This window comes from Chroicocephalus ridibundus, chromosome 2 (assembly GCF_963924245.1).
Source record: "Chroicocephalus ridibundus chromosome 2, bChrRid1.1, whole genome shotgun sequence".
NCBI lineage: Eukaryota > Metazoa > Chordata > Aves > Charadriiformes > Laridae > Chroicocephalus > Chroicocephalus ridibundus.
This window is the reverse complement of record NC_086285.1, coordinates 61,005,321-61,149,499: the sequence shown is the minus strand read 5'-3', so window position 1 is coordinate 61,149,499 and position 144,179 is coordinate 61,005,321. Positions and strand designations below refer to the sequence as shown.

Sequence of the window (144,179 nt, the reverse complement as noted above, 5' to 3'; positions counted from 1 at the left end):
CATCACAAATTACAATATAAAATACCAAGAACAGTGAAATACTGAAAAGTTCAGATGAGAAGTTGTGACTCTTGCAATAGTCCGACTGGCTTTTTCCCAGGGCCTTGACAGCATGATCTTGAGAACAACAGACGCACAGAGGGATATGTCAGAGCCTCAAAATGCCCGCCAGGACAGTCTCACTCATTATTTTGTGACCCTTCAAAGACCGTAAGTTTTTGCTCAGGGAAAACTGCCAACTGATTTAAACCAAGTTACATAGCAGCTGCGCTTAAGTGATATTTTCTGCTTGAAACCAAATCATTTAAAAATAATTGATTGTTAAGAACACGTTGCTATAAATATCATAGGTTAATGCATTTAATAGCTGAAAGGAACTGTCACCACCATGTCGTACAAACTCCTCCTTGACAAGGACCAAAATATTTTATTTCCCATTCAGTAATTCAGTGCAATCACTTGCAGCAAACCACTTAATTAAAAGTACCCAGTTCTTTTATAATGAGAATGTATTTCTGGGCTGAGTGACCTTTTTCATTGTCTCCCACATATATCTACAGAAAATGCACCCGCTGAGGCTAGAGGGACTTATACAAGGGTCCGGTTCTCCTTCACACAACGTATCTCTACTTCTTACCTGGGCTTTTTTCTGAATGACCCCAAATGCTCACAGCAAAACTCAGGTTGAGGCTAATGAAGGAGAGCTAATTACATGTTAGGAGGGCTCTGTACTGCCACCCACCTTACTGTGCACAAATTAATACTAAAAGATCCTAAACCTCTAACTCAGTGAGCCTATGGTTAGATTTCTGAGTCTATATGCCTAATACCTGTCATTTGCATGTTTCATTAACATCAAAATACTTGTTGATGAAACATTTTCCTACTAGATTATAGGATCACTCAACAAATGTAGATACAGTAAGGCAGAACCATAGACATCATACCTCAACTCTTTAGTAAAGAGGGAAACATGAAAAATATGCCTCTGAGATGTCTTGCTGTCTTCATTTTAAAACTTCTGCCTCTTTCTCTCAGCTTTACTGAAAACTGATTAATTTCTATAGCATGATTCTCTCTGATTCGTCATCCAATCTCATTTTCCTCTTCTGATTTACAATAGATTGTCAGAGAGATTCATTCTAGCTTCATTTCCATCTTGAGGGCTAGCTGTAATTAATTCTGAAGTGTTTGAGACTGAAGTTGCCCAGTTTCCTCATTTAATAAAAGCTTATCTTTCTTTTGTTTTCTTTGTTAAAGTATCAACTCATTTACCTCAAAAGCAATCAAATGAGCCCTCACAATATTAATTGGACTGCAGAGGCGTTAATGGATTTTATCCCTGTTAATAATGTTTTTCCATTTTATTTCACCCACTTAAAGAACAGCAGCAGCCTGCAGTACAAATATTGAGAGCTAGCATTCTACAGAAACACCATTTCATGCTTTTGTGTTTGCATACAGCCTTTAATCACGTTGAAGAGAATCTTTCTTTTTTTCCCCTCAGATGTAGCAAACTTCTCACTTTTCATGTTAAGTACCCTACTACTGCATAAAAATTGAGTTCACAGAATGACTGAGGTTGGAAGGGGCATGAGGTCGTCTAGCCCAGTACCCCTGATGAGCCAGGATCACAGAGACCCAGTTGCCTAGGCCCACGTCCAGATGGCTTTTTAATATCTCCAGGGAAGGAGACTCTACCATCTCTCTGGGAACCTCTCACAGTGCTTGGTCACCTTCACAATGAAAAAGTGTTTGCTGATGTTCAGGGGGAACCTCCTGTGTTTCAGTTTGTGCCCATTGCCTCTTGCCCTGTCACTGAGTACCTCTGAAAAGAGCCTGGCTCCATCTTCTTCACACCCACCCCTCAGGTATTTATAGACATTGATGAGATTTCCTCTGAGCCTTCTTTTTTCCAGGCTGAACAGTCACGGCTCTCTCAGCCTTTCCTCATATGAGAGATGCTCCAGTCCCTTCATCATCTTCATGGCCCTTTACTGGACTCTCTCCAGTATGTCCATGTCTCTTGTACTTGGGACCCCAGAACTGGACACACTTCTCCAGGTGTGGCCTCACCAGTACTGAGTGAGAGGGGAAGGACCACCTCCCTCAACCTCTTGGCAATACTTTGCTTAATGCACCCCAGGATACCAATAGCCTTCTTTGTGCAAGGGCATATTGCTAGCTCATAGTCAACCTGGTGTCCACCAGGATCCCCAGGCCCTGTTTGCAAAGCTGCTTTCCAGCTGGGTGGCCCCAGCATATATCAGTACATGGGGTTGTTCCCCTCCTAGCACGGAACTTTGCACTTCTTGCTCACCTTCATGAGTTTCCTGTCCACCGCTTTCTGTAGCCTGTCGAGGTCCCTCTGGGTGGCAGTATGACCCTCTGGTGTATCAGCCACTCCTCCCAGTTTTGTGTTATCAGCAAACATGCGGAGGGTACACTCTCATGGGCCTCATTCAGCAGCAGGCCCACATTTTTCCTAGCCTTTATTTTGTCATCTATGTACTTACAGAAGCCCTCTTGTTTTCTTTGACATCCTTCTTTCACTTGGGTCAGGAACTTGTCATCAATCCTCTCCAGGACCCTCCTGGAGTGCTTATGGCCTTCTGTGTTGTCCCTACAACAGATACTTGGGTGTTTGAAGTCCCCCATGAGAAAGGCACATGAAGCTGCTTCTAGCTGTCTGTAGGAGACCTCACCCACTTGTCCCTGGTCAGGCAGCCCATGGCAGGCACCCAGTACAGCGTCACCTTTACTGGTCTGCTCTTTCTTCCTTCCTCATAAGCTCCCAGTTGGCTCATCATCCATTGCCAGGCAGAGGTCCATGCACTCCAGTTGCTCTCTCACATGAAGGGCAACTGCCCCTCCTCATCTTTTCAGTTTGTTTTTCCTAAATAGCCTGTATAGAACCCCATGCAGGCATGGGACTGCCCTCAAAGAAGGAAACCAGAGCTCAGCTGCTCTCTGTTCCCCAGGCCATCCAGGATATCTCAGAGGTAATGACACATCTTGGCAAGACTGGAGAAAGCTGCAAAGTGGATGCTGGTTCTCAGGCATCAGTAACATGACCCTCTTCATTGAGGCTGGGTGATTAATTTCAATAATCAGAGCTACCCAGGGAGAGTAATCTCCGATGAAGCAGTATGTTGCCATCACTACAATGCCTAATTTTACTCATTCAGTAATTTAGGTCATTCTGATCTTTACGGTGGCAACACTCAGCCTTGAGCCAAATTTATGGGTGATTAGGACTTCGAGTCTCTGACATAATTATTCACCATGTCATTTATGTTCTTTTTTTTCCCTAATCCACTGATTGCAAAACTTTTTGCAAGCAAAGTATAAAATACCTTTTGAAGCTGTCCATATAGCTGGTATCACCACTGTCATTACAGAAGGCTGAAAGCCATCTCTTAAGGCAAGTGAAAAAGCAAAACAAAACAATGCAATCAAGGAAAGCCTGCACAGTACTGAAGGGACTTCTTTGGGGAAAAAATTGAGCTCCCACACAAGCGGCAGGAAAAGAGACATGAAAAAATGTGTACTTTTTTTTTTCTTTTCATTGCCACTGTAGAGAAATCGCCTTTGTTTGCTAAACAATGGAACAACCTCTACCATTAATGCAACAACAACAACAAAATATCTGTAATTCTACCTAAAAACATTAATTAACAATGTCATACATTTGCTAAAATATCTTTCCTCTGTTTCTACATTAACTTGTCTAAAAGAAAACTTTTTTTTAAAACTACGGATTTAGTTATGAGTAAAACCAGTGAATGCTGGCAAGTATATAGCTTTATAAGTACCATTGCTGCAGTTGTACATGCTGCAAGGGCTTGCAGATCTTGTGCTTCCATTTTGAAGTGAAGCCATTTTCTTTCCAAGAACTAGGGAGAGATGTGGGGTCATCTGGGTATGATCCGATGTACTCAAGTGGGCAGCCAAACTAAGTTTTGCAGAGTATTAATTAGAGGTCACCACTGATGCGTATGTTGGCTTGCGCTTCCAGAACAAAAGTCTCTGGGATTTAAGTATTTGTCTGTCAACATTATATTGCTGCTGTCACCAGGGTTGGAGTGCCTTACCATCCAAGAACCCACAGATGTTTTGTCGGGTATTGAATACTGTTTCCTCACACTGCGCGTAGAAACTGGGGTCTAAATAATTCATTTCAAATTGTCCAGGTACCTGTGGAGTAGCAGGTGTGTTTCTAACATCCTAGGTTAGTGTGACAGCTACTGAAATTTTCCCTCTTCTCCATAATCGCATATTCTATTATTCCTACTCAGATCAGTTCTCCAGTCATCAAGCTTTCATTTTGTGCCTGGATGCATGCTCAGCTGGCAAGTGCATGACAGAATCCTTCTGGGCCTTTCTGAATGATGCAAGTGGCATCCAAATACACCTGGTAATGGCTAAAAGGCTGCTTCTCACTTACAATACAAAGACCAGTTGCTCACAATTGAAAGAGTGGTAGAGAATAGCAGTATTCATGCTCCAAAGGCATTGCAAGCAGCTGTGATTTTTTTACCTCTCATCCCCTCGATGATTTTTTTAAGTGCCTAGAAAGGAAGCAGCTCTCAGATAAATTGCAGGCTCCAATAACTTTTCATACAGTTGCATAAACATATACATACCAACGAGCCTGTCACCTGGTATTTTGACATGCCAATTGTTAGGAAAGTTTGTAAGTGTCACCTGAAAGCAGTAATTTAAAAAAAAGGTCCAGTTTATACTTTCAAGTGCCTTTTCTTTATGCTCCCTCTCTTATTTAATTTTTTCTGCTTTATGATTTCTCTGGCCATGCTATACTCTCCTGATGAAACCTCATCCACCCTCAAGCCTGTAGGTTTTGTGAAGTTACTAGGTACTATGGAGAGCTATACATCCTGAACATGCAACAGGTCAGATTATATGCTCACTGGTCTGCAGTGGAACTGACTTATCGATGATTCATGTAAATTATTATTTCATTTCTAACCCACCTAATAAATCAGCCTCTGTGGACACATATGCAAACAATAAGAAAAATACACCACACCCTTTTTAAGGATCCATTCTGGGAAACAAAGGTTTTCTCTGCTCAAGATAACTCTTGTAATATAACTAGGTTCACGCAGTCCTAGTGGAAATGCGCAACTGATACGCCAGTCTGTTCAGGAAATGTTATCAAACTGAAACCAGCAGAGTTTACCTTGTCTTTGGTCTTTCCTCATTTTGATTTAAAGTGAACCACAAGTGCGGTGCTTCAATTCCCAGAAGTTTCGAGGGAGACAGGCAAATGGAAAGGGAAATGGACAACAGAGCCTTTTGTTTGCTGTTTAACACTCCCTTTGTCAAGTGCATCCCAAGAAGCAATAAGGAAAAAATAGTGTGCTTTCCAGTTCACTTTGTTTTGCCTGTTGCTCTTTTTTGTCCATGTGCATATGAATAACACTTTTATACAGAATGAATAATAACTTTTTGGCCTATATTCTAATCATAAACAAGCTAGTGTTCTGCTCATTTACCCACAGAAGTAGTTCTTAGCCTCCCTTTTGGAAAGATATTACAGAATTAGACTGTTTCATACGCTTATTTCAGGAGTGCAACACATCTTCCCGAGGTGCCTGGAATCAAACAGCCTATTGCAAAGGGCTTTTGTGATACCTTTTGTTCAAAGAGAACAAAACATTGTACAAACATTAGCTCAATCCCATGATTTGGATGTTATGAACAACTTCCAACATTTAAATCCTCCAGAGTCTGATGCAGAGCCACTTCCTTCCAAAGCCTGTGACTATTATTAATGTCTCACCCTCACTTCTTGAGGAAACAAAAAAATTTTCAGTTGGCAGTGCCACACAAATCAGAGATTTTACACTCTCCTGTACAAAGTCAATTGATAATGTCAGCTGAGACATCTTCACACAGGCAATGCTTTCTTTCCTCCTTTTCAGAACAAGGACTGATAGTTGTTTTGAAGCACTCATATTGCATTTTAAGCTTCATCTGTCTTATTTGCCTATTATGAAGACCTTAAACCAGGCCGTGAACACCCAGCCCATGAACACCAGGTGCCAAAGCCACTGTCTCCCTCCTTGTGGGGTCAGTATGGTGGGACCAGCCTCACTGAGGTTTATGGTTAGATGTGTACCATCTTTACTGAACACATTTCCATGCACGGGAACTGCTCCTCTTTCCACACACAGAGAGACGTATGTTATTTTAGAAAGTCATGTTACAAGGCAAAGGCAAATGTAAGTGTATCCTTAAGTCTTGCAACAGTTACTCTACCTCCTTTACCACTGAGACACTCCTATACAATAAACTTTTCTACTTCTGTATTAAAAAGACTTTATCAATTTCCCTTGAAAGCATCTCACCTAAAGGGATTTCACCAGCTTTAAAGAGAGGCTTTTTTTAAAGAGAGATTCATACGCGACAACAGCTATTCTGTGCTTTATAAAAGCATTTGCAGTATTGCTGACCTCAAGTTTTAAACTATTGCATGCAAAACCTTAGAAGATGTGACTTAAAAATAAAATCAAGCTGTCATTCTCATTATCCGACATCCTTATTTGCCTGCTTCTGAGCTCATAGGCTAGAGTAAGACCAAACGGGGAAGCTTTTTCTTTGGAGCAGCAGCGGCAGAAAGGGCTAGAGTCCTTTTACTTCTAGGGACTATTAGGTTCTCATACATTCATGGAAGATCAGTAGACCATTAATTTAGCTGTATGAAAAATAACAAGAAGTGGGAACTCTGCCCTTTCCTGTTACTGTACATGTTTTTCCTCTCTCCTACTTGTATGTGAAGTACCCAATAAACCAAGAGATGACTTTCATCGTACTAGGAAAAACATTATCTTAGCTATATTTAGCCATTTTGAATGCATAAGGAATCCCATCCCCCCTCAAAGACCTCAGTATTATAGTGTTCCATTTCCCTCTAGTTTTCCTCAGACAAAGCAATCTTTCCTGAGACAAAGCCTTAAAAAAACTTCTCATACCTAAGTGTTTCTTTCCAAGCTGATTCCCAATACCTTTCCAATCCTTTCTCCCTTTCATCCCCATCTTCTCTGCACTAGTTGGGGTGTGTTTTTTAGACTTTCTAAAATAAAAAAAAAATAAATCTTTTTTTATTCCCAGCATCACAGTTATTTTTCTTCCACACAGGGTACATATATACCTTCATTTTCCATAAAGGGAAAGAAAGAGGGAATATTTTCAGAAGGAGCTTCTTGTGGGTCACCTGAGACTCAGCTTTCCATGTGCAAAGAGCTTTCCATGTACTGCTGACATCTCAACCAGTTAATGAAATTTTTACTAAAACTCTTGTGTCCTTGACTAATCTCTTCACACTAATGAAACCAGCCAGATGCAGGACAAGACCTGATCAGTCTTTACACCTGGGCTGGAGGAAAGCATATATCTCTGGCTCTTGAAGGATGAATTGCATATCTCTTCTGGAAGGATTTATTTTCTTTTCAAGTGCTGAAACTTGAAAATTAGATTTTAATTAATTAATGAAAATTAATTAATTAATGAAAATTTAGATTTTAATCCAACCCTTGCTGCTGCCAATCAAACCCTGACATTATACAGATAACTGTAAGGAGATTAAGCTTGACTAAATATCCTGGGTTTCAGCCCTTGGAAACCACCAGGACAGCAATAGTTTGATACAAGCATCAGCTCCATGAGTTCACATAAGTAAACAGAAATTAAGTAAGAGAGAATGGGGAAAAGATACTTGGAGCATGTCAGAAATTAAGCCAAGAGCATGAACATAGTGTCAGAGTAATCATTCAGGGCACTTAATCCTTCAATGGCCATGCTTTGTGTTGGTCCCACTAAAACAAACAAGCCACTAAAAGGAAATCTGTAATGTGGAAATTTTCAGCTAAAAATTACAATAGAGAAATCTACCTACCCAAATACTGATTGCTGTATGTAAATTTCTCAATTCACAAATTCCCAGTCTCGTTAAAAAAAAACCCATATTATTCACATATGACTGCCAGAACTTCTTGTTTTCAGCCAACTCTTTTACACAGTTATCAAAAAATGGCACCTCAAAAGTGCTAATATGAACTTTTAGAAACTATGTCCTGAAACAATATTGTATTGTCCTGAATGGCCTTAAGTATGTATGTACCTTTCTGAAGTTCTGGTATGACCATTGGGTCATCATACATATGAGATAATTTTGAATAGAAAATTATACTTGGCGATTTGTTTTCATTATGAGCTGGAACAAAAAAAAAATATATGACGAAAAGTTTCAAGAAGAAAGTTCTTCAGATTGATTGAAATACTTGCTTTGTTCCATTCTCATTTTTCCTTATTTTACACAACATTGTAATCTGTAATAAAAGCGTGAAGTGAAAGTCATTTCAGTACAAAAAGAAAAAAAAAATCTTTTGATACGGTTGAAAACTCTTTTTTTTTCCCTAAACAAAATGTTGTCACGCTGATATGGAAAACTTATTTCAGAGGAACAGCAGAATACTTCTGAGCAGAAAAACAGTCCATCAGAAATATTTTGATCACTGCAAAGCTCCACCAAACCAGCTCACCCCTTATCAGTTTATGGGTACTGTATTGTCTGACTCTTTTGGAACACAGGATGGAACCACCCATACTTTCACTAACAATTAAAAACTGGCAATGAGCAGAAAAGCAATACCTTTCTTCTGAGAGAAACTGACTGCACGGAACTGAGATCATTTCTCAAAGAAACAGGAAACAAATAATTGAATACAAGAAAGGTGCCCATACCATGGCAGCATAATTAAGAATGAAAGCCTACAGGAAAGAACTGACTTGAAGAAAGAACAAATGTGCAAATATTTTAACTCACAAAAACATGTCCCTCTGGACTGCAAAAATTCTGAGCAAATTACACCCACCTCTGATCTTTCAGATACATACTGCACGTGCTTAATTTTACATGGACACGCAGATATTCAAGGAAACAATTAAAACATTTTGATTTAAATACTTATTTAATTGCTTAGAGGACTATAGCTTGAGTTTAGGATTTTTCATGAACGCAAGGGATTTTTTAGTTCAAATCCCATTTATGACTTTGGGTTCTTTTAAAAAACTCAGCCTAAATATATACTTCAATTAGAACTCAAGTGAGCCTGAGAAGTGTGAGAGGTTGAGAGGTTCACACACTTTGTTGGAAGTCCAAAATCATACAGCCTCTGGCTCTAGAAATGACCTGGTAATAGTGGGAGAACCAGAGTCTTCCTGCAAGATTCTTTCATTTGGGAATGAACAAAGAAATGCAGGAGGTGGAGGTCTGGAATGATTCAGAAGTGACACCTGATATATCCCACACTTTTTTCCAAAACCATCAAGTATTTGGTCCTTTTAACTATGTGTGTCATCTACGATCTCATCTATACGTATCTCATCCATATGCAGAACACTATTCCTTCTATATAGGTATCAAAGTCATTTAAAACTTTTTCTTGATACAATCAATTACAAAAATTAGGGGATGCACCTGATCCGATCTTCCAGTTTGCTAAACACCTACTCTAGTGTTCAGCTGCCTAGTGTGGCTTTTCTCTAAGATTTTACAAAAAAAAAAAATTAAAGTAATCCTTAGGCACTTTCATCACATGGCATCTTTCCTGACCCCAAATTCTAGTCTCGAAAACTATCATTTCTGCAACAGATTTTTGCTTTAGACCCAGAGAGCATAAACCTTCCACAGACTCCTGTACGTCCAACTACCTACATCTATTTGAAGCAACAGTGAGATCTGCCGGAAAAGCAGTATTACTAATGAGCCTCCACTGGATTTTTCCTCTATCGCCTGCTTTGTTGTGACAAAACAAAACTACTTTTACAAACCATGTAATCTTGCAACCGCACCAAGTATTTCATTACTATAACACTGAACATTTCAAGACATTCAGACCTTGCTGGTGAAAATGTGATACAGCATACACCACCTGGAAGAGAAACAGGAATGTTACCAGAAGCCAGTAATTTCTTAATGCCTACAGCCAGGTCTGTCAAGGATGCCCTGCCAGCACCACAGGGCTCTAAGACAACACCAATACCAGCGAGCTGTTTGGAGCTGCGTGTAAAAGGTGCATTTGATAAGTCAGGGTTTTAGCTACACGTACCACAGCTGAGGAGTGGCAGGGAAATATTTCTTTAGTTTATTTCTGTCCTGGATTGAAGCCAGCCTTAAAGAACTGCTCAGGTAAATAAGACTGACTGCATCTGCCCAGCTCTAACTAGATGAGCCCAGTAGCAGCTAGAGAACAGAAGCAATAGATGAATTTTGCAAAGTCAGCAACAGCTATATAACAATTTCCTGCTACATTTGAAGTGGGAGACCAGAAGTTGATAGAAACCACAAGTGACACTTCTGATTGGCCTAGTATGTTGAGAAAATCAAAGATATTGTCCCAGAACTATGTAGCTTTTGGGGCAACATGCAGTTTGTATCAACAGTCCAGGATAGAAAGTAATAAATAGCATAGAGAGTAGCCCTGTGGAAAGGGGCGGGAGGAAGAGTACAGGTACCTGACATCATGTGAAAGGCTTGAGCGTAAAATGGAACTGCTATGCACAGTGGCCAACCCGCCAGCCAGCACTTTGGCATATCAAGTGGTTAGAGTAAGTGGCCTGAACCCCAGGGTCCACGCTGCCAGGCTGAACTGGACCAGAGAGGTTGAGGCCTGATTTCTGCAACTGAGTGAGAGTGGTACAGGACAGAAATCACTCTTTGCCTGCAATACCCATCCCACTTAACAAACAAACTTTGAATTTTATTTTACTCAGTGTTGGTTCTGTTCTTGTATGTACTCCACTGAACGCCCTTTGGCAGCTTCTCTAGAGAAGAAAGTACGATATTTTTCAGACTATGAAAAATAATAGGCTTAATGGTTAACTCAGAAGGGCATTGGCTAACACCCCTTGACAAAGGAGAACCTTAAATATTAGCATGCTTGTTAAGTGAGGCAGGTATTGATATTCCTGATAGAGCTAGTTAGAAAATGTCTTTTCCCTGGATAAATTTTAATCCACCCTTCCATCTGCTTTTCCTTTTCTTCTAAAATACCTCTGGAATAGGCTGGGAGGGGGAGCGGGTGAGAGAGTTCAGCAATTAGTTTTCCGCTGAGATGTTTTCACTTTCCTACCTTTCTAGATGAAAAAAAAGGCCAGATAATTCTCCCATCTGTCCCACTAGCTAGTGCTGCCCAACCATTGCCACCCAGGTCTAATGGTACACACACCTCATCTGCAAGGTCAAGGTCCAAGATGACTCACACGTGCCAGGCCATTGCCGTTTCCATTCAAACTGAATCATTACTGAGGCTCGGCAGCTTGTTGACGAAAACTTGCCCTACTATTAGTCAGGGAAACAAGTTCCCTAGGGAAATCGGGAACTGTAAATCAGTTTATAACAGCATATCTGTTGCTTACAGTTTTAGGTCTCTTTGTTCACATCAATATGTTTCAGTGTTTTATTTTATATAGTTCATCTGATTTAGTGACACAGACGCACCCCTCCCCCTCAGAAAAGCAAAAACTATTGAAGGAAAAAGAGGCTTTGTTTCCTTGATTTCATGGGAACCCCCACAGCTTCCAGTTCCCAAAACACAATGAGAATGCAACATTGCCATTGTTGTGTATTAGTATTCTTGCTGGAGTGTAAATCCCAAAGGAGCAAATTGCCCTACTCCAGGGGAACCTGGAATAGGAGTGCAAAGTGCAGCTTTTTTCCTCACTTCTTTCACAAGCCTGCCTGTACTATGGTAACTGCTGGAAAGGATCTTTTTTAGTTCTTTTAGTATCTTTCCCTTTGGTGTTGCAGTAATAATAGTGACGCCTTTTCTGTCACTGTTGGGTACCCTCCCCTATGACGAGGGACATAATACGATCAGACAGTGGCTCAGAAGATAAATCACTGTTCTCAAACCTGTAGCTTTGGTCTTCTTGCACCTGTATCCACAGAAATCAGTGACAAAGATGTAGCTCATGTGTCTGAAGTCGAAACAACAAGTGTTGCAGTGGCTTTGTTCAGTATTGTAACTGGTCCACATGTGACGGTAGCATTCAACTTGTGTTGTCAATTCCTAGGAGAGGCTTTCTTAGCTTAAAGTTTTGGCTCATGTATTTCTAGTCATTCTTTTAAGTTTTGTTGATGACTCAGATGGTATTCCTTTAGTGGCCAAATCTGCATGGAATTTTAAGGGTACATGCAGTGATCACTTGACAGAAATTAAGCTATAATTTGCTCATTTGCAGATCAAAAAGTTTGTAAGTGACTTGACTTTACTTTTAGGTAAGATTGAGTTTCAAGAAGGCAGTTTCATTATTAAGAACCTGAAAAGGTCATAATACTAAATCTGTAGAAATGGTAGAAACAGCAATCAAATAATTTCATCAATTGACAATAGCAATAGACCATTTAACTCCACTTTACTTCTCTTCCCCAAATTCTTCAACATTTAAATAGAGAAAAAAAAAATCACAAAGTTAAGTAGCTTATTTTTAAGGCTCATGCTAAATGTTTCATTTTCAGGTAATTGAAGTAATCATTTATTGTTTTAGGAAACTATTTTTCAGCCGTGGGATGATAGTTTTCTAAACATTATGATTAGCCAAGTAACTTCTATGTGAAACACAGCAAGTTCACTCTTTCCAATAACCACATACACCGAGATGATCTTTATGTTTTAAAATAGCCAGCAGAGTGGTAGCAACACAAAACTAATACATTTCAAAGCCCTCGGACCTCAGCTACCTTATCAAAATTGATGTGGATTTCTCTCTTTCCTCACCTCCCCATCCCATCCTACAACCTTTTCTTCATATAGGCACGGTACTAGTCACATGTGAGGCCACTGAGTACCTCACTGCTTGAGTAACAGTGACACCATACCAATAGTAAGGGTTTATAGCTACGCTTCCTAGCCCCAGACCACCTGCCTTTAGAGAAAGCTAGATATTTCTTATCAGCTTTACCACATCTAGTTAAACTCTTCTCCTTGAGTTGACAAATTGAATTGATTTGCATCACTCATTTTCTAAGTTTTCTTAATCAAAATCTGTTTGGCACATTCCATCATTTCATTTGGAAACCACAACAGCTTTATCTGTCTTTAATTTCTGGGTTGTTTAATTTCTGGGTTGTTCTATGTAGATGCTAAGACAACATTAATTCGAGTTTTCTGGAAATTCCCCAACACTTCAAGACTTCTGTGGATAAGGTAAAATTTAAGTCCCTCATGAGGAACTTCACCGATGTTTATATCAAGTCATATGCTTACTGTACACAGGGCATCATTCAACATGTATAGAAATTATGCATAGTTTATTTACCTAGGACAATGAGATTATTCTCTCCCAAAAAGCGCTGATATGCAGTGACCTACACTTTACGTAGATTCTCTGCTCAGAGGCAAACCTCCAGCTACACCAGTAAGAATGAAACGAGGTTTTCCTGACACTATATCAGAATTCTCTCTCTCAGAGAGAATATTGCACAACTGATTTTTCCTCCCACATGAAAAAGGGACCATTATTTGACCACAGTGCAAAAGGCTAGGTAGCACCTATCCTTCTCAGCTCAAGAAAAAAGGTGGTTTCTGCAAAATAGAAATACATCATATTTTGAAAACACAAACTGATTTGCAACAAACCCTTAGACATGGCAGAGACTTTGTTACAAATTCAAACATTCAGAACATTCGATCAAATAATTTCATTATATCCTAAAAAACACAGGGAAAGCAACTACTTTGAATATTTCATTTCAGGAACGAGTCTAAAGATCAGATATGCTCTGCATATCCTCACTGCAAGGTTAAGGGAACAATTTAAAGACAAGAAGGTACTTTAACACCTTTACACAGCAACGCTGAAGAATCAGCTTTTACACCAGGAGCTCTGGTTTTATTTAACTATTTTCCTTAAAGCCATACTAATTGCAAAGGGGTGATTCAAAGTAGGTTACCTGAATTAACTCTTCAGTGTCTCTGGATGAGGAGCAATACGAAGATTTTCGCAGCCTGCAACAGATCAATAATTTTTTCTTGACATTCTTTCACAGCTCTAGCAAAGATTTAAAAAAGCAGCAACAAAAAAGGAGAAAAACTCCCATGAACTCTTAGAAGTTTTCATAAGCCAGCATCAAAAAAAGTTACAAATCCCCTCTTTGGGACACGATCATTCTTTAAGCTTTGTTTTTTTCTTTTCTTTTTTTTTTTTTATTTGATTTTCAATTTTATTTTAAGATAAGGTTGTGTTTTGTTGGTTTCTTTTAAAAAGTATTTAGAACAGTTTTTCTCTACCAAAATGAGCTACAACAAGACATTTCTTGTCTAATATTATCTATCCAGCTCTAAGCAAGGCAAGTGCTTAAGTATAGGAAAGGGAACCAAGTAAAAAAAGAAGGATCAGAGGAAAATATGAAGGACTGCACTGTTATATATTTTGAAACCAAAGAAAACACCTGTGCTGACAGCAACAAGTTAATACAGTTCATATGAGATTTCTCGAGCTTTAAGATGAGCAGGGACACATGAAAAACAAGGCTTCTCCTGATTGTAAATAAATTTAGAAAATTCTCTTTTTATTAAGAAACATTTCCCTACAGGTGTGAAAAGGCTTGTCAGCTTGTATCAGCTGGACCATAAAGAATGACTCATCTGCAGTGCCTGACCTTTACGAGTCCCTGCTTCCAGTCAATCAAATGAATGTGAGGGCTGATTTTGAATAAGTGCCTAAACTTTTTAATTTAACCTTCCTTCTCCCTATTGCCTTATGAGATTCCCTTGTGCTAGAGCCAATATCACTTTTGATTCATAATTTATACTGGCTTCTTCCGAGAAGACAGAAGAGCAACAAAATTCCATGCAGTGCATTTCTTAATGTGAGAATTAATTTTCTTGAGAAATACTTCAGCTGGGGAGTATTTCTTAACTTCATAGATGCAGGGTAAGAAGTGTCAAGCTAAAGAACCTGAGGGCTGGTTACTGCCACTCCTAGGCAGGAATGGTGCTACTGCCATTACGCACTTAAGGTAATAGCTCCTAAACATCTCCTTGGAGTACCGCTCCCAACTTTGGTCTTTCGGAGGGCTTCCGTTAATATTGGTGGTGATAGGATCACTCTCCCAGCACTTAAAGCACTTTCCCAGGTACAGACCTTAAAAAAAAGGTTGCATAAAAAAATTAAGGGAGGAGGTCTAGCCAATATAAACTACTGTTCAGTTCACTAAGAACAAAGCAACCTACATCAGCTTTACGAGCACATAATTCCTAGTGCATCATTCCGATGTGGCAAACCACACTCATATAAATATGATTTACTGAAGCAAACAGTCCAACTGGGAAGACTTCTGTGACCATGTCTTACGTTATGAGAGCCTACGCGGACCCTCTGCTTAAAGTGATTCTGCCTTGATTTTAGAGGCTGCAGTTTAAGCTAATCTCAGGACAAAGTCCTCACAAAGGCTGACAGGGAGACGCTAGACAGCTGATTTCCTTGGGTTCAAATTAATCTATTTATAGAAACAGGAGAGAGGGGGAGACGCACCAAACTCAGCATGGAGGATAAACAATACCCATGGAAGGACACACTGTGATATTACTCCTATGTCTTAGCGATACGTGTCAGATTATAGTGCCGGGTTCCTGTTGTTTTCTGGTGCTCTCTAGTTCTTAAAAAACTGTGAAGCCCAGAGTTTTCAACTGGTACAGCAGAGCTGGCTAAAGAGAATGGCTAAAATTATAAATAAACACTAGATTTCATGTATAAGTGAATTGTGCAAGTTGGCACCTGGCTGTAACAGCTTTGCAATGATACATATTTTATCGTAGAAAGAGAGAAGTCAGAGATGTGCATGAAAAATGGTTAGAGGGCTAGAATGACTCCATATGAGGAGGGGCTAAAGGCATAGAGACTGTACAGTTTTAGGATGAGATAAATAAGAACAGACACAGGAGATATAATAGCTGTTATTGGGATGGTAAATTATTCACTGAGGATCATTCTTCCTTATAATTCAGAGCCAAAGACACATACAGTAGAAGTCAACATGTGTAGGAAAAATGTATTGCACATTGTATGTTAATTATGTGGAATTTACTGCCTCAAGATACCACCATATCTGGATTTCGGGAGATCTATAAAGAGAGGTAAATATTCAGGTAGGTCTTAGTCAGGTAGATGATGACAGCATTTGCATTTAGCTGTATTAAAAAGACAATAAACCTTAATCGCCGAAGTCATAAATTAAGCTAACTTCCTCCATGCTGGTTATTCCCTAACACCGTACACTTCCCTCCAGCTTATGTCTGACTGTGTTAACATCGCTTACTTTTGATCTCCATACACTGGAAAGCACTTTCAAGCTCCTGAAATCCAAACTGGTTGAACTATTTCAAAACCCATTTGTTTGAAGGTGCATTGAGTTCTCATCCCAACCCATTTTCAAGTAAAGGCTAGTAATTGACTGTACGATCACAAGCCTTAGTGACATTTAGGAAGTCTTGCTTTACAGCCCGGTTTCAGATGGCTTTCTCTGGTTATCTGGAGAGATAGAAATTACTCATACCTGCAACTTAATCAGTATCAAATTTGGATTTGTTTCCTAGTTCTAAATCTCTGCCTCTGCTCAATCAGAAACAGAATTACGGTATTTTTCTAGCTGTCTTGTGTCTAAGTCATTCCAAACGGTTGAAAACAGGGTTCTGCCTGTATTTAGCACAGCTTGTTCCAAGCTTTACAGAGATTACCAGTCTTAGATATTTCAAAACATCCTCATACAGCGTGTGTCATACCTTGCATCTATGGCGTGCTTTCATCATGTGATGGATTTTACAATGTCCGGATCTTCATGCCAGAAGCTGGAGCTGATTTTTAGCCTCCTTTTCCCATATTTTAGATAGTTCTGACTAACCTTTTACTAGAGGAGCAAAAGAAAATTTGGCAGACATTTTTCTCTCTGTCGTTCTGAGACATATCAATGACATATATATATATATAAAGAATATAAATACAAAAAGAGTAAAGATATTTTATGCAGCAAATGATAGGAGTAGTCATGCCACTTAGGTAACTTGTGGAGCTAGGATTTTCAATTGCAAGTTTCTTCTAAATTGCTTGGCATTGAGCCACAGAAGATGAAATCTTTTAAAGGGGTCTTAAACAGGTCTTAAACAGGATCCACCAAATAAATGCAACACTCAGAGATACTAGCTACTTTTGAAAATGCTAGGTGTTAATTGCTGCAGTGATGGTCTTGTGATCTCAGTTTGTTCCAATGTCAGCTTTGAATATGTCTTTTTCTGACGACAGAGTTCTATTTTTGAATGGCACGTGTTTATTTATTGGGGGATGGAGTTTTTTCCATAATTTCCAACATTCACACTGCAAATTTAAGTAAAGTCGTTGGATGTAACATCAAGACTGATATGGACTGTGGTTATGATTAACTAACTTTTATTTGGGAAACTGGTCTAAAATCAAAAGGTAGCAAATAAATAGTCAGTATTTCTCATTTGAGAGCAAGTAATGCAGTAAACAAACTATCTGATATCCTAAATAGAGAGAACACCATGGTTAATTAATGTATCTGATGAACATGAAGCTATATTTAATATTTCCCATACACCAAACACCAGAGCTGTCATGCCACACTAAGATAATGCCTGTTCCACATCAAGTTGCTGACACCTCTGCTTTAATCCTCCATGATTTCAACAGACATTCAGGAGAAAAGGATGGAGAATGTATAACATTTTTAATGCTCCTTGCTAAAATTTGTATGGAGGGCTGTACAGAATCCACTAGGTTTAAATGTATTGGATGTAAGCATAGGAGGTAAAGAAAAAAATGGGCCATGTCATCTTAAATTGTGGATTTTGTACCAAAAAGAAGTGGAGCAGAATAGCTGATGCAAAACTGCTCAGTTGTAGGAAAAAAAAATTATTATCTCTTGGCATTGAACGATATAGCAGCAGTAACGTTACCATCTGCTCTTCCCCGCAACAAAACACATGCAACTCTTGAAATCAACAGCTACTTCTGTATGCAGCGCAGCTATAATTTTTCAGGATTCACAACGGCTTCATTCAGTCATTAATCCTGTAATAATTCTACCATTGATAGTTAATGAAAAAAAGGATCTCACAGATTTTATAGACCAGCGAATTTTAAAACAAACTAACCTCACCCTGAACTTTCATCGGCAAATAATACCTAACCGTGGTTACCAGCTAACCCAAATTGCAGAAAGGTTTGCCTATTTACATAAAGGAAACAAAGAATTAAATCAAAATTAAATACAAATGCAAGTGTATTAATTTAATGACTTGTTCTTGCTAAATGCTATCCACCTTAACCTCTAAAAAGATAGCACAAATAGAAAAACTGCATACCAGAGGGCAGTAAAAAGGCAAAGAATGAGGAGGATTGTATGGAACATTAATGTTCCAAAACACAGATTGCCCAGAGCAGTATATCACCAACAAATGGCTCTATATGTAAATAGATGAGAAAAGCTTGATGGCAGCAAAGAAAGGGTACAAGGTGCATATGGAGTTGTTGCCAGTTGCTATGCAGATTTGACTAAACTTTGCGCAGGAAATGAAACTCTAGAAGGGTCCAGAAGAATAGAATATAAATGCTTGAAGAGAATTGTTTACAAAACTGCATGAGGCATAGATTATTTTGCTTATAGGAATTTTGGCACATTTTAAAGGACCGCTTATGTGAGTGTCATGTGAAACTCATTTCAGAAATGTGGGAGCGAAGCAAGATGGCATATAGCTTGTTTCCTGGAAAAATCTGAAGCCTTCACAGAGGAGCCCATAGATTTTTTGCCCATTGTATCCCTTCTTTTCTGAAAGTAAAAAATGTAATCTAGCAGCTCAGTGACTCAGACAGCAGCAAAGAAAACAAACTGTTCTGGTTTGAAAAGTTACATAAGGATTGCAAAGGATATTTTTTTTTTCTCTATTCATCTACCTCATCCATCCACTTCAGTGACTCAAGTATTACCTGCAACATGTTGACACAGTAAAGCATGAGAAATTATAACTCCTTATTAAAGCCATGATGAACTTTGCATAGGCAATGAAGAGGCACGCACAACTACACTAGCTAAGTCATCAGGTGAGGAACTTGTCCCTTTCTGTAACCCTCTCACAGCTTGATTTCATTGGATATTGAAAGTCTCATGACCTTGCAAGACTGGACCACGAGATCTAGTTTTACTCATTCTTTTTAGTGTAAAATGGACAGAAAGACAGCTAATTTCCTGTTTTTTCCATTTCAAAGCCAGTTTTCTATATGTATAATTTGGATTCAATATTATGATATGACCACAGTCAGCTAAACAAACCAAATCCTTCATCCTTCACAAACAGCCTACAAACTGGAAAGAGATGAAACAGGAGAGGTACAACACCTGGATAGACTGAGACACTAGAGACCTGCTGAGACCCTTGAGACCTAATCACTGGCAAAGTACTCATTACAAACATTTCCTCATTATATTAGTGAAAAAAAAAGAAGTCAACTAGGTTCCCACATATGCAATCAACAGGCAGCACACACACACGAGGTCATTCATTTGTTAACAGCACAGCACTGACACTCTATTGCGATGCAATTTATTTGCTTAGTGCATTCATACCATATATTCACTTACCCAACACATGGAGCTCTGAATTATGTTCACTGTACAAGCTGGCTATTGCAGGCAAAGATGTATTTGGATTAAAATATATTTATGTTCGTGGGAGTGTTTTCCTGAGATTTGCCCACCTCGAAGAGTTGAGATCACTGGGTAGATCTCTGGAAATTCCATAGAAAAATCCCGGAAGGGCATACGTGAGGGGAGAACATGAAGCAAAGCTAAAACAGGTTTCTGTGCTTGAAATAAGGTGCAAAAAAAAAAAGCCCTACATGTCAAAGCTGACTTGACTGAAGTCCACAGGCTCAAGAGTTTTGGATCAGGCCCAATATGGCTACTCAGACCTCTGTGAAATTTCATACAAGATTTGTCTCTTGGCTTCTACTTTTTTAACAAGTAGCTTATAAACACTTCAGAAACCTTGGAAATCTTCCTGTATATATCAGTAATGTAATTCCTGGCATGTCACTTTTTACCTGTCATAAGCCCATCAGGTCTAATATTTATGAATCTGCTTATGGTAACATTGCTGATTTCGACCATACTTCAGATTCTTTACTCATGCCAATGACATTATTCGCTTCATAAATATATCAGGTTTCATGTCAAACTGCTATACTTTTTATAATAAGAATAACTAACATAATATAACTTTTTGGAAAGGAACTCAGGCCTCGCTGAAGGGAAGTCTAACCTCCTAATTGATGCATAATGTTACATCCTCAGTGTGCACCAAAGCCATTCTGAAAGAAAAATCTTTATAAAATTTCAGTAGATATGAGGCAAAATATCATGCTTTGCTTTGGGATTTGCTAGGCTTTATGTCTTTGAGCTTTCATTTTTCTTATATTTTTGTGAATCACTGCAAGGTGTATTCCTCTAGCCAGAATTGCAAGTGTTTCAAATGACATAAAACCAGAAATGTAAATACACAATTCCAGTATAACCTGGAGACTACAAGGACAATCTCCAATTTGGTGCCTCTCTTGTTAAGACAGCAGTTTCTACTTGTTAAAAGCATTCTTCAAAATACTTCCCGGTTTTCCGTGCTATCAAGCTAAATAAATTTAAGACCGTTAGCACTCACAGAGAAAGCCACCAGTCCTAAAGCCTACTATAGAGAGCTGAGCACACTCAGCCAGAGCACTAGTCCAAACAAGAGCTGTTCATGATTTGGGACAGGTCACCAGCGCTTGTAAACCATTCCCATCCTTGGAAGTAATTTACATGAACTAAGAGCCTGGTTGGAAGCATTGACCATTTTGTGTTTAAAACCTTTCCATCTGCCTTTGGGTAACGAAGCAAAGCACAAACTTTAAGCAGCAAAATACCCTGTTCTTCACATTGCAAGCTTCTGATAATGACCTCCGCTGGCTTCCATCCAGAAGGGTGTGTTCATGTAACACACGGCTCTCATCTGTCAATCACAGTTTCAATGCTCAGGACTATTAGCAATACATGATTCGCAGTTTATGGGCAAAAAACTGAGAATTTGTTAACAAGATGCATATTGAAGATTTCATTGGGACATGGTTGAAGAGTTAGAAACAAAACGTGTGTACTTTCTGAGACAAGATCCGCTTCATCTTGGTGTTAAGTTGCTTAAAGTCTGTGAAGCAATTTGAGATGCTAAGACTGCAATAAATTTCCCAAAAAGTTGTATTACTATTTTCATCATTACTATTAAATTTGAGTTTTTCTTTCATTTTTGTTCTCTGGCTCTTTGTGTCCTTTAGTAGTCTTTGTTTTTCATTGTCTTTGTCTCCTTAAGATGGTAAGGTCTTAGACAGGAATAATTACTTAACAGTCTTCAGGTTCATTTCTTACCACACTGTGGCCCTGACCGCTACGTACAATTATATAGGTTACACAAATTTTATAATGTAAAGATTAATTCTCCAAGCAGTTTCTGTTTAAAATAAATTCATGGATAATCTTTCAGCTAATGTAAAATACATGCTGGCTTCTATCGAGTTTACAGAAACATAAAACTTTAACCTGTAATTCTAGAGCACAAGTTTCATCTGGTGAGCACAACCTGCATTTACCTTAGGGTTCATTTTTAGCTGAATTGCTCTTAAGCACAGCTAGAGAGACAGGTAGCTTCTATATATCATAGGAAAGACGACAGCACAGCTCTTCTGCCAGTTTTGCCGTTTCCAAAATTCAGAAAGAGTGTGAGTGTTTAAGAGGACAGGTACTTAGGATTTTGGTGCTCACTATTCCAAGAGCTGTGCTCACTACATCCACACCACATTTTCCTCCCATGGCAGCAAGCCCACCATGTTTAGATCTTCAGGAAGTTTGTCCAGGTTTCCATTTTAGCTCTGGCTATTTCCCTTCCCATAACAAGGGCAACCGTGCCAGAGCCACACTGCTTGCACTGCAGGCAAATTTTGAGCAGCCTTTCAACTCATTAGCTTTCTTCCACTTTAGCTGTCATATCTTAACAGTTGTAGGTGCAATGATTCCATACGGATGCAGGGACAATAGGCTGCCAGGTGCTGCAGCCTCTGAAATAGGTCTCCCTCTCCCTGAGGACTTGTTGCCAACATGATTTTATGAGGAATCTGACTGACTGTGAATATCTCCTGAAAGCATCAACTTTGAAATGGTGCTTCCCTTTTATATTTTGAAGGTTTTGTCTTTGGGCAGTTTAAGCATTTGAACCAAGCCAGATGTCAAATACTCTCAAGGGGAAATAACCGCAACATTATCTTTGGATCCAAATTTTCTGAAGGGAAAACATTTTACTAGATCAAAACCATAAAAAGGGAGTTAAATCTGGACTGCAAATATGAAATATGCAGTACAGATGCAAATGCTGTTCTAATTCTCAGATAGACTTTAAAAGTGTGTTAACAAGTTGGCTGTGTTGTTCTAGTAAGACTGATTCTGGGTTTGTGTGCAATTGCAGAGCATGGTTCACCCAGTTCTAACACTTCCTAGACTAATCCAGTCATTTCTTCTCACAGAAAATTATGGCAATTCTGAAATCCATTAAATTGTGCCTTGAGCGAAATACACAGATGCGTCCCAGGAGGAAGGTATTAAATGAGAAGTCATCTTACCAGAGCAGAGGAGTTTCATTATTTCATTATTGCCTATCAGGTGATGCCTGTTTAAGAATTATTTCACCCAGACTACGATTTAAATGTGGTTTTAGTTCACAAGACTTTGTTCTTGTTTGTATGTTTGTTGAAACAGAACAACAGCATGGCAAATGCTTATCTTCACAGCATTTGTTCAAGAGAACAATGGTCTTGGACGTAATGCACTATCCATCAAATTTGGTTTTGCTGCAGGGAGTAATAAAAAAAGAAACTAGTTGTTTGAGTCTGATGAGGGAGATAATATATTGAAATAATGATTCTTTTGTTTCCTTCCTTCCCTGATAACTCTATTAGGACATAAACTTCCCCCTCGTGGTAAACTAGCTTCTGTGGGTAGCACAGTACCAACTGCAACTCTGGCTTTTTGAGGAGACCACACAATCAGACACATGGAAGAATTGAGTATTTCGAATAGAGATGCAATCAAGTGGGATGTTGCTATCCTTATCTGCAGGAGAACTATAGTTAAGACACTGAATAAAGCTGAAATGGTTCAATTTTACTAGAGGTTTAATCCCTTTAGGATTAGTTTTCACACTGAGATAGGGACCTTATTTCTTTTTGAACTTTGTGCTAAAAGAACAAGTAAGTTTGTTATTAGCCTCTGTAAGTATTGATTTTTTTTCTTTTTGACATGTTTCCTTACAGCTGCACAACTATCCTTTCCATTTTAATGAAACCCATTTGAAATTTTATTGTGGCAATGCCCTGTTTTACCGTTACACGTAAGAATTTTTTGGTGCTTTTATTCTGAACTTCCTGGGATTTATAGGTCAGCTATAAACATTCATTGTGCTATCCCCGCATTCCCTAAAGTGATTGAATAACCATGGGGTACTGTCTGTGTATGTGCTGGAGTTAAGTGCATTCAGAAAGTCTGGAAGGTTCACAATGGACACGTATATGAGCATGTTTCCTTTTTGGAACAAAAATAAACAACTCAAGTAGACTCAAGTTCAGAGGGCTCAGAGATCACCCCTTTTCATCTACATATCCAGAACCACGTATAAACCATGCAACAAAGACTAAGTATTTTGTTACAAGTAAGTTCTTCAGTCATTTAAACATATTTTTATCAGTTAGGGTAGGAGAATCTAAAGCAGTATTTGTCCCATTCAGGATCACTCACGGTCATTGTGGGACTTTTGTATAATCTTCCTGCAAACTACTAAGACAAGCTGTTACTTCGTTTACATTGTAAGGTTCTATACATTGCAATACTTCCCCTTTCTTCTTTAATATCTTTTTCCATTACTTCTACATTGTTGCCATAAGGTCTCATACTCCCTAATGAGATGCCATGTACTATGTTCTTTACTGCCTCTATAATCGAATGGGTTCGAACTGGATTTCTCTTAATGGTCTTGACTCTGGTTCTTTCCATTGCTCTTCTAATCTGAGAATGTTCTTCATACGTGTATTTATTATACTAATGTCATCCCTTAGAACCATACGCTTGCAATGCAAACAAACATTCCCCATTCCTTAAAGGTTGCTGAATCATCTCCCTAGCAAACTTCCAAAGCAGAGAGAGAGCAATTTGTGATAAGGGTACAATGGCTCCCTCATCTATTCTGGTTTAATAGCCATCCCTCTCAAATTCTCACGGAATCGTGGAGAGTAATCATTTCCAAAAACTGGCCTGTAGAAGGTAGTGGTATAGTAACACAATGCGAAAGCTAGAGCAAAAAGACAGTATTCTGGAACATCTGAGTACCACTCAACCCCAAAAAAATGTGATTTTTAATGACTGGTAAAATCTGATAATTTTTATACCTACAATGCCTTGACATTATTAATGCTTTAAATCTTTTCCAAACTTCACCCTGTAAAATGCTGAGTGTGTTTTAATAGATGCCAATAGATGCCATTCAGCCTTTGACTGTGCATTCATAAATGAAATTAACCCAGTGTACAAGTAAAGATATTTTTCCTGTTTCTGGATACTCAGCATGAGATCTGTACATAAAAATGCAACATTTCCTCTCACCATGTGATCGCTAAGAACTATAAGTATACTCAGCCTCTTCAGTTCCATGTAAAATGAACAGAATGTAAAGCCATACATTGTGCTTGGATCCGTATACTAAGCAGCCACTGAAAAGATTTCCAAAACGTAATACTTAAAGACATGTGTTTCTCTTTACAGACTCTGTGACAGAATTACAGTCGATCAACACTGCAGTTTTGCTGCAGCCTGAGTACAGGATTTAAAGCTCAGCTTTACAGCTACTTCTGCTCAACTATGAATTGAAAAATAAGGTAAATGCTTTGTAGTGTTTTCCAAAAGAGAATGGGTTCCAAAGTAAAGATGCTACAAACTCCCTGAGAACAGTGAAATATAGTCAAATTACATTTGGATCCAGCTTTTCCATTACAAATCCCATAGGAAATTATAGTTTGCAGATGGGAAGTACATGTCTCAATGAGATTGGTAAGTGGTCCAGCGAGAGGCTTTTATGAAAAGAGCAACTCCAATCCACCAAGCAATCATTACTTCATGGAGATGTTGTAATTACTATTGCACAGATTAAATGCAATATTTTTTTATGAATATGATATCCTCTGGACATACCAAAAAATAAGTTCGTTAATCATTTAATGAATGAAAATCTAGATATGGGACTGATCTTTTCAAAGATTGCTCTACTGCTGTCTTCACAGATTCAGAGAAATCATCTTTTGTCATAGGAGAAGTCACCGTGCACTCCCATTCATAGTAGCCAGCCAGGACATATGCTAGAATCCCTAACATCGAGAAGCTGCCAAACAGTTGCCTCAAAAATACCTCAGGATTATTGTAAATGGAAGGCCTCAGACTCCTGCAAATAAATACTTTATTCAGAGTCTTTTAAATGTTCTTGCTCATGAATACCCTAGCTTACTATGGTTTGGTGCCACCAGTGGTACGAGTGGCAGCACCAGCTTCTCTTTCCTCAACTATACTCTTCAACTTTCTAGTTTCTCAAACTAGAAGCTCAGCTTCAGTAGTCAACCTTTGTATTACACCTCCAAACTTCCCAAACAAGGACTCCAACTCCATGCCTTTATCTACTCTCTCCAGTCTCCTAACACATACATACACATTCAGCATTTCAAAAGAGCTGAATATTAACCTATTACATAGGCCACCAATGGCATATATCTCCTTATCATATGCATAGGAAAAGCCATCCCACCAGGGGGTGGGTTAGGACTCTGTTTCCCTTGAAATCAATAACTGTACACAAGAATTATGTAAGATAAACACTGTTGATCAGGCCAAAGGTCCATCTGCTGATCCCTTACAGGACCCATAAAGTCCTAAGGAAAGTAGAAGTAAAGTAGGTGTAGAACATACTTCTACAATCTCCTCCCAGATTCCAGCAATCACTGTCTTGGTGACAAGCAGAAATTTTGCATCAGACTAGAGTATTTAATAATCTTTGATGAACCTGCCTTCTATAAATTTGTCTGTTTGCTTCTTTGATCTTCAGTTTTTCTGAGGAATAGTAATAGATTCAAGCCATCAGATTATTCTGACATGTAGCATGTCAGAGCTAGCAAATTTAAGTGGCTAATCCAAGGTTACTCACAGTTTTTCATCGGTTGAGCTACTGAATGGTCTTTTGACATCTCTGTTAAATCAACATTTCAACAAATTGATAAACTGCTCCCCCGCCTTTGCTCATCACTTAGTTTCTCTTGACTATTGCAGCAATTTCTTACAGACTAAATATGCACAGAAGAGTACTGGGTGTATATTAATTTTTGGGAGGATAGAGCAAGCACATGTTTTTCCAAGTAATTTCTCAAGGGTATAATTCAAGCACCATCCTAGGTATGAAACTAAGATACAGATAAAGAATGCATCTCAGAAGCTATATAAGACCTGACACATCCTTATTGCAGAAAAACCATTGCCTTCTTTTGAAGCAAGAGGAAGAGAGCCTATGGAAGACTGTAACATGGAGTAATCCATCTGTAAATAGCATATATACTCACAGTGCCCTACACAGGACTTATCTGATGGAGGAAAAAGTTGCAGTCTGTGTCAAGCAAAACAGATTTTTCCAAAGTCCAAATAATTTTTGGATTATACGTCTGTCCTGATGCAGAAGTTAACAATGTCTTTACACTTGTCAGGAAAAGCCCTGCATTCTGAATCTTTACCTCCCAGGGAAAAGACACAGTTAAGTTCTGCAGCAGATCCTGAACTGTGAATTCCAGAATTCTGGACCACACACGCATGTAAAAGGCTGAAGACGGATTTCTCAACAGGCAACTAATATGCTGTGAAGGACTGGCACATGAACAGACCTATAAAAATCTTCAGCACGCAACAGAAGTTTTGGGCATATTTTAGCCTAAAGCCTAATGGAAAAATAGGATGCGTGCCCTGTAAGACTTTCATTTCCATTTTTGACACAAGTGACTAATATTTTTTCCCCTGTTACCGTTTGCAACATAAATGTGAATATTAGCAGTTCCATGTATAGCAGTGAAAAATATCCAGTAAAGTGTCCATCATAGTCATTGTAACTGTACATAACATTTATCATTATTTATCTAGCACTATTAGCTTGACTTAAGTTGTCATCTTTTTTGTCATCACATTTACTGATTCACAGAAGACTACCTTGGTGAAGTAAGACATATCACAGGGTTCTTACAAATTGCAAAGAAAAGAATATGTCATTAAAAATATCTGCCATTCAGTCTCACTTAAATATTACATTTATTATTTTTTAAATTATGAATTTTGTATCACTGATTGCAAGCAGTCCAAAGGAAGTTTTATGTTCCTTACATAACTGCCTGAATCCATACAGCCAACTAGTAAAATACAACTGTTCTCACTTGGTGGACCACCTCCGTACACAGGCCTACAAAATCACAGTGTGGCCTTCGGGTAGAGTGGAGCAGAAGCCAAATGACTGCAGCAGTTATTAGAAACATAAAGTCAGCAAAACTAAATTGCCTGGAGTTCACTTGCAAAATTAGAAACTAATTAAAAGAGGAAGTTGGATTAGAACATAAAGAATGTGTCTGTATTCAAGATGGAATGAAAGCATTGGAAGTAGTAGAACAGAGGAAAAATTTGCAAAGTTGGAAGATTAGTTGGACTATGAAATAAACACTCAAGGGAAGGTAGTCCTGGGAATAGGGCACCAGAGCTAGGGTCAGGAGGCTTGACTCCACCATTAGCCTTAAAGGACCCTAGTTTTAGGAAGCACTGATTATCCAAACTGTCAGAAGCTGGCCAATTCAAGGTAATAAGAAATCACAGACCACAGTGGTTAATTCTGGAAGGTCCCTCTTTGCTTATGGGAACAAAATATACCCAAGTTACATATCTGAATTCATTTAATTATAATCACTTCCCTAGCTCTGCTTCATGAGCCTCTTTCCCTAGAGAGATATTCATTTATTTCCAAAGGAGTCCTGAGAGAAGCAAGAACATCAACAGCAGTACTACAAAGCAAATAATTCACCGAGCTATCCAATCCAACACTCTACACTATAATACTTTTCTTTTAACTGCTGCCAAGTTTGCATCTTTAATATTCAGGAAAATTACGTTTCCCCTCATAGCTTCTCTGTGTGGAATAAACATCATTTACTATATAACTTTTACATTCAGAAAGAAAAAAACAAAGGCATAATTCATCACCACTAAGCTTTACTTCAGAGTTGCTCAGTTGAATCAGTAGAATTACAGCAGAATAAAATGGGAGTAACTTGATGATGAATCAAACTCCCAGTCTCGGGAAATTTCAGGTTAGTTGTGGCCAGTGAAATGGCAGCTGCTTACAAAATCACTGTAACGATCAATTTTTTGATCTTGATTTCCCTACAATTTACACCATGAGTAGATTTATAAGAAAGATCACAAGGAAATTTAGGAAAGTATAAATTTAATGGGAACAGGGGATAGTGGAACGATCATACATAGCAGAGGTTATGTAAGCAAGCCTGTGACTAGGCAAGAAAGAAATGATTCTCACAGTCCATGACAAAAAAATCAGTTTTCTTACTGAGAGGTTTTGAAAATAGTGAAGAAAAAACCTAAAAGGAAAGCAAATACCTGATCCACAGTCATACAGGGTTTGCATTTTAAGTATGTTACCTTTCTAAATATTTTATTACATAACAAAATGTCAGCATAAATATCTTGGGAAATCTGGGGGTCTCTAAGCCAACACAATCCAGCAACCTAAATATTAAATCACCAAAATCTTCAATCAACAAAAATACGGTGTTTTTTTTTTTAATTGAAAAAAAATAAGCCAGAAAAGTCATAGAATCATAGAATCACAGAACGGTTTGAGCTTGAAGGTACTGTCAAAGATCACCTAGTCCAACTCCCCTGCCATGGGCAGGGACACCTCCCACTAGACCAGGTTGCTCAAAGCCCCATCCAGCCTGGCCTTGAACACCTCCAGGGATGGGGCATCCACAACTTCTCTGTGAAACCCGTTCCAATGTCCCACCACCATCATCATAAAAAAATCTCTTCCTTATATCCAATCTAAACGTACCCTCTTTCAGTTTAAAACTGATGCCTCTTGTCAGTTCATGGCCTGGTAAAAAGTCTTTCCCTCTCTTTTTTTATGACCCTTACATAAGGCCCTGAAGGGCCACAATAAGGTCTCCCCTCATCTTTTCTTCACACTGAACAACCCCAACTGTCTCAGCCTTTCTTCACAGGAGAGGTGTTCTAGCCCTCTGATCATTTTCGTGGCCCTCCTCTGGACCCACTCTAACAGGTCATGTCTTTCTTGTACAATCATCTACATCAAGATAGTCCTGAGCACTGAGATGACCGATCCCTTCTGAGCAACACAAGCAAGAAAGCACCTACTCTTTTTCCTCCAAAGTGGCATAATTCATAACAAGTTAAAGCCTAGGAAAGGGTAAGGAGTACCAAACACCAAGCAACATTGCTTCATGTGGAGAATTCCTTCTTCTCCATATTCAGGGCCTAATCTCATTCACACTCCATTTGTAAAATTTCCGTCAGTGTCAAAGCCAATTCCTTGTGAGAATATTAAGGGTATGATGAGATCCCAAAGATCACCAAAAGCTCTGAAAAGACTTGATAAGGCACATGGGATGGCTTTGGCAGAAACAGGGCAGAAAATAGAGGCAACAGTTCGAATAAGCAGTTTCAAAGCTTTGTAGCCCAAATTCAGGATTTGACCAGTGATATTGCAATTGCACATAAATAATTTCAAGCCTATGTGGTGGTGCAACACTCCTCCCCACCCCTCCCACCCCGGTTAGGCCACTCGGTACTTGGCATGATCTCCCTCCCAAACTGAGCTGCAGAACAGCACAACAGACCAGAATGTAACATAATGGTCTAACACGAAAGAAAGAAAGGTAGAGAGCAACAGACCAAGAACACAATAGAGTGCATAGTCGCCATGGCTCCTACCACTTGGAGATAATAACTATAATTGATCACTCCACTATATGGATCATGGCCACTGCGGGGGGTGGGAATACTCGGACCCCAAGATCTAGCAAGCTCTGGGGTTGCGTAAGTATCATCTGAGCTGGGCTGAAGTGGAAAAGTACCTGACGAAAGTCAATTGTCTCAGTTCCTATAAGTAGTGGTTCTAGTAAGGACCCTTCGAGCTCTTCTGGATCGCAGCGGGCTGTGGCCAGTAACTGCCTTGAGTTGAGATACCTCTCAGGCTGACACCTCGAGGCCAGGGCAGGAGAAGTCCCTTCTCAAGCCCCAACTATTGAGGCCCATTGAGGAACACCTGTGCATCATGAGTATTTACCCTAGATCTGAGAAAGGGAAATTTTAACTATAGGCTAGTCTCTGTCTCTGTGTGTGTGTGTGTGTCTCTCTCTCATCTACCTCTCCACCTATATGTTGTGAGATACACATTAGCTTTATGGATGTAGATGCTCTTCTGCCCATCGTGTAGGACCTAAAAGTGGCACCTTTCAGATCACTAGCATTACCTGCTTTTAAGAAATTCCCAATCAGAGACCTGTATGTGTGTGTGTATGCGCGCTTATATGCTTTGCTTAGAGATAGATAGACATATATAAAAGCATTAATTTGTGATTTTTTACCTTTACTCATACGTTTATGTATTGATTTGGGATACTGTCTAGTAAGTTAGTGTGAATTTTGTCATCTTTGAACCTGTAATTAAGTCGCTGTTCAGTTATTTTGTTTATTCACTTTGTAAGCCCCTGAACCGGTTAATAATTAAGTGCTGCTAAATTCAACCTCTCAATCTGCCTTACATCATTAATAAATTTTGAATAGTTATCAAATCATAACCGCGTGAAATATTTCATCTGCAACAGCCTATTAAAAGAAGTTTTGGCAGCTTGCTCACAATTCTAGGTGCCAGATATGTTGTCAACTTAAAAGAAATGCTTGTTCTTTTTAATACTTTGATTTGTATTAGAATTTAACTTACAAGTCCCACTGAAAGAAATGGTCCAAATAACAAGCAGATGCACTTTCCCTTCACAAATGTCTATGACAGATGGGGTAACAAAACCATGAGCTGCTCGGTTAATTACTTAACAGTACAACATGCAGTAATTCACCTACCCTACCATTTGCTGTTCATTATTTACTAGGCTAGGCTCAGTCCCTTACTTATATATTCAATATTGTTTACACTTTCGCAACTAAGAATATCATTTCTAGTCATCCCATGTTTGCAAAGAACAAAGCACATTGCTTAATGCAGAGAGTACTTAAGAGTAGTTAGAGGTCTAAGTAAGTAGTAGCTACTTAATGGTAGTTAATGGTCACCAGAGCCATCCCATCCTCATTTTAGCTGTACGCTGGCACCTCAGCTACACTGAAAACACATCAAAGCTTTTTGGAAATGAGTTTACTTGTAATCTGCTCATTGTGTAGGAATGAACTCCAAACGGAGCTGACAAAGCTGAACAGCTCTGCGCTGGGAAGGTATCGAATTCTCCCAACATGCCTCAGTCACAGCAACTCCACAGCCAGCTCAAGCTTGTATGTGTCCAGGAGACAGATTTTTGTACTGTCAGTAGCATTACCTTTGGAAAAGTAGGGGAATGTTGGAGGCTGCATTTGCTAAGAACTCTTGTCCCCTTCTCTGCTCTTTCCTTTCCCCCCCTCACAGAAATCACTTGGAGGGTCAGCTGTGGCTAATGAGCCGAACCAGCTCCTTTAGGGAAAATTTCACTTCAGTTTCAAGTACAATCCTCTCTGGTGTAAGTGGTAACTTATTGTTTTAAACTCCAAGGTCACACTCAGCAAAGCTAGTACTTCTCTACTGAAATGCATTCCCAATGTCCAGCAGGCAATGTGCGGATTAAAGAAAACGTACGAAAGTTTAAGGTTATACATCAAGAACAAGAAGCAAACACACAATTATCTGCTGCTCCTCTACAGCCACTCTCAGCATTATGTATTTTTTTATTTTGATTTCAAGGCAGAAACCTATATGGTCTCCAAAACTAGCAAGGACTCCTGTATGCATTGATAACATTAATATTCTTGATTTCCATACTGAAAGTCAATTGAATTTTCTCAGCCACTAAAATTTTGATCTCAACAACTTCCTGGGGTTCCACGGGAAAAAGTTCCACAATTTAACCATAGTTCATGTGAAGAAGTTCTCTAGGTTAGAATTTTGTACCTATATAAACCTACCTAATATTTCCAGCTCCTGGATTACACACCAAGGAAAATGTAGTAAATAATAAAATCTAATTAGAAAACCCAAGATTTCTCACAGCATCTACTGGATTTCATACAAAACCTGTGATGTATTCTTTGGCACAGCTCTCTTGTCAGTGATTTAAAAAAGTTGGGCAGAAATATGAATGGAGATGTTCCTACCAACAATGAGACTATGCTTCCTTCAGAACTTTAAGGAACTCTATTTTAAAGAAAATTAAACTAATTATGACTATTTTAACTACCACCAAATCTACTGTGTGCTTCTGTTTCCATTCAGTTAAGATTACTGATCTATGACATCCTCAGAACTCATAAAGACCAACTCTCAAAAAGTATCACTGCATAATTCTCATGTTTTGATCACTAATAAACATTCCCCGATAAAATGAATTTATTTTCAGTGTCATTGTGCTGTGCAGCTCTCTACCACTGTAGCTTATGTACCTGGTAAGTGGAAAAAAATCTTACTTTACTTCCTCAGACTTTTATTTCAAAATAATAATAATGATAGTCACACAAATAATTAATTACTTATTTTATATTTCTGTGCAAATTTCCGTCACCTCGAAGGTGTTTGCATCACCTTGGTTCACAAGTGTCTCAAAATTCTCCAATATTTGTAACTGTGACTTTGGGGGGGGGGTATATATATATGTACACACACATAAGTATATGTATATATAGCACAACAGGACTCTTAATTTCTGACTGTGGTTTCTAAATAATTGTAGCTAAATAATTGTAGATTGTGCTTCCCAGTAGCCAGACGAGTTTACAGGAACAATGTGAAAGCAGGCGAGCATGGTAAATGTTCTGTGGCCACTTTTTTTTTTTTCTTTCTGTAAGAAAGAATTTTGGAAGAGTACTCGGGGGTATAATCAGGTACCTTCACACAGCATATAGGAGCATTTGTGTCTTCATCTTCACCTGCATGAGCGACTCCCACTGTTCGGACTTGTCAAGTCAATAGAAAGTGGCAGGCTCCCCCATTCAGATTCTTTGCCATGGGTGTATAACCTGGGTGTCATCCTTAATGCCCTCGGTATTGATTATATTGTCAGAGATCCAAAACACGGCACCTTTTTGAGAGAGGATCAACTCACTCCCCTGAACTTGTATTACACACACTAAAGAAAAGTAGCTTGCAGGCACCACAGTGATTAATGGGGCAAACATATCCTCCAGGCCAACCCTCCATCCTGGTCCATATGGACAAACTGGTGCATAAGGCGCCCTGGGAGTGCTTTGTTTGCACTTCAACGTCGGTGCAAAGAGCCCAAACCAGGGTAGAGGCAAAGGACGTTCACGTTAAGCACCAGTGGAGTGATCTGAACATTCGGAAGAAATCACGCCAAAAAAAACTAAGCCGAAGTATGGTCAGAGTGAACTCTCCTGGGATTCTACACTTTCTTTGGACGCCCACAAAAAATACAAGCCAGTTGAAATGAAAATGACCTAACTTTCCTATGAATTACATTATAAGCCAGCGGAAGTGAAAGTGACCCTACACCACCAGGTAGGTTTCTTATGAATTGCATTGTCCTTGTCAACTGCCTAGATAACTCCCTGTGCATCCAACACTAGCCCCAAAAGAGGAATATAAATAAAGCAGGGTAGTCACTGCGTGTTTCTGATCCCCTGCAGCCAGAAACACTGCTAACTACTTAAGAGAGAAACATATAACGCAATACTGTAAATATTTCCATTTTCTCCTTTTCTCAGGCACTTTTTTCACCCCACAGAGTGGAAATAAGACTGAGGAGGCTGATCATATGACCCTGGGACTTACTGAAATGGTTGCTTTGATATGAACAGTCTCTGGTGGGATGCTAACTGTATGCATTGGTGACATTAGCAGCAGTCATTAACTTTTGACCTAGATCATCGGTCTCAGGAAATGTGAGTATGCTTGCAGCATGTTGTTACTGCTGTTCTTCTCATATACGGGTTACCGCTAAAAATGATCTGCCGTTTTGTAAAACTTGTGCCTGTCTCAGCTACACCATGTTTAGTGGGAGGAAAGTTAACAGGACCTCGTAGTGTGTCTTAAAAAAGGAGAAATGTTTGACACAGATTTCTGTATCTGTGATTTCAGGTGTATTTTCTGTTACTATCTGTAAAGGTATAAGATAAAATATTGTAAGGGTAAATAAACTGACATTCTGTTTCAGACAATTTTTTCAGCCCTCCTTTTTCTTTGACTTCTAAATCCCATGTATTTCCTTCTTCAAAAACAAAACTTTCCAAGAGACTAGTGTCTGGCTAATGACTGCTAGCACATACATTAATAATTTCCATGATGTCAAAGACTGGTGCAAGAAGCAAGCATCCGGTTTGAAAGTTCTTCTGCAGCTGGCAACATCCGTTTGCCTTTTCATGTCCTTCAGCCACAACAATGGGCAAAAGTTCCTCACAGTATTTGAGGCTTCATTTATGAAGGCACTCAAAAGTCCAAATTGGTCTTATTAATGCTGAATCAAAAATGCAACATCAGTAAAAGTTGTCATGGTTCTGGCATGATCCAGCCAAAGGTAGATCAGTGAATTGAAACCTCCCTTGACTTCACCGGTATGCGAGTAGTTCCTTAAGTCGCTTAAGAACAAGTCAGGAAGGAACTATGCAAATGTAGAAGCTTACAGGCTTGTACAGCAAATAACTGAAGCCATTGAAGACACTGAAATTTTGAGCCTAAATAAACAAACTTCCCAAGCCAGGGGGTTACATGCCACCCTAGGAGTACTGACTGGTAGATTGCATTTTGATAGATGTGCACTTGAACTCAACTTTGCTCTCTGGCTTCAGTTCAATTAAAACATACCCAGGTTAACCAGGTGATTTGGCTCTACTGCTCCTATTGCCATTAACTTATGAACACCAAGAGACATTAGCCCTGGAGATTGCTCTTAAGTTAAATATTGGTAATGCATCCTTTCACCATGATTTGTAGTGTTTTATTTAACGTAATGGGAATCGGACAGAAGCAGTCCATGGTTGTCAGCAATCACAGGCTTGTGAAAATAATGACTTCATGTGATGCTCTTTTGAGGCATGAAAGTGGTTATAATATGTTAATCAGTGTTTCCTTAGTGTCCAGGTGTCAGGAAGCAAGGCAGCAGGCCCTCATCCCTGCAGCATCCAGCCAGGCGAGATGGCACAGGGCACAGCCACAGCCGGCCAGCAGCCAGTGGGGACAAGCCCAGGACAAGGCCTGGCCAGGAAGCCACGCTGGCAAAAAGGACATTGCCGGGTACGGTGTGGCCATGACATGGTGCAGGCTGAGAACAAAGGCTGAGGTTAAAGCATCCCCCGAGCTAGCGGGGACGTCCCAATTTGACTCTTCACAGCCCACACCCACAGAGCTCCTTCCGAGCCAGCCTGCCCCTGGCAAGTCTGGCTGGGCACCACAGCCAGGTCCCCCAAGGGCAGGAGAGACAAAGCCACAGAGCCCCAGGAGGCAGGGGAGACAACACCGTTCACTCTCAGCTATTCATTTTCAGGTCACATCGGTAGCCAACAAAATCCTCCTTGATGAAGGATTTTTTCATAGCTTGTATATGCCGACTTCACTATCTATCTATCTGTTGGAGCAAGTCCAGAGGAGGGCTGTGAAGATGATCAGAGGGCTGGAGCATGTTTCCTATGAAGACAGGCTGAGAGAGTTGGGGCTGTTCAGCCTGGAGAAGAGAAGGCTCCAGGGAGACCTCAGAGCAGCCTTCCAGTACCTAAAGGGGACCTACAGGAAAGATGGGGAGGGACTCTTAAGCAGGGAGCGTAGCGATAGGCCAAGGGGTAACAGCTTTAAACTGAAAGAGGGTAGATTTAGATTAGATATTAGGAAGAAATTCTTTACTGTGAGGGTGGTGAGACACTGGAATAGGCTGCCCAGGGAAGTTGTGGATGCCCCATCCCTGGAAGTGTTCAAGGCCAGGCTGGATGGGGCTTTGAGCAACCTGGTCTAGTGGGAGGTGTCTCTGCCCATGGCAAGGGCTTTGGAACTAGATGATCTGTAAGGTCCCCTCCAACTCTAGCCATTCTGTGATTCTATCATTCTATGATCTCCCTTTCTTTAAAAGGCTGCCTCCCAAAACACTGCGTGTTGCCCTGAGTAAGCAGTCAAGCGACACAGCTGTGCTGAAGGAATGTCAATGCCAACTCCTCATGTGCCACAGCAGGGCTGGGGTTTCCACACTGCCTGCACATCTTCATGCTGTGGCAAATAAGAAGCCGTTCACATCTGACAGTAGGAGTCTTCCTCCTGACTGGAACAGAAAAAAAAAATTAGAGTGGACCTTCTAGAGGAGCTTCTACTCTTAATGTCATACTCAGATTTGATCACGGATATTTACTGTCTGGGCTGGCTATCAGTGAAATGCAACACTTCATATAAGCCATACATAAAAAGGTGACTTGGAAACCCTAGTACCTGACTCACAAGTGATAACATCTACGATAAGTGGCAGATTCATTATCCGTGTCAATAAAGTGTATTGCATAAGTGTAAAACCGAGCCAACTTTTATTGGATGCTCACCATACTGTATGGCCGGCCATTTGTAAGTTCCACTAAACTCAGTTAGGCATCTATTCCCTTGGCTGTTCCTTGAACACTAAAACAAATGCTTCATAAGAAACACCATAAATTGTTGCTGGTTTTTTTTTTTTTTATTCCAAGACTTTTTTTCTGGATAGTACATTACAGAAAGAGGGAAAGAAGTAAAGTATTCTATTTATAAGAAATGTTTGTAAGATCAACAACCACATTTTTCTCTCCAATTAAGTAACCCCATGAGGTAGAATAGCATATATTCAACAAAGAGAATGCTGCTTCTATTTTTTGCCTGTGAGATGGGTGGTCCAATTGGTTAGTACACTGGCCTTTCTCCTCTGAACACTTAGATTATAATAATAGCTTCGGGCACAACGGAATAGGAGCATGACAAGTTCATCCTACTTGTCCCTACTTGTGTTATAAAACCTCTGCACAATATTTACTTTAATACACTGGGGAAATTTGGAAACCAAGAGAAAACATTAGTGTATAATTATTTTTGCATAAATCAAGTTTACCAATATAATGAAAATTTAAATGAATACTTATATCGATCACATGACTTTTGACACCACACTTGCTATGGCTGCTGTAAAACATCAAGTTTTACATACGCTAGCAATTTTGTCATCTTTTTTTTTCTTAAGAACATATGTGGCGATTTCTTTTTACTTCTCCTTATATACGTCTTCCTAACCTACCTAGAAGTCAAAATAAAGGGGTATAGATAACATTTTCCATCTGCTAGCATGTTACTTATAGCAGCAACATTTTAAAAGCACCTTAAATGCTGACTGGTATATTTCTGGAGGCCAAAAGTTTGCAAGAGTTGTTAGTTTGCACTGAGAGTGGAGAAATGCAGTGGCAGAGCTTATGTTTGACATTTGTTTAAAGCCATTGAGCTAAAATGAAGGTTATTCTCTTTAAAGGAGGGTTTTAAGGCAGACACACACTGAGGTCCAAAAGGATATTTCTTGTTCTTTGTAATCTCCAGACTGCAGAGTATCTCCAGCATTGAACTCGAAGGTACTTGAGATGAACAGAAGTGTACTAGAGGACCAGGAAGGATTAGATCCAGAAGTGTATTTCTTTAGCTGTTCATAAGAAGAGAATGTAAGACGACTGCCAAAGGATACACTTATCTACTTCTTATTACGCTACTCCCAGAACCTTCTCATCATGAACATCGGGGTGATATTAATCTGCACGTTTAACATCCAGAGTAAGAACACTTCAGAAAACACCTTGGGTCTCCAGCCAGAGAGGTGGTCCTCACTGTTATTTCTCTGAGAGCAAAGGAGTCCAACTCTGACCACTTACCATGAAGGACATCGAGAAAAAAATTATAAATACTGTACACCTAGTGAATGCAAAGCACAGTTTGAACCTGTACGAGTTTATCACCTCTAAGCCAGTGAGATCAAAAGTTTAACATTTGAGAGGTTGAAGTGAGATACTCAAGTTAAAGGTAACTTGATTTTCAAGTACAGAGTAACTTCAATTCTTAACCAACCTCTCTTTCAACTGCCTGCTTTCAAAAAGTGCTGTGCAGGTGATGTTGTACTCCAGCCACAGCAATGCATCATCCCTCAATCATACTACCCTAGACTTTAAAAAAAAATCACCACATTTGCTCAGTATGAGGGCACAGGACTCTGCAAGTAGACTTCACAGGAAAGAAAGAAAGAACTAGAGTTCAAATAAATTGCTTTAACTATTGTGAGAGTTTTTAAGAAGATAAAATTACAGTTTAAAAAAAAAAAAAAACAAACAACTCTTACTTGTTGCATTACTGCAATATCTTACTAGGTAGAATTTGGGGGAATTTTCAGAAGGATAGACCACAGCCAACTATATAAAGATGCATGCGGAAAACACCCACGGAAGCATTATGCATTATCGATTTTATATGTTAATCTTTTTATACCCTGGAAGACCATGGGGTTTTATTATAGCCCCATATCAGGACAGTTTTCCAATATTGTATATTGTTTTGGAGCAATGGTCTTCAGTAATAGGGAAGATACTCATTCAGTGCACAGAAATTCATATATTAGCTATGCAAATCACGGGGTTTATGGCTAGATCTCAGGATGCCTATTGTACATCACTAATTATATGCAACATGCTGTAAGCACATTTAGTGTCTCCTGTTAGCAATTCATTTTTTTTAATGTATCAATCTGGGAGAAGTGGGTCTCAACGTATTCTTTCTTTACCTTGACTTTTCAACTTCAGTTATAATACATACCCCTTGCAGTAGATTTTATTAAATCTTTCCATTCTACCCATTAAACATTACACATTGTACTGTCTAAGCAAGATCCAAACCTTTAATTGCAAGTTTTTCATGCTCCTTACAGAAGTATAAGACATTTTTAATTAGATTGTTAAAAGACTATTGGTACATGTTTACTAGGATTCAAGCATTTACAGTGAGACATAGACTATTTCTTTCCACAATCATCTTTTCATGCTGAGTTAACAGAAATCAGACATTTTATCTAAGTTCTCAGTGTTCTACAACTTTGGATTCATCTGGATACCTCTTATCCACTCCCTGCTTTCCTTTTTTTCAGCTAACCAATCACATAGATTTTTTAAAATAGAATTTCTGTCATCAGAAAATTGAAATGGCGTGACTTGTATTTTGGTCTAATTGTGCGAGTTCATTACAGAGAAAAAAACTATTATTATTATTATTATTATTATACTATTTTTAATGCGGTAGAGCCTAGTTACTATTGATAAAAGAGTTATTGTAATTTCCCCCATGTACTTTCCACAGCTGCTGATATATTCAGATAACTCGGTTTGAAAGGCTAGGTGAATGTTGATCCTTTTTCAGTCTGTATCTAACTCTGGCACTTTTACAGACTGAGCAGCAGCAAAATTGAAGAGTATTATCACATTTACATACACAGTCTTTCACGTAAATTTTGCCATTATGGTGGTTACTGGCCTAAAGACTCAGATCTCAGGCTAGAGTCAGATCCTTTGGTTTGCAGATTTCACTTCAAATCAATAGACATTCAGAGGCTAAGACAGTAACACAATAGATAACACTAGGAGAATGTGAGCAGGGATATTTGTGAGAAAAGAAAAAAAGCCCCACAAGATGAGCAATGCAGGTTTCTTAATACAGAATTCACTGTGTCATGGACTCTGGAATCCACGTTATTTGAGCTGCATTCTGCTGTATAAATTTTACTTGGTTAGCTGTGTTTACTCTCTTGAATTTAATGTTCTTAAAACTTCTGAAAACCAGGACTATTAAATGTAGTAATCCATAGCATGGCAAAAGATTTGACAGACTCAAATCGAACACTGCTTATATTCAGGAAAATTCAGAAGCTGATACAGATCTAGGTCTTCGTCCTTTCAAGCATTCACCTAACTGTATTCTTGCTCTTTACCAGGGTTTGGTTGTTGTTTATTTTTAATAAAAGCCTCAAATGGCATAAACTATTATACTGGATCTTTGGGGTATCTATGCAAATATTATAATGTTGCTTTTTCCTCAGGAAACCCTCCAGTTTTATTAGTATAATTCTACAGTATCAGAAATATTTGTGGCCTATTACTGTCCTTTATTTCTGTTTCTAAACTGTCGCCCTAAACCATAAATTGACAGTACTGCATTTTACACAAAACACTGTATTTTCAGTCTCACAATCTGCCAAATTCACTGTATGTAGACAGAGCCATTTTCCTTCACTTTTTGCAGTTACATCAAAATATGTAGTAGATTGTCATGGTTTAACCGCAGCAGCAACTAGGACCACGCAGCCACTTGGTTTAACAGGTAAAGCGAAAGCTGCACACGCAAGTGAAGCAAAACACGGAATTCATTAACTCTTCCCATTGTCAGGCAGGTGTTCAGCCACCTCCAGGAAAGCAGGGCTCCATCACACGTAACGGTTACTTGGGAAGACAAACACCATCACTCCAAACGTGTCCCCCCCGTCCTTCTTCTTACCCAGTTTTATATCCTGAGCATGACGTCACATGGTATGGAATACCCCTTTGGTCAGCTGGGGTCAGCTGTCCCAGCTGTGTCTCTGCCCAACTTCTTGTGCCCCCCACAGTCTACTCGCTGACGGGGCAGTGTGAGGAGCAGAAAAGGCAACAACTTAAAACACCAGTGTGCTATCAACAGTCTCATCCCAAATCCAAAACAGAGCACTACGCCAGCTGCTAGCAAGAAAGGTAACTCCATCCCAGCTGAAACCATAACATAGATTCACCAGAGTATTTTGCATGAAGTATTACAGCTCTAGTTATTAGAAAGGTGTTTTTAAATTTGGACTGCCAGTTCTGCTGAGTATCTTAGTAGCAGCTAAAGTACTCCAAAAATAAGCTATTTTTGCTAGCGAAATCATGTTGTTGAAAGACAGGAAGAAATAGGGAATCTGCAAATATTCTGCCAACATGAGTGTCAAATACTGGTGCTTCTCCAGAGGTTTTAAAAAGTAGTTTTGATGCCCAGATGAATTCCTAAAAAGGGTAAATTTTGCTGGCAGAGCTTTTCACTTTAAAATAATCTGGGACAAATTAGACAGTTCGAAAGAGCTGGGATTCACTCAGTGCTGACAAGAAAATTCATTGTAACCTCATAAATATTATACTCTAAGCAAATCTCTCTTCTTAGACGCTCAAGTTCATGGGAATCCACTTTTCCAAAATTTCAGCAAAGGTACCTATGTCTCTAAGGTGCTGATCCTATAAATTTTCTATAAAGTGTGACCTCACTTATTAATAGTTATCCTTAGAAATTATTCTCTTCGTCAAAACCCAGCAAACTCAAGTCTTCCCAAGTGAGGCTTTTAAGTCTGCAGACTAGCTCCAGAGAGCCCCGAGCTGAACAAAGCGCTCCTACTACAGTGCCCCATTAGGACTAATAATATTTCCTTTAAAATCCGACCTGGCCGTTTCTTCGGTTCTGCTGACCATGACCATGACCCTGCCACAACTGTCTCCAACATCTTCATCTAGAGATGTCCCAAAAGACTAATGAGCAAACAACAGTGACAGCTCACCATTTACTAAACAGAAAGCAAGGCACCTACGTTTACAAAGTTGGATGGGTTAATAGCCTCATGCCTTTGAAAAGTACACGTGGTTTACCTTAAAGAAAGTAAGGTACTTTTTTACAAAGTCTACGTTGCAGAGTAAACTAAAGCAATAATAAATAAATTATTCATTTAAATAAATAAATAAAAGTAGTGATCGCTCATAGAATATTTTGGCATTTTTATTTGTCTTTCTCTCTTCATCAGGTTAAAATTCGTTCAAATGGTGAATTTGAATTTTTAGATGATGTAGAAATCAATTTATATCTTTGTACGCATCCTTTTATTTAGAAGTGAATATTTAGTTTAATTACGTTCCTACAGCTCACTCAAATCCAAGCCTCTTTCCAGTCATTTGGAATCGGAATGATTCATTGCATTCAAAACTGGTTCATATTCGAGTTCCTAACAAAACTACCGGTTTGCTCAATTCTGATAAAGGATGTGTATTTGCTTTTACAGCAGTTGACCAAATATAAAATACCTAACAGCCCTCTACAGCTCTATCTGACAGATCTGTATGTGATGCTGTTATAGGAGTCTGCTCAGACCCAGGCATGCTTCAAGGTTTGTATCAGATGGTTTCCCCAGAGTATTTTGGGTCTAATGATACTTGGCTCTGTGTTCTTGCTAGTGGCTGAAACGTGCTAAAATGGCATAGGTGCCTCCAACGGCCTGTCACACAGATGAACTGGTGGGATGTCCTCTTTGCAGTGACAAGTGCACACATAACCCTGGCTGTTACGTACAAGCAGTGTTTGTTCATCAAATATTGAGCAGATATACCATTCACACACAATCGTACGCACACAGCCAGGGAGAGGAGTCTCCATAAGGTATACACAAACTATCACCCCAGCTGTAAAATAGCAGCACATCCCCTTGCAGCTGTGTTACGGTCCTCTTAAAGGGAAGGGAGACATAAGGTAGTCTCTTACATACATGATGGAGATAGTTAGGCTTTCTTCAGTTGTTTTCTAATGACTAAGCTGAGGTGTTTGCACGAAGTGAGCAACTAAATGTATCAAAACTTCCTAGGATTTAAAGTGAAGTTGTGCCAGGGAAATTATCCGTGTGTTCCCACTCGCTGTCTGCATATACACATACGCAGTCCCTTGGAGTACTCTCCAAGAATAGTTCCATTCGTTCCCAAGCCAGTCAACGTATTTCAGTTCTGAGCAGCTACGTGCTAAAAAGCTTCCACTGTTGTCAGTCTGCATCTGTAGTACTGCTGAAACCATCCGGCAAAAATTGCATTCTCCTGCTGCTCTGAGCAGATGACAAAATACCCACGCGGATGATAATCACAGAGGGGAAATACAATGGCGTTTTGCAAATATATAGGGCTGTGCTTTAACCGGCAGAGGCTCTTTATTTCTCCGTTCCAGTCCATTTATTGTTTAAAAAGAATAACTGCAAAGCAAAGAGAAATAACAACAAAAAAATCAATTAGCCAAATTGACTGAACCCTGAAAATTCTCCCTGCATGTATTTCCCATTGATTTTTTAACTGCTGTTGCTTTGAATTGTTAGATAGTTGTACATGTGTTCTACATACTCAGTGTTCTTTAACTTGTGATCATTCACGTTTTTATCCTCCTAACACCCCTCTGAGATTATTCCCTTTTCAGACAGGGTACTGAACAACAGAGGACTAATGTGCTTGGGAGCATGATTAACATCCTCTAGAATTTAGGTGTCTGCTTTGTAGCTGAGACTGTCACTAGGAACCATTTGATGGTTCCTAGACAGCATTTCTGAGCATTAATCTGACCAAATAAAAAGGTGTCTTCCTTAGAATGCAATGAAAATGAGATTAAAGAGCCTGCTCTCATGGAGATACTTACATTCTAGACATAAAATCTTTCAAAGAAAAAAATATCCCACACTGAAGGATTCAGACAGAATTTAGATATCTCTGAACGGCAAATATTAAGCAGTACTTCTAGCTACACTGCTAGCCAGCCCTACAGGTTCCCAAAAAAAGCCAGTAACGTGCCTGGTAGTCTTGTCTGTACACGCATACTCTCAGGAAACCCTACAAAGGCATATCTTCTGCAGCCCTATGTTTCAAGCCGTCTCCAGCCTAGCAGTCATGGCACGTAAGGCTCTAGGCGTAAGGCAATACAACAAGGCGTATCTCTCAAAGCCAAGTACAGCATCACATTAATGTGGCTCCAGACCCTTTAGAGTAGGAGTTAGCTTTCACAGCAAGCGCTACACTGATTTGTGCCTATATGCTGCCTGTGACCACCTGGCATCCAGAAACGTGGCATTTTCCCACCTTAATTCCCTGAGTGTCTTGGCCCAGCTGGTGTTGACAGAATATGCCCACTATGCACCGTTATTATTTACCTTCTTTCCAAATGTTCTGCTGGGAGTTTACCTAAGGACAAGGTAGTAGTCTCAGTGCTGCAGAGCCTCTAGTACTCTCCAGATCTCAGTACCTCAGATTTCCTATTATGCAGACAATCTGCTTTCCTTATCAAATTCACAGAGCTATTTTGGGGTCTCGGTTCAATCTTGCAAAGTTCTGTACCAAAACCACAGATTTTTTAATTTAAATTAAACAGTTTGTGCTATGTCTTGAAGTGCTTTTCAGTATTAGTGTAACACTGCGTGCTCTTGGGTATTTCTGTCTGAGCACCTACAGAGCTTCATTCTTATTGTATTCAGAAGCAATGACAGTCATTAATTGCCCTTATCTTCCCAACACACCTGTGAGGCAAAAAAAAATGCAACCTTTTGTTTTCCCTTTGGAGCTCAGACACTGTAAATTCAGTGTCTTTCATTGTCTCATGCCTTTGAGGATTAAGGTTTAAGTAAAATAACGCCCAGCATGGCAGCATTACCTACGCATTGTCATGTTGCCTCACAAAACTCGTATTTCGCATCAGGTTCCGAGAGATCCAAACAATGTGTTGGAGCAGGTGGACACCTGCTGCCAGGATCCACTGATTAAATTTAGACAGGCAGAGATACCACCTAGGCCAGCCAAAGGAAGGCATGGTCCTAAGTCTCACTCCCAAATTAGCAAATTATGATCTCTCAGGCAGAGCGGTTCCCAGCCACAACAGGCCTGCGGATGTTACTAAGCCAGGCCAGCCTGAAACACAGAGATTCTTCCCAGTTCAAAAAGCCTATTACCTAAGGCCTATTTTCAGATCTCCACTTAGCCTTACCAGGATTGCAGATGCAATCTAGGGTTCAAGCAAGCATTGCTGGGTCTTGCACCTGGGATGGAGCAACACCGGACACCAGTCTGACTTGGGAGAGGGGTGGCTGGAGAGAACCCCAGCAAAAGGGGTCTGGGGGTGCTGGTTGACAGGAGGCTCAGCAGGAGTCAGCAGTGTGCCCTGGCAGCCACGAGGGCAAACCCCATCCTGGGGGGCATCAAACACAGCATAACCAGCCGGTCCAGAGAGGTCATTATCCCACTGATTATCCCGCTGATAATCCCGCTGATTATCCCATTCGTTATCCTGCCCTTTGCTTTCTTATTTGCCCCCACAAGGCAAATGCATGCTGAAGTAGCACATCCTGAAATAATTCACTATAGCTGTACTAATCGTATTCCCATTCCGTACAGGAATGCAATCCTGTAAATTGGGCCCCACAGTTTAAAAAGGATGTTAAGGTACCTGAATGCCTCCCGAGAAGGGCTACAAAGCTGTGAAGGGGCTGGAAGGCACATCCTCTGAGGGATGTCTGAGGACACGGGGTTTGTCTTAGTTTGGAGAGGAGGAGGCTGAGGGGCGACCTCACTGCTCTCTGCAGCTTCCTGAGGAGGGGAAGGGGAGAGGGAGGTGCTGATCTCGTCTCCCTGGGATCCAGTGACAGGATATGTGGGAATGGCTCAAAGTTCAGACTAGACATGAGGAAACATCTCTTTACCAAAAGGGTGGTCAAAGCCTGGAACGGGTTCCCTAGAGAGACGGTAGATGCCCCCCATGCCTGTCAGTGTTTAACAGGCATTTGGACAACACCCTTAATATCATGCTTTAACTTTGGACAGCCCTGAAGTGGTCAGGCAGTTGGACTCAATAGTCATTGTAGGTCCCTTCCAGCGGAACTAAATTATTCTATTCTATTCTATTCTATTCTACTCTACTCTACGCTACGCTACGCTAACTTTTCTTCCTATCTATCTCCTTCTTTTCCTACCAGTACATGCTGAGGCAATCTCTGATGACATTTCTTCCCAGCTCTGCACTAGCAGAAGGGACTGAATGGGCAGTCATGTCCCATCCTAGGCATTGGCTCTCTCACCTTGTGGGAAGGAGGCATGTACCTTCTGATGGGGGTGAGAGCTGTGGATCGTCTTGAGATCATTTGACCAGCTGCACAAATTTGCAAAAACCATGAGTGAAGTGTAGTTTTCGAAAGTTTTCTGTGTTCATCCAGTTTTGCTGGGTTTCCACAGGATGCCAAAACCCCACATCTCTGATGCTAATGAGACTCAAAGATCAAGCCCTCAGTCTGAAGCAGGATGTGCTACTGAAGTAAATAGTTGCAAATCTTTTTGAGGTGAGCAATACCTGTTCATCTCCCCGTGCATTTTGCTTTTCTCCTTGTACTCATTTTTAGAAATGCCTGAGCTGTTTCCTTTGGAAAAAGATACTGAAATGCAAGAGGCTGAGACCCTCGGTGCTCCCTCAGAACGAAGGTCCACGTGGCCCAATACTCTTGTCTCCCAAGTGGTCACCCATCAAAGCCCCCAGGAGGGCGTATGAGCAGCGCAAGCCTCCTTCTGCCAGGGTGCTGGGGGTGCTCAGAGGCCTCCCCTGGGACCCCCACCCCCAGCGTCTGCTGCCAAGGGCCCAGGGGCCGTGTCTCAGCTCAGCCCGGGGCCGTCAGTCCCTGCCCGGGGGATGCTGTAGGTGTGCCCGTCTCTGCCCCTGTCTCCTGGGTGGGCCTGGGACCTGCCCTGCGGAGAGCTGCTCTCCTGGATGGAGCCCTCAGGCCTAGGTCAGGGCCCCTCATGCACAACTCCAGGCGTAATAGAGCGTAATTGCTCTGTTCCGTTCTGTTCCGTTCCATTCCATTCCCTGTGCTCATCGTGAGTCAAATAATGACGACACTGTTCTTTGCCCGAAACGCCAGGGGTTTTTCAGCCCCAAAAACACTTTGAAGGACACACAACACAAAGGTTACAAGTGGAAACAGGATTTTATTTTATTTTGTTTTCTTTTACTTTGTTTAATTTTATTTTATTTCTTGTACTTTCTTTTACTTTGCTTTCTTTTTTGTTTTATGTTCTTTTATTTTTTGTTTTATTTTGGGGTCATTCTATATTTTGGGGTTTTTTTTGTTTTATTTTTTGTTTAATTTGTTTTGGGTTTTTTGTGTTCTATTTTTTCTTTTCCTTTTGGGGTTATTTTATTCGTTTTATTTTTTATATTATTTTTTGTTATATTTTTGGGGGGTTGTGGTTTTTTGTTTTATTTTATTTTTGTTTTCTTTTATTTTTGTCTGCTTTGGGGGTGTTATTTTTTGTTTTTTGTTTTCTTATTTGTTTTCTTATTTGTTTTATTTTGGGGTTTCTTTTTGGTTTTGTTTTCAGCTCTGTTTTTTCTTTTATTTTATTTTAGCTTTTAATGTTATTTCTTGTTTTATTTTTTTATTTCATTTTTTTGTTTTAGTTTGGGGGTTGTTTATTTGTTTTTTATTTTTTGTTTCATTTTCAGAAGTTGTTTTATTTTATCTTTTTATTTTTTATTTTATTTTTTATTTTGTTTTTTCTCCTTTTTGGTATTTTATTTTGTCTTTTTTATTTTATTTTTTATTTTATTACATTTTGGGGTTTTTGTTTTATTTTGGTTTTTTTTTTGTTTTATTTCATGGTGTTTTCTTTTTGTTTTCTTTTTTACTTTATTTCTTGTTTTATTTTATTTTGAGGGAGTTTTGTGTTTTGTTCACTTTTTAGGATTTTTTTTATTTTTTATTTTGGGGCTGTTTTAAGTTTTAACTTAGGCTTTGGGGGTTTTTTTGCTTTATTGTTGCTTTCTTTTGGGCTTTTTTTAATTCTATTTTATTTTGTTTTACTTTTCTGAGGCTTTTTGCTCAGGTTTTTGTTTTGTTTGGGTTTTTCTTTTGTTTGGATTTTTGTTTGGTTTGGGGTTTTCTTTGTTTTTTTTTATTTTGGTGGTTATTTTACGTTTTATGATTTATTTTGTGTTTTATTTTGGTTTTTTGTTTTTATGTTTTATTTTATGTTTTATGTTTTATTTCTTGTTTCATTTTGGTTTATTTATTGTTTTTATTTTTATTTTTTATTTTATGTTATATTTTAGATTTTATTTTATGTTTTGTTTCATTTCTGTGGGTTTTTCTATTTTCGGGGGGTTTTGTTCATTTTTAGCAGTTTTGGTTTTGGTTTTGGTTTTTTTAGTTTTTTGTTTAGTTCTTTTTGGGTTTTTGGTTTTTATTTTTCTTTTCTGTGTCTTTTGGGTTTTTTTGGTTTAGTTTTTGTTTCGTTTATTAACATATTATTTTTTATTTTTATTTTATTATATTTTAAGTTTATTTTATTGCATTATATTTCATTGTATATTTTATTTTAGTTTTATTTTTCTGAATCAGATTCAGGGATTCTTTTGGTTATATTTTCAGTTTTATTTTTTGTGTTGTTTTATATTTTAATCTTATTTTGGGGGTTTTTGTTTTATTTTGTTTTTTTTCTCTTGAGGGGTTATTTTAGGTTTTATTTTATGGAGGTTTTTTTGTATATTTTGGGGTGTTGTTTCTGTTTTTTATTTTATGTTGTACTTTATGCTGTGGGGGTTTTTTCTTGTTTTATTTTTTGTTTTAATTTTACCATTTTTTGGTTTGGTTTTAGTTTTTTGTTTAGTTTTTTTGTTTAGTTTTTGAGTTTTGCATGTTTTGCTTTTTTTGTTTGTTTTAGTTCTTCTTTTCTCTGACTCCGTGTCAGAGCCAATGCTTGCAAGCATGAAGACAATGCGCAGGTGTAGCCAGGAGCAGGCTGAGGAACTCTTGAGTTGAGCTTGAAGGAACATCCCTTGCAGCCTGGCAAAGGGCAGCCCCAGGGGCACAGAAAGAAGCAGCAGGAATACAGGCCCAGCACCCCCTGTTTCCTGGAGAACGAGAACTTGGAAGAATGAGCATCCGTACTGACCACACATGAGAAGAAGAAGGATGTGTGTGGTACGGTGGGGTATTTTCCAAAGTACGACTGTATCAATGACAACTATAATTTTGCCTTCCAAAACTCTCTGCGCCGCTGTGCTTCTTCTCCAGTGATGCCCGAAAAGCGCTGCCGTGCCTGCCCTGCGCTTGTATTGCCCACGGGGAGAGCTGAGAAGTGGCAGCTCCGGATGGTGCATCAAGCCTGGAGCCCTTCCAAGCAGTGGCTGTTTTGCCCAAGCAAGAACCCCATGGAGCCAAGGGAAGAGTGGAGCTCGCTCCCGCTCCAAGTTTGCCGTGGGCAAGAGAGCCCGAGAGAGCCAGGGCACGAGTGGTGCCTTGGAGGTGCAAGAGCAGCAGGCAAGAACCGAGCCGAAAGGGCCGCGAGGAGCCCTGACAAGGGGCTGTGCTCAATGCCACAGAGGACAAGAAGCAGCTCCGGGGGGCACCCTGGGGGCCCCCTGGGAGTGTAGAAAGCTTCCTCCCCCTGGATGCGGGGCACGAGGGCCACCTTCGTGGAGCAGGAGCAGCAGGCTCCTGGCCAAAAGGGCCCAAAGGAGCCCTGGCAAGGGGCCCTGCTCAATGCTGCAGAGGAAGGCAAAAAAACCCCCGGGGACATTTGCTAGCCCACCCTGGGGGAAAAAAAAGCCTTCCTCCCCCCAGCTGCAGGGCACGAGAGGCCATCTTCGTGGTGCATGAGCAGCAGGCAGTGACCTGGCCACTATGGAGCAGAGGGGCCTGACAAGTGGCCATGCTCAATGCTGCAGAGGAAGGCAAAAAACCCCCGGGGAGCAGTGCCAATGTGCCCCGGGGGAAAATTCCTTCCTGACCCCAGCGCTGGCGATCGGCTATTCCCTGAGCATGTGAGCAAGACCTGCCTCCTCGTCCCGCAGGCTGGTCACGCCTCCCAAGAGATGCCCAAGCCCTATTCTCCCTCCACCTGGAGCCATCTCAGGGGCTTCCGAGAGTGGCCACGTTCCCCCGGCCTGATAGACCTTGGGGGCAAGAATCCTTCCTGTGCCTGGCAGGACACCAATGGGTGCTCCAAAGCCCTGGGACCCCTGGCAACAGCTCTGCATCCCATTTCTTACAGATACTGCCCATGGCTCCATGGGGGATGAGGACAGCGAGCTCTGCGGTGCTCCTCAAGAAGGCATTCCCTTGTACTTGCCACTGCTATCCAGCTGAACAGGATTTCTGTCCCTCAGATGAGCTTTGAAGGTGGCTCCTCCGGGAGCTGGCCTTGCAGCGTAGAATGTCGAGCAGCCTTGTCCAGCCTCTGGTCTTCTCCCTCAGTTCCTCCAAGTAATTCCACCAACTTCTCAAGGACGTCCTCTCAGATGTCTTCAGGCTGCCCCCAGGCCGTCTATGGCAGCGGGACACAGGAGGATGCTCCCTTTTATCCTGCCCCGGGGCACTGTGACTGCTGCGTTGCCGGGGGCACTGTGACTGCTGCGTTGCCGGGTGGTGGGACTGTGACGTGTGGGTGACGGGGCCACACCTTAGGAAACATGGACTGTCAAAAAGGAGGAGGTGATAAAATGTCATTCCTGTTGGGAAGACTAAAGCACTCTAAAGCACTGTTACAGGACTTGGAAGAGACTGAGCTAATGTTATTCTGCCCCTGACTTGAAAGCACGAAGACGCACAAGTTGGTCAATCTGGCGGTAACCTCTCCCCGTGTGTCAGGGAACACCAGAGGGCTGTCAGCTGCACTGTGTGGAAAATTCAGTTCTGGCAGAAATTACAGGGGTATAGCCAGCAACACTAGTGAGACTGGACACGGACCAAAATACTAGAAAAACAGGGGACCTCAAAGCACAGAGAATTCTCAGGCCCACGGCACACCAAAAAGTGCTCCAAAGCAGAACTGATTAAAGCCATACACTCTTGGATAGGAAAGTGCCCAACTCTTTTGAAGGCCCTTGAGTACATCTAGCGTTTGCCAGAGCATCAGGCCAAGCAAGCCCACATTGGGCTTGCCCAAATGCATCCTGATGATGTAGACTCTTCTCTCCCTGTGATATCACTGAGTGGTTTAGCAAATGCACCAAATGAAGGGAGCAGAGAGGCTCCTCACAAGTCAGTAAGGTCTGGAGCAGCAGGAGAGGCGATAAGTGGGAAAGGATGCTCTGGTCCTACCCTGATTTCTCCTTCCTTGTTAAGAGCCTGATTTTGCGATTAGCTACGTGTTTTCTCTGGTGCTATGGGGGCATCTTCTCCTGCCTGCACTACCTTCCTGTGCCATCATCTGCTCCCAAAGCACCAGCTCCCCTCTATGTTTCCTGTGCCTTTCCTGCCACATGCCCTTCTAACAGCCCTGTTTCAAGTCTGTCCCTTAAAGTTGGAGAGAGGGAGAATTGGAGTGAGGGAGAAGAGCTGTAACTCTAAAATGGATGGCTCTTGCTTACTGCCCCTTCGCCTCTTAAAGGCAGGGAACTTAAATTGGAATTCTTCAATAGGTGGTGTGTTTACCCTATTTTACTCTGAAGGAGGTCAAACACTTTCTTACTGTGATTTGCTTTAGTAGGACTCTTGTTTCATCCTATTCGCTTCTCTGTGCATGCCAACATCAGCCAACATACAACGTGCTTGATTTTCATAAGGTTGAACAACACTTTTGTAAGCAACTTGCAGATAGTGAGATCTCCCTCAAGTGCCTTCCTGCTTAAGGTATCATCACCTCATGTTACTGCCTTGTTTGTCTTCCTTTGCATTATAAGGGAGTGAAGGATTTTAATACCTATGAAGGATGCTGGTTTACCTAACTTCAGAGAGATGAACCAAGCAGGGTCCTTGAAGAGGCCATAAGAATGAAAGCCCAGCCTTACAGAAGGGGCAACAGTTTGAGATTAAAAATCTCCCTCTAACCATCACTTTTGCCCTTCTCCAGCTGTGATTAGAAGAATAGATTCTGAGTGCAAATTTCTATCACAGAGAGCATGGTATATTTGGCACATTGGTTCAAGCCTAATCTTTTCTACATCTCCCTGCTTCTGTTTTCTGGGTCTGTGGCTTGGGTTTAACTGAGCATTTTTTTGTGCATCTTTTCAGCCCTTCAGAATGGGGTCCAGCACTGGGAAGCTTTTGGTGCCGAAATAGTCTAGCCCCTGCAGTGATTGAGTGCATGGAGATCAGGAACGGTTTTTAGAACTGTCTGCTTGACAGTTAATGCCCACATCTGTAGGCACTTAAAAAACCCAGCCCAGATAACTGAAGCCAATGTTTTCATAAAGCAGCTACAACCCCTCGGAGCGAGAGCATCTAACAGCACTGGGCTCAGCATTCCTACAGGAACGGTCTGTTGATCGAGGGTTCTAGAGGAGCTGTGCACAGGTGGGCAGATTTGTACCGAGGTTGAAGCTGTTCCAGCCACATGCAAGCTGAAGGGGTATGAACGTTTTGGCAGCGATAACGTGGGTCTCCTTTATCATTTGCTGTGTTTGGGTGTAAAGTTCTGTGGAGTAAAGCAGTCACAAGTAGACGGAGAGATCTGTTGCTATAAGGAGATGCAGTGTGTTGGGTTTTTTAATTGAACCGGTGAAGCAGAGAACATGAGCGTGAGGATTAGGAAAGACTGTTTTTAGGAGTTGTGAAGGAAGAGCTTGTCGGACCTCACGAGCTCCCGTGGTCCCCACAGCTGAGCACCACTCACTACCCAGCGTGTTCAGCCGGGCTTGAAATGCTGCTGGCCAAGCCTGCCGTGCAGCTGGCCGTCGTGTTGCCTTGTCTGCGTGGCATTGAGGGGAAGCTCGGTGTATTGGGTTTACGTGGCAAGGTTTTGGTTAACAGGGAGGACTGCAAGTGTGGCTTCTGTGAGAAGATGCCAGAAGGTGCCCCCATGTCAGACAGAGCTAGTTCCAGCCAGCTTCAAGACGGAGCTGCTGCTTTCAGAACTCATCTGTGACTTTAACCTCGCTGAGGGTCATTTGCCTACCTCACTTTGTGGGAAGATGTTCAAATCTTGTCTTAAACCCTTGAAAATGTCTTTTGCCTTTAGGATTTGTTATTTTGAGTACCAAAAGAGTACGGAAGGCACTGTTCTTGCCCCCATTTTATACGTTAGTGCCAAAATTCACCTGGACATTCAGCCTCTGTAAATAAGGGCATTTTTACCATATACGTTTCTTTTGTTGTGCTGATGCCAGAGGTGAAAGAAAGGGGTTTGGTTTCCTCTGCATGAACTTTGCAGAGGTGTCGGGAGCGTGCAGGATTTCCTCACCATTCCTTAGCAATGCAGCAAGTGACATTTGCTACTACACTCTTTATGGTGAGGTCGTCTCCTTGGAAAGAAGACCTGAGTGGTTTTGTGTGTGTGACCATATTTTCCCTTGCACTTCAATAGCTCTTTTCCTCCTCTCGGCTTCATCCTTGATACCTTTCTTGAAAGTGGTGGCAGCCCTCTCAGCCTTAGTCTTGCTCCTTCCAGTCATTGTCGTCTTCTGTAGGCCCTCTATGCCCCTAATCCACTGCTTAGTCTGTGTTCGCCTTCATCCCAGATGGAATCGATCTTTCTGGAACCCGAGGAATGAGAAATGTCCCTAATGGTGCAGGTGAGTTCTCACCAGGGCTTTGCACAATGCTTGCCTTTCCTGTGGAAATCTCTTGCCTGACACACCAGCAAGCATTTGCCTGTATGACATTTATGTCCCGTAGTCACCCTGTGACCTCCTCACGTCTCCAGGAACATTTGCCTACTCCAGTGTTTCCAAACGGGAGCAGAAACTCATGACACTCCACCTGACGCTGTGTTACCTGTTTTTATCCTGCAATTCTTCATATACGGTTTCTTGATGTAGGGGTTGTCTCTTGTGTCAGAGCTTCAGCTGGTAGGGATTATGGGGGCCGTAAACTATACCATGAGATAGAGCTTTTTTTCTGGCTCATGGATGCCATGAAATGCAGAATATGATGTGGACAAGGAAGCCTAGATGTCTTGAAGGATGCTTTTCTGCAATCGGGATTCAAAAGACCTGACCGTGAACTTCACTCTTTCATAGATTTGATGGCAGCAAAGCGTGAGGGGTGGAGCCTGAGGGATGTGCTCAGGGGGCTTTCACCCCCCAGTAGCCTGCTGGCGTCCAGCTCCACGCAGTCACGGCCAACAGATCCCGCCCTCCACCAGCCAGCTGAGCAATGGGCAGGCTGGTGGAAGGCTCTGAAGAGGAAGCTGGTGCTGTCAGTCCAGCCACTTCCAAAATAAATATCTGTCTCTGAGGGAAGAAAATATTCACCCCTGGCACTAACTGAACTTCCCTTTTGGAAGTTTTGTTGGAGAAAGTGCCAAATCAGCCCAGGTGCTGAAGAAGCTCCAAGAGAGGAGACAGCGTTGGGTCGGTGCGATGCAGCGTGTGGCACTGCAGTCTGTGGGGATATGCTTCACTCTCCCGCAGTGGGACTGAAGGTTGCTGATGGTTTTTTAACTGACTTCTGCAGGCATTTAGTGAAGAGGCAGGTTGTTGCTGGTGATGCTGGCATGGATAAGGAGGTGGCTGGCCAGGTGGCCATCCAACACTCTTTAAGAGGCCTTATGCGCCTGTAAGATAGCTGCAAAAAAGGACTGGAGATCTTGCTTTTTACGTGCCCACCTGAAACCATAAGAGAATGTTGGTGTGAGGAAATTGCTGATGATGTCATTCAGATACAAAGGAACTTTTTTTTTTAATTAATAAAAGAAATTGCGAAAAACAATCTTCTACCACACATGGTAGTTTGCAAAACTGGTGCAATGAATGCAGAAAGCTGCCAGACTATGTCTGTTCAGTTAAAGAATCTCAAAATCGTGAAGCAAGCTCAGTGTGATGAGACAGGCCCTTGCGTGTGTCCAAACGTGGATCTGACAGATCTGAAGGACTTCAAATGACAGGGGATTTATGAGCTAAGACCTGTGCTTCGAGTTATGCTTGAATATGACCTGGTAGCCAGTGCATTTCAAGGCCATGCTTTCCTCTTCGCAAAGGGCCACGCAAGGCAAATGAATGCTGAAATAGCACCTCCTGAAATCATTAGTTAGAGCTGTACTAATTGCATTCCCGTACTGCGGGGGATTGATCTCCACAATTTAAAAAGGACATTAAGGTCCTTGAGCGCGTCCAAAGGAAGGCAGCAAAGCTGGTGAAGGGGCTGGAAAGAATGTCTTCGGCAGAGTGTCTGAGGTCTCTGGGTTTGTGTAGTTTGGAGAGGAGGAGGCTGAGGAGCGACCTCACTGTTCTCTGCAGCTTCCTGAGGAGGGGAAGGGGAGATGCTGAGGCTGATCTCTTCTGCCTGGTACCCAGTGCCAGGACGCCTGGGAACAGCTCACGGCTGCATGCGTCAGGGGAGGTTGGGACGAGGAAACATTTGTTTACGGAGAGGGTGGTCGAAGCCTGGAACTGGAGAGGTTTCCTGGAGAGGTGGTCGGTGCCCCATGCCTGTCAGTGTTTAAGAGGCGTTTGGGCAATGCCCTTAATGCCATGCTGTAACTTTTGCTCAGCCCTGAAGCGGTCAGGCAGTTGGACTAGATGGTCGTTGTAGATCCCATCCAACTGAACTGCTCTCGTCTAGTGTATTCTTCCTACCTCCTCCTTTCCCTACCAGTACCTGCTGAGGCAATCTCTGGTGACATTTCTGCCCAGTCCTGCACTGGCAGGAGGGATGGAATGGGCAGCCATGTCCCATGCTAGGCATTGGCTCTCTCACCCTGTGGGATGGAGGCACGTACCTTCTCATGTGGGTGAGAGCTGTGCATCACCTTCAGATAATTGGGTCATGTGAACAAATTTGAAAGAAGCGTGTGTGAAGTGTGGTTTTCAAGTCTTCTGGGTTTATCCAGTCTAGTTGGGTTTGCACAGGGTGGCAAAACCCCACACCTCTGACCCTAGCGACGCTCAAAGCCCTCACTCTGAAGCAGGACGTGCTCCTCAACTGAGTGGTTGCAAATCTTTGGGAGGTGAGCAATACCTGTTCATCTCCCCATGCATTTTGCTTTTCTCCTTGTACTCATTTTTAGAAATGCCTGAGCTGTTTCCTTTGGAAAAAGATACTGAAATGCAAGAGCCTGAGACCATCGGTGCTCCCTCAGAACGAAGGTCCACGTGGCCCAATACTCTTGTCTCCCAAGTGGTCACCCATCAAAGCCCCCAGGAGGGCGTATGAGCAGCGCAAGCCTCCTCCTGCCAGGGTGCTGGGGGTGCTCACAGGCCTCCCCTGGGACCCCCACCCCCAGCGTCTGCTGCCAAGGGCCCAGGGGCCGTGTCTCAGCTCCGCCCGGGGCCGTCAGTCCCTGCCTGGGGGATGCTGTAGGTGTGCCCGTCTCTGCCCCTGTCTCCTGGGTGGGCCTGGGACCTGCCCTGCGGAGAGCTGCTCTCCTGGATGGAGCCCTCAGGCCCAGGTCAGGGCTCCTCATGCACAACTCCAGGCGTAATAGAGCGTAATTGCTCTGTTCCGTTCCGTTCCGTTCCATTCCATTCCCTGTGCTCATCGTGAGTTAAATAACGACGACACTGTTCTTTGCCCGAAACGCCAGGGGTTTTTCAGCTCCAAAAACACTTTGAAGGACACACAACACAAAGGTTACAAGTGGAAACAGGATTTTATTTTATTTTGTTTTCTTTTACTTTGTTTAATTTTATTTTATTTCTTGTACTTTCTTTTACTTTGCTTTCTTTTTTGTTTTATGTTCTTTTATTTTTTGTTTTATTTTGGGGGCATTCTATATTTTGGGGGTTTTTTTGTTTTATTTTTTGTTTAATTTGTTTGGGGTTTTTTGTGTTCTATTTTTTCTTTTACTTTTGGGGTTATTTTATTCGTTTTATTTTTTATATTATTTTTTGTTATATTTTTGGGGGGTTGTGGTTTTTTGTTTTATTTTATTTTTGTTTTCTTTTATTTTTGTCTGCTTTGGGGGTGTTATTTTTTGTTTTTTGTTTTCTTATTTGTTTTCTTATTTGTTTTATTTTGGGGTTTCTTTTTGGTTTTGTTTTCAGCTCTGTTTTTTCTTTTGTTTTATTTTAGCTTTTAATGTTATTTCTTGTTTTATTTTTTTATTTCATTTTTTTGTTTTAGTTTGGGGGTTGTTTATTTGTTTTTTATTTTTTGTTTCATTTTCAGAAGTTGTTTTATTTTATCTTTTTATTTTTTATTTTATTTTTTTTTTTCCTTTTTGGTATTTTATTTTGTCTTTTTTATTTTTTATTTTATTACATTTTGGGGTTTTTGTTTTATTTTGGGGTTTTTTTTGTGTTATTTCATGGTGTTTTCTTTTTCTTTTCTTTTTTGCTTTATTTTTTGTTTAATTTTATTTTGAGGGAGTTTCGTGTTTTGTTCACTTTTTAGGATTTTTTTTTGGGGGGGGGCTGTTTTAAGTTTTAACTTAGGCTTTGGGGTTTTTTTTGCTTTATTGTTGCTTTCTTTTGGGCTTTTTTTAATTCTATTTTATTTTGTTTTACTTTTCTGAGGCTTTTTGCTCAGGTTTTTGTTTTGTTTGGGTTTTTCTTTTGTTTGGATTTTTGTTTGGTTTGGGGTTTTCTTTGTTTTTTTTTTATTTTGGTGGTTATTTTACGTTTTATGATTTATTTTGTGTTTTATTTTGGTTTTTTGTTTTTATGTTTTATTTTATGTTTTATGTTTTATTTCTTGTTTCATTTTGGTTTATTTATTGTTTTTATTTTTATTTTTTATTTTATGTTATATTTTAGATTTTATTTTATGTTTTGTTTCATTTCTGTGGGGTTTTCTATTTTCGGGGGGTTTTGTTTCATTTTTAGCAGTTTTGGTTTTGGTTTTGGTTTTTTTAGTTTTTTGTTTAGTTCTTTTTGGGTTTTTGGTTTTTATTTTTCTTTTCTGTGTCTTTTGGGTTTTTTTGGTTTAGTTTTTGTTTCGTTTATTAACATATTATTTTTTATTTTTATTTTATTGTATTTTAAGTTTATTTTATTGCATTATATTTCATTGTATATTTTATTTTAGTTTTATTTTTCTGAATCAGATTCAGGGATTTTTTTGGTTATATTTTCAGTTTTATTTTTTGTGTTGTTTTATATTTTAATCTTATTTTGGGGGTTTTTGTTTTATTTTGGTTTTTTTCTCTTGAGGGGTTATTTTAGGTTTTATTTTATGGAGGTTTTTTTGTATATTTTGGGGTGTTGTTTCTGTTTTTTATTTTATGTTGTACTTTATGCTGTGGGGGTTTTTTCTTCTTTTATTTTTTGTTTTAATTTTACCATTTTTTGGTTTGTTTTTAGTTTTTTGTTTAGTTTTTTTGTTTAGTTTTTGAGTTTTGCATGTATTGCTTTTTTGTTTGTTTTAGTTCTTCATTTCTCTGAATCTATGTCAGAGCCAATGCTTGCAAGCATGAAGACAATGCGCAGGTGTAGCCAGGAGCAGGCTGAGGTACTCTTGAGTTGAGCTTGAAGGAACATCCCTTGCAGCCTGGCAAAGGGCAGCCCCAGGGGCACGGAAAGAAGCAGCAGGAATACAGGCCCAGCACCCCCTGTTTCCTGGAGAGTGAGAACTTGGAAGAATGAGCATCGGTACTGACCACACATGAGAAGAAGAAGGATGTGTGTGGTACGGTGGGGTATTTTCCAAAGTACGACCGTATCAATGACAACTATAATTTTGCCTTCCAAAACTCTCTGCGCCGCTGTGCTTCTTCTCCAGTGATGCCCGAAAAGCGCTGCCGTGCCTGGCCTGTGCTTGTATTGCCCACGGGGAGAGCTGAGAAGTGGCAGCTCCGATGGTGCATCAAGCCTGGAGCCCTTCCAAGCAGCGTCTGTTTTGCCCAAGCAAGAACCCCATGGAGCCAAGGGAAGAGTGGAGCTCGCTCCTGCTCCAAGCTTGCCGTGGGCAAGAGAGCCCGAGAGAGCCAGGGCACGAGTGGTGCCTTGGAGGTGCAAGAGCAGCAGGCAAGAACCGAGCCGAAAGGGCCGCGAGGAGCCCTGACAAGGGGCTGTGCTCAATGCCACAGAGGACAAGAAGCAGCTCCGGGGGGCACCCTGGGGGCCCCCTGGGAGTGTAGAAAGCTTCCTCCCCCCGGATGCGGGGCACGAGGGCCACCTTCGTGGAGCAGGAGCAGCAGGCTCCTGGCCAAAAGGGCCCAAAGGAGCCCTGGCAAGGGGCCCTGCTCAATGCTGCAGAGGAAGGCAAAAAAACCCCCGGGGACATTTGCTAGCCCACCCTGGGGGAAAAAAAAGCCTTCCTCCCCCCAGCTGCAGGGCACGAGAGGCCATCTTCGTGGTGCATGAGCAGCAGGCAGTGACCTGGCCACTATGGAGCAGAGGGGCCTGACAAGTGGCCATGCTCAATGCTGCAGAGGAAGGCAAAAAACCCCCGGGGAGCAGTGCCAATGTGCCCCGGGGGAAAATTCCTTCCTGACCCCAGCACTGGCGATCGGCTATTCCCTGAGCATGTGAGCAAGACCTGCCTCCTCGTCCCGCAGGCTGGTCACGCCTCCCAAGAGATGCCCAAGCCCTATTCTCCCTCCACCTGGAGCCATCTCAGGGGCTTCCGAGAGTGGCCACGTTCCCCCGGCCTGATAGACCTTGGGGGCAAGAATCCTTCCTGTGCCTGGCAGGACACCAATGGGTGCTCCAAAGCCCTGGGAGCCCTGGCAACAGCTCTGCATCCCATTTCTTACAGATACTGCCCATGGCTCCATGGGGGATGAGGACAGCGAGCTCTGCGGTGCTCCTCAAGAAGGCATTCCCTTGTACTTGCCACTGCTATCCAGCTGAACAGGACTTCTGTCCCTCAGATGAGCTTTGAAGGTGGCTCCTCCGGGAGCTGGCCTTGCAGCGTAGAATGTCGAGCAGCCTTGTGCAGCCTCTGGTCTTCTCCCTCAGTTCCTCCAAGTAATTCCACCAACTTCTCAAGGACGTCCTCTCAGATGTCTTCAGGCTGCCCCCAGGCCGTCTATGGCAGCGGGACACAGAAGGATGCTCCCTTTTATCCTGCCCCGGGGCACTGTGACTGCTGCGTTGCCGGGGGCACTGTGACTGCTGCGTTGCCGGGTGGTGGGACTGTGACCTGGGGGTGACGGGGCCACACCTTAGGAAACATGGACTGTCAAAAAGGAGGAGGTGATAAAATGTCATTCCTGTTGGGAAGACTAAAGCACTCTAAAGCACTGTTACAGGACTTGGAAGAGACTGAGTTAATGTTATTCTGCCCCTGACTTGAAAGCATGAAGACGCACAAGTTGGTCAATCTGGTGGTAACCTCTCCCCGTGTGTCAGGGAACACCAGAGGGCTGTCAGTTGCACTGTGTCAAAAATTCAGTTCTGGCAGAAATTACAGGGGTATAGCCAGCAACACTAGTGAGACTGGACACGGACCAAAATATTAGAAAAACAGGGGACCTCAAAGCACAGAGAATTCTCAGGCCCACGGCACACCAAAAAGTGCTCCAAAGCAGAACTGATTAAAGCCATACACTCTTGGATAGGAAAGTGCCCAACTCTTTTGAAGGCCCTTGAGTACATCTAGCGTTTGACAGAGCATCAGGCCAAGCAAGCCCACATTGGGCTTGCCCAAACGCATCCTGATGATGTAGACTCTTCTCTCCCTGTGATATCACTGAGTGGTTTAGCAAATGCACCAAATGAAGGGAGCAGAGAGGCTCCTCACAAGTCAGTAAGGTCTGGAGCAGCAGGAGAGGCGATAAGTGGGAAAGGATGCTCTGGTCCTACCCTGATTTTTCCTTCCTTGTTAAGAGCCTGATTCTGCGATTGGCTACGTCTTTTCTCTGGTGCTATGGGGGCATCTTCTCCTGCCTGCACTACCTTCCTGTGCCATCATCTGCTCCCAAAGCAGCAGCTCCCCTCTATGTTTCCTGTGCCTTTCCTGCCACATGCCCTTCTAACAGCCCTGTTTCAAGTCTGTCCCTTAAAGTTGGAGAGAGGGAGAATTGGAGAGAGGGAGAAGAGCTGTAACTCTAAAATGGATGGCTCTTGCTTACTGCCCCTTTGCCTCTTAAAGGCAGGGAACTTAAATTGGAATTCTTCAATAGGTGGTGTGTTTACCCTATTTTACTCTGAAGGAGGTCAAACACTTTCTTACTGTGATTTGCTTTAGTAGGACTCTTGTTTCATCCTATTCGCTTCTCTGTGCATGCCAACATCAGCCAACATACAACGTGCTTGATTTTCATAAGGTTGAACAACACTTTTGTAAGCAACTTGCAGATAGTGAGATCTCCCTCAAGTGCCTTCCTGCTTAAGGTATCATCACCTCATGTTACTGCCTTGTTTGTCTTCCTTTGCATTATAAGGGAGTGAAGGATTTTAATACCTATGAAGGATGCTGGTTTACCTAACTTCAGAGAGATGAACCAAGCAGGGTCCTTGAAGAGGCCATAAGAATGAAAGCCCAGCCTTACAGAAGGGGCAACAGTTTGAGATTAAAAATCTCCCTCTAACCATCACTTTTGCCCTTCTCCAGCTGTGATTAGAAGAATGGATTCTGAGTGCAAATTTCTATCGCAGAGAGCATGGTATATTTGGCACATTGGTTCAAGCCTAATCTTTTCTACATCTCCCTGCTTCTGTTTTCTGGGTCTGTGGCTTGGGTTTAACTGAGCATTTTTTTGTGCATCTTTTCAGCCCTTCAGAATGGGGTCCAGCACTGGGAAGCTTTTGGTGCCGAAATAGTCTAGACCCTGCAGTGATTGAGTGCATGGAGATCAGGAACGGTTTTTAGAACTGTCTGCTTGACAGTTAATGCCCACATCTGTAGGCACTTAAAAAACCCAGCCCAGATAACTGAAGCCAATGTTTTCATAAAGCAGCTACAACCCCTCGGAGCGAGAGCATCTAACAGCACTGGGCTCAGCATTCCTACAGGAACGGTTTGTTGATCGAGGGTTCTAGAGGAGCTGTGCACAGGTGGGCAGATTTGTACCGAGGCTGAAGCTGTTCCAGCCACACGCAAGCTGAAGGGGTATGAACGTTTTGGCAGTGATAACGTGGGTCTCCTTTATCATTTTTTTGTGTTTGGGTGTAAAGTTCTGTTGAGTAAAGCAGTCACAAGTAGACGGAGAGATCTGTTGCTATAAGGAGATGCAGTGTGTTGGGTTTTTTAATTGAACCGGTGAAGCAGAGAACACGAGTGTGAGGATTAGGAAAGACTGTTTTTAGAAGTTGTGAAGGAAGAGCTTCTCGGACCTCACGAGCTCCCGTGGTCCCCACAGCTGAGCACCACTCACTACCCAGCGTGTTCAGCCGGGCTTGAAATGCTGCTGGCCAAGCCTGCCGTGCAGCTGGCCGTCGTGTTGCCTTGTCTGCGTGGCATTGAGGGGAAGCTCGGTGTATTGGGTTTACGTGGCAAGGTTTTGGTTAACAGGGAGGACTGCAAGTGTGGCTTCTGTGAGAAGATGCCAGAAGGTGCCCCCATGTCAGACAGAGCTAGTTCCAGCCAGCTTCAAGACGGAGCTGCTGCTTTCAGAACTCATCTGTGACTTTAACCTCGCTGAGGGTCATTTGCCTACCTCACTTTGTGGGAAGATGTTCAAATCTTGTCTTAAACCCTTGAAAATGTCTTTTGCCTTTAGGATTTGTTATTTTGAGTACCAAAAGAGTACGGAAGGCACTGTTCTTGCCCCCATTTTATACGTTAGTGCCAAAATTCACCTGGACATTCAGCCTCTGTAAATAAGGGCATTTTTACCATATACGTTTCTTTTGTTGTGCTGATGCCAGAGGTGAAAGAAAGGGGTTTGGTTTCCTCTGCATGAACTTTGCAGAGGTGTCGGGAGCGTGCAGGATTTCCTCACCATTCCTTAGCAATGCAGCAAGTGACATTTGCTGCTACACTCTTTATGGTGAGGTCGTCTCCTTGGAAAGAAGACCTGAGTGGTTTTGTGTGTGTGACCATATTTTCCCTTGCACTTCAATAGCTCTTTTCCTCCTCTCGGCTTCATCCTTGATACCTTTCTTGAAAGTGGTGGCAGCCCTCTCAGCCTTAGTCTTGCTCCTTCCAGTCATTGTCGTCTTCTGTAGGCCCTCTATGCCCCTAATCCACTGCTTAGTCTGTGTTCGCCTTCATCCCAGATGGAATCGATCTTTCTGGAACCCGAGGAATGAGAAATGTCCCTAATGGTGCAGGTGAGTTCTCACCAGGGCTTTGCACAATGCTCGCCTTTCCTGTGGAAATCTCTTGCCTGACACACCAGCAAGCATTTGCCTGTATGACATTTATGTCCCGTAGTCACCCTGTGACCTCCTCATGTCTCCAGGAACATTTGCCTACTCCAGTGTTTCCAAACGGGAGCAGAAACTCATGACACTCCACCTGACGCTGTGTTACCTGTTTTTATCCTGCAATTCTTCATATACGGTTTCTTGATGTAGGGGTTGTCTCTTGTGTCAGAGCTTCAGCTGGTAGGGATTATGGGGGCCGTAAACTATACCATGAGATAGAGCTTTTTTTCTGGCTCATGAATGCCATGAAATGCAGAATATGATGTGGACAAGGAAGCCTAGATGTCTTGAAGGATGCTTTTCTGCAATCGGGATTCAAAAGACCTGACCGTGAACTTCACTCTTTCATGGATTTGATGGCAGCAAAGCGTGAGGGGTGGAGCCTGAGAGATGTGCTCAGGGGGCTTTCACCCCCCAGTAGCCTGCTGGCGTCCAGCTCCACGCAGTCACGGCCAACAGATCCCGCCCTCCACCAGCCAGCTGAGCAATGGGCAGGCTGGTGGAAGGCTCTGAAGAAGAAGCTGGTGCTGTCAGTCCAGCCACTTCCAAAATAAATATCTGTCTCTGAGGGAAGAAAATATTCACCCCCGGCACTAACTGAACTTCCCTTTTGGAAGTTTTGTTGGAGAAAGTGCCAAATCAGCCCAGGCGCTGAAGAAGCTCCAAGAGAGGAGACAGCGTTGGGTCGGTGCGATGCAGCGTGTGGCACTGCAGTCTGTGGGGATATGCTTCACTCTCCCGCAGTGGGACTGAAGGTTGCTGATGGTTTTTTAACTGACTTCTGCAGGCATTTAGTGAAGAGGAAGGTTGTTGCTGGTGATGCTGGCATGGATAAGGAGGTGGCTGGCCAGGTGGCCATCCAACACTCTTTAAGAGGCCTTATGCGCCTGTAAGACAGCTGCAAAAAAGGACTGGAGATCTTGCTTTTTACGTGCCCACCTGAAACCATAAGAGAATGTTGGTGTGAGGAAATTGCTGATGATGTCATTCAGATACAAAGGAACTTTTTTTTTTAATTAATAAAAGAAATTGCGAAAAACAATCTTCTACCACACATGGTAGTTTGCAAAACTGGTGCAATGAATGCAGAAAGCTGCCAGACTATGTCTGTTCAGTTAAAGAATCTCAAAATCGTGAAGCAAGCTCAGTGTGATGAGACAGGCCCTTGCGTGTGTCCAAACGTGGATCTGACAGATCTGAAGGACTTCAAATGACAGGGGATTTATGAGCTAAGACCTGTGCTTCGAGTTATGCTTGAATATGAACTGGTAGCCAGTGCATTTCAAGGCCATGCTTTCCTCTTCGCAAAGGGCCATGCAAGGCAAATGAAGGCTGAAATAGCACCTCCTGAAATCATTAGTTAGAGCTGTACTAATTGCATTCCCATACTGCGGGGGATTGATCTCCACAATTTAAAAAGGACATTAAGGTCCTTGAGCGCGTCCAAAGGAAGGCAGCAAAGCTGGTGAAGGGGCTGGAAAGAATGTCTTCGGCAGAGTGTCTGAGGTCTCTGGGTTTGTGTAGTTTGGAGAGGAGGAGGCTGAGGAGCGACCTCACTGTTCTCTGCAGCTTCCTGAGGAGGGGAAGGGGAGATGCTGAGGCTGATCTCTTCTGCCTGGTACCCAGTGCCAGGACGCCTGGGAACAGCTCACGGCTGCATGTGTCAGGGGAGGTTGGGACGAGGAAACATTTGTTTACGGAGAGGGTGGTCGAAGCCTGGAACTGGAGAGGTTTCCTGGAGAGGTGGTCGGTGCCCCATGCCCATCAGTGTTTAAGAGACGTTTGGGCAATGCCCTTAATGCCATGCTGTAATTTTTGCTCAGCCCTGAAGTGGTCAGGCAGTTGGACTAGATGGTCATTGTAGATCCCATCCAACTGAACTGCTCTCGTCTAGTGTATTCTTCCTACCTCCTCCTTTCCCTACCAGTACCTGCTGAGGCAATCTCTGGTGACATTTCTGCCCAGTGCTGCACTGGCAGGAGGGATGGAATGGGCAGCCATGTCCCATGCTAGGCATTGGCTCTCTCACCCTGTGGGATGGAGGCACGTACCTTCTCATGTGGGTGAGAGCTGTGCATCACCTTCAGATAATTGGGTCATGTGAACAAATTTGAAAGAAGCGTGTGTGAAGTGTGGTTTTCAAGTCTTCTGGGTTTATCCAGTCTAGTTGGGTTTGCACAGGGTGGCAAAACCCCACACCTCTGACCCTAGCGACGCTCAAAGCCCTCACTCTGAAGCAGGACGTGCTCCTCAACTGAGTGGTTGCAAATCTTTGGGAGGTGAGCAATACCTGTTCATCTCCCCATGCATTTTGCTTTTCTCCTTGTTCTCATTTTTAGAAATGCCTGAGCTGTTTCCTTTGGAAAAAGATACTGAAATGCAAGAGCCTGAGACCCTCGGTGCTCCCTCAAAACGAAGGTCCACGTGGCCCAATACTCTTGTCTCCCAAGTGGTCACCCATCAAAGCCCCCAGGAGGGCGTATGAGCAGCGCAAGCCTCCTTCTGCCAGGGTGCTGGGGGTGCTCAGAGGCCTCCCCTGGGACCCCCACCCCCAGCGTCTGCTGCCAAGGGCCCAGGGGCCGTGTCTCAGCTCCGCCCGGGGCCGTCAGTCCCTGCCTGGGGGATGCTGTAGGTGTGCCCGTCTCTGCCCCTGTCTCCTGGGTGGGCCTGGGACCTGCCCTGCGGAGAGCTGCTCTCCTGGATGGAGCCCTCAGGCCTAGGTCAGGGCTCCTCATGCACAACTCCAGGCGTAATAGAGCGTAATTGCTCTGTTCCATTCCGTTCCGTTCCATTCCATTCCCTGTGCTCATCGTGAGTCAAATAACGACAACACTGTTCTTTGCCCGAAACGCCAGGGGTTTTTCAGCTCCAAAAACACTTTGAAGGACACATATCATAAATGTTACAAGATTTGATTTTATTCTGTTTTTCTGAATCCATTTCAGAGCCTATGCTCCCAAGCATGAACACAATGTACACATGTATCCAGGAGCAGGCTGATGCATTCTTCAGTTTAGCTTGAAAAACATCCCTTGCAGCCTGGTGAAGGGAAGCACAGAGCCGCAGAAAGGAGCAGCAGGCATACAGGCCAGTCAGACCCTGTTTCCAGAAGAGTGAGAACTTGAAGAATGAGCATTATTAGCAAACACACACAAAAGCAGAAGAAGAAGAGGTGTGTGGTACCTTGGAATATTTTCAAAAGTATGACACATACTAATGACAAGCACACTTTTTGCCTTCCAAAACTTGCTCCGCCACGGTGCTTCTCGGCCAGTGATGCATGAAAACCTCTCTCATGCCTGCCCTGCACTTGTATTGCACGAAGTGAGAGATGAAAAGCAGCAGCTCCTGGTGATGCATCAAGCATGCAGCCCTTCCAAGCACAGACTGTTTTGCCCAAGCAAGAACCCCTGGGGAAATGGAGCCAAGGGAAGAGCGGAGCTCGCTCCCGCTCGAAGCTTGCCGTGGGCAAGACAGCCTGAGAGAGCCAGGGCACGAGTGGTGCCTTGGAGGTGCAAGAGCAGCAGGCAAGAACCGAGCCGAAAGGGCCCCGAGGAGCCCTGACAAGGGGCTGTGCTCAATGCCACAGAGGACAAGAAGCAGCTCCAGGGGGCCCACCCTGGGAGTGTAGAAAGCTTCCTCCCCCCGGATGCAGGGCACGAGGGCCACCTTCGTGGAGCAGGAGCAGCAGGCTCCTGGCCAAAAGGGCCCAAAGGAGCCCTGGCAAGGGGCCCTGCTCAATGCTGCAGAGGAAGGCAAAAAAACCCCAGGGACACTTGCTAGCCCACCCTGGGGGAAAAAAAAGCCTTCCTCCCCCCAGCTGCAGGGCACGAGAGGCCATCTTCGTGGTGCATGAGCAGCAGGCAGTGACCTGGCCACTATGGAGCAGAGGGGCCTGACAAGTGGCCATGCTCAATGCTGCAGAGGAAGGCAAAAAACCCCCGGGGAGCAGTGCCAATGTGCCCCGGGGGAAAATTCCTTCCTGACCCCAGCGCTGGCGATCGGCTATTCCCTGAGCATGTGAGCAAGACCTGCCTCCTCGTCCCGCAGGCTGGTCACGCCTCCCAAGAGATGCCCAAGCCCTATTCTCCCTCAACATGAAGCCATCTCAGTGGCTTTTAAGTGTCCAAATTCCCCCGGCCTGATCAACCTTGGGGAAAATATCCTTCCTGTGCCTGGCAGGGTACCAGCGGATGCTCCAAAGCACTGGGACCCCTGGCAACGTCTCTGCATCCCATTTCTTACAGCTGCTGCCCCTGGCTCTGCAGGAGATGATGACAACCTCCTCAGTGCTCCTCAAGAACGCATTCTCTTGGTCTTGCCACTGCTAATCCAGTTGAAAAGGCCCAATAGCCTCAGGCACTTCCAGGTGTTGGTGGGTCTTATCATTCCAGCTGCCTCATTCAGCCTCTCCTGGTTTTCCTGCCTCAGCCTCCTCCAAGTAATTCCACGGGTTTCTCAAGGAATTCCTCTCCAGTGTCTTTGGGCTGCCCCTGGGCCATCTCTGGCAGTGAGACGTGGGAGGATTCTCCCTCTTATCCTGCCCCGGGACATTGTGACTGCCATGTTGCCGGGTGGTGGCACTGTGACATGGGGGTGACGGGCCCTCCCTGTGCAGCCCCGCCCACCACCCCTCCACCCAGCATCCTTTGGAGGAAGGCCTTTGGGGTGCTGGCCCCAGGCAGTCCCTGTGCCCAGGCCCAGGGGGCTGTCCCTGCCCTTGGTGGCCATACACTGGGCACAGCTGCTGGGTGTGCCTGTAAATTCATCTGGACATTCAGACTACGTAAATAAGGGCATTTACACCAAATACATTCATTTGGTTGTGGGGACGCCAGAGGTGAAAGGCAGGCTTTTGGCTCCCTCTGCAAGAACGTTGCAGAGATGTAGAGAGCACACAGGATTTCTTCACCATTCCTTACCAGTGCACCATGGGACGTTTGCCCCTGCTTATGGTGAGGTCATTCTCTTGGAAAGAAGTCACAAATGGTTTTGTGCTCCTGACCATCTTTTTCCTTACACTTCAAGAGCTCTTTTCCTCTCCTTTGGCCTTCGCCCTTGATAACTTTCTTTAAAGTGGTGGCAGCCCTCTCAGCCTTTGTGTTACTCCTGCTAGTCATCATCTTCTGTCAAGGTCTTTGCTGAAGCCCTTACACCCCACGTAAATAAACACTTTCCCAGTTATTCTTGAATGAAAAAAATTCCACAACTCACCGCAATTAAGCAATGTCGGCTAGCTGCTTAGCAAGCCTGTCACATTTCTTCTGGACTAACCGTTACTTGGGGTCAACCACTGTTCCAATTCTAGGAAGGATTTTAAACCAGTTACTTGCTTTCTATTTGAATCTCTGCCTATTTTCCTCTGAGACTCTGTTGTAATGTAGAATTAATTCACAATTACAAAATGAGCCAGATTCCTGGTCCCAGATGTGATTTTCTTGGCAATGGAAACAGGCTTTGGGGGAAAGGTAGCAAGCTCCATGCAGCAGAAAATAACCACTAACTCTCACTAACACATAGTACAAGTTATGTCAAAAGATCCAACAGTTACCATTCTGGTTCCCTATTAATGCACACAGCTGTTAAGACCTGGATACTGTGGTTGCCTTTTTCCTTAAAACACTATAAATGTTTCTCCAGATTTAACCACTGAGGCTGCATTAAATTAGCAGTGTTATTTCCCACGCACTGTTTCAACTTCTCTGCCCTTCTATCAAGGATATCAAAAAAAACAGTTGAAGATCATAGTTTGGACGAGGAAGACACTCCAAAAAAGATGAAGTTTTCACATCCAAAGCACACAGCAGCAACACAATCCTTCCCCTGCCCCCACGGCAACATGAAGGAAAAGCCACTACCTTTTATTCTTCGAATCTTACATTTCTTCGACTCTTTGAAAAGCTCACACTAGATTTTATTTTCAAATTAAACATCATTTGCTTAAACACAGCATTTTCTTAAAGACCACAATACACATTTAATAATATGATGTCATCAAGATGACAGTTTCTTCTCCACTTAGTACACAAGGCCAATCTATTTTATAATGAATTAGCCTGGCTGACATCTCTCAGATGACCTGTTGATCAGGTGAACGCAGTTTCAAATGAGCCAGAACTGGTCAAGAATTCGCACCAAATACAGCAATTAGATTGAAATTAATATGGTTTTGAAAAAGTCAAAATGTTCGCTATGTGGTTTCCAAGCTAAAGTTTTGAAACTTGCTTTGAAGCTTGTTGAAATTTAAAGTAAAATGAGGATTAAAATAAAACTCCATGCAGAAAATAAAATATTTTGGTTTGGGCCACAAAAAAATGCTTAGGCAAACAATCTTTGGATCAAATGAATGGGTTTGGTTTGGCTTTTTTTACTTCACCACTAGTTTTGGTGGACCAAAACATTTTAATGCAGAAAATAATAGTTAAGTAGAAAACTAAAGCAAAATCCTTAGTATATATGTCATTCCTCTTCTACAAAGAGCAATTTTCTGCTAGCACCTAGAAAACAAAAAACTATCTTTGGAAAAATACACAGGAAACACCTTAGAAAATGAATCATTCTAATATTAGGGTAACGAAAAACAAGCCAGTGCCTTCAACTCTTGTGAAAGGACGTTAAACCAAACCAGTATGGGTGTTACCTACCTATATATAAACAATTCTAGCAAAGGGCACACTTCTGGTTCAATTCAAGCCTGGAAATGCTTCTCATACACACAGACTTAAATCTCAAACACTGGGACAGAATCTTAAAGGAGAAAATCTAACTAGCAGAGATATGAAACACCATTACTTGGCCGTTCAACCTGTATTCTATTTGTGTGCATAAGGTATGGAAAACTGAAGAGTCACTTGTAATGGATATTGCTCACTCAAAACAGAAGAACGTTCAACTGAAAGGCATTTTGTGAAATGGCAGAAAAGAAAGGTTTACAACACAAACATACAAGTTGTTTTATTTTGGGCATATGAACTTTATTTAAATTGTTACATAGGAATAGCTTTATAGAATAAGATTTCTGAGAAGAATTTTTTGTCTTTCCTCCTATGTCTGTTCCAAGCTTTGATGTTCACGCTTTAGTTCCCACACTCTTCATGGGACCAAGAACTGTTTATGTACAAAATTATACTCTGAAAGGCACCTCAATCAACATGATACCTTTATGTTTATTTGTAGGATACCGCTTGCACAAATTGAAGTAAGAGTGGGAAGTATACAGTGAACACAAGTCGTCAAGAATAATAACTATAAAAAAGGAAAAATAAAGAGTCTAGCATATGAAAATTTCTTCATTACTCCTTATAATCAACCAATGTCATCTCACATTTTCCAGCTCTGTAAAATAAGACCTGTATATCTTCCCAGAGTTTGTTTGTAAGCCATACAATTCCAAGTAGCCATGCTTAAAGGCATTTTATAAACTATTTTATAACGTGGTGTGGTATTTTCCCTGTGGGGATAATCAATGGACACATAAATTGTTCCTTTGCCAGAACAATACTTCCAATCCTTGATAACGATGTTCTTGACTAGCTTCCGGGAAAAGCTGCCACCTGGTTACGTCCACGTTCAGTTCCTTTGCCAGTGATCTTCTATCCAAATCACAAGGTTCACAGATGAAAGCCTCAAGCGTCCTGCACAAAAACTCAAGAGATATCATCTCCCCCGCAGTCGATGTTACACCACGTGCACATACACTTATATACAGCTTTGCAAAACTCAGCTTACCAACCAGCTTTACCAACGGGAAAGTAACTTTACCCCTTTTACAGCTAAGGGGTCCATTTGCCTGGGGACTCCCCTGTTTCTGGGAGCTGCCTGTGAATTCCATGACAATGAGGCCCAAAAGGAAGCAGAGAGCTTTGCACCAGCAACACCGATGGCCAAGCTCAGAAGCAAAGACTTTTGGAAGCAGCAGCAGGCGGCTCTTTGTTCACAGAGGCATTGCCTCTGTCTCAGTATCTCACAGGTTCCGTTTTGGCAGATCTGAAACCTTTGTGTCAAGTTTCTCTCTTCGTCCCCCTTTCTTAGTGTTTTTGGAAGAAGGAAATAGAGGAAAAGAAAGCCCAGAGGAACAACTTACACCAGGATATCACTTCTCTTGCTGCACCATACTACCAGTGTTATCATGGCACACGTCAACATGACTGGGATCAAGATCAGAGTTATGAGAATTTCATCTGGTGGATCTTCCCAGTGAACCTTTTCTGAAGTACAGTTTGAAAAGAATTGTTTATGAATTCCAGTGATAAAGCCCTCTGCCAGGGGGTTTGGCCAAAAGCAACTTGCGTCGTTGGCTTCACGTTCTGTGCACTGGGTAAAGTTGTCATAATACCTAGGAGAAGAAGAAAATGATGAGAAATTTAAATAGAACACATATGCATATTACACTTACAGAAAGCAACATAGGGTGCCATATAGAATCTATAAGAGTGGGTGTATCACGTAGCTGCTCTGCTGAAGGACCTTTAAGGGAAGCTGTGTGTACCAAATACTACACAGTGAGCCAGAAGGAGAACTGACTCACACGTACTCACAAGTAGTGAGAGATTTCATGTGCAATCCTCAGATCCTGGATGGACAGTGTTCAAAATCCTGTCTTTTGGGTGCTGTTACCACAGCCAGGACGTCCTAATGCCACTTAAGTAGAATTAAAACCCCCTCAGTAGAGACAACTACAGTATCTTTAAAACACATACACACAAATGTGCCAAGAACAGGACATTTTGAGCAAAATATGGATAATTCATGCCTCATCTATCATTGAACGTGATGCTGTAGTGAAAATGATGATGTGACGCTGGGACAGAGCCACAACACGCATTACTGTGTAACAATTTCAGTTCTGTTGTACCCTCAGGCCACAAGAAGATAATGGGAAAATAAAAACACAAAGTTAGCTTTTGACGACCTTTATCTTGTTCCCAGCTCCAGCAAATGCCCAGCAGGAAAAAAAAAAATAAATTCCTAATTACACACGTTCGCAGTGCTCATGAAAAACCGGGAATGCCTTGTAATGTCTGACACTTGATTTCAACACAGCATGTGCTGAAATTTACCTGTCCACGGATAACTTATATTTATGAGAATTGGCTACCTCTCAGGACAAAAAAAGGAAACAATAAGCCTAAATGAGTAATCGGATGGGGTTTGTGGTGTTATCATAAGCCAAAGAAATTCAGGAAGCGAATGGAATATGGGGGAGGAGATTGGAAGTTAAGAAGACGAAGTGTGTCTGGTCAGTACATGAATAGGGCAAGAAATAAGGAAGCTGAATTATTGTCTGCTGTATTTTTAAATATTTCTTTGAGTTCTGTGTGACTCAATAAACTCACTTCAAAGGGAAATTAAAAATAGAAAGGAGAGAGCAAGAAGCCACATGACACCTCAAGGGATAGCATCCTGCACTATTATCCGAAGGCCCGACCCTGCCTTTCAGTACGTATAAATAAGGTAACTCCTCATGAATGACTCATTCTGACATTATGTACCATAAGGGACTAAAGCTGACTCAATCCTTTGCTGTGATGTGCTACAGACACTCAGTGTTTAGGTCCAGACTGAAGCCTACTGTCTATGGCTTGCACACCAGGGGAAACGTCCGCCTGCCCATGCTACAAGTACATAGTTGGGAATACAGGCTGCAGAGCACCTCTGTTCTCAGGGCCGCGTTCACGGAAGAAGAAAAAGCCTCACAGAAAGGCCCTTCTGCAGCCTCCTCACACTTCTCATTCTCTGGGAGTCTGAGTTGATACCACTTTATTTATAAGCAAATAGACCGGACGATCTGACAAGCCCGCACCCAGATGCTCTGGCACGCGGATGCATATATGCACAATGTACGTATATTTTAAGCAAAGCAACTAGAAAGGAAGCTTTTGTGACAACGTCAGCAGCCACAGAGAAACAACAGGAAATAAGCTAAAAATAAAATACAAATATTAGCTGTTTATTATTTTAATAGTGCCATTCTTCCACGCGAGCCGGTGGCATCCATTCTTTATGACCTTGGACTAAATTAGAAGCTGAAGATGTCTAGCTGAATACGGGAGAGACAGTCCCAGAGGACCTGAAGAATAATACATCTAAAGACCTGCCTACAAGGTTCAACAGACTACAATGCGGGGACAGCAGAGCTAGTATCCAGTTGTCCCCAGACAGGTCAGTGCTCTGTCTAGCACGGGCACCAGGCAGGGCTCCAGAAAGCATCGGGCTCTGCTCCAGCCCTGCTCTATGCCACGCGCTGGTGAGCAAGCTTGTCCCATCAATGGTTGCTTCGGCTCCCCGCTGCCACAGATACCTCAATTTGCCCATCCGTTCATGCAGAATAACAAAAACAATGTAAAGTCTCAGTGACCTGAGCAGACTTGAAAGATTTAATGATGTAAAACCTTTCTTTTTTTCTTTTTCTTTTTTTCTTTTTTTTTTTTTTCTGGGTAGTTATCCTATAGAAAGTTCGCTGCTCTTCCAAGAATTCTGTAGAATTTTTTCATAAATGTTAGATGTTGTAAACAAAAACATTTCCCACTGATTTTGCATTTCAAGTACAGCATAGCTAGAAAAATCTGGTTTAATGTTGGCAAAAGGCCAAATAAAAATAATTAGGGAGTTATATTGTATTTGAAAGACTGAATCCTTAAGAGCCAAAATAGAATAAAAACGTTATCTTAATAGTTTGAATTCCTTACAATTTTCCCTTAATACCCTTACCTGCACTAAAACTGTTTTTTTTCACACAATTGTGAGAATGTAGATAAGAAAAAATCTCAACTATTTGAGAATTACATGCCTGCCAGGAAAGCTCAATTCACTTAAATATTTATGTACTTCAGTAATTTGGAGTTTATGCACTGCAACAGAAAGTTCACATTAAAAAAAAAAAAAAAAACAAACAAAAAACAAACACCACCTCTGCATGGTAGTGTGCAACAGCTGCCTCAGATGGGAGCAACTGAATCCTCATTACTGTGGCATGGGCATTTTATAGTTGATCAATTGCTTTGCGAGTTGTTGGGCTTTTTTTAAGATGGAGGTATAGGTTAATAGATTATTTAATTCCGGTTCGATTTTCCTATGCTTAATTCTCTTATGCATTACTGAATTCTCTTTATTCAAATCGCAAAGGCTAGAGTAGGCTAGTATTTTCATTCTGTATAATAAAATGCCTACCTCAAAGACACCCTGGCTTTTGACTGGAGGTACTTCAATACAAATGCATAAAAATTACACACTTCATGAAAGGAAAGAACACGAAATGACATTTTCTACTTATTCCCAGAACAAGTAATTGGAGAGCAGTAGAGCAGCACGAGTTATTTCACCTTCCGTATTATAAGGAGGTGTGGGAAGGTTATTATTCTCTGTGCTGAGTCACATTTTCACCTCTTTCAGGTTAGCTACAAGGACCCTAGTTAGTTAACACTCAGAAAAGGTATATTCACTGAGAGCTAGGTCACAAGTTTTGTGATCAGTGGGCTGAAAAATTAACGTAGCTGTGAGTTTCAACTCGGTTCAGTAGGCCAGTAATGAAAAACAAAAACTAAGCATAGCCCGAGCACCAAAATTCATATAAAGATAGGCTTTCCCCTAATATGCGCAAGAGAATCATTGTAAGTTTTATTGAGGAACCAGCTACTTGGTCATACTGCGTATTACCGAAAATACTCACTTTCAGAGAACACTAAAAATACTTAATTCCTCTATGGAGCAATATCTGAGCTGTAACACATTTGTCTTGAAAGACAATTTTCAATATTCTAGAATAATACTTCATTTTCAAAGCACAAACACTTTTTTTCTCCTGTACTTTATGTTTTCACTAGAACAGATAATAACAATCATGTGTTTAGTTTTTGTAAAAACGGTGGGGAAAAAAAAAATTATTTTGCGAGTTACTTTACCCATGAGAAAATGTGTTTATATATATTCACGTATAACCAAGGACCTGGACAATGGGCAATTATCAGGGGTGCCAGCGCACACATGTGCCTTAATGGGACAGCATTTCACAGAGCAGCCACTCAAGCTATTTAAACAGACAGCTGGATGTATCCCATCTCATCCACCTCTGGGTACCCAGCTGCCTACCACTCAGGGCACTGCTCGGTGTAATTGGGGGCTTAAATCTCACCCACAGTTTCCCACATACCCAGGGAGGAATGTGGTAAATTCTTGCTTTCTTCCTCAATGTCCCTGCACAGAAAAACTGCAGAGATGATTGGTTTGCGAACACAAAAAAAAAAAAAACCAAAAACCACCACAACTCCCTCCTCCAAATTTTCATTACCAATGAAACCAAGAAAACAGATTGTTTGCTTCATTAAGAGTTTCAACAAATTAGCAGTTTCCAAAGAAAAAAATGTTCTTTCAAAAAAACAATTCTCGAAAAGCTGAGTACCATATATCATGTTACTGAAGACACACTTTTGAAGGCATTCACTGGCTGCAGCCAGTAGACTCACCGGCAGTTCCAGGAAGAGAATTTTGCCACTTCTCCGGCACTCATGGATAGACCACCCCAGAGACACTCTGCACACATGCAGTCAGGGATGTTTTGCCATTGCTTAATGAGATGGTTCAGGAATTAAAAAAAACCAAAACACTCACCAGACTTTCACTGTCCCATTTTACATAAATCAGCTTCATGATTAGCGATATAATTCTGGAAGGGTACAGTATACAGTATGGTACATACATTATGAGTTAATTTTTGTTATTTTGAGTCCACTAAGTATACAGAAAACACAGGGAAAATTCTGTCTAGTGTGAACAAGTCTTGATATAAATCATGTAATAGATACTCCAGGGACACTCACTCCTCCTGCTACTCTACAATCCTGGATGGGAATCTAGAGTCACTGTTCCAGGATATTACAAGTTTTGTGGCGTGTTTTAATAAATAAAGATGTTTTAAATCTCTTTTTCCCCCCAGATTTCTTTATACATAGTCATATATTAAATTAGAGTTCAAAGTGAATGATCATCCTTGTAGCCTCCACCCAGTCTGGAATTAGAAATGCTGTAATAATAATAATAATTATAAATATCATATGATGAGAAAGGCTCTTCTTACAGAATTTCCAGATGAAGCAGAGGCAGGAAGTAACAAACAACTTCACCAAAAAAAAAAAAAAAAAAAAAAAAAGTGCGCCTATTCTTGTGTGATATCCAGCCAGATTTTATAGAATATAAGGGTGTAACAGCCTGGATGAACTTCAAATAAGGATCCAAACCTTAAGATTATTATCTCCTGAGGTTTCACCATCACGCTAAAAGGAAGACTTTACTTTTATAATCAGCCGTGAGCCTACAAATAGGGTGGAACATTTCTGAGCTTTTTTCACTCAACATCTCTCCAAACAGATTTGTGGCTGTATCTCACCATTCCTTTAATCACCGATCTTCTGCCAAGAGGAGTATTCTCACAGACACACTTTCACCTCCCTAATCAGATCAGATCTGCTGTTGTGCATCTCCAATATAGACTTCTGCCAGAAGAAAATAATGCAATACAAAACATAAGGAAGGAAATGAATGTGGGGGGAAAAAAGGCAAAACAACCCTTGCCGGTGTAATGACAATATATAAAGCATAGTTTATTCCCATACCACCAAATGACGGGCATTATGACAGATTTACTCACTTGGGTTGAAAATAATAAATACATTCTGGTGTCCTTTGAAATAATTACAAATCTCCACCCTTGGCTTCACATCAACAGCTGTCTGGAAAATGAAAAATAGTTGAATAAACCTAACTGGAAACCCTGAAATCTACAACTCTCACTAAATTGATGTTAATTTCCTAAAGATACAGCAAGAAAATGTAAATAAAAGAGCAATTGTAAAGGTAAGCACTAGTTTGTATACCTAATATCCATCTCCAATGAGCAATAGAAGCTACTACATTAAGCAAACGTAGAACAAGGAGGAAAATATAGCCTGACACCAGGTACTCTGTTATGAAGATCAAAAAATTTAGTAGCACTGGAATTTTACCAAGCTAGAAGCTTCTACTAGCAAGTGGCCTTTGCCTTCCACCACTCCTGAGCTACATTTTAATGATGACTTGGTTGTAAACTCAGCCCATTTTTTGGGAACACCAGTTCAGAGGGGAAGTATTCTCTAAAGCCATCACTATGCCGTGTCTACACTAGCCAGTCCCATAACTCCCTGCAATTAGACAAAAATCAAAAGAGTAATCAGAGGCAAATCCTAATCCCACAAAAAATTAAGCATATGTACCCAACTCTATATGCACCACCTCTTAAGTAGTCATTGCCATCAGTGATGACATGTATACAAAGTATACATGTATATAGTATACGAAGAGCCTGCACTGGGTCCCAGATGTTGTCAGCCACCTCATGAACTCCCACCAGAGGAACAGAGATACAGGGAGCGCACTGTGGAGGGTATTCAGGAAAATGCAGGATGCCAGAGCAGCACACGGAACTGGCACCCTACAGTACAAACACTGAAACAATCTGCAAACACCTGGCTTGCAAAAGTTCATTCATGTACTGTATCTTCCAGACAAAAGTTTGGTTTGCTCCTTAGAGATGATTACAGCGTTGCAGTATCACTCTGCTCTATTGCGTCTGGGTCAAGAGCTGTGGCTTTAAAATAATTTGCCTAAACCATTATTTACTATGCTATCGCATGAACAATGAATTACGTCGGAATACATTACTCCATGATGAACTCATCAGGGACAAAGAGAAACATGAAGGCTGAACTCCAAATAAATGCTTCTTAAACTAACTTTCAGAGTAGCAATGAAGAAATATGTGCTGTTTTAGTGGTGAACAAGAATTGTCCTGGAAGTTGCCAAGTTGAGGTAAATCCTTCACCACTTTGACACAACAAATATGAACTAGATGATCTTTAAGGTCCCTTCCAACCTAAACCATTCTATGATATTAAGCTGCTATACTAATTAACACACACATCGGATGCTTTGCATTTCTGGCTTAAAATTGTACATTTCTTTACTGTAAGAGTAGGGTCATCTGTGACTCACGGCTTTTAAATTATCACTGCTCCGTGTCTAAAGTTGACTTGAATTACAACTTTGATAGAGCAGCTGATAGAGACGGCAGTTACAACCGCAGCTCATTTCTGCGTAAGCCCCTGAGACAGTGCAAAGTTGCCTGTTAACAAGTTCCTTGGTAAACAGACGTCCCCGGGTTTGCAGCAGCAACCGCTCTATCTCAGCTCAGACTGAGCTTAACATGTAACACTGCCAACGGGACTGAGGATTCGGTACTATTTTAGGAAGTCTGATGCCTGCTCTCTGCTCCGGTCCAACACCAGCAGCTATTGTAGGAACACTGACATTTGACAAAAAACAGAGAGAATGGCAAGGAGGAAAGAAGGGTCATTTGTTATTCACTGAAAGTTGAAAGAAAGCAGAGAAATTTTTAAAACAGAGCTGTGAGCTAAAAAAGACACTTCTAATTCCCAAACCTTGAGAAGAAAGCTTAACCAAAAAATCGGCATCAGGAAATAGAATGAGACTGTATGTGGAGGAGAAAGAGGATTAACCAAAAACGTACCTTTTACTACATCGTACCTTTCATTTTAGAAAACCATGATATTACAGTGAATGAAGATAACAGTAATTCCAATGCATTTTCTCACTCTTCTGTTTCTTCTGTCTTGCGTGAAGAGTTGCTTTGTGCTTGATTTTATTTTATGAGCAGAGCTTAAGTGTCTAGTGTGGGTCTGGAGTGACACGAGCCATTATGAGATCTACAGCAATTGTGTAGAGACAGATTTTTAAAACTAGTGAAAACCCTAAAAAGAGTCGTGTATGTTATTTTGCAGTCAGTAGAAAATAGATGACTGGACACACATTAATTCCCTGGGAGGTATACGAAAATCCTTTTTCTTTCCTCTTCTTTTGGTGACTAGTAAAGTCTCTGTAGCTGAATTTCAGCTGCAATCATTCCAAAACTATTTGGGAATTGAGGTTGTATAGCCAAAAAGCAAGGGCGTTTAACTTGGCACAGACGACAATGTTTCTACACTTTGCTCTATTCCTCTTCCTCCAGCACCATGCTATGCACTCTTCTCAAACTGGTTTCTGAATCGCGGCACCATTCCGCATGATGCTGGAGGACCACAAGGAACTGTGGTGGTTTGCCCTGCAGATGCTCATGAAGAAGAGGTGTTGCCAACCCAATCTGCATGCGCTCATCAGTTAGACATCTCTGTTCCTTATTTGCCTGTCTGTAAAACGATGCTAAAGTAGCACTGTCCAACCTCACGACAATACTGTGTAATAAAAATATGGTCTCTAATGACTACCTTATGAGAGACCATATGTGTCATATACAAATAGCTGGCACCCAGTTTAGATGTTCAATAACTTCCCAAGTACATAACAACAATCCCTGCGTTGTTTGATTGATTGCACTGTAAGTGTTAAAACGAAGCCCGCGGTAGCTATCTGTTTCTCATTCTCAGTCCTGTTTGCTGTGCTGCTCAAACTGGAGGTAGCAGGTTAAGCAAACCGAGGAAAGCTTTCTCTTTACAATTTCGGCTGTAAAAGAGACAGACAAACGTGGCATATTTTCCGTATCACTCCACAACATCTGTACTCAAACACTCACACATGTAAGTATCCCTGCAGTGACAGTGAGAGACCACTGAAAAATGAATAAAAAAATAAAACCAGTATGGATGACTGCATAGTTTTGGTTTCAAAGTCAGAGAGCGGTTATGAAATGCTAGCTAAAATAAAACAACTGATTTCTAAATAAGGGATGGTAACACAAAAAACCGTGCAGGACCGCTATTTCAGACACTGACTTCTATACACAAACATTTTAGTGGTTTGTGTTATTTACTAATGGATATAGGCAAAAAATATATTGCTAATAACGCCTGTGTGTCATCGAATACCTTTCATTCATTAATTTGCAAAGGAAGAAAACATCCTTATTGTTTTCTAGATGACAAAACTCAAACGTAATATGGAATCACAATTTGCCCGCAGCAGAGTAGTTCGTGGCAGAACTGGGAATACAGCATGTGTCTCCTGGGCTCAGGACCATGCCCTTAGATACAACCCACACTGCCTTCGAGGACTCTGATTCTTATCCTGCAACTGGGGGACTGAAAACAACCCTCTCCTTGTGGAATCTCCAGCTTGATCTACACACATCCCCCCAGCATGCCTACATATGACTCAATGTCTTAGGAAACTGGGACAGAAAGTGGCCTGTCTTTCACAGAAAGTGGAGCTCCAGAAAAGCTCAGGCTTCAGGGATCACTTGGACAACAGAGCACCAGGTCCACCAAAACCTGATGGAGGGGAACGGGAGGATGCCCTGAACTTCTTTCTGCTCTTTCCTCTGCACTCGACTGACACGGAAGGGAAACCCTGTCGACGCTGAACTCAGGGACAGAAAACAAAGCACAAAGTTACACCTGAGCAGCTATCTCAGACTATACACAAAACTGCAACAGCCTGAAGGAGATCCACGGGTGACTGAGACCCGAGCTGCTCATTTGCAAATAAAGAATATATGAAGTACCACCTTTAATTCAAAGTATAGAAGACACCCTGTACCTCAGTTCTGAGCAAATGCAAGAGGCTCTGCTCCCAGAGAGTTCATGCAAGCTTTGATATGAATTTCAATTTCATTTATGTTACTGAAGACTGCAACACGGTTCCCAGGTTAAGGGGAACTCAGTTACAAACTCATAGTTATCCACCTCCTGTCTCCTTCGGTTTCCACAAAAAGCAAACCTCAGCACACAGGCCAGATGAGACCCCCGACATGCTACAGCAGAGCCCTAATAACAGGCTATCAGAAGAGAAGGCTTCTGGAACATTGCACAGCAAGTGAATCACACCAAAATACCAGAAATCAGACACAGACACAAAATGGAGGTGGGACTCATTACATCCTGCTTTCATCTCGCTTCATTCCCCAGAAAATGCTTCAAGTTTGTATTTTTCAGCCGAAGATCAAACCCCTGTCTACATTCAACAAATGGCTTGCCAATTTTAAGTTCTGCACAGATCCTGCAAAGCTCACTAAAAGAAATTTATGTTACATAGACTTGCATATCCTGAAAACGCAAAATTATACTTTTGAGACATGCTGCAAATAAGTCCATAAAGGTGAGGAGGTAAAACTTTCTCACAAGATCTGTTTTATAAGCCTGTTTCTCCTAAGATAGTATGAAGTACTGTTGTGGCGGGTGTTACCAACTGATACTGTCTTCTACTCCCTCCAAGTGCTATTGGCTTTATTATTTTTTTTTCCACAATGCAGAAGCAAGCTTTGCTTTTGGAAAGACACACTGTGCTGCTAGCTTTAAAGTACGCAAAACGATGCATGGGAACAGTTTAAAAGACGGAAACCTGGATGAGCAGCAGGTAGAGTTTGCAGTTTGTCTGAAGCCCTGGTTAGAGTCAACTCCACTGAATAACTAAGGCTCAACATCAAAACAAATGCATACAAAAGCACAGATACCTTCCCTAACATTGCAGTCCCCAGCAAAACTCCTGCCAATTTGAAAAAAAAAAAGACGTGCTCTTTTCCATCAAACTCTGCAGCAATGAACTAGCCCCTAATCCTTTAAGAATTAATCCTACTATTAAATCAAACATATTAATCCTACTACTATTAATCTATTTCAAAATGTAGATTAAAATCTAGATGAGCATGGACATTAACTGCTTTACTGGCAGACCAATGTGGGAGTGGTCACTGTTAAACTGCAGCAACGTTCGGCTAAACTTCGGTCTAACAAAACATAGTGTTCCCGTAGGAACAGAGTTCCTCCTCCAGCCAAATCACCGAACACACTGAAAAATCCTAACCCTCAAATTCAGCAACAGGAAAAACAAAATTACAGCTAAACCACAGACCTAGAACGGAATTCCTCAACAGTAATGTTTTATTGCTATTTAAATCATCGCTTCCAGACCCAGATAAAGCAGGTGGTGTTCTAGTGGGAATGGCAGTAAAAAAGCCTCCCTGTAAACAGCCTACATGATGTTGTCAAAAACCTCTTACCTTCAATACCATAAAGTGTCAAGGGACTGAGCTGTATTAATGTGGCCAAGCAGCAAGTTAATAATTTTTTTACTAATTATTCCCTGTAAAGAACTTGGGTAACTCTAAAAACAGCAACTTTCCCTATAATTATACAACATTAGTCCATAACCTCTATTCCTATGGCAAATGAACCACAAATAAAAAGATGCTAATTCAATCAGTAGCTCAGTAAGCCACTAAACCAATGCAATGCAATACAATTACACCACAGTAACTTTCAATTTGCCAGCCTGAATATTAGGAACAGTTTAGCCTTACCTACGTGCATCTCAGAATAAGCTCGTGTATCTCGTTTTTACAGAGAGCTTTGCTCAGCTCCGTTCTCCTGCGGACTGGACTGGTATCGCTCCCAATCTTCCTGGCTTTAAAGGCAGGCAGTTGAGCTGACATTACACTGCAGCTGGTGCTGGAGCTTTTGCGTGGAGACGACCACCGCAAGACTCCTTTTCTTCTGAAACTCAAAGCACAGGTCCCTGCTCAACTCCAAAAGCAGTAATTCATATGAATGAGAAGGAAACTTCTTTGCCCTCATCTGAAGAATGAATTTGCAGAATGGTAGCCAACACCAAACATCATGACTTATTAGTAAAATTATTAGTACTTTTATGCTTCTGCAAAGTGAGTCATGTTTTCAGCATTTCTAGGAAACAAAGAACAGCAAGACCCGCATCATCTAGACAAATGGTAAGTGCTCTTGTTGATCAAGTCCTATCCCATTTATATTCAAAGCAGTATCACTGGGGAAGTCTAAGGAATGCCTCAGCAATATCTGTACAGGATTACTGAGCTCCTTTGTTCCAAGATTTCGATAGACCCTCCAGCTTCTTTCAAGAAAAACAAAGCTGAATGTAAACGAATCTAACAACCAAGGGAAAGGGTTAACATGTTCCTTGATATCTTCATGTAAGCTGAGTCAGAGACAACAAAACTAAAGGACCCCGAACAATGTCCATGAAGGCTAAATTTCTCTTATTGTTACAAAATCGTTATTTTCCTTCCTGGAGTATTCTGACTGCACAAAGCACTATCTGTGTGTAGAAAACCTCAGCTGTGTCAAGTTTACAAATTGGCTGGTGACACTGCATCCTCAAATACCACCACCCCAATCACTAATGAATTCTTACATTTGTCACTTATTTCCTGCTCAGCGTTGCTCTTCACCTCTCAGTTGAAATGCCATAAAAGGTGGCTGTGGACCTTCCACGCACAAAAAGGTATTTTCTTGCAAACAGTCAGCAAGAAAAAAAATACGACTTAACAGCGTGCTGAACGGAGAAATTGTACAAAAGCACAAGATAGCTCAGTGGCTCAGAGAATTTAAGTGCCTTAAACATCCTAATTGAGGCCAGTTATCTTGACACAAGGGCATTATACTGAACAATTCAATACTGTTCAGCAGTGATTCTTCTTTAAGAAAAACAAACAAACAAAAAACACACTTCCCCCAAAAATCAGCTTAATTAATTCATATTAGCGTATTACTTTGAAGTAGAATGGGTGTGAATGCTGCATTTTGTAAAAGGACTAAGTACTTCCAAACCTGTGTGACATGGTTCTTGAGGAAAAGAAACATTTCATAAGGATAATTCTCTCAAAAAAATGATGTTCTAGCTGTATTTTGCTGTCTCTAGAATGGGAAAATTTTATCAGTAGGAAACATCTCCAGTGCGCGGCAAGCAATAAATTTTCAGTTTAGTAGCAAGGACATTACATAGAATTGTTATTTTATTTGAGGTATCACGTGCTGCAGTTTTGTTAGACACATCTCTAATGAAGGGGAACAGCCAATGCATACAACAGAGAACGGAATTCTGTTCTCTGAACAGAACTATACCGAAGCCTGTTCTCTCACTTCACATTTAACAGCCTCCAAACACTGAATACTTTTCATGGGAAGCAGGTAACACATTTCTGCTTGGCAAGACCTAAAAGTAAAGCTCTTCTGCCAGCAACAGAGAGCTGAAGGGACTGCTGCTAGAAAACAAGCTTTTTCATTCACACGATATACATTACTTTCTTCTAGTTTGTATGGGGATAAAGACTGCTTCCAGTGATGACTGATGTCCCCCTAAAAAATTAAAGAGGTCCATGTCAGTTGGCATCAGTTTTCCTGTCTGTCTTATTGGGGGGTGGGGGTAGGGGGCTGTGTGCGAACATTTTCTTCAGTCTTGCTTTTCTCACCAACATACCTGCAGCCCTTATTATTCTTCGCATCCCCTGCCAAATCCAGCTCCAGCTATGCCTTAGCTTTCCTGATCACATCCCTACACATGCGGGCAGCCTCCCTATATTCTTCCCAGAATAAGCTTCTCTGGTTCCACTGCCTGCGCATTTCATTCTTACGCTTGCTTTTGACCTGGAGGTCCCTACTTAGCCATGCTGGTCTCCTGCCTTCCTTGCCTGATTTTTTACACAAAAGAATCCAGAGCTGTTGCGCTCTAAAAAAAATATCCTTAAAGAGCTGCCAGCTCTGTTCTGCTCCTTTATGCCTGAGGGCAGTTTCCCAGGGAGTCCTATCCACTAATTCCTTAACCAAATGAAAGTTTGCTCTCCTAAAATTCAGGGTCCTGACTCCACACTTCATCTGGCCTGTATCCCTCAAGACTGTGAATTCCACCAGGGCACGATCACTGCAAACCAGGTTGCCACCAATCTTGGCCTCTAACATGAACATTTCCCAGTCTGCTTCCAAAGGCCTTGTGAGCAATGGTACAACCAGAGCAGGTACAGAGATGACAGCAGAGGCAATACTCTTTGTTAAGCAAAGAGTGAGGGATACAATTCTGTCTTGAGCGAAAACAGAGTAAATCAGGAGTTGCTTTAGAAAGGCACTCAAGCTACTGCCTATTTCAGCAGCCTCCTAAGTATTTGCATCTCCTCAAAGGCTGAGGAGTTTTTCTTCTAAAGTAGAATAGATCCTCAAGATAATGCTGTATTTCAGACTCTCACATGCACGCCTGCAGTGCTGACATGGAAATAATATTAAAAAAAATATCAAAATCTTTACAGAACCACATAGGTTTTGCTTCCAAAGAGATGTTTTAATATGGCTGTTTATCTTCCCCTTTCTAGTTTGCTTTCCAAGACCCCTGAAATGCTGAGCGGCTACACCAGTGCGTCCCTTAATCCTCAGCTTTAACACCTGCAGTTTGGATACAGCCTCCAAACAACTCTGTCAAGAATTAAGGCCTGTGCTTCCAGCGCTCATCAAACATCTTGTCCACCACTCCTTAGTGCCGCATGTTCCTGTTGTCTGGTGCAAGCTTGAAAATGCTTTCTATGGTAACACAGCAATTCTAAAGCTATGTTGGGGCCTGGCCCACGTCTACCAAGCTGCTGTCCAGCACCCTCAAAGGGGCAAGAAGGTTTCCTGCTCTGAGTGAGGTCACGCAAACAAGAGACGGAGAAGAGTGTCTTGCTCTGAGGCCACACAAATGGGCATTGAGACTAAGACACAGACCTAACCTTCAACTCTAATAGTTGCTCCTGTAGTCAAGAAGAAACAGTGGAAGCAGAGGTCAGCTCAGTTAGTAAGAGGAGAAGCAGCTCCTCCTGAGAAGGGGAGAGAGGAAGAATCAGAAGAGGCAGCCTATTCTGCAGCAGGACAGGAGAAGAGAGAGATATAAATCATAAAAGAGGCAAAAATTATCCATGGTCCCTATCCATAACCAAGCTCCGAGGCAGGCAAAAACATTTCACCCATCAACCAGGTGGGTGAAATTCTACCTGGCTGCTCCAACTCTGGGAACATAAGAGAGAACTATTTATAGCTTGGTGGGCCCATGTAACGTTAGGACATCCCAGGAAAGACGCAATGTACGTTTGGGCTCAAGGTCAAGGGGCGGACGTAACCACTGAAGCCATTGCACAGATTATTCATGAATGTGAAACACGCACCATAATCAAGCGAGCTACACGAGTAAAGCCTCTTTGGTGTAAAGGACGGTGGCTACAATATCAGCAAGAGGAGGCCTCGCAGACTGCTTAAATCACACTGCCACAAACCCACCAAGGCAATGGTCATCTGCTTATCGTGGTAGAAGTAACAACCAGATAGCTGGAAACATACCCTATAACCCAAACCACTGCCCAAAATCCCATCCTGGGCTTTGAAAAGCAAGTCCTGTGGCAACATGGCACCCCAGAAAGAATTAAGTCAGACAACGGGAGTCATTTCCAAAACAACCTCATTAGCACCTGGGCCAAGGGACATGGTGCTGACTGGGTGTACCACATTCCCTACCGCACACTAGCCACTGGAAAGACAAAGATACGATGGACTGTTAAAGACCATGCTGAAAGGGATGGGCGCTGCAACATATAAGCAGCAGGATGCAAATTTAGCAGAAGCCACATGGCTAGTTCATACCACAGAATCAGGTAACTGACCAGGCCCTGACCAAACAAAACACCTGCATATTGTAAAAGGAGATAAAGTCCCTGTAATGCATGCAGGGAACTGGCTGGGAAAGACAGCAGATTTGCTTCTCCTTTGGGAAAAGGCAAACCTATCCGTGGGATTGCTTTTGCTCAAGGACCCAGTACACTTGGTGGGTAATGCAGGAGGATGAGGAAAACCTGTGTGTACCTCAAGGACATTTAACCTTGGAGGAAACTTATTTGAGTTGTCTATTTTAGAAAGTGCCACAGTAGGAATCACGTAAAGCAGCAGAGAAAGAGCCACGCAAAATCTGAACAAGGGCAACAGTGACTTAACCTGAGCCGATTTTGGTGTCCAGTAACCCAACACAACTCTCCCGTTCAGAGTGACCACCGTAACAGAGAGAACCCAAGTCATGGACTAAATGAAGTCAGTGGACATGTTATGGAGATTTCACAGGGATGACCTATACACCAAGGGAAGATTTCTCTGTGTAGATCAAAGGATGGGAAGGAGGCTGCTAGTTAATGAGGATGTATTGGATAGCGTAGCTCCCAAGCAGGATATAAATGATACGGAATAAGGGGTGGAGATTGTACTGGGCTTGGCTAGGATAGAGTTAATTTTCCTCATAGCAGCTCACATGGTGGTGTGATTTAGAATTTTGATGAAAACGGTGCTGATAACACACTAATGCTCTACCTTTTGCTGAACAGTGTTTGCACAGCATCAAGGCATTCTCTGTTTCTCACTCTGCCCCCCCTCAGTGAATAGATTGGTGGGTGCACAATAGGCTGGGAGGGGACACAACCAGCCAGATGACCCAAACTAACCAAAGAGATATTCCATACCATATAACATCAATATTCCCTACCGTATAACATCATGCTCAGTAATAAAAGGGAAAAGAGGTGGGTTTAGGGAGGTTAGCCATCTTTTTGCTTGGGAACTGATTGGGTATTGGTCTACCCACAGGAACTGACTGCCTTTGCATCATTTGTTTTGTTTTGTTTTCTTCTCTCTCTTTCCACTTATCCTTCACTTCTTAAACAATTTAATTTTTTATTTGTTTTATCTCGACCCCCAAGTTTTCTTGCTTTTATTCTTCCTTTTCTCCTTCCCTGCCCGACTGGGGTGGACGTGGGGAGAAGCATCTGTGTGGTGCTTAGCTGCCCACCAGGGTTGACCCATGATATCTTTAATATAAATTCTCCCCTCCAGTTCAAAGTAGTATCTGAATTTAGAGCATTTTCTTTAGAAAACTGTTTTAAACTTTCCAAAACCATATATCCACAAGACATTTCGTATTTGAAGTACAAGAACTGGAAAATGAAGGAAAGGGCAAAAAAAAAAATGAGGTACGGTTCTTAAATTAACAGAGTTAATGTGTGACAATTGCTGCCAGCTGCATAACTGAACTATCACCTGGATAAGAATACAATTTGCCAGACAACATACTAGGGAACACCCTGGACTTACAGATGTGTACTTTCTACCAGACCACTCACATACCTGTCAAGTGACATCGGTTGACTACAAGTAGCATGAATCACTACATACCTACCCTTTACAGTCAGACAAATCAGGCTTGTGTTTCTCTAAGTGAAATGTAAACTTTAAAACTTCTTACTTATGGGTCAAGTTTCAAACATTTGTCAGGTTACTACACTAGTGAAAACCCTTCATCCTCTTGGGCTTCTCATGATAGGAGATGGTATGTTTCTGGGACAAACATTCAAACACATCACTTTTTCTTTTTTGCGTGTGTGTCATTATACTTACCAGTATTTAAAACCTTACATCTAAAATTTTAATCCTTGTCCTAAAATATGTGATGGAAAGCAGGAAGTACTCCAAAATTCAGACCCTAATGATCAGATCATCTTTTAATTTCTAGTAAATACTTCTCGGTGCTGAAAATCACAGACGCACAATCTCTGACACCTCACCTGCTTTTTCTCTATTACAAGCAGATATTTCTCTGTCCGATTCAGATTATTTCACAATATATCAAGGTAAAGGCAAAACCAGACTAAGAACTGGTATATTTTCTTTCCCATCAGCTATGCTTCTCTGTTCAGTCACATTAAAAAAACCATTAGCATTTTCTAACACGTACCCTCCTTCAAAGGCCAAGCATGAAGGAGATGAGAGCCCTGAGAAGCTAACACCCCCACCCGGAGGTGCATTCCCGCTATTTCTTGTCAGGTTAGATTTCAAAGCAAACTTCTGCACGCTTAGAAATGAGGCTGCCTTTATAGTCAGTGGAGACACTGGAACAATTGTAGGGCATGATGAATATGATCTTTTTTAAAACACCTTCCTTAAGTTTCCACTGACTAGGAAGAGAGTCCAGGACAACTGGTACATTGGACAGATGAATCCCACACCTGTTCTGTGTATCAAAAAAGAAGCATCACAAAAAAAAGGAAGCTAGCCAAGAATTACACTCAAATATTCCACTGTCAGTGATGGAGAAACATGCGACCAATATGCTAACATTGGATCTACCTAAGCTCAACTCCTTCCCAAAAGTATTACCATCATCATTGGTCTGCACAATCCTCCCTCCAGTCAGCCCGAGTGCAAATGCCCTTGGTGCATGCAGGTATTCGGGTTAGTCACTAGCATCAGTCACCTGTTGAGGCAACTTTGCTTTCTCCCAAACACATCAGTCACTTTCTTCATTCACCTTGTAAAGCTTGCTGTGAAGAACAGCTTATTTGACATCACTTTTCTCAAAATGTTCCCACTCTACGCTAAAACTATTATTCCACCACTGCTTCCAAAATGAAATGCTCACCCAGCTTCAGTCCAATCCTCCAACACCTGGGGAGGAGCCAGAGTCAGGAGGGAAGAGCCGGTCCCCAGCCCAGAGCTGCTCTGAGCTAGTCATTCGCGGCACACTCTCTGTATCATCCCAGCAGCAAAAGGCTTTTCTTTCCATCTAGATGAACCAAGCAGACACGCAAGCAGAGGAAATACGGCTCTAATCCAGATCAGTACTACACAGCTGGGCCTCCAGACAGCCATTCAAAACAGGTACCTGTGAACACAGCCATTTTTCTGACCAGCAGACAAAAACTCACAGGGAAAGAATAGCAGAAGAGGCACCCTCGCTCATTCCAGCCTACATCTACAAACAACTGCTTCGGATTCCATTTTTAAAAGGATATTAAAGTGTCATCTGCTGAGTGGAAGCTGTTATTAGATTCCACTTAGTCCAAAGTAGCACAAGCCTTTTATAACACGACAGTGTCATTTCTTAAAGTGGAAACAGGGGAGAGAAATGTCTGACGATATCCAGCTGTGAAACAGAAATCACAGGTCAACCAGGCTTACCCTTTGAGAAACACCCACTGCAGCATGTGCGCAGAGTGAAAAATAAATAAAAAAACAGTTCATCTGCTTCTAAGTGGAACTTTCCATCATAATTTCCATACCCCTCCTTACTTCATTTTTCTGAGCGTGCCAAGAATGTAGATTTTTTTCTGATTGTTTATGGAAAATAGGTTTTATATACACTGATAAAATTCCTGTAATTAAGAAAAAACATTTCCTTTGGGAAGAAAGCGGCAGTTGTTTTCTGTTCCAAGCAGAACACAAATAATGGGAGTCAAAAATCAGGCGACTAATTACAGAACTTAAATTTTGGATCACATCAACTACTAGTTAATGAACATATGATTTTTGTAGTTTTGAATAATAAACATATTCTTCAGAATTGCAATCTGCCCACAGAAAGTTCACAAACAAGACCAAAATTGATGAAAAAATTAACTACAGGATCAGAGGGACAGTAACAATATTAGAAAATAATTTAAGGTATAGCATAAAGATCTGACAGGGGAAGCAACATGTATAGAAAAGTCCTGCTTAACTACTATTCAAGTATATGATTATGTTTTAACATGACTTTGACAGTACAGCCCATACACCATTGAATGTGGACTTCTTCCCCTCTTACGTCTTCCTTTCTTACTTGCAGAGGTAAAGACACATGCCCTGTCCTTAAGTAACTTCTTTTTGTGCTTTTTGGCTTCCTGAGTCTGTTCTGACATCTCATACAGACAACAGAAGAAAATGGTGGATCCAAAGGCCCCTACTCCATCTCCAGGACTGTTTATGGAAGGCTTGAGTGTTGCAACACTCTCTGGAGTTGCTTAAGGACAAGTCATCACCCTCCTAAGCAGGTGCAAAAAATACTACGGCAGGAGATTTTGGATGACATTCAGAAGCAGGGGGACCCAGCATCTTGAGGGTGTCACCTGAGAGAGGCAGATGGTTCTCAGCTTCTGGCTCTGCTCAGTTTACACACCTTCTTCTTGGGTCCTGCTAAACTCTACATTAATTTGAGAAAGGCTCATCACCTGTGAAAGATTACAATCCATAGGAAGGCTATTACGGGGACTGTTCATTTTTAAGCACTGTGACTAGCCAAGTAGTGGTTTTACTTTCTGAGCCTTAATCTAATTCCTCTGTGGATGATGAAAACACTGCCTTATTTTCACACTGACAGTAAAAAAACCTATTTTTTTCCATGCACACCAATACAGCTGTGCACTTTTGTACCTATTGATAGGACGAGGGGAAACGGGTTCAAGTTGCATCAGGGGAGGTTTAGATTAGATATTAGGAGACATTTTTTCACTGAAAGGGTTATTAAACATTGGAATAGGCTGCCCAGGGAGGTGGTGGATTCACCATCTCTGGAGGTGTTTAAAAAAAGGGTAGATGGGGCACTGAGGGACATGGTTTAGAAGTGGCTCTTGTCAGGGTAGGCTAAAGGTTGGACTCGATGATCTTAAAGGTCCCTTCCAACCTCAACAATTCTATGATTCTATGATTCTATTTTTTCATGAGTAATAACATTAATACCTTACAACTCTATACCACATGTCAGCCTAGATACATATTATGTATATGTACTCCCCTGTAATAAGATGCAAAAATCCATGATAGATTACAGTGCAATGTGATAAATTGTACATAACATAGACCATCTCAAGATCATTCTGCTTCTTAAGCTACTTTTTTGCAGATAAAAATCAGACTGAGGGCCTCAGTGATAACTCCCAGTCCCACAGGCTCCATAACGGAGGCAGACGCAGAACCTGGTTCTAGATCCCAGAACATCCATTTTAACGTTTCCCTTCCCAAAACCCATCTGTGTTATGAACTGATACTCACCTTAATATGAAATGGTACATTTTAGTAGCCATTGAAATGGGTGAAAGACATTTGTATACCCAAGAGAAATGTAAAACAGCAGTTTCATGACAGCTGAAAAGAATGATCCTCTTAATTGTTCACCTATGCACTTTGTCCTTTCCGCTCCTTACGCATTCAGCTCTTATCACAGAAAAAAATCTTTGACTTTACAAAGCTGCTGTACCTCTACCATTTTTCATAAGTACTATAGTCATTTCATACATGGCCGTCAAGTTTATCAATGCAAATAGCAATGTATATGTCTGTCATTTGCAAATTACACGATAGGCTGAAGAAGGTGACTGATGTCTTTAAGAGTACAGAACACTACATTTTTTGTTTTGGATATACTTTCCAACATGGAATTATATCCTGTTTTGCACGGGTAAACAGAAATGCCAGAGCCTTGTCAACTAACCATGTAAAATACTTTTTTTAAAGTATCGTTATGTAATAAACTTCTGTAATTGAAACAAGACTCTGAATACAGAACAAATGGGTAGTATTAATTCATACCTCGTCATGCTGTCAACATTTAACCACATGACTAATACCACGTGTAGCCTGAAGCAAGAAAATCTATTTTTTTGCCTCTGCTAAATTAATCTGGGTTATTATACGTTCGTGGTTGATCCATTCCAAAAACAGGAATGTAGAAACTGTCTTGCAAACCAAAACAGAAGAACCACAAAAGTTCTTATTAAGGATTCATTTTCATAACTTTTATCTTCTTTTGCATTTTCACTGTCTCTAAAATATACTGTCCGTGATATTTGCATTGCATAATTGATACCAGTCTATCATTTATGCCGTATTATTTTACCACCAAGTAACTTTAGACAGAAATCTTATGTATTACTTATTTTGAAATAAAATCTTTAACAATACGCTCCAGGAAGACTGTTTTCTATTACTGATCTTGCCATAGTAACATTCGCAGAGGGCATGAAAGGTGTTAAAAGGGCCTATCAGCTGACAGTCCTGAGATTTAACAGATGAGTGCTTTCTAATGTCACCTCTAAATCGCTTTCGTTTGGGTTTTTTTTGCAAGTGATTTTACACATTAGGATTATTATATTCTTATATCTTGAACTATTTGTTGTTTTACTTGGTAAAGTAAGCACTGATATACTGATCCCATATTGTGGGTGCAAGCTACCAGCCATTAGTCCAATGCATCTGATGTGGTACGCATCAATTTGACTCACGGCACCCTTGTTAAAATATTGTCACTGGTGTCTTCTGGTGACCTTAACTTCACTGGTGTTGAGAACTCAGAACTGTAAGAAGTAATTATCAATATTTACATCGGTGACCTTTCGGCAAACGCCAGATTTCACTCTCCTTTTGAAAACGACGACTCATGACAAATGTAACAGATGTCAAAACTTGTCGAAAAAAGGACTTGAAAAACTGAAATCTGATATTAAGAATTGAAGAGTTTTCAACTATTGGTAATGAAAAGCTGATTTTTATTTCTACTTCGTAGCAGGCTCAGAAGATCCCTCTCTTGCACTGGTAACAACTTTCATAAAGATTTGCAAAATTATCTGTAAACTGAAGAACAGGAAAGTCTGGGCTCTTAAAAGCCTTGAAAAGATGGAGAGTGGGCTGCAAAAAACCACATTATTTGTCATGAAAAAGTTATCATCATTTTCTTAATGGCAGATCCAGAATCTCCAGGGGTTTAACAAGAAACAAACAGTTATCCTTGATGAAGAACAAACCCCTATCTATCCTCTCCTCTTCTCCCCATTCCTCAGCAGTGGTATCCCTGAGTGGAGGCTTTTGTAGACTGCAGTTACAACATGTGTTGTGGTAAAATAACAAATAAAATTGTTTCACTTCACCAAATCTGAGCTCTTGGAAATTTGTGTACTTAATTCAACAGCCTCCCAAAAGACTGGCCAATTTCTCCTTACCCTGTTCATTCAAACAGTTTACTGGTTTCAAGGAAGCTCTTCAAAGCAAGGTTTTCTTTGTGAAAACCAAGATTTTTCATTGTCTAACGTGAAAACCCAAGAAATCAGACTAAAAGCTGATAAGGCTTTGCTAGTTTGTTGCATAGCTATTTCTACAATATGCAGCAGAACAAAGTGATGGCTTTGCATGTATAAGCAAAATGGTCTGCAGGTCTTCACAGAATTTATAAATGCCAGTGTCCTTAATACATCGTTAAAATTCAGAAGTAAGAGTAATTCATTAAAAATTCAATGTTCATGAATATTTTTCACTACATTCCTGTATCATCTAAGATGGTCACAGCAGACACAGATTTAGGTGTGCATTGCCCTAACTTTGCAATAAAGAGAGAAAAAATATTAGAAACAAGTGTCCAAAGCCATAAACCCATTCCATCCTTCATCTGGAATTATCAAATACCGATTTCATTCTCATAGCCATGAATTGTATAAAATGTCCTTCCCTCTCCTATGCAGTAAAGGAGAAAAATTGTAACTGCATTAAGTAACCATATTTCAGCCTCTGCATCTATCAGGAGGAAAGCAATTACGTGGTAATGGAGTATTCTTGCCCGATGTGGAATCCTGGTCTCTGAATTCAAACGAACCCCTTTATTCACATTCATCAGGACATACTTTTATCTACACAATATAAAACAGAGCTAATATATCTCATATGGAAGTAAGGGAGATTCACCTGAAACGCAGTTCCTCTTAAAGATTTTCTAATATTGTCTCATTTAGGGAAAAGCTGTGCCTTTGCATTAACTTCACGGCAACTTTGCGGCTAGAACAGCTGATCCCAAACAGCAGGTGAACGTACACATTTTCAGCACAGCCCTGCATCTGGCAATCTGGTGAGACTTTATAAACTGTAGGGTTCTTTTATTTCCAATTTTTAAAATAATACATCGCAAACATTATTATTTCTGCAATGATAAATTGCTGTTGTCAGCTACCAGCATGATGGCAAGAAAACCGCTCAAATATGACATTCTTTTCCGTTGTTTTACTTGCTTGCACCTAACTGATTTATAAGCTGCTTTGCTTTGCTTTTAAAAAGAAAGGCATGAGTCACAGAAGAAAAATAATAGGTTCTTGGGGGTAATCATTACCAGCCTGGTTTTGCCACTGCTGCCATGACCTCTAGGAGTTTTTTGAAGGATTTTCTAATACAAAATTACTGTAAGTTTTGGTATGTGAAGAGGTGAAAGAAATACACAGGTAGAAAGGATGAAATACCAGGATTATCTGCATTTCATTGAGAGCTTAAAAAAAAAGCAACAACCATACCTGTATGGGAAACCCAAAGGAGGACCACCCTATTAAAGAAGAAAATGCTAGCATCTACCACAGCGGTCCTCATTTTTCTATACCGCACCAAACACTTAATAGTAAATAGATTACACGGACATGAGGCCACATAAAGTGCAGGTTTCTTCAACCTTCCTTCACAGAGGAAGCTGACAAATAATGTTTTCTCCTACAAAATCTGGACTGACAAAACTGGGAGGGGTTACAGCAGGCTAAATAAGGAATTTTGGTTCCCTTCCCCAGTAAATCTCTAGGGAAAAAAGGGAATTTTACTCTTCAGACACATACAGAATGTTACATAAAAACACTGCAGAAGATAACCGGGAGACCAAGCAACAATACACTGAGCTTTTGTTATGCAAGCACTTTTGTGATTTGCAGCGTTTTACCATGACTTATCCAAGATAAAGCATAATGTACTAGTCTGTCTATGGGGATATAAATTCTAACACAGACACACGCACCCCAACATGGCACAACTGAGGAAGAATGGAACTTCCTTTAAGCAGTACTATTCTGGATCTAAAATCACATGTGTGCTGGCCACTCAAAGGTCCAGCTCCAGGCAGCCCCCGTTAGTCTTTCATGTGAGAAAATCACATGCAAAAATCCAGAATTGAGGCTTTTTTGATAACGTTAAAGCGAATGAGCCAAAGGTGTCCGTTTTCCAAGTGTGAGACATGTTACTGTGGGAATGAATTAGCTCACACGAATGAGTGCCTCACCTTCGCTGCAAAACAAACCCAGAGGTTTGTCTGAGATATTCACAGTACATTCCTCTTCTACAGATGTTTTGACATTAGCAGCTGGATGCAATCACCAGTCAGCATCTAGATCAGACTTCCTGCAGCAGTCAATGGGGAAGATGAAAAAACCTTATACAGCCAACCAAGAAAATGACTCAGTTTGGAGGGCTCTTACACACTCAGCCAGCAGAGGTTATTAGCTCCAAGCTTTAAGACCTGGGGGCATATAATTTCATCTTGGACTGCACGTGTTTCTTCCACAGTTTGTTTTCCCGTTGATCTTACTGTCATCTGGCTTTATTTTCTTTAATATTTTACTATGTTTCTTTGAAAAACAGGCACTTTTATGATTAGCTTAGTTGGGCCAAATTGTAACAGGCAAAACTCCCATTGACTTCAAAATTGAGCAACAGCTTTAGGATTATTTTTCCAGAAGATTAGATCAAATTTGGCTCAACTCATACACATCTTTTTTCCTTAATTCCTTTTTCAGATCTTCAACATCTGTATAGAACATGGGTGGACTCCTTCGTCATCTTCAATGGGACTGAAGCCTATTGCTTCTGTTTATAGAATTCATTTTTGATCTAAAGGGTTCTGGGAAAACTACGCTGAGGCTGTACAGATAATAAAACAGTTGTTCAGCATGGGGACAGACCTTGGACCATGCTCACAGCAAAGCGGAGAATTCCACCAGGTACACACATATGTGCAATGAATCAGCTTCAGACATACAGCTAAAGAAAAAATTTGCCCTCTCCTATTCTGCTATGGACTGAAATTTAAAACTTTGGAAAAATCAGAATTGTAACATCTTCCAGGTGCCATAGAGAGTGCCACAGAGCCACTGCTTCACAGCAAATCAGGGGCTCTCTGGACTGTGAAGACAGGTTTGATGAGGTAAAAAGAAATGCAGGGATTGCATGAAGCATCCTGTTACACTCAATTATTTTTCTGAAACAGAAAAGCCAGATGCATTGCACGCACTACTTTGCTAGAAGTCTCTTCCAAAGCACAAATTGCTATTTTACCCTTGGCCTCTCAAATCCAAAGCTATTCCTTGGCTGGCAAACATAGAATGAGCGGCTGGGAGCTCCCAGGGTAGCAGGTATGTGACCTTATACACTTGTGAGATGACTGCTGCAACAGTAGTATCGGCTTGAAATAACAGAATACCTTACACCGAAACAGATGACACTTGACTAAATGAAAGCTAACAATTCATTTCAGTCCAATAGCAAATAAACGTTACTGAGGCTGGTCTGTGCCTTCAGGAAATGGTTGGAGGACTCAAACACTGGAAAGTACATATCAGCACTATCTTTTGGATATGGAGTTATCAACTGTTATTTCATTTATTGATTCAGCTAAAGAGAAGTACTCCATAGTTTGCTTTGGCGAGAAATTAGTTTGGAGATGCGCTCCTCAGACAACTCCAAGGTGGCATGCCTATGTGGAGCCTAGGTTTAAGAAAGGACTGTTGGAGTGACAAGATGCATAAGGATACAAATCAGTTAAGTGTGCAGCAAAAGGCACGTACGAAACATGTAGGCATCCATTTCTCTCTGGTGAAAGAAAGCCTTTGAAGGAAGATCACTTTCTGGGCTCATTTGACATCACTGTCCCTCATGACATTAGAGAGAGACTCATCAGCTCTGCTCAGAGACAACAGGGTGCTCTCTTCACTACATCTTTCCCTGTCCAGAATAACGCAGCACCCTGCCCTCATTTTGGTTTCCCGATACACTTGCCTGAGTGATGGCAATAGGGGTTGCGTTCTTCAGTGGCATCTGCTGCCCAGAGCCCCAGCCACACAATCTGCATCTTCCACCCAAAAGAGGTTCCTTCTGACAGCTGAGTAAATTAAGCATCAACTCTTAACATTTCAATCAAAGAAAGGAGGTGGCCTATGACTAAATATCTATGTTACGGTCATCTTTGCTCTTCCTTTAGTAACCCCTTGATTATTTCTCTGTATTCCTACAGCCTAAGAATTTTTATTGCAGAAAAACTGCAAGCCCAATTCAATGTTAAGGAGGTCCACATACTTCTAAATAGACAAGGTGCTCGGTGGTACGTCAACAAAAAGAGCACGTGAATATCAGAGTGCAATGCTGTTAGCCCTATGGCTACCACTGAAAGTACTTTATTTCTAGATATAACGATGTAATAAAATCAGGAAAGCCGACTCGCTTGTGCTACAGTATAGTTCAATTTGGACAGGGGTTTTTTTAAGTGCTGTCTTTGAACGGAATTACTGGATGCCAATGCAAAAAAAAGTAGTATAATTGCCTATAACGAATGCAATACAGTATTAACCAGTAGCAAAGATTAAAGTTAACCTGATGTGACTTGATTTCACATACTAAGTAAAACTTCATAATTAATCAAAGCCCTTTACTTATGTCTCTTTTTTTGGTATACATTGGTAATACAGCTTTATGCACTGACATGCCACATAGATCTGTATTTCTTACCTCTATAGTGTTTGCTCTTAAGCAGCCAATTAACCAGAAATGCATATATGGCATACAAAAGTCTTATTCTTATGGATTTTTCAAATTAATCTTTTTGGACTTTTGTGTGAGCAGATACCACATGCCTCCTTATAATCACTGTATTTTGCTAATTCATGTTTAAAGACTGAATGTTTTATCAAACTTTGTTTAAAGCATTTTGATGAAAAAAAACCCAAAACAATTAGAAATCATGGTAGCCCTTGAAATGAAAACAGATGGAACTTGAAAATTAACTAGAAAAAAGCAATTGCCATTCATGGAGGGCAACTGCAAAAGTTTTGTCCCAATATCTTAATCAATCAAGTGAGGCAAACAATTTTTACTTAACTATGTTAATAGCACGGTAAATGGTGAAGAAGAAGATGTAGGTGTAGTTACACAGACTGTTTTAGATGACTTACAAATGTGGGCTTATCTAAATCACATGCAGTTTAACACTGGTGAATGCAAGATCCAGAAACAAACAATATACGTCACACAAGTCCCTCTGAGAAGGACTTAAAATCTTGTACAGGTCATAGAGCCTGTCCTCCTGAAATTACAAGGTAGCTAGGAGGCTGTGGTGGTGTGCTCTCCTCTTTCCCCCCTCCCCGGCTCCTGCTCAAGCCATAACCATCAGTGGGAGTTGTGATGAGTTGCACCTGGGCTTTGGGGGACGGCTGGCAACACAGTCAACACACTGTGGGAATGGGGACCTAGACATTCTGTTGCTAGGCAAATATGAGTATAGGTCAATTATCTCACTCTATAAATAGTGGACAGCCCAAGAGCCCTTTGAGCTCTCCTGCCCGGCAGCGGGTTGCACACCAGGATCTCCCCTGCAGTGGGGACACCCCCTCAAGGTTACTACTTGAGATTTAGGCACAACAGAGTCTCAGTAAGTGGTTAATAGCATGCTAACTTTGAAATCTTAGCTAAGTGATATAAAGGATTGATTGCGCATTATGTCCTTTAGACACAAACTGTTGACCAAGTCTGGGACTAGGATTGGATCCAGCCGCACCTAGACTCCTCTCTGAGAAAGAGTTTAGAAAGCAAGGGGGTCCTTTCTGAACCTCGGGACTCAACAGGAGGGCCTCCCTGACAGTTCTGTCCGACCCTGCCCTCTATGCAGTAACCAACCAAGCGTACCTTGCCATCAAATCTCATAAAACACTGACGCATTTACTATCAACTTTGTTAAATCGCTGTTTTATGTCAATAAATATTTCACTGCTTCTCTCCTGTTAATCACTCTGTCCGCAATAGAGGGTTAATGCAATACACAAATATTTTGGCAAAAGAAAAATGCTGAATACCCAGTAGGTTCAGAGGAAGAAATAGGGAAGTCTGTACGTAACACTATGCAAACTACTTCTGGGTGAAATATTCAATTCTAGACTGGAATCCACTCTCCAAAAGAAAAGCTGCCAAAACTTGGAAGGGTTCAAGAAGTCTGAAATAGATGCGTTATCATGACAAGCTGTAAAACTTTGACCTTAATTTATCAAAAAAAAAAAAAAGTGATTGAGAGGTGACTTAAAAGCAATTTGGTTGTATTTAATTGGGAAAAAAGAATTTCTGACAACAGAAGAAATTTTACCGTATCAGGGAAATACATAAGAAGGTATAATCACTGGGAACTGGAGTCAGGCAAGCAGATGAGAAATAAGACACATTGTCTTCTGATTGTGAACAGTGAACCCTTAGGAACAGATGTATAACAGATCAATACTAATTTGATATCTTTTAAATGAAGAGTTGATGCCTTCTCATAAGATACTTGTTCACTCTTACAGGGTTTAAACAATGACTAGTGGGCAGATTGCGTGGCCTGTATTAGTCAACAGTGCAGACCAGATGGCCATAGACATCCCTCTGGCCTGAAAATTACTGAAATGCTAGTAACTACACTCAGAAACATTTGGAAAATGGGGACGCAGAACAGAAAGGAGATATGAGTGCTTGGGAGCAGATCAAAAACTTCATGAGACACCGAGAACCAGCACAAGGCACATTGCGGTCCCATATTTCCACAGGGGTTAGGGCTGGGGGAGACACAGGGATTTGTTTAGAGACTGTTTGTTCTAGCTAAATTGTTTCCAGGATCTAGTTAGAAGTATTTAGAAAATCCTTTCATTAGCTAAGAATAGAAAGTAATCTACGCAACTACAATAAGCAACATTTTTTCAGCTCTGGGTACTCCCATCTTCATCTGGCCACTTGCTTCAGGAATTAGTCGTACGTGGCCTCTTGACTACAGCCCCAGTGTAACCAGACCAGGATTTATCACACAGAGCACGGTGAAAAAAATGTGACAATTAATAATGGGCTTAGGTTTGTGGACAGTAGCAGATTTTATATATTTAGCTGCAGTTGCTAAATATTAAGAAAATAATACAGAGGTATAATATATCTAAGTTATCTATATCACATATAATACAAAAATATATATGCTATTATAAATATATAAAACATAAGAGAAATATTACACATTAAGAATAAAAAGCTCTCTGTAATTTCCAGTCTTCTGGGGAACAAAAATTATATTCGCTTTTGATAACTCCTCATAGCTTTCACCCACACTTCAGTCTCGGCTTATTCACGTGCCATGTATCATAATTTCCTGTCATTTAAACCACCAAGTCGCATTTCCATCTTCAGGGCTCCCTCTGAACAGCCTAAAAGCATCAGCAAAACTGTGAACAGCTGATCTCCTCCTCTTTTGTCAATGAATGTCTCCAGCTGCTTTTTGAAGGTTATACCTTTCTGGTAAAGTGTTTCTGGTTGTCCTTCATATTCCAGTATCCCAGCAAGTACCACTGAAACCCACCACATCTAAGTAACTTATAATATTTTAAAATGCCATTTTGATCCCTCATCATATTTAAGCTTTCAAATACCTTTGGACAATCTGACCCAGAGTATTTGCATCCTAATTTCTGTATGGATCCTCGCAGAAAAATGTGAAAAATAAGAACGAAACTTTCTCCTGATAGTGCTTCTGTAAAGCTTTACCTGAAATTTTACAGTTTATATGCAATCATTAGACATTTCCAGCAAGATCAAAATCAGCTATGGAAGCTAAAACTCTTATACTGGCTTCCAGTACCAGTTGCCACACATGAAAGCCTCGTCTGTTTAAAATCTGTCAAAAGGCTGCTTTTTAAAGAAAATTAGTTTGTTAAGAATAAAGTTAAGAAACAAGTAACGGAGCTGTCAGAAAATCGTACTGTATAATTAAGTTACAGCAAATTGAAGTCACTGAAATCTCTCTCATGATTTTGTGTTTGGCCAAACAGTGAAGCAATGCAGATGATACAGGTGGGGCAGAGAATGGCTTGAGAGCAGCCGTGAGGAGGACTTGGGGGTGCTGGTGGATGAGAAATTGGACATGAGCTGGCAATGCATGCTTGTAGCCAAGAAAGACAACCCCATCGTGGGCTGCATCAAAAGAAGTATGGCCAGCAGGTCAAGGGAGGTGATTCTACCCCTCTACTCTGCTCTGGTGAGACCCCACCTGGAGTATTGCATCCAGCTTTGGAGTCCTCAACACAAGAAGGACATGGACCTGTTCGAATGGGTACAGCAGAGGGCCACAAAGATGATCTGGAGCACCTCCTGTATGAGGACAGGCTGAGAGAGTTGGGGTTGTTCAGCCTGGAGAAGAGAAGGCTCCAGGGAGACCTTGTAGCAGCCTTCCAGTACCTAAAGAGGGCCTACAGGACAGATGGGGAGGTACTCGTGAGCAGGGAGTGTAGCGATAGGACAAGGGGTAACTGCTTTAAACTGAAGGAGGGTAGATTTAGATTAGATACTGGAAGAAATTCTTTACTGCAAGGGTGGTGAGGCACTGGAACAGGTTGCCCAGGGAAGTTGTGGATGCCCCATCCCTGGAAGTGTTCAAGGCCAGGCTGGATGGGGCTTTGAGCAGCCTGGTCTAGTGGGAGGTGTCCCTGCCCATGACAGGGGCATTGGAACTACATGATCTTTAAGGTCCCTTCCAACCCAAACAATTCTGTGATTCTATAATTGCTATTTACAATCCCATAAGCAAGGACAGCCATTTAACCTGAAGAGCTAAAACTCCTCCATAAAACAAAGTGTTTAGAAAAGAAGCAGATTTCCATAAATGATTACATTTTGATATAAGATACAAAGAGAAATTTTGCAAGATCTTTGTAACTGAAAAGCACTATGCAGAAATTACTGTATGAAGAAACAGTTTGCTTCATACAAAGCTCACAGTTTAAACCCACCATCTGATCAGGTTGACTAATTTTTAGTGCTGGAGGCCAGATGTAAACTAATACTACCAGGCTTAAATATCTGAGTTTTAAGCGACCATGGCTAGAAATACCATTTTTTCATTAATTTGTCAGAATACTCCAAATAAAGAAGTGTTTCAGTCCCATCTGTCAGGGTTCCTCCAATAAGCTGGAAGAAATTAGCCTATATGCTTATTATATAAAGCATGACATGAAATTACAATGTCGGTTCTCAAAAGAGTAAAATTCTTAAAGGCAGATGTAAATGTGCTGCTTCTTCAGTGCAACGAACCCTTAAGATAAGTTTGTAATCAGAGTGATAATGCTTGACTAATACTTGATTCAGGAAATAAATTCCAAAACAAATTCCTCTCTCTACTCTCTCCTAAGCTAGAGCTTGAAATACAAGTGACAGAAAGACATTTTTAAAAAACTATATTATATAAAAATGTGAAAGATTTTTGTTTTGGAAGAGGCTGCAATTCTACTTCTGGTACTGCACATGGGGAAATATGAGAAAAAGCCTCAGTCTGACCGATTTCTTCAGACAAAACAATCTCCTAGATAGGCAGGGATTTTCTTGTACAGGGAATGAAAATGACACCAAAGGGTAAGTGCGATCGGAAAGGATAAAAGCAAGGTGGATTCTGAACTCTTAATTGAAAATCAGGAGAACTCAGAGACTTCAGTCACCTCCAAACCTTGAAAAAAATCTCACACCAAAATATTTAAACTTTTGAAGACATTTTAGCGCAAGGCTTGCAAAAATCTGCCTGCTTCTTCACCTGCATTAACAAAGGCAGAGTTTAGTATTTTGACTCCTGTAGGTACCTTTCTTTCTCTGCTGCAAGTAGTCCCATTAGTTAAGGACACTTACCAGTATGAACAAGATATCAACAAAGAACTCTGTTTTCTGATTATAATACAATTATAATGAAGATCAGATGGAGCAAAATTACAGTGCTTCCTTCAAAATAAGTCAAACAACTTACACCTAGATGAGTTGCAAAATTAAAATTATTGCCCCATAACGTACAGATATTTGTTAAATAAATTCAGCAGTACCTGCATTGCCACAATTTTCTTTTCCTTTATATGCTAACAATTCTTCGTCAGATTTGAATGCAATTTCTGCAAGCTGGATAAAAAGGGCTTACCTCCTCTTGCTCTTCCCCACAGTTGGAGAGAGCTGCATGAGTGCATCTTTCACTCCAGTGCATGTGTTTTAAGAAACTATCTTTTTAAAGGTTGTAAAGTCATCTAGGGTGTGCAAATAAAAGCACTAAGAAGTAATCGCATCCACGTTGTTAGTGTGCTGTCAGATTATGAAACGTTATCAACATTATCAGGTGGGACATGTCAACACGGGTGTCAGCGGTAAGAGACACATGGGGAACTGCTGCAGCATAGCACAGCAGTCCAACATTTTGTTATCTATCGTATCTACTGGTGATCAGCTAGTTAAAATCTTGCATAAGGTGACTGCAAAATCTTGCATCACGTGAGGTGATACTAAATAGGAGACACGACCAACGATCATATGAGACAAGAACATATCCGGGGCTAAATGGCGCCGTTACAGGTGTGGTGACAGCTAGCTTGTGGCTCCCCTGCCTCTGGGGCAGCCCCAAAAATGGCACCAGCGCAGCTTCAAATCCAGGAAGATGTTCTGCTTCAGGCTGGCTCGTACCACACCAGAGCTAATTCACTTGAGTCTCGTTTTCTGAAGTGCTGAACACCTGCAGTTTCCTCTGATTTCAGTTGGTGCAGAGGGTACTCAGCGCTTCCGAAAACCAAACATTATGCATGAGTAGACACGCTCTGAAGAACCAGATGCTCCACAAAGGCCAAAACTGCCACCACTCACAGAAGCCCTGTGAGTCTCCTCCAGAGCAGAGTCTGAAGTGTGCAGCTTCAGAGAGAGATGCTCAAATACCTCCAGCAACTACAGAACAGGAATAGAGAGAAGAAAATAATAATGCCACCCTCGCTACTGTCAGTCTTGCAGTATTTTAGACATCTGAACAAGATGGGTGGTGCTCACTCTCTCCAAGTTATCTGGCAGGCAAAGAAACAAACTGCAGCAGTTTCAATAGGCCGAATCGTTTTACATTCGGACAGGACAATTTCACACAAGAGGTGGATTGCTGAAACAGCGTATGAGGAAATATTCCTGTCATTTCAATAAAAGAAGGAAATCTGTTGCTACCATCAGAGAAAACAGAATAGCGTAATCATAAAAGCACATCGCTTCAGTGGTTTCACAGTAAAAAAAAAATTAAAATTATTTAAGTAACATTTGCCTAAAATGCACAGAAGTATCAACTAAATATAAACACAACTGTCTGAGGTAAAAAGAACAGCAGATAGTATCGATTAGCCCACTGCTTAGTTTTCATTGAAGCGCTCTATATTGTGCACTCTCTGAGTTAAGAGCTGGCGCTCTCTGTGCGCGTGAAGCCATTCTGCAGGGACTTAAGAACTACAGCTTAGCCCTCTGCAACTGGCAACCAAATACAGGAGGATTTCAATTTATCTGGAACACAAATGCATCAGGGATATATTAGGGATGCAGGCATTACAGTGTTTTTCGTATGTGATCCTTTTTTTCAAGGACAAACACCAAAAAGGTGAGAACGATCAAAATCAAAACTGACTCTTACATGATAAATTCTGTCAGGTTGCACCATTTTTTAGAGTCCACTTTCTTCATCATCTCTTCAAAGGATTTTCCACAGGCAGGCAACTTTTCTAACATGAGAGATTCATTGCAGAGATTAGTCTGTTGACGTGCACCTAGGTAAAATCAGAAAGCACCTTAAAACTCAAACACTGAAATAGAAGAAGCACGAACACATCACTCACAAACTCCTTCACATAATTCTGCTTGTCACCTACACTGTTGCAAACCTAACATTCAGCTTTCTAGACAATTTTCTAGATAAAATATACCTTTACATAAATTAATTAAAAACATAACTTAATATCACATACTATAGGTTACCATATATAGTATCATCTTTTAGACAGAGCATAGAGGAACATACCTAGTCACTTTTCTGATCTTACTTAGCTTCTACTCATGCTAATTTATTACTGTCTGTTTGCATCTATAGTTAAAAGCTGACTGGAATTACTGATCACGTACTTCAGTGTAGAAAGCACTTCTCAAGCCTATACAGATCTGTCCCACTGAACTAACCATATGACTGTAAATGAACTTGGATGTCGGAAACAACTGTATATCTTACCAGCTAAAGGGCTCAAAATCCCACAGTCACAATTAAGCTTTGTTTTTTAGTATATCTTTAGTATATATTAAAGGAATTCTCTACCATTATCTGATGTTGATGTTACAAGCATGCGGCTACTTGCAAAGAGTTAATCCTGACTTGAGCAAGTCCCTCTCTTTTGCAATCACTAATGGCAACTCCACAATATTTAGAGTCAAAGTCAAAGGTCTTTCTCATCCAGCCCACGCCCGCATTGAAATACAAAGATAGTATTTTGACACCATCCTATGATTTCTTATAAAATTAAAACTCAGAAAAAATTCTGTTGGACTAACTAAAGCATTTGATTTTAATAAGGCTGAAACACTTTGTCTTGACTTAGGTAAATGTGTCTTGCTTTACCTTTATAATTTTCCTATTTTGATTGCTCTGTTACATACAAAATGCATACATTTTGTAAAAAATTACCTGTAAGCATATGTATGTCAACATATTTAATATAAATGCCTAAATTAAATTAGTCAGAAAAAAAACAGTGTCGTTTCTTCTTTTTACAGCAGTACAAATCTGAGAAAAGGATTTAACTGAACAAAACTGCAACCATAACAAACCTCTTAGGAGGTGTCAGGCAACCCTCCTGAGAACTCTGGAGGAACAGCTTTTTTTAAGAATAAAGCCAAGAAGAACAGAACACTTCGTCCTTTTTTAATCATACAGAAAACAAGTCTAAGTAGAATCAGGTCTCGCACCTTTTTCATCTGAACTTACATTTTTACTCAGACCCTATTTACGCCAGTGAGAGGAGGTATTTCTTTTCCTTCTATTAGTTACTTTGAGAGCAGGATCCCATCATTGCTGAAAGAGCTGGCGGTTTTAATTTTACCTGGTGACAGCCAAACACGCTGCCAGGTGAAGTGAGGTCAAAGGCATGCAAGCCTTCACTTGAAGAGAAGTCAGGCACAGTCCTCACCCTCAAAAGGGCCCCGTTCCTCACTATTTAGTCCAGAAAACTTAAGGCAAGATGACTGGTTTCAGGCTTCACATCATGACCCAGCCATCAATCAGAAACTTGAACACCTCCATTCGAAATGGGGCATGTGATTGCAAAACAGGCTGAAGTGCACATTAAGTGTCTCACCCATGAAGGAGATGGCTCCTCCGGAGCCCAGGCAGGAACACCTTGCAATTTAACTCCAACTACCGTAGCCGACTCTTTAGTTGGGGAAATCAATGACACAGTGATGCCATGTGCCAAACGAGAGACAAGCTGTCACATCTGACCAAAGAAATTACTTTGCTTTCACGTGCTTTCCAATGGTAGCAGACCCATAACCGGACAGCCTACGTCACCTCTGAAACGCCAAGCCTACTATTTCATACGGACCACAAACCTCTCCAGGCATATGGCCGACTCACTGGGACTTGACCCTACCTACCTCCTTCACCACGTCTGATTGTCAGAGCTCTTAGAGCTAACACTAAGCCTTCATCCATGTCAGAAAAAAAACACAACTACAGTTAATCACCAGTGATAGAAATGATGAAAGTTACAAAACAGCGGCAGTGCAATTTTGTCCTTGGGAAGTTAACATGATAGCATGGACCCTGCCCATGTAAGCTTCCCCACCAATTCATCTGGCAGCTGCAGCAGTTATACTCTTCATGGCTAGATTTCCACATGAATGTTAAGGCTGGGCAGAATTCAAACCCAGATATTAAAATTGCATAGCTGGCAACCTAAATCCTACAATGATGCTTTGACAAAAGTTAGGCAAAGCTGCCTTCCCTGGCAGGGTATTCTGAATAGCCAGCTATCACTTGATTTATATCCCTATAAATCCAACAGAATACAAGTTTCTCCTCCATTACGTCATGTGCGTTGACAATTTACTTCACGCCCTTCCCAGCGAGGTATTTAAATGGATTTTCCATGGCTTTGGTATTTTTGGTTGGCTCTCTTTAGAGCTTCAGTATTTCGGAGGGTTATAGAAAAAGCTCTGATAAAGTCATTTGACGGGAACAATCTGATGACATCAGAGTTTCTGTCTGAATCCCTGGACAAAGGGGTTACAAATGATGAATAATTCTACACTTTTACCATCTCTATTGAGACTGACCGTTACAAAGCACTACAACACTTTCTGTTCATGCAGTCGATGGACAAGACCAGTTGTAAAAAATGCATGACGGTTGCCCAATTGAAATGAGATAGGATGAAAGTGCTTCTCAAATGGCTGCCATTAACAAAACAGAAACTGAAGTTTGAATTTTAGAAGTAAAGCTCACCTGTGAATCCAAGCATCACTAGACCATTAACTAGGGGGGGAAAAAAAAAAAAAAAAAAGAGATGAGTTAGATATCTCCATACATACTATTATATAAGAGAATTAGTGCAGATACAAGCAAACTTCCTTATAATTTAGATTTCAACAGAATACTCAAACTGTTCATTCAAACATTAGTTTCAGTTTTATTACAGAATGTGCCTGAATGGGAAAATAAACATTTAGAGAAGGTTATGTTTATAAATTTCTTTTTAATCTATCTTTTAAATGGCTGACTCATGCAGAGTTGTTACGGGTCTGCCCACACCACTTCTTTCCTGTAGTTTACAATGTTAAGGATTAGGGACAGGGAAATTTTTACTTTAAGCTTCTTGAGGGTGAAAAAGTTGGAGAAGATAACACATTCACTCGCAATGTAGGTGAACCACACATTCTAAAGTGTAGAACACAAAAAAAAACCAAACATCCTTTTGCTCTTAAAATTAAGCAAGCACAGAATCATAAACAAGCGTGTACTCCGTTCATTTGGAAACGTAACACTGTGTTTCATGGTCTCCACCCTTTGCACAGTGGAGTCATACATTTTGAAAAATGTTACACTGAAAAGCCATAAGCTTCTCATGCGGACATTATGCTAACACAGGTATGTCAAAAGAGCATCCGAATGGAAACGCAGGCTACACCAACAGAAGGAGTCTTCTGATCAGCTATTTGCAGTACATCCAGATGGACTAAATTAACAGAAGCCCAGTGTTTGCACAGCTCCAGCCACACTTAGGATTTTGCAAATATAGCCGAGGGATGTGGCTTTAATTATTTTTGAGGTACCACTAAAAAAAAAAAAAATTGCTGACAAATCTTTATAGTGTTAACCTTGCATCAGAAATGAAATTACTAATTTCACACAGACGGCGGCCTCCTTGTTTATACGCTATGCGTCACTCCAGTAAAATGAATCAAGATAAACGTAGCAGAACATCAGTCCCAATCATACTGATATAGACTGTGCATTCATTGAGATATGCCAAGCTCTCAACTGAGTTAACTGCAATTGTTGTGTACATATATCTGAGAAGAATTTAAACCCTTTTAATGAACATATTTTTTCTGCTAGACAGGCATTAACCTCTGTCTTAGTTACTAATGAGCCAGAATGTACTGAAACTGAAGAGAGGGAATCCAAGTATCACAAAATTCTGCTGCATCCAAGCTCACAGAGCTGAAACTCCATTATACACTCCGATGGCTGTATCTCTTTCACAAATAGAGCACTTTTCTTTCCAGGCTATTAGCTGTTATACCAGTAAACATACTTGAGTTGCTGGGTAGGTTTTTTTCTTTAATCCTCACTTGAAAATGTGCCTTATCAACTGCAGAAAACTGAAGTCCAAATTAAAACCACACACTTCAGGAGAAAGACAAACCCACCCGTTCTGAGGAAACAGTTTAGACACACGAAGGTGCCCCAGATGCTCCCATTGAAGACCACAGGCTGCACCCCCAATTCTTACTCTATCAAGTCACTGATCTCTAAATCCTTCACAGTTATTGCTGCAGTAATCCTCACAAGACCACGGTGAGGCAAATAAAACAGGATTTACAACACAAGAGAACCAGTAAGAAAAAACAACGCACCCGTGTTTTACAGAGGAGAGGCTGAGTGACTACCCCAGTGTCAGGCAGGGAAGCTGTGATAAACCAAGTACTGAATAAAGGCTCACAGGTTTGTGCTCACAAATCCCCCTGCTCACAGGAAAATGTGCTTTTTGCATTTTCTGATCCAGTCGTAACAAAGTAACACAGGATGTTTTGCACCTATCGTCAAACAAAAGAGTCCAGATACCTTCAGAGAAGGGTAAAACAACAATCCAGACCACCATTTGGGCTATCAGGTCCACCTCTCTGTTTTCTTTATTCCTAGATATTCAACGCATAATAAAGATTTAATCAGGAGACCACAGTTTGTTGGCCGTGATAGTTTACACAAGAAGTATGACCTTTCCAGAAGCTCTTTTAAGAAGGGGCAAATTCAGCCTATTCCTTCAAAGACTGATGCCAGATGCCATCACATTTTCTAGATACACGGAGGAGGCAAAGTGGGTCACCGTGTTGGAAGGTGTTGCCACCATGATCCCAAAAATAAACAGTTGTGATACACTCCTACCTGAACTAGCATCTAAGGGAGGGAAAAGGGGGTTCAGTTTAACTGTACCAGTTGCCTGCAGGTTTAACCATGTTAATAATGGACCACAGCCATGGCCTTTAACTTTTTATTTTCTCCATCCACTGTAGCAGTGTGTATGATGGCCCCTAGCATTAGTGGAACCAGACGTGAAGGGACCACCAAGCTTATAGCCAGCACAAGAGGTGAAGGAAAGCACCATCAAACGAAAGATGGGGAAAAACAGGTTTTAAGAGCCTTTGGAAAGAGAAAGAAAAAGAAAAGATAAGCAAAATAGGATAAAGTAACAGAAAATAAGGAGACCAAGAAAAATCCAAGTTTTTATTAACAACCTACTTCAAAATCTTGTATATGGAAAAAAAAAAAGAAAATCCAGTCCAAGACTTCAGCCTTCACTTCAGCCTCTTATTATCTACTCTCTACTCTGTTTTTGTAAACAGACATTCTTCTGACATTAAAAAGGGAATTCAGAATGCAATACGTAAATTCTCTTTTGTGATACATGAGAGGGTAACTGTCCTATAATTTTTCAAGTATATAAACTTCTGCTTTTCTGTGAAATGGATAAATATTTCTCAATGTTTATTTTTCTGTTATAATATTATTATTCACTGGTATTTTTTTTTCCAGAGGCTTAGAAGTAGCACTGAAAGTCTCTGTAATGCAACTACTTTATAAATCTGAAGCAGCATATGAATTGCTGTGGGTTCTTCCTACTGCACGTTCCTCCAAACACTTTGTAAAAATACTTTTGAAAACCTTGTGTAAGTATATAAGGGAAACGTTAGAATATTATTTAACCTTGCCTGAACATTTCTTCAGGGTGCTGCAATTACTGACAGGATAGTAAGCTTTCTGAGCGTCTCCAATACTTTCTCAGAATACAGATATCAAATAATTCTGGTTTTACCTGACCACTGTATGCAGCTTTTCACAAGCAATTACAACAGTGTAATCCTATGTATATTCTTCTAAATTTGCGATGTCCGATTCAAAAACATATTTTTATCAATCATAATTTTCATAAGAAAAAAAGAACATATAATGACCTCACGTCAAGACCCTATTTCTATACCTCTTCTTAAAGACAATCCTGCCAATTACCATCATCTAATCTTTAACTATATGTCAGGACATCAGACCTATATTGGAAGTTATGCACTAAAAAAAACCACCTGTCAGTCTGCAGAATCTGAAGTTTTATTGATAGCAGCACGTTACTGTGCAAGAACTGCTCTGACATACAGTTCAAGAAAGCAATTAAAACTGCAGTTTTAAATGGCAGCTGCTTCTCTGCAGTCGTGCACCTATGATTTGTTGGAAACACAGGAGAGAGATTAATACTCCATTAATATCATTTTGTCATACTGATCAAATCTCATTACGCACATTCCTTTTATAAATCTGCTTTTAAATACTGAAGAGATCAACCTTACAGAAGTGTACCAATGTTTCTCCAGGTGTTCGGATGTTACATAAAGTTACCTATTGCATAGGTAGTATTAAAGATCATGTTAAATTCACTGATCTTTTATGTAAACCCCAAGTTATACCATTACAGGTTTTCTGGCAGGAATGCACAGACATTTCAGAGTATCCAATGCGCATGAGACTCCAATGGAAATAACCTCACCTATGCTCTGACACAATGTTAAGAGGCATCCCGCTGCATCAGAAAAACACTGGTTATGGTTGGGGTAGGGTTTCTTTATTATCTGTCTTCGGGGGCATTTACAACCTCAAGAGCCTCACACATCACTAGGGTCTGTATGAACACAGAAGGGAAAGATGAGCTACCACAGCCTGCCTTCCAATGACTTCTCTAAAAGCCCGCTGTGGGGAGCAAGTCCCAGTATGTGGCCAAGACACCTCAGACTCTGAAGAGGCTGAGCAATCCTAAACCTTGATGGGAAAGCCCACAAAGGTCCCACGAAGGATTGAGGCCCCCTGATTTGAATAATAGGACTGTAAGACAAAACAGTTTCTTCAAATATATTTCATCCAACTCACTTTTTTCCCCTGCATAATCTCTATACCTAGCTTCAGCCAAATACCATCAGTAAACATTTTTTGAAGGCACATGTCTCTCTTCCAATTCTGCATCTCGTTAGGGCACACAGTTTCGTATTGCCTGCTTGAGCACAGTGCTGGCAGGAGGGGCAGAGATGGACCAAGTCAGGGTATGGTCATGAAGATGGGAGTGCAGAAACTAGTCCCAACAGTAAGAGAAACAGGTGAATAAACTTACCGTTTCTGTCCTTCCTGCTAGAAGCCAAGGTTTGCTACACCTGCTGTCAGAAGAAAAGGGGCTGATCCTTAGCTAGTAGTCCATTAAGGAGCTTGCTGACATATGTTGACTGACCAGACACGATAACTGAGTTACTGAAACAGATTTGGCTTAACACCCACAGTGCCACTGCCTGCAACTCGGAGGGAAGAGTCTTAATACAGATAGCTACCTACAGGGCTGCGGAAGCTTGAAGCAATGTATTACTCAGCAGCCACACAAGAGACCTTGCTCAAGTGCCATAGGGAGCTGGCTGGCCCTCCCCCTGCTGCAGCCTGTGCTTACAGATCTAAGCTTTTATCCTTACTGCCCTTATAGGCCTACTTTGTATCCCCACAAACTGCAGCTCTGGGTTATTTTTTAATTATTATAATTATTTTTTATATTTGCTTCTCTGAGCCCAATTCTTATTCCAGCTAACCACAGCAGGGCTTTAAACCCTGAATAGAGATAATAAAGTGACAATTAGCACGAAACTGCTATATAGATGGGCAAAGCATAAACTGCTAAGAAAAAGTCTGAAGCACACTCAGAAAAAAAAAAAATAAAAAATCGGAGACAAGTGGTGATGAGCTGGGGTGACCTCAGCACCATCCCCCAGGATGGGCAGAGCCATGGGTGGGAAACAGGCTCCATCAACAGCTCCGACGTGGCAGGGAGTGCAGATAGCAGCAGCAGGAGATAGTGCCAGAGATGGGATGGGAGACAAGGCAACCCGTACGTAGGTCTGGAGCACATACAGGAAAACAGCCAGTAAGCCAGGACCACTTATGGTGTAGCTCAGGGCCATACATGGGGGCAAAGGGGGACCCAGTTCAGGGCACTGTTAATGCACTGAGAGTCCTGATAGCACGTCGGCAAGCAGCCAGCAAAGCACAGCCTTCCACCCAGGCTTAATGAACATGATTAAAAAACTGGTCCAGCTGGATACCTCTGCTGCTACACAGTGAAATGCATGCATATATTTATAGGGAAAATGAAACATATCTTCTCAGGTAGCCCCCCCTCAGAGAGAAAGCACACGTGAGTGATTGTATTGTTTCAAGTCTAGAGGCTGTTGCAAAAGTACAGAAAGGATAAATAAGACTATTGGTACAAAACCTAAAGCCCCACCTGCCCATCTTTAAATAACCCTCACTACAATATATATGTCTCAGAAGGTCATCTTTTGTTCTCAGTTACAAACTGTCCCTTTGACACTTTTCTTTATAAGAGGATCAGGACGGGGAGAGGGGGGACAGGACGCAAGAACGTCATCACATAGTGTGAAAGCAGCCAAGGAAATGAGGCAACTGAAGTTCACGGAGCCAGGCAATGACAGGAACCCAACACAAAGGAAGGATGCCAGGAATAAACAGAAGCTTGCAATAAGTATACTACTTGCATTCAAAATTGGCCCAGAAAAAAAAAAACCCTCAGCACATGGAGGCAGGGGCAAGGTAAACCTGTTGGCAGGGTGGACGGATCTGTCCCCATGTCCAAGAACCTATCTAGAGAACTAGCGTAACACAGAAGTCAGCTTTGCATTATCCGCTGCTTTGATGCTGAATTCTTTTTACCACTTCTTTTTTTCTTGCGTCAACTACATGGAAGATGTATATTAGCCATGGAAACGTAATATTCAAAACTAAAAGCGCTGTTCAGTGCTGTACTTTTATCACAGTTTGAGGCATTACATTATTGCTTTTGAATTGGTAAGGTAATTCAGACAGTTAACAATTTTGGATATTAGAGTCTTCTTCCTGCAGAGCAAGAAAAGCATGAAAGGAAGCAATTTAAGCTTTTTCATTTCATCAGTGCAAATCAACGGGGAGCATTACTGAGGGCATCAACTGTTCCGTCTCCTGTTGGTTCAGAGTTCCCCAGCTTTCCAGTGACTGCAAAGAAATGTGACAATTATTCTGAACTCATACTTCAATTGGGAATTTTTCAGAGCAGGAATACAAATAATTGTCCTTTACATTCCTTTGTGAAGTTCTTAAATCACTGCTGGCAGCATATAAATAACACTTCACAATTTCTGCACCGCCTATGTCTACTTCCAGAGGTGTTGGATGGGGTTTCTGCTACTTTGTTTGAAACCAGTAAGTTTTATTTAAATAAACATAAAACCAGTATATTCTATTTAATTATTTCTTTATTAAATGTTAATTAGTTATTTGTTAAATAAATATTTAAATTAAGCATACCGGTTCAACAACACACTTAGGGAGGGGATTACTTAGCAATCGACCAAATGCTAAGATCTGTATTCGAATAGAGGCTGTGTGACTCGACCTGAAATGTGATGTTTTCTTCACCTCTTTTCTGTCCTGTTATGTTTTTGATGAAGCACATGTAAAATGGTATTTTTTACAGCCGCTGACTTTCAGACAGTAGATGAACTAGATATTCCAACAGCAGAATCAATTGCTTGAAGTAAACTCTGTTGACATTCTTTTAGAAGAGTGGTATAGACAAATGTGCTCCTTGATAGAAGTCCCAACTCACGATCCTTCCAGAGAGTAAAACTGAAGAAGAATAAGAGGAGTTCCTTAATTTTTAGACTAGAAAGAAATTTGTGGCATTAGCAACTCTTTAAAGATGACACTCGACAACAATGCAGGGACCACGACCAAAGCAACGGAAGAACATGATGATCTCTCTCTGCCTATAAGATAATTGTGAAATGTGTCTGTCGTGTAAGTCATGGGAAAGATACATCAACAAATGAGGCAGCATAGTTCAGATTTATTTCCCTCAAAAGGCCAGACAGCTTGCAATTACTGCAGAGAGACACACACCCCTAGTCCGCAAGCAAACTGTGACAGACACTGAAGTTGGTCATCCCCACGCAGGACCTCAGTCTGGCACTGTGCCACCTGATCACCTGGAAGCACATATTTGACCTAATGGGTGATCATTATTGTAACCCTGTTGCTTGCCGTTAGTCAAAAAGGTAGGAAAACACAAAAAAAAAATGTGATGTGACATAAGGTTTCCCTATAACAAGGACACATAAGGTCAGCACAATACTGACTTTACTCTATACCTATACTGACTTTACTCTATACCTATCCACCTGGGAATGAGTATAAAAAAAAAAAAAGTGTCCCTCAAGACAAATAAGAACTCTAATATGTTCCTGTGGAGTAGCCTGAAAGAGAAGCCAAGCAACTTTTTTTTTTTTTTTTTTTTTTTTTAAATAACCTTGGGAAGGGGAAATGACCCATGAAGGTTTCACAGACGAGGGTCACGGCACACTCCCTCCTGAGGAAGTGTTTAAAACCATGGGATACTTGAAGACATTAAAAGTCTCTTCTTCCCTTGACAGGTAGAACATTTAAATCAAGATACTGCCATCGCAGAAGGCCTGGGAAAATATTTTTTTCCTTTTCTGACCAGACAACAAAAATCCCCACTCTGCACATCCACCTTCTCTTGACGCTGCATGTACTCCTCTTGCAGACTCCTAATGCTGTTACATACCGTGTTATCTCATTACATCAACATAATTTCAGTGGAGTCATGCTTTCAGTGAACTCTACATCTACCCTGAAATACTAAGCTGGCCTGACCATTCAGTTGTGGGTTGTTTTTCTTCAGAGCTCTGGATACTCAACTACATGATCACAGAATATTTTAAATGACATATTGCCATGAAGAAGTCACAAGAGCAATAACACACTAACAAAATCTCAGAGCTTCACGTGTCTACTTATACTGTTATATATGTACCCGCTCGTAGTAGGTGTGCATGGCTCTTCACAATAGCATCCTTGTTCCAAGGAATAAACACTGAAAACAGATCCTCGCCAGCCAGGCACGGCAGCATAATCCCTGCACACCGTAATTTTCCCTGGACAGATACCCACATAGGAAACTGCACAGCAGCAGACTGGCATAGGAAATTACTTAGGCCAATCCTGGAGTAAACCATTACTCTCAGTGGACCTGAGGAGCAGAACTGAACCCCAGAGTAGCACAAATTCCCAGGTATCCCCTCGTAAAGCATGCTGCCTAACCAGCAAGGCAGGACACATCTAGGTGCCCATACAGAACCCAGGGCTTCTCAGTTTGCACTTTCTGTATTTTCTTCCATTTCACATTTCTTAACACAGTTCTTTTGCTTTGTTTTTCAAATAGCATGTGCCACTAAAGGAGTAAGAGGATGTGACAGTGAAAGGTTTAAACTTCTCTTTCTTCCTTCTACCATCTACAATCTTCATATATTAACACTGTACTGAAAGCTGATTACAATTATTCATAAGTAATAGAATTATAGAATTGTTTGGCTTGGAAAAGACCTTTGAGATTATCAAGTCCAACTGTTAATCTAGCACTGCCAGGTTCACCACTAAACCATATCCCTAAGCACCACATCTACACACCTTTTAAATACTAGAAACAAAGCATTTACTAGTAAGTGTTCCACAAAAAAACCTTACAGTAACAAAGCCATACATAATGTAACAAGACAGTAAAATCTTTGAATTAAAGTTCTCTTTACAGCCATTAGTAATCTCTGTCCTATTTTTCTTTCATGACAGTATCTTACTAAGAAAATTTAAAAAGAGGGTAGTGTGTCTGACCTTGTTTTCTCAACCAGCCCAAGACCAAAAGACATTTCAACAACAGCAGATCAGCAGTGCTTACATTTACATAGGAAAATGAAGATTGTGCTAAGTATATGCCAGTTAACAAGTATGGAAAACCAAAAGAAGTAAACACTGTATGAAAAAATGTTAAACCATATTTCTTCTTGAGCTAAGAGAATTGCCGGGGAGTGCAGAAGAAATCATCCATATCGCTATTTGTGGAGCCAGGTTGAAACAGTGAACATGACCAACCCTGAAGAGCAGGCTCCTACGAAGATCTTCAGATCTGCACATTTTTGAGCTCTGGGACAGCTGATGCCTAGCTTTGAGTCCCCTGCTGCACAGCCACCCTATTGTGGTCACTATCCAAACCTTCTTCACAGAGGCTTTTTTCCTCAAGCTTTCACCCTATAAATAATAAAAACGCCTTCAATAACTTGAGAATAAAGCAAAAGCTCCTTTTGGGGGTTACACAAATAAACATCTGCATAAAGCCAGCTGCAAAAAAAATTTGTGTCCCACTATTCAAAAAAAAACCCATCAGAGTTAACTGTATTATTGAGTGACTGTCTCCTCAGCTAACACTTCTCTTTTGTAACCAGGACTTAATTAAAGTGGTGGTGTTAGAGCTGGCTGCTTAGTTCTGTATAAAACCAACCTCCCTGCACTGCTGCAGGGGCCTTTTTGTAACTCTCTAGTGATGCCCTGAGGAGCAAGTGATGCGCTTTAACTCACCCTGGCTTACAGAAAATAGCACTCCATACAGCTCCATACAGCTACTTCATTGCATATTCAGAACTTTCAGCCCAAAAATCAGGAACTAAAATGCACGTGTAGACACAATGTGACCAATATTGCCTATTCTCTATTGATCTATAGAACATAAGGGTTTAATTCAAACACCATCAGTGAAGCTGCAAAACAGTTTACCTAAACCTGACTGCTTTCACAGTCTCTTACAGGTTCTTCTTCGGCTGAAATTTTCTATGGCTTTGCTCCCATACTGGGGTGAACTGCTTTTCACCCTGAAGTCTGAGGAAAATCCTCCTCAGGATTTTCCAGTCATGCAAGAAATCAGTTAAAAGGGGAGCAGGGAAGAACAAGGACTTCCCTCCCTCTCAATTTTGCACGTGTCAACAATTCTTTTCCTTACAAACATCTTTATTTTAGAAGGCTGTGGCGTGATGCACTCCAAGGCCAGAAGGAATCCCTCAGTTCATCCGGATCTACTACTTTTGTAACACAAGGCAAAGAAGTCTTCCAATAATTTCTGCACCAAGCCAATAACGTTTACTCAAATGACAAGATACTCTTCATAAACATTTCCAGTGTAGATTTCCAGACTGCAAGTGATGAAGAATCCCCCACTTCTTGCAGAAGGTTTATTTTGGATGTTTTTTGCCAACACTTTTTATTTCTTCGACAATTTTTTTTTAGAATTCATTGCTTGATAAAGTATGAAATAGCTGGGAGAAGAAAAAAAAAAAACAACAAATATGTCTAAGGCATACTCAGCATGCAACAGCCAAAACCATCAGCAGATCAGTATAGGATCAAACATTCTTAGGGTGTTGTAATGCATATTCTACCTGTTCTGTACCGCCCCACCGGAAAGGTAAGAAAAAGAGGAGTCGGAACCTACTTTAATTATAACTCACTGAAAATACCAGGCTTAAAATGTTATGTTACTACACAGAGGGAGATTCCACCATCAAGTTATTAAAAATATTTAATTAAATGCAAGAAAAAGAGCATTTCCAAAAATCTTAAAATGCAGAGACATGAAAACACAAATATTTAGAGGACCTTAATTCTCCTTTGATCTTTCCTCCACACTTTCTTAGTGTTTCTGGTTTACACTAGAGATCGTTAAAGAGAAACTGGACCAATGGTTATTCCAGCAACACTACCTATACTTCATTGTGCATCACAAAGTGTTTCATGGCAGAACACTTCCCACCCCAAAGGTACCCCTGCAAATACGTTCTGCGTCAACGTTAACTAATGGCAAAGGCTGGCGTACCTGAACACGAATCCAGCCTAGGTCCACTGGTCGAAAACAAGGAAGGGGATTTCTTTGATTTTTTTAATACGATGCAGTAAGTTCTAACTTTGAGTTATTTTGAAGTATGTACTTAGCTTATAACAAAACTATATATTGATCTGCTTTTCTAAAAATAAAATAGGAATAGAGGAGATTTCACACATACTGTATGACAATCAATGTTTCTATGGAAATATTAGCTTGGAGCGTCCCCAAATTGAAAGGCAAAACAGATTTATTTTTCCTATTTCACTTGAACATGTAAGCTTAATGCCTTATCACAGTAAGCGTTCATCACCTGTTGCTAAATACATTTAAAGAGATTTCTTCTAATATTCAATTGGACAAGTTACATTCTTGATATATGGAGATCCTTGAGAAGTAAAGCTGGAATAGCTCATGAACTCAAGGGGTGTGGAAGGACTTGCAGCAACTTGCCAAAAACAAATGTGAAGAGAAAATCAGCCCCATGTGGCTACCGGGCAGCAAAGCTCTGATGCCAAGGATGAGATACCCTTCGAGCAAAGGGCCCCCTCCACTCCAAAGGTGCCGAACGTGTCTGGGTACCCCAGAAACAGCTGAATCTCTTCAGACAATGAGACTGACTGCAAGCGCTCCTGTGGCCTTTGCACCGCCACATCAGGAGGACACCTTCCTCACAGCCTCAAAGATATTCTTCTGTGTGCAGAGGGTGAGCAAGAGAGAGGACTACAGACCAAACCTGAAGTCCAAGAGCTTACGACTTGGAAGAAACCTGGGCTGTGTGTCCTATTGATGAGCACTTGAATGACATCTACAGGGTGCTATTTCTGTCCCAGTATGTTCGCAATACCCTATGGCTGTGAACTCTCTTTCCTTTCTACCATAGGCCAGAGGGCCAGGCAGACCAAGAACAGCACACCCTGTCAAATCCTGAACCATGTATTTTGAGACAACAAAAATGCCATAATATTTTCCAAAGATTAAAGTCTTTAGCATCAGTGTCTCTGTGCACAAAGGGAGGCAAAAGAAATCTGTCACTTCCAACATTTGGAAACAAAACTCTGAATTCCCATAAGCGACAGTCATTAGTGGCCAATGTGAATTACAGTATTTCCTCTCACACCGCCTGCAGAATTTTTCCCCAGATCACGCTCTCCAAAATAAGGGCAAATTAGTCACATTTATTGGGGTGTGAAAGTAATAAGACAGATGCTGTATTGTAGGGTGCGGTGCCTTCTACATAGTCCTTTGCTGACTCAGCTTAATCTGGTTAGATGTGAACAAGATGTGCTTTTGTCAGCCCGGTGCTGTGCTAGGGCCCCAGCAGCGCCTATCACATTGTCCTCTTCAGATCAGAGTCTGCCTGGCTTGGAGCATAGGTGGAGCAAGTGACACCCCATCTGCAGAAGGCCATAAATCAGGCTTCACGCAGACAAAATTCTGTATTCCAGAGGATAAATTGAGGCCACCAGCTGTTATGCACACATGCCCCTTGTCCAAGCCAACATGGTAGGTCACGTCAAGCTGCTCTCAAGACGAAGGCTGGGATGCTCTCTAGCCTTCAGACCATTTCTAACAGCACCAATGCACTTTCTTTTAAAGCCTTTAGAGAGGAATGAAGCTGCCTCCTCTTTCCAGACTAGTTTCAGGGAGGCCAGCATATGAACAGAGATCAAGCCTAAAAACTTGTGGAAAAGGCAGCTTTCTCCTATTCTGCTTTCCTTCTCCTTTTTTTTCTTCATATCCACCCATCTTCTTCCCAAATGACTCAGAAGTTCTTCAGGCAGCTTTTTAGGTTGTTCTAAATATACAGTCACATTAAAATAATGTAAATTTTTTTCATTTATATTTTCCAGTTTATCTCAACGCAAGCCGCATTGTGAAGAGACTCTTATTTTAGAAAAAAAGCACAGGCCGTTTTCATAAAACACAAAATAATACACTTCTATTCTGAAAGAAGACGGTTCACGCAACAGCTTTTGCTAAAATAAAAAGGTGTGAATTAAAACAGACTTCATTGTGTTTGTGAAAATCAATCTCTTTATGAGCCCTAAATGAGAACATGGTTTGTTTTCTTCACACCTCTCTTAAGCAATAATTTCAATAGCAAAGACACAGATGGTAGCAAATGTTGTTTTGTAAAGGACTCCCTCACTGTATTTCTTTCCTTGGTAGGAGAAACCGGAATTTCATTCGTTTGCCTCCAATCCAAGCCGTGAATCATCTCTGTTATCGGCAGAGAGGTGGGAGAAACTGAAACAACAAACCGTACAAAAAACGCTGGTGCTGCAGTGTTTAAATACAACTTAATAGGCAGAACCTCCCAGAGTTCCCCTTGAGCCGACCCAGTCACCTTCGAGGCCCTTTCCTTAAAACCTCGTGGTTTCGCATGTATCTGTACCTATAGCAGTACCTGTCTATCTCGGTATATATTTCTAGCTTCAGTTCGCAGCCTCTGACAGTTTGCTTCACAGGTTTGGCTAAAACAAACCTAAAAGCCAAGGTCTCAGATCTCAAAGGTATTAAAAAAGCCTACCTACTACGTAGGTAGGAAAATCTTAATTTAAGAACAAGAGTTTATTAGCTAAATGTTCTCCAGGACTGGACCTCACGGGTGTAAATCAGGTTCAGAAGGCCCATTTTCTTCCTTCCCACCTTCAATCTGGAGTTACCTTCAAACACTGAGTGCCATTCCTCCCGGCTGCTGGGACCAGGCCAGCTGGAGGTGGCATTTGATGCTCTGTGCTACCACCTGCAGTCCACTTGGAGTCACCACAGACAACTGAGCCGGGACAGAACATACTGCGGTTTGCCCTGTCAAGCGCGCTGAGGATGAACCTGTCTCCTGCTGTCCGTGCAGCCCTCAGGGCAAAGGCAACACCTTCCCGAGAAAGGGATCAGGAGACACAGAAAGGATGAAGGGTGGTGGGAAGGACGTCTGGATCCAACAGCAAGTTGGAACAGAGGTTGCATTTACACTTGGCGCTTTGCTTTCGGGATGGATGTTGACGGGGTCTGCTGACTGTCTTCCTGTTTGCCTGCTGTTGAAAAATGCGTCTTTAGAAAGCGAAGCAACGTTTTGGTAGAGAAGTGTTTTTGTTAAAACTCTCTGGTCTTCCTCAAAATCAGATGTTCTGCCTTCCAAAGGTTTATTTTACACGCACGCTCGCCTGGGTCTATTAAATTCAGGACTCCCACAATGGTTTTCCCTTTCTTCGTTCCACCCTTTGCAGCTGCAGAACAGCATGATATATTCATAGGAAAATAATGGAAAAAACTTTGATTTGCTTTTCAAATTTTAACCCAATAAAATTGTTCCCCTGCTTGTTTTTCTTCCTCATTAGAGTCCACACTCCCCAGGAGTTAGGGACACTACGTTCCACCCAAGGAGAGCTCAGAACCTTACAGAATCCAGTCTTTAATACATAGATTTTTCATGATTGTTTGCAGGATGAGATATGGTCTTTAAAATGGAAAGTAAGAACAGCAGCCTGGAGCCAGGCTCTGTTCCCAGCTTTCCAACTGTCTGGTTGTTCACCTCTGGCCAAAATCCTAAGCTTCTCTAACTGCTGAGAAACAGGATTATGAAAAGTGATCAACTATAGACTTTGAAATCTGCACAGTTAAACTGCTCCAGATAAGAACCACGCCATGTATCTCTCTGTGGTATACATACATATACTGAGAAAGATCCCTCTAGAATTTAAAAAAATATCCAGCTTTACTCTGGTAGCATCTTTCAACTCATATAGAAAAAGCACCACTGAAATGCAGGTGTTATGTAAAGGATGAAGGAGCAAATGTTTGAACAGGGATACCGAAACAGCAACTACTTGTTTAAAAGACCTACTTGGTCCGTTAAAAAGTCTTGGTCAAGCCCTCAAGTTTCTCCTTGCCTCAGTTTCCATGCATAGAAGCAGAATAAAAGAATCTGGTATTATGGTAAATACACTGATATTTCTGAGGTGCTTAGATCTTGCAGTAAGTAGGTATCTTCTAAGTATCTACAGCTCTGTTAAGCAAAGTACAGAGGATTTCACCTGACGGCTGGTGTTTCCAGCTCTGCATCTAACCCCATTCTGGATGTTATCAGCATTTCACAGGGGAAACCGTGCCGATGACGTGCCTGTGTACCAGGTACCTCAGTTCACACATTCCTCGCCCCTGATACAGACACACACTCCCACACACACACAGCCACTCCAACTTCTCCTATAATCGCTGAGCTTCCAGCAAGTGAACAGACTGCCTTTTTTGCCATCCTCACTAAGGAGGGACTACACAGCAGATGGTTCTACATAGTGATAACGTTTCAAGAGCCCTGGAGAGAAAGATACGCAGCAAGCAGTGGTCCGAGGTTACAGAAGTACGGCCCCGGTCCCCACCCAGACAGGCTTCCCACTGGATTCAGCGAGAGCTAACCCTGAGGAATCCTGGCAAGAGTTTTACCTTAATGAGGGAGGTCACGGGTCTCTGGTTAATCAAAAGAAGCCATTAGGAAAAAGGGAGGAAAGCACATTCAATTCAAGTAAAAATCCTTCTCAAATAAATATTAAAACTGTGTTTGTATTACTTGAGGAAAAATTTTAGTTTTCTACCACTTAAGGCTTTCCTTATTAAAAACCTCAATTTCAGATCATAAAACTTTCAGGGCTTTTCTATTAGGAAATGAGTCTAATTTCATTAGTTCTTGATTATATCCATCCTTTCCAATTCCAAATAAAATAATGCATTATCAGTAAACAGATATCTTGAAAATCAATTTTTCTGATGTTATTAAGAAAGCAACTAGAACAGTCAAAACTGTCTAGCACAATTGATTTAACTGTGTCTCTCAGGTGAAAAATGTCTTTCTGTAGCTTTCTGAGCTACAGGGACATTGTCCCTCAGTCCACTTATTCTCTGAAAATAAATCTCCAGTGAGCAATTTTGCTTTGTAAAACTCACAGAAACATCAGGATGCCTCCACATACAAAAAGATTACTGCCCCGTTCCCTAAGTTCAAGACTGCATAAATCTTTCACGTGTCGAGACAGGTGTTGGCCATTTTTTTTTATTCCTTTTCAGCTGGGAAATAACAAAAAATCTGAGCAATTAAGGTAAAATATTAGCAGTCCTCAAGCCACAGAGAATCAGAAAAATTATGCATTTGACATGACATTCTTTTGACAGGTCAAGACAACGCGACTGAATACAACTATCCGCTTCTTTGTGGGTCTTTTCATAGAAAGATGTTCAGTGTTTACCAGATTTGTAAAGGGAACGGGCATAAAGTTAGCAAACAAAGTTATAAAGTCCTCAGATAAACCTCCTAAACGTAGGAGGCCTGATTTTCTTCTCCCCTATCTGTGACTCGTGGGGAATTAACTACATCTCTGGGTTTACTATTGAGGGAAGATCAGAACTGACTTCTCCCAGCAACTCTTGACCCGGCTGCAACATATTAGATCTGGGAGTCATAAAACAAGCTACCTGACAAGGAAAAAAATAAATAAATAAATAGTTTTTCTAGCAGTAGAGTTACTATTATAGCAAGTGAAAGATCTGAAGGGTATCCGCACTTTTACAACCGCCTGTTCGTAACTCAACCACTCTTAACGCGAATCAACCCCTCGCCTGCAACGGAAAGAAAACCTCCCCCAACGGCCAAACCTGCCTCCCCAGCATCGGATTTGGGATACGAGACGGAAAGCCTGGAAGTTGGCGAGATGTTTTTCTCCCTGGAGGGCTGCGCGCCCTGTGCCGTGTTTCGGGGCTCCCCCCCCTCCGCCTCCCCGCCCCGGCGGCGGGATGCTGGGCTGCCGCGCCCGGCCCGCGCTGCCCAAACGCTCCCGCCGCGGAGCCTCCGCTCTGCTCGGGACGGAGAGCCCCGGGGAACAAGCAGCCCCCCGCAGCCCGGCTAGACCCACCCGCCGGGCCCTGCCTGCCTGCGCCCCGGCCGTGCCCGCGAGGGACCCCCCGGGGAAAGCCCCCCCTTCCCAAGGGATGCTATTGCAAAGGGACGGGGGAGCTCACACCTCTCCCGAACTTCACCCCCCGCGCCCCGGCACAAACCGCCGCCCGCGGGGGCCGCGCACACGCCGCGAGGATGCTCGGCCGGTCCCCGCCGCCCCTGAGGAGGGCAGCCGCCGGCGTCCCGGGGCGGTAGCGGCGAGCCCCGCCGCACGCTGCCGGGCCGCCCCCGGCCAGCCCCCCCCCGCCACTTACCCCACAGCAGCAGGACGGGGAGGCGCCGCCGGAGGCAGCCGGGCGCCTCCATCCCGGCGCGGGCGGCAGCGGCGACGAGGGGCCGCGCAGGACGGAGCCCGCATGGGGCGGCCGGTCCGCAGCCGCGCAGGGCCCGGGCCCGCCTCAGCCCCCCCGCCGGGGAGGCTCCTCTTCATGCCTCGGCGTCCAGCCCCGGGCTGCGGCGGCGGCGGGGGCGGGCGCGGAGGGGAGCAGCTCCCCCGCCCCCGGGGTGCTTCGGAGTCGGAGGGGGGGCGGACCCTGCGGCCGGCCGGGCGGGGGGCGGGCGTGTGCACGCGCGGGAAGAGTGCGCGTGCGAGTGCGCGTGCACGCGTGGGCACGCGAGCGCGAGGGCAGCCACCCCTCCGGGCCCTCCGAAACCTCGGCGGGAGGGATGGCCCTCCCGTCCCACGGGGGCGGGTGGGCGTCTGAGGGGGAAGGACCCACGGGGAAGGGTCCGGCCCCGAGTTGCCCCCTCGTCCCCTGCCCCGGGGAGCCGGAGCAGCCTCTCCCCTCCTGTCACAACACGGCAGGGGTGAAGGCGTGAGGGGCTGGAGGGCCACCTGCGTTAGCCCACCTGCAGCCCTCTCAGTTCGGCTTGCACTTAGAGCTGAACGCGGGCAGCGAGCTACCCTCACCCCACGCAGGGCCAGAGCACGGTAGCCAGGACCTCTAGGGAACTGCTTAATGTATTTTTATGTTGCCATTCCGTCTCTGCGCGGCTCTGTTCAGAGAGCCTGTACAGCTCTCTGCAGCTCCTCATTTTCATCAATATTTAAGGACTCTGTTCCTGGAGCTCTCTCTCGAGGAAATTAGCATCTCCAGCAAGAAACGCCAGACCGAGAAGCTGCTAAGGAAGCCTTTTCTTAGCTAAAAATAATAGTACTGCTCACTAATAAAGAGCCAGAGTGTGTTTCTAGGTACATGGACACTCCAGCTCAGTAGCTGCCTTTCAGCAGAACATTAAATCACTGACATTGTTAAAGGTCAAATGTACTGTAAAACCTTTACATTTCAAAAAGATTTTCATGCCACACACAAGAACAAAGGGTGCTTTACGCATCAGCCAGGCTGTTCCCATTGACTTCCTACACCTGCATAGCAATGTGCTTCCAAACGCTTTTGGAGAGCCGGACCCCGACACAGTAGCAGAATTAACGCATTGCACGTGTCTCCAAAAGCAAACTGCTCAATACACAAACACTGTTACCTAGGCCGACGGAAATGGAAAACTTGGGAAACCGCCGAGAAGGCAGGGAATCCAGTGTTGAAATAGCTTTGCAGACATTTAAGTGTGTCAGTTATTAATGAGCCTCCTATCATTTTTGTGCCGCTTTTTTCCTCTTAGCTGAAAGCCAATCTTGTAAAATACCATAAACCATAAATAAACCATAGCTCAGGGAGATCATCCTTCAGCGGAGGGGCTGCCGCTTCTGCTTCGTAAGGAGCGTTTGCAAGCTGCCCCTGCCAGAAGGAACTACAGTGAAGTGACAAGCGTGAAGATGCATACACTGCAGACTTGCTATAGCATCCTTCCTAACAGTAAGGTCTTGATTTCCCCTCATAAAATCTCTCGCGGGCAATATCTGAAGTTGCATTTAGCATTTTCAAGAATTTGGACTGGTCTTCAGGAGGTGTTACGATGTATTGTGCAATACTAAAAGTCGGGTAGACGTGGTGCTTGGGGACACGGTTTAGTGGTGGTTTTGGCAGTGTTAGGCTGATGGTTGGACTCGATGTCCTTAAAGGTCCCTTCCCACCTAGATGATTCTATGATTATACATTAAACAATATGCAGTATATTATACAATATACAGTATACAGGCAACATTTTTTGTCTTTTTGTCTTAACCTGTTTCAGGTGAGAAACTGACAAATGTTACAAGTGAATGCTACAGGTTCCAGCTATCAAGATTCAGCAAGAAACTCAGCATTTTACGCTTGCAGCAGGTAGTATGAAGGTCCAAAGAGGATCTTTGAGGTAGAAGAAAGCTAAAACTTATAGGTAAATGCACTAATTTAGAGCGTTGTATTGAATCACAAGCCAGCTATGCCAGGTGGTATCTTCAGCAATGTAATCTAAAATGAATAAGTCTGATTCACGGATGCATCTGAACAAAACTGTCACAGTGTTAGAACCATCAGCTGGATGGTTCCAGCTTTGGCTGTTTTAAGGTTTTCATTGAGACTGCCTCTCCCCCGCTGTTGCAGTAATGCCAACAAATTTACTTTACAAAGGCTTTTTATGCTGCGAACCTTTTTATTCTGCAAATCTGCCTTAGTAGCATCATGTCTCTACACCAGTAGTAGAAATTAAATTCACCCTCAAATAAAAAATGCTGTAAATGCCCTTTGCTGTGCAAAGCTCTGAATTCCATCCCCGACAACATGGAACAACAATAACCTCAAAACCATAATCTGTTCTAATTTCCAAACATACAACCTCCAGAGATCACACTAACCCCTTTTCCGGTACCTGCAGACAGTGCTGCGATCGCATTACTTCAGGCATTGTTTCAGAATATTTAAATCTGCTAATAAGCCACTGACTGAAAAAAAAAAGAATAAGCGCAATAGACAGGCAGGTAGTTGTTTCAGTCTGGAAAGTTCCCAAGGAGTCTGAGATGGGAAGAGATGGAAGCAGTCCAGGACAGGTGTTATTATGATGAATGCTAAACTGGTCAGGGTGGTGCAAGATAACGTAATAAACTCTCCTGCTCCAGAGGTTAAACTGATCCACCAGCTACTAAAAAATTTAAAAAAGAAAAGAAAATTAAAAAGCCGAAGACATTACTCTTTGGAAAGCAACATTGCCTTTCCTTGTCACCTCGAGTATGGGCCCGGACAGAGCGACCAGTCACCTGTGTGGAGAGACCTTGCCCAGTGTTGGATGGAAAGTTTTCTTCTCCTCTTCCTAGCACAGCAATTTTGTATAAAAGACACATGAAGACCACATTTTAATGGGATTTCTTGCTGGAGTGAGGTTTGAAAAAGTAGGTTCAGCTCATCTGTGGTTTTAAACTAAAGTAGGTCATCTTTCCCATTCAGTGTGCTCCTAGGAGCATGCCTTTCCTGCTCCAGAAATTTAAAAAACTAAAAGGCATCTGTAGGTCATTAAAATAATTTCCTCCTTTATATTCTGCTTGTGTAATTCCACACAAATCTTTTCTCCTGTCTTTTTACCATCAATATAGGAAATGTACAAACACGCTAAAAAATAGATCGTTAAAAAAATGGCTTCTTCCTGTGACTCAAAGGCCACACTGTGGTATACTGACTGCACATAAAAGCCAGATTGATTTTAAGTCAGTCAAATTTGATGACCTGAAACTCTTTATGCCTGTATAAACTGAAACAAAGGGCAGGGGGGAAAAGGATATTTTCGTATGTAAAGATCTTTATTATTTTACGTAAGAGCAGACGTGGATTAGGAGAGCGCACAAATGTTTTGCCAGCCTCCTAAAACTGCATTTTTGAAGCCACGTGTGAATGTGCTCTGTGATCTCAGCAGGGTTCCCACGAACAGAGCAAAGCATCTAAGCAGTGCACACACGTTTCAAACTGCACTCGATTTCAGAGGTGCCGAGCTGTGAGCGTTCAGCACCTCTAAGGCCATTTTATTTTGCGTACCCAGCTGTGACATGACAGCCTTTCCACTGGCACAACTGAAGGAACCAGAACAGTCCATTACTTTGCTTCCATACTAGTTTCTAGGATGGAAAACTTGACAAGGGATGCGAGCCCAAATCAGTAAGAGATGGGGTCTCTCACTGACTCCCAGCTGCTTTTCTCTCGTCAGAAGGAGCATCCCAAGGCTGCTGGTGACTGCATGTCATACACGTCGCAATCTCTTCCCGTGCGCATGGCTGTTCTTTTTGCACATCAGGCAGAAGCTTTAGCGTAACAGAAAGCCTTTGTAATTTGGCCCAGGCATGGGAAACAAATCATGCTCTCATTTTTAATGTAAACATTAGCAAAATGTGCACAATGCTCTACTCCTTCTAGACTAAATAAAGCCAAAATTAATTTATGGGTTTTTAAACACTTCACTGTCAGTTATGTTCTAGAGGCCCTGAATTTTTACTCAGAAAATGCATTTATTTTTTCATGACAGGCTGTCTAAGCAGCTTGGGAAATGCCAGCGAGGGAATATGTAGACTGTCTCCATACATGGTTGTGTCTCTGAGAAATAACTCAGCTTGGAAAATCAGTCAGAAAGGTACAAGAAGAGAGCTGGAAACACACATGTGTTTTTCTTTTTAGAAATGACAATGCTGTTACGATTTCTCATGATATAAAATCTTACAGAGCTGAAGTCTGAAATCTTTTACAGGATTGAGTCATCAATGCTCTTGCAGCCATCTGAGGGCATATTCAAGGATCATTTTATAACCCTTGATATTCAGCTGACTCTGCAGAGATTGGTGAAGCCGCGCACAGCACCACCATAAACCTACCTGCAACAGAAAGCAGCAAAGCCTATTGGAGTTCAGTCTGAACCCAGGGTTTCTGACTCCACACGTGGTACTTTGATCAGGGCAATTATAAACCAGCCAGCATCTCCTTAGCATGAAAACAGACTAATTGTCCTTTTTAGGTGCATGAAAGACTGTCTTTAGGACTGAGCAAGATAGATCCTAGGACGCTTCTTAGGTGGGAAATTCCATAGATTTTCATTCCATGGAAAAATGCAGCGCTATATTAAATGGAAAATATTGCCAGAGTAAACAAAAGGTTATTTGGAGGTACAAAGTGAGTGCAATACATGGCATTTCTAATTTTCTCCAGTCCTAATTCCTACTCTAGTTCTCCTAAAGTAAAACAGAAAATAAATAAAAAATAAATAAAAAAACCCCATGGTTTCATTAAGGTGGCGTTCAACTTGCTATTATATTCACACCGTTAGATTTCTATCATAATAAATCATCCTATTTTAATCTTGTCATCTTTACAGCCCCAAGGCAACCCCAGTTCATGCACAAATCGCTTACACCTCTTTCCACTGACACATCTCACAGCATTTTCTACAAACTGCATGAAATGTGAAGCCGGGCGCAAAGACTGCCTCGCCGCGTTTTACTTGTCCAGTTTCCCTTGCAGTGCAACGGTGCAGAACTCCAGTTTCCATTACTCGAGGACAAGACCCAGAGAGCTTCCCCAGTGTCATACATTCGCTTTACGAGTACTGCCTCCCTTTCCCCTGATTGAGAAGGTACGCACAGCAAATACTTTTCCTTCTTAATGCGAAATTCAGAGAAAATTTGGTGGCAGTGTGCCTAAAGCGTATCACTGACCGTCACTGCCATTGAAAAAGGGGAAGGGAGGACAGAAAGGTCATGTGTCAGAGACACATCATTGCTCGTGTTTTCCACCACTGTCATAGATCTTTCCAGAGTTCTCAAACGTATCCATTTGCCAGGGTTTTTTCACCCTTTGAGCACATACTTACATAAGCTTTGGGATTCCCTCCAAACGACTTCAATAAAGGAGACCAATTATTTCCCTCACAAAGCAATGAAACTACTGTTTGCATTTACGAGTGCATCAATTAAAGGTTTAAGTGAGTTTATTGCCCTTACAGAAAAGACAGCATCTGCTCCGGTTCTGCTGACCCCAAACGACAGAGAGTAGCTCAGTGTGCCAAGTGACCGTAACTCTCATTTGAGAAAATGACGCGTCTCAAACACCTGGAGCAGCACACAAATAAGAACAGGACACGGGTGGGAACAGTGAGGTGAACGCTTGTCTTGGTAGTATTTGCTGTCATCACTCTACACCAAACAGCAGCAAACGCTGCTGAAACGGCTGTGCTTAATCTCTGATTCACTGAGAATTAACCTACATTTTAAGGAAATTCCAGGTATTATTAAGAAAAGTAAAGTGTGTGTTTATGGATTAGTTAACATGAAATAATCTATCCTCAAATAAAAGTATAAAACACAGAAGAAAGGAAAGAAGATTATCTTTTCAAATGTTCACTGTTTATGAAGGTTTTATTCTTCGTTAATTACCTCTAACAGAATATCCAGCCCTTCATATTTAATTGATTTGCTGTAAAAATCTCTCACTGTTTTTAACTCTAGTAGTGCATCTCATGGAAGTATCGGTGAAATCTCACCCAGGACCTCTTCTTACCATCACCCCTTTCTGTTTTCAACTTAGAAAAGATCAGAAACAACAAAATGAGATAGCAATAGTCCCCGCAACAAGCTAAATGTACCGGACGTTAAACTGTTCCATGGCAAGGAAGTGAACAACTAACATAAATGAGCACGGATACTTTAAATAACTTAGATTAACTGAGATAGGCAGCTATTTTGTTGGTAGACACAGATGTAAAATATTCCAAAGGCGAGCTATCTTTACCATTGTCTCCTGAGATTTCTAAATCAGAGGAAGGATGTGAGTAAGTGGATGACAGGCACAGCAGGTGGTGTTCCACTGGCACGCATGTACGCTCACTGCCTCCATCTACCATATCAGTTGATTAATTAGTTGCAGCTCAATGATTTCAGGTGGAATTTACTGCTTGTGGTTGTCGAGGTTAACAGGAATACTTGAAGGAAAGCCCAGTGTAAAAAGTACAGCGCTGCACCAGGGGAAGCAAGGGGTATCAGATAATATGAAATCTCCCCCAGCCAAAAAGCCAAACCAAGATTTAAAGTTCGTAGTGAAGTCAAGCAGTGTTGAACACGCGCAAGGTGGGGGTTTTTTTCACCGGTGTTGCTTGTCATTTGCTTCAATCATCCATCAAAGGTTCAAATAAATGGGAATTTCAAAGTCAACCCAAAACAGAATAACCCAAACCAAAAATATACTTTCCGAAAAGTGCTTAAAGCACATGTTGGGGTGAAAAAAAAAGCATAATTATTTAACCAAAACTACATACCTGTGCACACCATAAATTTGGCAACTACTTTTAAAAGACAGTATTGCCTCCAAATATTTTTAATTTGCTCTGTCTTCTGTATGTCTCCCAACTGTTCTTCTACCAGAACAATCTCTGTTTATTTTTTGTCTACTCTTCAGAACGCTGCTATTCTAATTCTGAATAAAATACATGTCTATGATTGAGCTTGTGAGGAAAGCTGTTTTCATGGGTTGAGACAACAATTCCGTCTCTTAAAGGAACACATTTCCTTTAACAGATTTCTTGCAACATTTCTTCCTTTCCTGGAAGAAATGAATAAAAAGATAAAAAAGATCACAATTTCCTGAACAACATTTATTTCATTTGTCTGTTTTGCTTAGTATGAAATCAACATTGTGGGCAGCATTGTGACAGTTTGTGGGATGGGCTCAGAAAGCCCAAGAATGAGACTGTTCCTCAGGTGAACACTTCCACGGATTTACATTAAATGGGTCTGTGTAAGAGATGGGCACAGATGTTTCCTGCAATAATATCATATAGATTTACTTTAGTCAATTAATTCATTCTGGAAGCTAGCAAATATTAACTACTTGATAGAAAGGCTTCCATTAAAGTAAACTTCAAAAGACGCTGATCTTCCTTCATGGATTATAGAAAAATGTGCTGTTCAAACAGTAATTGAGAAGACCCAAGCAAAGAAGCATTAATATTATCTAGGGATCATATTAATGGATTTCCTTAATCAAAGAAATCCTTTGAAGTGAATTATCTTGACCAAATAAGAGAAAGTAGCTATCCATCCGGAGATGATATGGGTCATAATGGATAGGATGCCAAACTCTACCAGTGAGAGACACCCTGTGGTAAACAGCCTAAAATGTCACTCTTGCAGTCGCCTGCAAAGAAACGGCAGAAGAATGAATGATTTACGATGATTAAATAATAGATTATAAAGCCACCTCTTTTAATAATACATGTAAAGACAGCACAGATCTGAGGTAAAAGTGGTGATTTCTCTTTCCAAAATGCTGCTCACAAATGGAAGTGTTGATCTTTCTCATGCCTTTCTTTCCCACTGCCTGAGGTGTGACTGTCTCCATGCAGCTGGAGCTCTCGTTCTGTCTGTCACATCCCTTATTAATTCAATTCACAGGAACCACTTTTGCCATCATTTCGCGCACTCCCACCAGCTCATTACATTAAGGAAATCCTACCGCTTGAATTTGTTTCTTCAAACTTCTTGTCTTCATTTACAAGATCCTTCAAAGCCCTCTCCTCCTCTGCCTCTTGATGAAACCTTTGTATGTTTACATTACCCCTCTATTATTATTATGGTTACATTACCCCTCTATTATTACTCCATAATTCACCAAAAAATAAAGGATATGAAGGAAAATGAGGCTCCCCCAACTGTAAGAGCCACAAGGACTCACATCCACGGAGGTCACCGTGGCTTTAGTCAGATGTGGTACCATGATGTGCCCAAGCTGCGCGATGAGGTCTCCTCACCTCCTTTGCCCTCGGCTCTACTCTGCTGCTCCCACCCAGGGAAGGCCGTGCAGCAGACATGCCCCAAAAGGTGGCAGGTTAAGCTGCCCCCCCTCCGCAATTAGGAAAGCAGCTAGGCCCCAGGCAAACTGCTCCAAAAGTTCTGCCCTCAGCAGAGCAGAGAAGCCGCCCCGTGCTCCTCTGCACATGTTCAGAGATGCCTCCGAAATGGCAGGACGGGGTAGGGCTGCTGCCAGGCAGGTCTTTTTTCTAACCCGGACAAAGCTCTGGGAAGGCAAGAGATAAGACTGGTTTATATTTTCTTCCAGATCTACCAGGCCAGCTAAACATACAGCCTCTCCTTTGCCCTGTTTTATCAAAATGCACTTAACATAAATAGTTTAATGCTATGGAGGTGGGAGAATGAGAGGCTAACCTGGATCGTTTTCACAGAGAAGGGTTCAGGGGCAAGTACACGTGCCTTTATACTGGCAGCTCCAATGTACTGAATCTCAGGCCTCACTTAAACCAGTGTGACGGCAACTAAAATACACAGACAAAGAAAAAAACTGCAGCACTTAAAGAATCTGGAAAGATTATTTAATTCTCAAGGCATAAAAAATTAAATGAAAAATTTCTCTGATACTTATATATATCTCTCTCTCTCATTTAAGTTGTTCCATTAAAGGAGTATTTCTGAACATAAACAGCATCAAGGTAAGCTGTAGTTTAAGAAAATCAGCTGCAAATCATACGGCTGAGCAGCATGTTGCCTCTACTCTGCTGTCTTACATTCTGCATGGTAGTGCTCCCAGGCAAGACCATGAAGACCACTGACTCAAAATCCTCTGACTCATTTCACTCAATAGCTTGGGATAAATGTCCACCACCTTCCAGAACTGCAATGGTAAAACCTCACGCATTATTCCACCCACATTTCTAATCTTGACAGGAAACAACACACTGACAATATTTTTTAAAATTTCAGCTCCCTCTACTGTGCAAATATATTTTTTTAAAAAAGAAGCTTAGTGTTTTGTTATTTAAAACAATGTGGGAAAGGAAAGATTTAGACCAAAAGTTATGTAAGAAAATACTAAAAGTTATTTTCTTGTTTTCCCTTGTGTTGAGCAGCTAGGTTTTGAGCTCATTCTGTGTTGATATCCAGGAATAAGGCAACATACACCTAATCTTATGTTAACCTGGAGCACGACATCGCAGTAGAGGAGCTGGCCAAGCCTCACTGCAGCCGCTACATACCCCTTTAAAAGCTCAGTCAGATGCACTGAACAACAGTACTTAAAGAACTTCATGACAAAGTGATGGGGCCACATCAATTTCCTTCAGTATACATGCCCTGGAAGTTCTGAAGTTTCAGCCTGAGAATACAGGAAGGATAAACTCCTGTTTTGAATCTACCGAGTGCGACAAGCTGAGCTGTGACTTGCAGGAGAACTGTGCTCCTCTGAGACTTCTCTTCCTTGTGCTCCTCCCTTCAGGTAGAAATATTGTGAGAAACAATTTCACAAGGTAAGCCCAAAAAGCAGTCTTCCAGCATGAAAAATGTTCGTGCAAAACGTTGATTTGCTTCAATATACACGTTTTGTCTGTGAACAGCTGCTTCTGTATACATCATCACAAAATATCAAACCACTGCAAAAAAAAAAAAAAAAAAAAGAAAGGGAATACATCTTTTACCAAGCATCAATGAATCTTATAGTTCTGCTTCATTAGGAGCGGGTTAGCTGTTCCTAACAATGGAGTAACAATAATGAGAAGCATAACCAAGGATGTCTTTCAGTTTGTAAAAACTCCTACAAAGAAAGAGCTCTAACCAGTTAACCCAATTCTGAGTCTTGGATCTCAGGCCCAAGAGAAACCTTCAACCCAATGAAGAACATGATGGAAAAAGAAAAGGCAGTGGCTCAGGGAGTGATTTGCCACAGTACACAGCAGAGGCCTTAGCAGAAAGAGACCACTTCTGATTGAAAGCGTTTAAGCTAGAAATGATTGAGAAGCGGGAAAAAAAATATCACCATCTTGTTTTCGTTATGAATCCCTAGAGCATACATGTGCCTTTAGAAGTGTGAACAAACATTTTCACTTCTGGAATTTAAAATACCTGAAGTTGGGAACAAGGTGGAGATTTGCTCCTGTTCCATCCAAAGAGAGATGATTTGTCTTTGTTCTGGATGGGCAATGGTGCTCCACTTATAATCTTGTGATGCTACTTCGCATAAAGTCTCCACATCCTATTTTGAGATTATCTCTAGGATTATTTTGTAAAAACTCCTTGGATAAAATTAAGCAGCATCAACGTAGTTGTACCTTAGACAACAAACTATCTTTAACCCCAGGACCTGGAGGAATGATGGAGAAGATCATGCTGGGTGCTACGGAAAAACTTTTAATGAAAAATGCAAACGAGGCACAGTCAACGCAGGTTCACAAAGAGAAAGTTCTAACTAACTAATTTGATATCCTTCTATGATAAGGTCACCCATCTTGGGTGAAGGGAAGTTGGTGGGTGTAGTTTTTATGAGTTTTAGGAAGGCTTTTGCTACTGTCCCTATCTAGTCAAGTTGTCCAGCTGTGAGATGAGTGGTGTGCTGGGTGAAGAACTGGCTGAACAGCAGGGCTCAAAGGGTTGCAGTGAATGGGGCTACATCTGGCTGGCAACCAGTCACCAGCGCTGTTCCACAGGGCTCAATTCTAGGGCCAGTTCTGCTCAATATTTGTATCAATGATCTGGAGGCAGGAGTTGAATGCACCCTTAGGAAGTTTGCTGACGATACTAAACTGGGAGGTGCTGTTGACTCTCTCAAGGGACAAGGGCCCTTGCAGAGGGATCTGGATAGATTGGAGCATTGGGCAATCATCAATGGCATGAAACTGAACAAGTTGAAATGGCGGATTCTGCACCTGGGACGGAGTAACACCGGACACAAGTCTGACTTGGGAGAGGGATGGCTGGAGAGCAGCCCGGCAAAAGGGGTCTGGGGGTGCTGGTTGACAGGAGGCTCAGCAGGAGTCAGCAGTGTGCCCTGGCAGCCAAGAGGGCAAACCCCATCCTGGGGGGCATCAAACACAGCGTAACCAGCCGGTCCAAAGCAGTGATTATCCTCCTTGATTTAGTGCTGCTGCGGCCTCACCTTGAGTACTGTGTGCGGTTCTGGGCCCCACCATTTAAAAAGCATGTAAAGGTACTTGAATGCATCCCGAGAACAGCAACAAAGCTGGTGAAAGGGCTGGAAGGCATGTCCTCTGAGGAGCAACTGAGGGCTCTGAGTTTGTCTAGTTTGGAGAGAAGGAGGCTGAGGGACAACCTCATTGCTCCTTACAGCTTCCTGAGGAGGTGAAGGGGAGAGGGAGGTGCTGATCTCGTCTCCCTGGGATCCAGTGCCAGGACGCGTGGAAATGGCTCACAGCTGCATCCGTGAGGGGAGGTTCGGACTTGACACAAGGAAACATTTCTTTACTGAAAAGAAAAAAGGCTCCTCAGAGACTTCTCTTCTCCAGGCTGAACAAACCCAACTCTCTCAGCCTGCCTTCCTAGGAGAGGTTCTCCAGCCCTCTGATCATCTTCGTAGCCCTCCTCTGAATTTGCTCCAACTGGTCCATGTCCTTCTTATGCAGAAGGAGGCAAAAAAAAACCCAGGGACACTTGCTAGCCCACTGTGGGGGAAAAAAAGCCTTCCTCCCCCCAGCTGCAGGGCACGAGAGGCCATCGTCGTGGTGCATGAGCAGCAGGCAGTAACCTGGCCACTATGGAGCAGAGGGGCCTGACAAATGGTCATGCTCAATGCTGCAGAGGAAGGCAAAAAAACCCTTGGTACCGGTGCCAATCTGCTCTGGGGGAAAATTCTGTTCTATTCTATGATGCTGTGTTCTGTTCTAATGTATTTTTCTTTTATAAGTGTTATTGTGCTGCTGAACAAGTAAGAAAGGTGGAGGAGAGAGGGGAAGAATTAACATCCTGCTGCAACAAATTATGTTTCCAAATAGCAACTGTCCCACAGAGAAAGAAGTATCTCAGTATCCCCGTTTGCTAATGAACATTAATTACATCATTGCTTTAGAAATGAAAAGCCAAAACATCTGGGTTCAAGTGGTCAATTCATTAAAATGCAAGGACTGTGCAGAGAGCATTTAAAGGCTGGGAAAGCTAACCATTTACCTGGTGAAGAAATCAAGAGTTTCATGAAATCCCATCTCTTCAATTTTTTAAAGTTGCATATGCTCCTATCTATGATGAAATCACAGAGAGAAATATGGCAACTTGGAGATATCAAAGCAGACAGCAGTTCAAATTCCCGTCTGTAAACAGCATGAAAATGGAAGAAACAGGCAGACTTACAGCTCTTTAAAACACAGTAAGTCATTAGCAATGACAGGGACAACACTAATGATGAAAGATTTTTAAATATCCAAATGCATTCACAGAGCTTCTGAGGTTTCTTTTTCCACTCATCCCTGATCCAGCTCAGGTAGAGTCCATCAGGTACTCTTTTGGAATTAACCCGAGTACAGAAGGTTCGTGAAGAAAAATCCAGAACTGCAAGCAGACCGGACGTAAACTCACGCCCTTGTCCCTCCAACGTGTCTACAACACTGGTCCTGTAGCACCCTCACATCTCCCAGCAGATAACCCGCTCTCCTCCTGCTCTGCCCCCACATTTGGTATTTTCCCTTGAACTCCAGAAAGGTTCACCAGACTCTCCAGTGGTATCTGATCCATATATCTAAAGACTTTTTATCACAGACAGCTCTCCCCCTGCAAGAGCCCCCTGACAGTGTCCCAACTTCTGACTTTCTAATGTGCCCCTGGGAGAAAGAGGGAACATTCCCGGTGTTTGCAGAAACATCAAAGCACTCTATCTGATTTAAACCTCCCTGTCTCTTGTGCTCTTCTGACAGAGACATAGGTTTCAAAGCCTGTTCTTTGAGGCAACAGCTACCACAAAATTCAGTGTCTTCATCCAGTTCATCAGAACGTGGCAATGGAAGGGGACTCGTGGCTTAGGTGTCCCACCTGCCCTAAAATTCTCTGAAGTTTATAAAAGAAAAATCAGAAAATCTCTCTCTTTTTTCAACTGCGTCATGCCCCAGATTGATTGTAGAAATCTCAACTTTTACAAGGGGGGAACTTTATCCAATAGAAGGGTGCACAAATCCCCAGAGAGAATCGCCTCTTACACTGTGACAGGCTGCTCTGCAGGCACATCCCAAGGCGCCTGTTGGCAAGTTATCTTTCAAGGTGAGACCTGCCACGTTCATAAATTCTGGAGGCAAATAGAGAGGAAACCGCACATGGAGGGAGGACCTACTGAAGCTTCTTCTCCCTCCTGGGGTCTTGGTCCCCCACAGAAATGGATCATTATCTTACTTTGCACTTCCACATTCTCTTGCAGATTGGCGAGGATCTCAAAATGCAGCCTATGTACTATTTTTTTGTCCCCGTTGTGGGAATTGTCAATTTAATTTGATGATCACTTACTATGACCTGTAATCCAGTCTCCTCCATGGAGGAGTGGAGTGTTCACCTTTAAAAGTGTTCATCTTTAGTACCATACAGATAAAAGTACTAAAGACAATAACGAAATCTGCAGTGGAAGAGAGTTGTTCAAATGCATCACAATTAACAAAGACAAAGCTTTAAACAGAAATCAGAAAAAAGGCCAGAAAAAAAGACTAATTCTGGTGACAAAAACAGACCACATATATTTGAAAAAAAATGAGTAGTAAGAGGCAGATATGAAATCATGGCTATAGGTCGAGAAAGAATATTTTTAAACTTATTGGAAAAGAAGGGGATTCTTGCAGTTCTTACAAATTCAGAAGTACAATATGCAAATAGCATTAACAAGGAAAAATGGTTGAATGTGAAGAAGATAAGCTAGGGAGCTATCAAGCTACTGTATAATTTTCTAATACAAATAACTAACACCTTTGTATCTTCCGATATTTAAAAATAGAAAAAGTATTGAAAAATACTAAGTAAGGAACAATGCCACAATAGTGTGAGGGAATTGGACTAGGTGACTTCCATTTTTCTTTTATGATATGCACTTTAACAAAAGCCAAGATGACTCTCTGAACAAAGAGTTTGACAGGAAGAATATAAAAGACTCTGAAGATGACAGCCAAGAGGTTCAGAGCTTGAAGAAAGGTTCTGCTTAGATTAAGGGGAAAAAAAAAAGCATGCAACCTGTAGAAGAAAGAACAGGTATTATAAGGAGAAGAGCGAGGGGAAAGCTATAATATGTGGTTTATAAATCAGTGTAACAGGGACAAGAGATTCAATGTAAAATTGATCAATTTTCAAAACTGACTAAACCAAGGTTGGTTAGTCCAATGATAATAAACTAAATGAAAAAAAAAATATAAGAACCTAAGAAATTAAGAAAACCAGAATAATTTTTGAATAAGTATCTCTGGGAGTTTTGGGGTTTTAGTCACTGGCTCAAATTACGTGGCAATAACTTTTATGTTAAGCACAAGTTTTAGCATGTCAGTGTTAGTAAAATGATAGGAAAAAAATAGGCAGTTTTTTCTTTCATTTTTATTTTTTAACTCCTGTGTTTTTTGGTGAATGCGCACAGTTGGAAAAACACGTATCTCGGGATTTAGTTTTCAAATGGAGTTTCAATTTTGGTGGAAACAGTTTTTCCAACAAGGAGCGCTGCACACAGAGCATAAATAATGATAATTAACCGATGACATGACTTCGGAGCAACGAGAGCTACACTCGTAGCTCACAAAGTGCAGAGAAGCAAAAGTGCTTCTGTTCATGAATAACTCCATGTGTGGTCTGTTCCCTTCACCTGCGAGACAGTAAGGTTCGTTCAGCACATATTTCTGTTGAACTGACGTTCACAGGCCTTGCGCCTATGCAGCAGAAGTGGCTGAGAAGAGTACGCAGGTAAGAGAACTGAAAAGACGACAGTGAAAGTAGCAATTAGGGCAGGAAGGGAAAGAGAGGAAAGTAACTATCCCACAAAAAAATCCCCGCAGTGATCAGCAAACAGTTTGAAAGAGTTTAGAAAGCTAAGAAGTAAACATAACCTGCTGGCAAATCTAACAGAAAGAAAGAAACCAAACAGAATTATGAAGAGATTTAAGAAACAGAAAATTCACTTGGACTGCATGACAGAAAAAGAAATAATCGTATCACAGGAAAAAAATATCTCTGTTTCCACTGACGAGGCTGGAGGTCCAACCGATACTTAATTACACTAACCAAAGAATAGCTGTCAAGGTGATGAATGCCAGAACCATGCAGTACCACACAGTGGCTAAACCAGAAATGTACTCAATTTTTGTCAGATCTGTTTCAAACTCTGAAACAATGCTAGAAAGCAATGAAGTAATCAATCTGTAGAGCACCAGAAAACTAAATTGCAAGGATTCAGTGCCTGAACCTTGTACCCTGGGGTACAAGGGTCCCTGTACCCTGAAATAGTACATCATAGATGACCACAAAGATTGAGATCTAAAAATCTGATGGAATTCCAGATCAGAAAAGAATATGTTGAGATAAGGATAAAAAGTGAATGACATTGAGGCATAGATAAAACATATTTAAGTTTTTTTGCTCTGAAAATTCCTGTTACAGTCAGGGCTTCAAATTGATATTAGTATTATTCTTACCATTTAGTATTACATCCATTTTTCTGGCAGATAAACTAACCAGAAGGTCACACAACTCGCCTTGAGTCATGCATCAAATCATTTGCATCATCATCAAATCATCACAAGTGAAGATGAAAAAAGCCTTTCTTCTAAGCTTCTTCTGAATCCCAGAGTAATCTCTACTTTTACTGCAAAAACGTGATCAGTGCAGGGCCAACGACAACCGAGTTTTTGACTCATCATGGCCATCTTACAGCCTTCCTCAGTAAACTCTTCCGTGCCTCCCTCAGTTAAAAATAATACAATGCATTTTCTTTTTTTTTTCACTTGGGAACCAAGAGATTTTATGTCCCTGTGGGAAACTGATGTTCTAAAAAATTTGCTTGTCTGGTATTTGAATTACCACAAAGTTGCCTAAGCTATGGCTTCCCCGTTGGCTGCCAGCATCAATCTCGGAGCACTCAGATACACTTACTCAGCTTTTGCCATCTTACCCAACTGCTTTGGCCTGCCTTCTCAGGACTCAAGTGTCACATTTGCATTGATGCTATGATGGGAGAAGTGGATCATGAAACACGCGGAACTAGGAATATTTTCTATTAAACACTAGGGAAAGGCTTACAACAGAGATTGTTAGCAATATAAACTTAATATACACACCTAATAAATGTTTGCTACACCCAAGCATGGTACGGAAAAGGTGCTCTAAGGCAACATCTCAGAAGTCTTCTTCGTCTTGATAAAAAATCCTTGCTGTGATAGCTCTGAAAACATGGGTTACAACAGAGCCTGACTGAAGAGCTGCTTCATTATTACAGAGCTGGGCCTCAGTCTACACCGTGAATGTCACTAAGAACCAAATAAATAAGCCCAGCAGGCAGAAAAAAAGCATAGTGCTGAACAAAGGGATTTCTAGTCTTTCCCTACAGGAAGGGAAGGGCAGTAGCACTTCAGTAACTCCCCGAAGGTTTGCAAGTAGAAACACCTGAGTGCAGTTTTACCTGTTTATTCTAAACGAGCAAGATTCGTTCACTTATTATGAACAGACCGATAATAAAATACCCTAAGATCTTTCCATGATTCCAAATAGAACGCAGTGTGCTTAGTAAGTAATTATGAGACTCATCTGTAGGGCCTGATTCAAACAGCTTTACCATCCCATTTTACAAAGAGAGAACTTACCCTTCCCTTCTTCCTCTGCATTACTCTCACCATAGATATCAAATATATTTAATAACATATTTCAGACTTGTCATTGATACTGTGAAAGTAAACTTTGGCATAAGATAAATCAGAGAAAGCAGTCATTATTTTGCCCTTGACAATGCCTTATGTGGAGCACACACTTTCTTGGTTACCTCGGAAGAGTTCAGACTTTCCCCTTGAGGCGAGAAGTGCTGCAGCGTTTTGCTACGACACAGGCATGTCCAGCTCGAAACACAGAGGAAACACTCAGCTCCGATCTGCTGACAAATACTGCTGCATCCCAAAGAAGTGGTCACATTGACCTTTTCAAACATTGTTTTAAAATGCCCATGCTGAGCAGTATGACAGACCCCATACATCTTTCTAAACTGTTTATTGAAAATTACTTGCTCAAACACAGTCTGGCTGCCAGTACGGACAGGACAGGTTACCAGACTCATACACGCCACTCATACTATTAACCTATTTCTAATGAACACTGTCTGGTCTCCTTCCTTCTTCCTTCTCTAAACTACTGTAACTGCTTAAAAAGGAGAAAAAAAACCAAAACCCACAAGACAAGTTTTTTTTCCTAAAATACAATAAAATCACAGTGCTGGAATCCAGAAGTGATCTAATTCTCTCTCTGGTACCCAAAGGCAGGAACCACAATATTTATAGCATATTTGTAAAAGACATCCAAAAATGAAGGATTCACGACCTTCTTAATCTCTTTCAATACTTCAATATCACTGTCACAAAAGCTGGTTTTCCCCAAATCTAACCTGCATTTCCTTTTGTTGCAATCTACATTTGTTACTTCCTGTGCTGTCCGCTGTTGATAAGGGGAATAGGCTGGAAAACAGCCAGAAGCTGTAGCTACATCTAGTGCTAATAGTCTGTTAAAAGATCTTACAGAGAGCTCACTGTATCTTACAGAATGCTAAATGCTAGTATGCCGTGCACTGCTAAATGCAGCGTCAATATGTCAGCTCTGCAAATTATATCTAATCCATTATTGAGGTGATATATATCGGACATAATAGCAATGTTAGATGTTTTGGGCTACTGGTCATGAACAACTCTTCAAAAGATGGAGATAACACCTTCAGTGTGGGAAAAAGCTGATAAAGAAGACAACAGGAGAAGCAGAAAGCCTTAGCTATCGTGCATGATTTTACACAGTACTTTTTTTTAGAAACGGAGCTACACGCTTCAGTCTGAGTTGGAAGCTAAAACTCATAAAAATTCAGGAGAAATTGCTTCCAGGTCCTGTTTTTGTGGGAAGTTTGATCCAATATGTATGTTTGATCCAAACAGGGAAAGC

General features: G+C 41.6%; 1 protein-coding gene across 4 annotated transcripts; it reads right to left on the bottom strand.

Moving 5' to 3' along the window:
- Nucleotides 1–69,325: 69,325 nt before the first annotated feature.
- RAMP3 (receptor activity modifying protein 3) lies at nucleotides 69,326–126,174 on the bottom strand. 4 transcript variants are annotated; one of them, XR_010069899.1, is made up of 5 exons: nucleotides 125,659–126,174; nucleotides 108,381–108,410; nucleotides 105,525–105,657; nucleotides 77,047–77,128; nucleotides 76,727–76,891 (listed from the first exon to the last, which is right to left on the bottom strand). XR_010069899.1 is itself a non-coding variant. In XM_063325657.1 (4 exons), exons 2-4 carry the CDS (start codon nucleotides 108,394–108,396, stop codon nucleotides 71,484–71,486), a joined length of 405 nt encoding a protein of 134 aa, XP_063181727.1. In that variant the 5' UTR covers nucleotides 108,397–108,410; nucleotides 111,737–111,859; the 3' UTR covers nucleotides 69,347–71,483. The 4 variants fall into 4 exon arrangements, 3 of the variants coding, with proteins under 3 accessions (XP_063181726.1, XP_063181727.1, XP_063181725.1); XM_063325657.1 differs by lacking the exons at nucleotides 76,727–76,891; nucleotides 77,047–77,128; nucleotides 125,659–126,174 and adding exons at nucleotides 69,347–71,739; nucleotides 111,737–111,859; XM_063325655.1 differs by lacking the exons at nucleotides 76,727–76,891; nucleotides 77,047–77,128 and adding an exon at nucleotides 69,348–71,739 and having other exon boundaries at nucleotides 125,659–126,109.
- Nucleotides 126,175–144,179: the final 18,005 nt, after the last annotated feature.

Bases quoted from the DNA above. Each gene is read 5' to 3' on its own strand.
- RAMP3 (XM_063325655.1), bottom strand. From the start codon at position 125,710: ATGGAGGCGCCCGGCTGCCTCCGGCGGCGCCTCCCCGTCCTGCTGCTG. The intron at 108,411-125,658 runs GTAAGTGGCGGG...TTCCCCCCCTAG, and splicing joins CCCCGTCCTGCTGCTGTGGG to TTAATGGTCTAGTGATGCTT. The intron at 105,658-108,380 runs GTGAGCTTTACT...GATTTTACCTAG, and splicing joins AGTGATGCTTGGATTCACAG to GTGCACGTCAACAGACTAAT.